At 40.0% G+C, this 108,599-nt stretch overlaps 7 protein-coding genes across 9 annotated transcripts; 3 read left to right on the top strand and 4 right to left on the bottom strand.

The window, feature by feature from the left end:
• Positions 1-4,946: 4,946 nt before the first annotated feature.
• On the top strand, positions 4,947-38,986 carry LOC137139499 (leucine-rich repeat-containing G-protein coupled receptor 6). The gene is made up of 18 exons (XM_067526820.1): positions 4,947-5,583; positions 17,999-18,070; positions 24,064-24,135; positions 25,793-25,864; positions 28,339-28,554; positions 28,724-28,795; positions 30,599-30,667; positions 31,129-31,200; positions 31,378-31,449; positions 31,821-31,889; positions 32,322-32,393; positions 32,690-32,755; positions 32,873-32,944; positions 33,586-33,657; positions 34,212-34,337; positions 35,762-35,916; positions 36,492-36,572; positions 36,672-38,986. The coding sequence occupies exons 1-18, from the start codon at positions 5,339-5,341 to the stop codon at positions 37,913-37,915; spliced, it is 2,919 nt and encodes a 972-aa protein (XP_067382921.1). The 5' UTR covers positions 4,947-5,338; the 3' UTR covers positions 37,916-38,986.
• A 38-nt stretch (positions 38,987-39,024) lies between these two features.
• ube2t (ubiquitin-conjugating enzyme E2T (putative)) lies at positions 39,025-43,405 on the bottom strand. The gene is made up of 7 exons (XM_067526826.1): positions 43,294-43,405; positions 42,747-42,856; positions 41,149-41,218; positions 40,339-40,444; positions 40,118-40,216; positions 39,655-39,738; positions 39,025-39,336 (listed from the first exon to the last, which is right to left on the bottom strand). Exons 2-7 carry the CDS (start codon positions 42,853-42,855, stop codon positions 39,220-39,222), a joined length of 585 nt encoding a protein of 194 aa, XP_067382927.1. The 5' UTR covers position 42,856; positions 43,294-43,405; the 3' UTR covers positions 39,025-39,219.
• A 2,551-nt stretch (positions 43,406-45,956) lies between these two features.
• Positions 45,957-50,135, top strand: etv7 (ETS variant transcription factor 7). 2 transcript variants are annotated; one of them, XM_067526824.1, is made up of 9 exons: positions 45,958-46,191; positions 46,420-46,558; positions 46,682-46,846; positions 46,938-47,114; positions 48,178-48,279; positions 48,369-48,512; positions 48,912-49,054; positions 49,151-49,251; positions 49,346-50,135. In XM_067526824.1, the coding sequence occupies exons 1-9, from the start codon at positions 46,159-46,161 to the stop codon at positions 49,533-49,535; spliced, it is 1,194 nt and encodes a 397-aa protein (XP_067382925.1). In that variant the 5' UTR covers positions 45,958-46,158; the 3' UTR covers positions 49,536-50,135. The 2 variants fall into 2 exon arrangements, with proteins under 2 accessions (XP_067382926.1, XP_067382925.1); XM_067526825.1 differs by lacking the exon at positions 48,178-48,279 and having other exon boundaries at positions 45,957-46,191.
• Positions 50,136-50,243: 108 nt separating this feature from the next.
• pnpla1 (patatin-like phospholipase domain containing 1) lies at positions 50,244-57,018 on the top strand. Its single transcript, XM_067526823.1, has 9 exons — positions 50,244-51,414; positions 52,347-52,579; positions 52,734-52,799; positions 52,883-53,086; positions 53,302-53,362; positions 53,474-53,713; positions 54,171-54,288; positions 54,493-54,612; positions 54,703-57,018. The coding sequence occupies exons 1-9, from the start codon at positions 51,207-51,209 to the stop codon at positions 54,785-54,787; spliced, it is 1,335 nt and encodes a 444-aa protein (XP_067382924.1). The 5' UTR covers positions 50,244-51,206; the 3' UTR covers positions 54,788-57,018.
• A 3,804-nt stretch (positions 57,019-60,822) lies between these two features.
• Positions 60,823-78,718, bottom strand: kcna10a (potassium voltage-gated channel, shaker-related subfamily, member 10a). Its single transcript, XM_067526822.1, has 2 exons — positions 77,554-78,718; positions 60,823-66,920 (listed from the first exon to the last, which is right to left on the bottom strand). The coding sequence occupies exon 2, from the start codon at positions 66,756-66,758 to the stop codon at positions 65,025-65,027; it is 1,734 nt and encodes a 577-aa protein (XP_067382923.1). The 5' UTR covers positions 66,759-66,920; positions 77,554-78,718; the 3' UTR covers positions 60,823-65,024.
• A 5,190-nt stretch (positions 78,719-83,908) lies between these two features.
• kcna2b (potassium voltage-gated channel, shaker-related subfamily, member 2b) lies at positions 83,909-92,213 on the bottom strand. Its single transcript, XM_067527853.1, has 2 exons — positions 91,574-92,213; positions 83,909-89,701 (listed from the first exon to the last, which is right to left on the bottom strand). The coding sequence occupies exon 2, from the start codon at positions 89,582-89,584 to the stop codon at positions 88,079-88,081; it is 1,506 nt and encodes a 501-aa protein (XP_067383954.1). The 5' UTR covers positions 89,585-89,701; positions 91,574-92,213; the 3' UTR covers positions 83,909-88,078.
• Positions 92,214-100,040: 7,827 nt separating this feature from the next.
• On the bottom strand, positions 100,041-106,113 carry LOC137139931 (potassium voltage-gated channel subfamily A member 3). Of its 2 annotated transcripts, none has more exons than XM_067527851.1 (3): positions 102,879-106,113; positions 101,111-101,193; positions 100,041-100,972 (listed from the first exon to the last, which is right to left on the bottom strand). In XM_067527851.1, the coding sequence occupies exon 1, from the start codon at positions 105,783-105,785 to the stop codon at positions 104,190-104,192; it is 1,596 nt and encodes a 531-aa protein (XP_067383952.1). In that variant the 5' UTR covers positions 105,786-106,113; the 3' UTR covers positions 100,041-100,972; positions 101,111-101,193; positions 102,879-104,189. The 2 variants fall into 2 exon arrangements, with proteins under 2 accessions (XP_067383952.1, XP_067383953.1); XM_067527852.1 differs by having other exon boundaries at positions 101,111-101,189.
• Positions 106,114-108,599: the final 2,486 nt, after the last annotated feature.

Raw genomic sequence — 108,599 nt, 5'->3', positions numbered from 1 at the left:
CCGAAAAGCTCTATCTCTCCATCTTGTGACGGAGTCCTTTGCTGAACTCCATGACTGACTCCGTGGCTGTTGTCCCATACAAACAAACAGAAAAATACCTCCACCACCCTGGCTCTGCCCACTCACCAGCACCCACCACAAGCCCCACCCATGCATCCTTGTCAGCTTACCTCATCCCCCATTCTCCTTCCTTTGCTGCTCTTTCTTTCATTCATTCCTTTCCTTTGTAGTGTGAGATGCAGAGAGGAAGAGGGGGATAGGGGAGGGATTGAGGGACCTTTTGTTGGCTTTCAGGTGGTTTCACATGAAAAGCCAGAGAACACACCTAGGTTGCCGCCACTGGCGACCCATGGTGTCTCACTTGCTTCCACTGAGTATACCTAAGTTAGCCTCCAATTGCTTTTGCACGGCTGAGGGATGTGCAGATACAAACACCGTCACATTTACACGCACATGCAGCTATAGTCACTGCACAAATACATACACACACTTCACATTTGGTAGAAACATACAAAATATTTAACGTTCGAGAAGTACAGGTAGGTGTACATCAAACATACAGAGGCATTATGAGTAGTAGATTTTGTGAGGAGGGAGAACAGGGGTGAGGTGGGTGAGGAAGTGAGGTGAGATGGAGTGTGTGTATGGGTGGTGGTTGATTGCACGGCTACTTTCTCTGTTCTCTTTCTGAATGGATTCTTCTTGCTGTAAGAGGCTCAGGTAGCCTGTGTGTGTTTCCCAGGTAGACCACGGGAGTGCTCTCAAGTTAGTGTCAGGTGTCAGGTAGCTACTTGTCTTTGAGTCTTCAAGGCTGCCGTTGCTTGGATAGTGTTTACAGCCCAGAGAGCACAGCGGAGAGGGGGAGGATGGAGGAGAGAACACTGGCTTTGATCTGCTGCAGACTGTTTGATAGCGTGTGTGAGTGAAAGACTGATTGTGAGAAGAGAAGAGAAAAAGAGAATATGAGTGCATACACACTTTTCCAGTGGCATGTACAAATACCTCCATACATGCTCAGAAGTGTACGTGAGTATGTTTGAGCTATTCATTCAAATTAAAACATTCTGTGGCTCCAAGCAAACAGAATTTGTGAGACATTAGTAACACACAGAATCCATTAAGGACCAAATTGCAACATACACTGCTGTGTGGCAGAGGCTCGCACCACGTGATGCATGTTGGTTGACAGATTTATCACGCACCAAATATGTCATACCGACAGGAGCAGTAGCAAATTTCCACCAGCTGGGCTGTGCCTTTCTGGAGAGTGAATGTGCTAAATATGCTTCTTCTCTAAAGAACTGATGCGAGTTCATGCTGGGAAAGACAATGATGTGTAATGATGGGATGTTGATATGCCGATGGTTTGTGTTGCCCTTATGAAGCAATTAGTTTTTTTAACAGATTCCTTATTCTAATCTGCAAAAGTAGATTAGATCTGTATGTTTTGAGCCTGTATCTTAGATTATTGCTTCATCAGCTAATTTTTAAAAGGCATTTCACCCAACTATCATTAAATGCTGTATGAAGTGAAATCATCTCCTACAGTGTCACAGTACATAGATGATAGACTGATGAAAATGTTCATTATCTGCGATATTGAACTGACATACATTTAACATCGCACAAATGGATCATAGCAGTGCCAGAATAGATGGAACAGGAACAAATACAGCCTTTCATCTAAAATGTGAAGACTATATTTTTTACTAACTTTGTACCTCACCTGTAACTTTGGATAAAAGCATTTGCAGAATGACTATATTTGAATGTAAATGTATTTGTTGTTAATACCAAAAAAATGAAAATGAAAACTGTTGTCTATAGGAGAACAGAAAACCCTTTTAACTGTGAAAAAATAAGGAAAAACTGGTGCTACACAAACTCTGGCCAAAACCAAGACAATAGTTTAGAATGGCAAAGGAAAATATCAACAGATGATGACATTAGAACTGTGAGAGTGATGAGGAAAAGCTCCAAATCAACTGTCAATGACATCACCAGCAACCTCCGCAGAGCATGGCTAAAGAAGTCACAATCCACCATTTGAAGAAACATTATGAAGAGAAATACAAAGGCCATACCACAAGATGCAAACCCTTCAGAAGCAGTAAGAAATGGAAAGTCAAAAAACTGTAGAGATGACCCATAAAAGTTCTGGAAAAACGTTTTATGATCTGACAAAAACGAAGACTAAGCTCTAACTAGTGATGTAAATGTCACAGTGTGATGGGAGAAAGGATCTGTTCAGGATCCAAACCATACAAGCTCATCTGTGAAGAATGGAGGAGGTAATATCATAGCTTGGGCTACGTGGCTGCTTCTGGAGTTATCTTTATCAGTTATCTTTATTAATGATATAACTCATTGTTGTAGCAGCACAATGGATTTAGAGGTGTACTGAAACATTTTATCTGGAAATTTACAAGATAAATGCATCAAAACTAAACGGAATTATCATGCTGCAAGATGATCCAGAAGCTGACATTCTGAACTTTTATCTCATATCAATCTTTTGATTTTATATCCAAATACCTTTAGTGAACAGTAAAAACCGTATTAATTACCCTTTACGTTCCAATAGTTTTGGATCAGGAAGGAGCACCACACACACTTGGGGAAGGGAATAAAGATAACACATATAAAAAAAGGGAGAGACAGAGACAGGCAGTAGACCAGACATGCAGGCTTTTACAGTACTATATGTGTGTTTAGGCTCCCCTGGGGCCAGACAATTAATGAGCATTTAAAAAGATGACAGAGCTCTGTGCACAAGAAGGGGAGAGGTGGAGAGCACAAGGAGTGGAAGAGTTTGCAGGTGTACAGTATAAATAGCACATACAGGTTTTTGAACAGTTTACGAAAGTACATGAGTGCCCATGGGAATGAGTGCATATTCAGTACGTATGCATGCTCTAAAATCACACTAGCTATGTGCATCTAAGGTAGTAATTGCTTAAATGATGCACACAACAATTTGTTTACTGGTAACAGGCAGAGGAAGCATCAACAGACATTCCACTACAAAGAGACAGAATAGAGAGAACGAGAATGAGAGAGACAGAGAGCGAGAGAGAAAGAGACTATGTGTAGAACCGCTCTGAAAGAGTTTTTGTGGGGCCATAACAAAGGCCCCTCAGAAAACACAGTGGCATAGGAATGTTAATTAATTAATGAGAAACTATTCATCCTACAGAGAATGGTAGAGAAAGAAAGAGAAGGAGAAAGAAAGACTGACTAAGCCACTGGAAGAGTAGACAAAGTCAAACTGGGTGCAACAACTTGATCTGTGGAGTATTTTATTTTAAATAGCAGGGCGTGCACTTATTCTAGGATCATTTTCCATTCAGCTATGCAGTTGCAAGTCCTGTTAGGCAGAATTTATATCATTAACAGAAATTACATGAAACAACAGTCCTTAGACACCTTGCAGCTATGTAGCATGCACTGGAACCATTTGGCCACCAAGGTGCTCCTGCTTGTGCATTTGCAATAATGTAGGGTAATGTCGTGCCGTGGCCAAATTAAGTCTTCAGTGCCTAAAGCCTAAGCTTTCCAGGAAGCAAAAACATATATAAATAAATAAATACTGAAATTTAAAAAAATGTGTTTTCCATTTTAACTACTATTCATATTTCTGATAATTCAGTGGGGTTTCGAAAGATTATTCAAGCCAAAATAGCTGTTGCATTTCAGCAACTCAGTAAAATATGAAAATCATCAAAATTGGAGTTACAGTCTGAGGTGTGATTCAAGACTAAACTCCATTGAAAAATTCTGCTAAATTTCTTAATGCAATTTTTTCATTGTGATGTTTTGTTTCTTTTGAAAAAATCCTTTTCAATCTCTACAGCAACTTTTTACTGGTTAGTCCTCATTGTCTGGAGAATCACCTGAAATTTAACAAAAGGACAGAATAAAGTTGCTGCTGCTTTTAATAACACGCCAGTTTTTCTTTCTTTGATTTCTTATAATAATAGAATCCAACATTAAGCTGTTATTCTAAATCCAGTTTGTGCTGGTGCTGGTGCACAGCATATAAAGCTTAGCTGTGTAACATAAAGTTGTATTGCATTCAGTCTCATTTTTCAATAATGTCCCACTGTTTACGGGTCCCTTATTAATCAGGTAAAGCACAGATGCAATTTTTATATAAATATTATTTTTAATATCAGGTCTACCTAAGCAAGAGATTTATGCTCTGAGGAAAAAAAGAGAAAGGGGAGTCAGATGAGATTATTTTTAAGATCCTGTGGAAAAACTCTCAGTGAGCACAGATACACTGTGAAATGCAGCCTGAGGCAGTTGATACTTCTTCACAAATCTACACTTATCTTTGCAGTATGTGTATGTGAAATTGATATTGAAACTCTTTGCACAAGTCACTCAAATTTTCTTATTTACTATAGGTGTCCATGTGCATGTGTGCATGCAAGCATGCGTGTTTCTATGTGTGTGCCATTGCAACATTCCAGCAGCAGAAACCTGAGAAAGTGTGACTTATGAGACACTGGATTCTGCTCTTTCTGGGGACTGAGGGGTGCTAAAGTGTCAGAATTCCAATTTTCTCCACACTGCCACACACTCGGACCCTCTGCATCTCTCTCACATAGCTAACCACATTCTGCTGCCTCCAGACCTTGCGTTTTTCCTCTCTTGCTTTTTCTAATGTCTCATTTTGCCTCAGTTTCATCCACAAGGTCCCAAGGAGAAATCCTGCCCTACACAACAGTACTGTATTGCTATCACTCTCCCTGTCCTATATTCTCTTCCGCAAATTAAACACTCACTCTCCCTTTTCACACTGATCTTTTAGGCAAAGAAAAACAGGGGGAAGGAAGAGAGAAAGAGAGGGAAGCATTTGAGAATTGTGGGCCCCTCCTACTTTCCGGAGATGCTCCAGCCCATCCCTAAATTGTGGGCCAATGAGGGTGGCTCATTCACAACTCATGCGGTCCTTCTACAATAGGTAAGGGGGAGACACACAGAGCAAGATATATATACAAGGAGAGATACAGAAAGGGAAAAAGAGGGACTATGTTTGTGGGTGAAAGACAGTGAGACAGACCAAGGCAAAGTGAGAGTGAAGAAGGGAAAAACGTTACAATAAAGTGAACTCCTGGCAATTAGGTGGTGGCTGAGAGACAAGCAGATAGAAAAGAGAGATGAATAGGTAGAACTTGTGAAAGGAAGAGTTTACAGTGTGGAAAACCTGCACAGGAGGAAAAAGGCAATAAGGGGCTTGATGAGAGACGAGTATTTAGAAAACAGAAGAAACATCTTGAGACATTAGAGAAGACAAAAGAGCGTGACTAGACAGGGATCCCTATAGGTGTAGATGCGGGCAGGTGGAAAGTCAGACATGCTGTCTGCGCTTCTACTTCTCTGCGTGGCTGGAGGAGTTTGTGGGTCTGCCCCCAGTGTGTGGAGCTCTGGCCGGATCCAGGACAGACAGGGGCCAGCAGCACCCCTATGTCCACCTCCATGCCAATGTGAAGAAGATGGGATCTTCATCATGGTGGATTGCTCTGAACTGGGACTATCAGCTGTGCCAGCCAACCTCAGCCCTCTCACGACTTACCTGTGAGTAACACTAGGGAATTCTCTCATTTCTCGTTATCCTTCGATCATCAAAGGCTTCTGACTGTGTCCTGTTTCTCTGACCCCCATCATCATTTGCTTGTGTTTCACTTTGTGATTCATTCATTATGGTTGAGTGCCAATTTGTTTTAAAATGAAAGCATGTCTGACAATTGCCAAGAGTCCAAACTCTTAGTCTCGATCATTTATTTATGAATAAGTCAAAACAGATGAAGGTCAAAAAAGAAATACTTAATTTATGCTGCTGAGTTGTAGCTGAGATTTCTCTCTCTTTAAAAGTAAAGATCTTGACAACAGTTGTCTGGATGTGTGACCAGGAGAACACACGTTCAGATAAAAATGGACAGGACCAAGTGGGAACATGTGTGTGTGAGATAGCGCGTGTGTGTGCGTTGTGACCACTATGGCAAAATTACCGGACAACTTCTTTCAGTGTCAGGTTTCTGAGTGGCAACTGGAACCCCAGCATGAGTGTGTATGTGTGTGTGTGTGCTCATGTGTATTTCTTTGTACACATGTATTCAAGTGTGAGTGTTCAAGCTGCAAGCACATGACATATGTGAGAGTTTAACTGTGTTCGACATCTTATCGTAATTTTCATGCATCATATGTATCTGTCTGTATGATGACACCTAAGACTCAGCGGTAAATATATTGTGGGCATGTGCTTAAAAAAACTCATTTAAATTTCCTTTGTTTGATAACAATGATTACTTTGGAGGAATTTGAAGTTGACATTACCTTTTAAATATCATTTGTGTGGGACATCGTGGCTAGTAAATTAAAAAAAAAAAAATTGTCATTAACATTATTTATCAGTAGTATTTTATTATAAAGACTTGCAGGACTTCAAACAACTTAGAACAACACAAACTTTCAGGGGCAATGAGAGAAGCTCCATATAATGTCAAATGAGCTCTGAGCCATTTTTTGCCTCATCCTGTTGTGGTAGATCATTTAAATTGCTTCACTTTGTGAGCTTCTAAGGGCAAATAGGAGAAACTTTCTGATAACTGATAATGAAGTGATAGAAGTCAGATCCAGGAAAAAGAATGGGATTGAGCAGTTGCTCACAAGGGGCTCTACAAGTATTACAAGAGTGTAAGATTGTAAGAAGGAAACAACTCATAAAAAAAGATTTGACTTGAACGATGCCTGGCTCTTCAGCTGTGATGGAAACCTGACGGAAAGTTAAAACACATGTAGGTTGATATATGGTGTTTAGCTCTATCCAGGAATCACTCTACCTATGAGAACATCAGGCGGTTGGTCCAACAGCTTTTAACACACACACACACACACACACACACACACACACACACACACACACACACACACACACACACACACACACACACACACACACACACACACACACACACACCCCCTTCTGAAATAAATATGAAGACGACCCAAGACTCCTTCTGTGAAAACCTTCATTGCTCTTACCTGATCCAGTACCAGCATGCATACACACACACAAAGCTATGCTCACAAACACACACCATGTCCTACAAACACAAGAGTAATTGCTCATTTCCCCTCGTTACCTAACGGTGGAACTGGACCAATTAGTGAGTTTGAGGGCTGAATTAGAATAAGATAAATAAACTCAATGACCAACCGCACACGCCCACACACACAGTCTCACTCACTCACACACACGCACACATACACGCACGTACACTGCATTACTTCAAGAAGGGAATGTAGAACAGCAGGAGATGCCGCAACAAATTATGATGCCACAGACAGGAGTCACAGATTTGTATTTTGACTTAAAACAAATCATCAAACACAACAACCCCCCCATCTGGCTTACATGGATACACACACATAACCCATAACAGCAGGCTACAGTTTCTTTTTTCATCCTGGAGTATAAAAAGTTAAAACTTGGGAGAACTGGTCCAATCCCCGCCAAGATCTGTCGAACCATCCAGCACTCCCAACTGTGCTGTGGCGGCTGGATTAGCCTCCGAGCACATACTGTAGCCTGCCGAGGTCACAGGATTTGCTTGGGAACAGTCCATATTACAAACCACATCCACTCAATGCTGTGAAAGTATATGACATCACTTGCCTGTGTCATAGGAGAGCTCTTCAAAGTGAGCACAAGTGTACATGCTATAGTGACTGAGAGGGCAATCCAGTCAATGACTCAATCAGTGTTTATTTGCACACTTGGACAACCCCACTGCATATATGTAGAAACATAATTAATTCCTAATTAAATGATTGCATCATTACACCGAGGTGAATGCAGGTTGACTCTGCAAAGGAATTTAAATATTGAGAGGCTCCGAGCAACTTTGGGCAGAGTGGGTAAAGATTTATGACAATAATCGTTTCCGTGGGCAACACATGAAATGAGCTGCCATGTGAGATGCTTTGAAAGACCTTCTCTTTGATATCAGATTAGAGAGGAAAGACAGTGCCTAAGGGTGAGTGTCTGTGTGGGTGCATGAGCATGTGTGTTGAGTTTGAGAACACTGTGTACTGTATGTACATTGGAGATCTGTGGTGTTTTATGCGTTGCTGCAAGCAAAGTAACTTGTCACAGTGACACAATAAGTAGCTTGTCTGAGCTCGGAGCAAATTAATGAGTCAGCTGTTCCCCTTGTAGATGCGTACTGTGCCTATTTAAAGCAAATAATTTATTAGATCAGTAAATTGTGATAAGCAAAGAATGGTCTGTTTCTGAATTTGACAGGTGCTCATGTTTATACATTTTCATTACACGTCCCTCAGTGGTCCTCAGTGTGTGCATGCTTGCGCGGAAGAGAAAAAGTGTGTGTGACCATTTGTATCTGAGGCAGTGATTAGGTGATGCTTTGCGGTAGCAGTGAGTGTGGTGAACTAACGGTGTTTTGGCCGAGGCCAGGAAACCGCAGCTAGCGCATTACCAGACAGAGGAAAACCAAGGAGTGTGTGTGTGTGTGTGTGTGTGTGTGTGTGTGAAGACCACCCAGATTGCTGAGGGTTTTTTTATCCAGTGGAGGTGAAGCAAGAAAAATGAAAGTAGAGAAGATGAAGGAAATGGGTGAAAAACTGACAAAAAAGGTGAGGATTATAAATTGGTGTCAGAGAATGTGTAGTGGAAGATTCTGTAGACTTAGTTTAAATTTTGCAAGCAAACACACACACTTGCACACGCACACACACACAATCTCTCTCTCTCTCTCTCTCTACATATACATTGCAAGAGACAGCATCCTGTCTCTGTGGGGTGGCTGTTACAGTTGTGTGCGTGCCATTTAGCCATTATGTTGATAGAATGATTCCTATCATGAGCGACCGGGGGTCACACTGTAAACATCATGTCTGAGAGAGAGTGCGATAGAATGAGTGAGAAAGTGAAGGGTATGGAGCGGAAGGAATATTTTGGGGTAGAGAATGAACAAAAATAAGACAATTTCTGAGAAAAATGTGTGTGCGTTGTCCGCTGTCGATACAGCTGCTATCAGTCCTGGCATCAATGTAGCCCCCCCACCTCAACTACACTCTCCTTCCACACACCATCTATCTATCATTACTCCCCCACCGTTTCTTTTTTCCTTACCTGGGCTCTCACCCCCCTCAGAGAGAACCAGAATTCATATATTAAGTGCTTGAGTGTGTGTGTGTGTGTGTCTTCAAAGCAGGTGTTGAAGCCAGACATCAGCACTAAGTGTAAATGTATGATCCTTGATGTGCAGTGTGCCTCTTAGAAAATGAATGCATGTAGCTCAGGGCTGTGAAGTTAGATAAGTGAAGGGTGTGTACCCAAGCCAAATGGTGTAAATGTTTTCAACATGTGTGTGTCTGTGTGTGTGTCAATTTGGAGAGGAGGTGTTTTGGCTCTATGCCAACTATTGGTTTTTTTTTTCTCTGCTCCTCATTCACTTCTTTATTTCTTACTTCCTTCAAACTTGAAGTGTTTGCTTCAACGTGTTAATTTCTCAGTTCTTTCCTAGATTCGATGGAGACCCTGCGATGAACAGCAGCAGAAAAAGCCACTTCCGCCTGCTGAAAAAGTGATATTGATGCCAGAAGGGTGTTGGAGGGGAAAGGATAGGCGGTTAGCATTGGATAGTGCAGAGGTTTGTGGTTTCCTGACAGCAACCTGGGAGTCTTTTAAATGTCGCTCAGGGACAGACGGCAGGTAGGCACGTAGAGGACAACAATAGAAACAATGACAATTCCCTCTGGTGCAGCAGGCAAGGAAGACACAGAGACCATAGTGTGCTCTACCGCTTCATATCCTGTTCTTTAGAAAAAAGCAGAAAGCAATCATGACACAAGATCTTGAAGGGAATTAGGGTGGAGAAGGTGAAAATCAGGGAAGTGAAACGAATTATGTGTTTAGAGGGTATATGCACATCAACGAGGATGCCACAAGCCTACATGGACTAAACACAACAGTAGTTTGTATTTGTGGAGGTCAGACTCATGCCCACCACTAAATGTGAATATGCAAGTTTTGTGTGATAGCAGCATGATGCAAGTATGACACGGGGGCTTAGAATGTGCTCCCTGTGACATGCCGCGGAGGGGTGAAGGGCTGCTTCTGACTGAGAGGATTCAGAATGGCTGCATGGCCCAGATTCCTATTCAGCCCCTTTCCAAACCTGGGAATCCATGGGAATGTGTGTATGCATGAGTGTATGTGTGTGCATGGATCTGTGCAAGTGCACTAGCCCTCTCTTTTTCACTACAGAGAAGCCATTGTCCTATCAAGGGAGCCTGGCCACAGCAAATGTCTCAAACTGGCCTGTTAAATGTACATTTGTGGACATACACATATTATATACACACGCGCATCCCCGATCAACACACTATCAGTAAACGATTATTGGCAAACAAGACATATACGTGAGACCGCTTTTTGTTTTTGTTCATTTTAAAGAGCAGACTGATCTAAAGGTGGCACTTTTAGTTTACAAGCAACCAGTTCAGTGCTGCAAGAAGATGCTGTTTATAAAATATTTAAAGGGTTAAGTGCTGTGTCCTGCAAATTTATCACTTGTGGTATTAGTATTGAGACAGAGGTATATAATGCCAGATTTGTTTTTAAAAGAAGAAAATAGTCCCACAGTAAGACATAAAGGACGACTTGAGTGTTGATAGAAGTATGTGTACGTGAGAGGCTAGCTCTCTAAGGTTCCTATGTACCACAACATGGCTCTCTGTGTCTTGTCTGCCTATCTGTGTGATCACTGGCCAGGCCTGCTGTCTAAAGTGGCTCATGTAGAGCTGGCAATGTGCAGGTGATGACTAGTAAGAGGTAATGATAGATAATGCCTTTTCCAACAGTCTGCACACACATACACACATGCAAGCACCTACAAGACCTTCATGTGCAGATTAGACACAAGGAAACATGTAGCACAGGAAAGGATGTAGATGTAGATGCAGATAGCTCTCTCTCTCTAACACACACACGCACACGCACACACAAACACACACGCAAATTCTGACTTAATGATGGTTAATGCCCTACCCAATCCCCCTGTGCAGCATCAAAGCATCCCACAGAGCAGTGCTGATACAGTGATGCTAGCAGGATTATGTCAAGAGAATGGACCACTGGAATGGGAGTTAGCTAAAGGGAACAAAGAAGCAATTAAATATGCACTTAAATATCCCACATAAATGCACGCACTTCAGGACACACACACACACACACACACACACACACACACACACACACACACACACACACACACACACACACAGCACAGCCAAAGACGGGTAACAGCACAGAAATGTCCAGAAAGTGAAAGATGAAATGTTGAAAACAGAAGGTGAAGGGATGAATAAGGAGAATGATAAAACCCTTCTCAGGACTCATAATTTCAGAGGGTTATGTTAACTGATCTAAATGCAAAAACAGCAGTCAGGTCATTCTAATAGCATAAGGCAATATAGTATTACTTCTTGCTAGGACTTGACTTCACAGGTGCATTTTCCATCTGCCGTAAAGATAGGCTGGAGGGAACTGCCACTGCGGAGCCTCTGCAACTGCAGCCAGACTCAATCACATCTCTATTACATGTCTGCAAATGCGCAAAAGAGGAAATCTGGACTTTTTACATGCATGGCTAAAGGCCAAACTAAATCTCTTTAAACCAACTGCAGCCACATGTCTTTATTGGTGTGGGGTAAGATTTCATCAAGTGATGATCTAAGTTCAGTTCTACATGGTGTCCATGGGTACTGTTGAATATATGTAGCAGATGAGCTGATCATAGATCTGTGAGCGCAGCAGTAAGGAGGGGTGAGCCAGGAGTGGATTTGAACAGTCTTCTAACTAGATCCAGTGTCCTCCTGTTTCTGCCATTCAACTAAATGAAGTCATAATAGAGCCTGACACTAATACTCATCGAGTTTCATTTACCGTTGTATCCACTGCTGAGAATCTGCCTCAAATCAGTGAGCAGGAAAACACACCTCTGCAGGAGATACCTTTTCAGGATGTGTGGAAAAATATTACAATTTGTAACCCTTTTCCAAAGATCAGTGGCATGTGTTGGCTTGTGTTAATGAGACATTTCTTTTATGTAGCAAGTGTTGGCTACAGCTTAAAAAGAGACAAAAAGTAAAAATTAAATAAAACAGCCCATTGGCACCTGTCACATATTGAACATAGATGAAGGCCACATAAAATATCCATGGCAAAACAACAGATTAGTGGATTCTGGGTAGGGCTAAGAATGCCTTTCTGCCTTCCCAAGCTGTCCTACCCACAACAGCTGCCTGTCAGTCCTGTCCACATTTCGGAGTTAGTTGTATGTTGTGTAGCGCCGACTGTTCCAACACTTCCTGTTCCTTACTGAAGTGCTTGACCTTTCACCCCCCTCCCCTCTGTCTCATGACAGGGTGTGTGTGCGTGGGAGGACAACGAGCGGACATAGAGCGTGTACATGCACGTGTGTATGTGTGTGTATGTGGTATACCAGGGTATGAATAAGTCCCAGAGGACATGAATATGTTTCCCATGACATGGCCTCAGACTAAACAGCCGCTCTCTCCACCCAGACATCCGCCTGTCATTCTCCCCTAAACCGCAGTGAGCGGAAAAGAGCACAAAACATGGGAACACAAAAAAACAGACACATCTCCCTTTTCTGTCTTGTTATCTCTCTCTCTCCCTCTCTCTCTGTTTTCTCTGCTCTTTTGTAGCTTAGGTCCTTCCCGTGGCCCTCCTTGTCCAGGTGAAAGACTTCTCCTCGCCCTCTCCCTCAGTCTTTGTTCCCCGTGAATGAGAGAAAGAGAGAATAAGAGAGGGAAAGATAAAGAGAGAGTGCCTTTGGACACAAAGGGCAGTGTACCCCTCCCAGGAAGTCTGGGAGAGAGAGAGAGAGAAAAAACATCTTTAGAGGAAGGAGGAGGGGAGGACAGCATTGTACCCTCCTTCCTGACTCTTTGTGTGTGTGTGTGTGTGTGTGTGTGTGTGTGTGTGTGTGTGTGTGTGTGTGTGTGTGTGTGTGTGTGTAAGCTCATGTGTGACTGCGAGAGAAACTGAATGCCAAAGCAGTCAGTCTATTCAGACAGAAAAAAAGCAAACACACTTAGACCTCACCCTCACTCACAGTACACATACACACATGCACATACATTCACACACTCACTAACGCACACAACCATTTAGGCCCTCTTTCAGGCGGCGCCTGAACATTGACTATCAGTTGCATTGTGTTGCATAAAGGATCCTCTTTCATCACGGCCTTAACTGTTTCAAAGAACTAAGCGGAGAGGATCAGACTGGTTGAATCCAACTGAAGACATTTCTGTCGTAGTTACAGTTAAAGACTGCCAAGGTGTGGCTCATGCACTGCTAATGCAGAACCCCTGCCCTCTGGGCAAGGCTCTGGTTGTTGATTTCCATTAAAGATCTATTACTCTAATGTTCCTCACAGATAAGCCGCCTTCAAAGGCGCAGAGCTTACCGCCATTATTGGCTGTTTGTTTGGTAAGAGTCTCCACCTGAGCAAGGCAGAAAAGGATTGCCAGGGAGGCAAGAAGAAAGAAAGAACAGGGGAGGAAGTGAGAAAGAAGACCTCAGGGTATGGCTCTTGAGAAATTATTTTGTGTGTGTGTGTGTGTGTGTGTGTGTGTGTGTGTGTGTGTGTGTGTGTGTGTGTGTGTGTGTGTGTGTGTGTGTGTGTGTGGGAGTAACTCTACAAAGAGTTTTGAAAACAGCAATGTACCTGCTTATCTGTTTGTTTACAAGCTTTAGCCTGCATTAATATGGAGTGTATCAAGGTGCAATTTTATGCTTGAGTGACATACCAGTAACAATTCCATACATTGGTTGAAATGCAATAAGCTGTCTGTCCTCAGGCTGCTCCTGCTTTGCTTTGTCTGACTGAAAGATTTCAGCATTGTAAAGGCTAGAAACAGACACCTGACTGCTGATCACATCTTTCCCGCTCTGAGGGTATATTCACTCACCAGGGTGGTCCATCATCTACCCCACAAAAGCCACCCCTGCCTGTGGATGTAGCATTGGTGTGTGTGTGCGTGTGCTTTCTCAGAAAGTAAACAGGGTTGTTTTTCTTATGACGCGGTGAGTTGTTTTGCTGCGCTAAATCACCAGCTCTTGTCAGAAATGCTTCCAGTTTGAAATTGGCTACAACGGAGCTAGGGGCACATTCACACCCACACATACTGCCTTTGATCACAGAGCCGATAACATACTTCAGTAGTTCTGTTGACGGCTAAGAGGAAATATGATAAATCACATTATTGTAACTACTGGGCTGTGTAACCCCATGCTCCAGTTGAAATTTGAAACAGTGATTGGAACAGAAAGACTGAGTGTGAGCGATAGGGTGATATTAGAGAGAGGGAGAGAAAGGGCCAAAGCTGATGAATAGAAATGTACCTCTGCTTCTTCATGCTTTCGTTCTCGTCTTAAGACAAGCCCCTTTGCCATGGTTACTTTATCAATCATGGCATAAAGTGGTCAAATATCATTGCTTTAGCTATCTTCCTGGGCCAAACGTTCCTGTCTTACATTCACATGCACATAAGAATGCACACTCTCACAGATTTAGAGAATGACGACTAAATGATCTATCAGAGCACATTTTGTGTCTACCAATCACGGTACAATAGAAGGACCAGGAATGGAAAATTTTCTATTTTTTTCCTCCTCCAATTTCTGCAATATTGGCCTCAATTTCACACATGCTACTGTGCTTAAACACACAAAATTACATGCATGCACATGAAAATCTAACTCCTCTCCAGGGAAAGAGAATGAGATCACTGGGGGCTTTTGTCAGTCATTCTGCAGATTCAGACCAAAGGGGAATAAAAAGAGGAATTAACAGGCACATTAGTGAGTGTATTTGTTGAGGGATGAGCATGGGTCTCCATGTCTGCCTCCCCTGATTATATTGCTGCTCAGGAGATGACAGGAGGAGATGGTCTGTGTCACTGTCAGTTGAGACATGTTTTCCTGCGAGCAATGTCAGGCTACTTTCTTGATTCTGCAATGGCCAAGACTAAGCTGGAGAGTTTCCCGCTGAATACTCACATGAACAATAAAAAAAGAAACCATATGAACTTCCTTTCTGTTCTTCACACACACACACACACACACAGACCCACACAGCAATCTGTTTCAATGCCTTGGCAGCATCCATGTATTATGTGGTAAAAGCATAACCAGCGACTGTACCCACCACATCTGCAGGCTCACTAGAAAACAATAGGGGTGTGAAAATGAGCGACAGGCATCTTACCACACACAATGTAACCTCCTTTAAATGGAAAAATAAAAAAAACTTTGTGCTACACACACACACACACACACACACACACACACACACACACACACTGACACACACACACACACACTTGCACTCTCTCTCACCCAGCTCACATACACTCAAACACATTAGAGATGCCTACAAACTGGGACACAGAAACCCCAATTCGTATTGTGAAACTCCCATACACTGCGGAGCCTGCAAACTCTTTAACCGCTCTTTCTCATTTCTTTTGCGGCCGTTTATTTGCGTTGAAAATATCTGCACGTCACAGCGCCAGCCGACACAATGCACATGTGGTAGTCATCAATCATAATTATCATGGTTTAAAAAAGCCACAGCTGTTATTTGATTTTAAAAACAAGCCATAGCACAGCGCCTTCCAACGATACGTCAAGTTGTCAGCGGAGGCCTTGGCCTGCACAACAGAAATGTCTCTCTCTTTCTCCGCCTTCCCAATGAGCTTGTTGGAGAGCACAGCCGAGCTGAGCTGCATTCAACCTTTCCCCATGACTCACCAGTGTGTGTCTTTATTTTTAAACATTTTTTCTCTCCGTTGCTGCATGTTTATTCTGTCTGAATGAGCCTGCTGTTATGGACTTCACACAACGTTTGTTTATGATTTCTTTAATCAAGACCAGATAATCAGTGGGCGCATCCCCAGAAGCTGGGTGATGCATGTGGGTTGCTATGATTTAATGATCCCCTCTTGAATGTTCCAATAAATATTTTCTCTGTAGTATATTAGCACACAGACAATGTACAGGATTAAGGTGTGTATGTGTATTCTTTAGGAGGCCCTGTGTGGTGATTGTGTGCTTCCTGTGTCATATGTGATGTCACCCGTACTTGATTATGTTATTGTGTTTCCTTTTACTTGCTGTGCCATTTCCATGGCAATTTTGTTATCATTTATCTTTACTTCAGAATGTAATTAAGCAGTAGTGCATTGCACTTGCTTTATTCATTCCCAAATCACCGTATGAAGACTGAGCAGATGCATTTGAAGCAAGCTACATGAAGACGCTGCATGAAATCACCACAACACGACAGAAAGAACCAGGGTTTGGGTTTACCACAAGGACAAAGTTACAAATGATATAATTGGTTGATTTTCTTAAATTTTCTAAATTATTTTGCCTGTAATTGAAATGTACCTGTATTGCATTGCCTAAATGACAATTATATGCAATTTGTAAAAGATTTTATATTGAGGTTTGCTATTTTATTATTTAATTTGAATTAATTTGCATAACCTTTAGTGAATTATCTTACACTTGCAGTATTTACTTTTGTTACCGTTGCCTTCCTGTCATTTGTTGGCCTTCTGCTTCTATATGGCACATCACCATCACCAGCTGTCAACATGCCATGCTTCTTTTCATGGTCACAATGAATATGTATGATGCCATCATTGTGCTCATATGTTTGCTAGCAGAACACTATAAAAAAATACAGACATGCTTGTCAAAACATGCAAATTTAAGTCAGTAATGTTGAAACTAATTAAATAAAAAGAAATATTTATGTCTACATTTTTCTGTTGCATTGAAAGTAATGTTATTACAGAATCTCTTGGTGCACTTTTTCACAGTTGCTAATTATAGCAGGCTCGCCAAAAACTCTCATTTGTGAACCAGAATGTTGCCGTGAAGTGTTTTTTCCACATCTCCCCTGAAGTGGAATATAGATCATGCCTGCGGATAGATCTATCCAGCTCCCCATCAGCTTGGCTGACTTGACAAACAAACAACCACTGTGTCAAAACTCCCAACTGCAAAGGGCTTCTGAGAGCACAGTTTACACTTGCTAGCACGGTGGTCTGGCTTTATGAGCAATGGTTAGTGTCATACACACACATGCACATATAAGCTTCACTCTAGAAAACCAATTCAAGACCCCAAGGGCTGTGAAAGCAAAGGAGGGATGACGTAACACCTCATTGCTTTCATAGTGTTTATCAAAGACATGACCTTACATGACACGGGCCACAAGGTTATACGTGTTTTCTTCCACAGGCTTAAAGATAAGTTGTCTCCACACTATCCTGAGTGTTAAAAAAATGGGTTACGTGTGCACTTATCCGAATGTCCCGCACCTCTCCCTCTTTGACCGCACGCAGCTGCGTCAACACTCAACCCTCAGCACACCCTGTCACGTCAGACTGTGTGTCAAAGAGGCAGAGAGAAATGGAGTGTATCTATGTTACAGCTCTGAACAAAGGCGGAAGTAGGTGGTCTCCTGAGAAACCTGGGGGAGAAAAAGAAATCTGAAAGGAGACAGGGAGGGAGAGAGAGAGATAGATATGGAGGGAGACTGTGGGGTCAGATCTATAAGAAGGTAGAGGGAGACATCTGGAAAAGAGAAAGAGTCACTGGGATGAGGAGGAAATTACAGCTGCCCAACAATGATTCATTGGGGAAAATTCTCTTCCGTATCTACATCTCCACCCATTTGTCCTCCAACCTCTCTACCTAACCCTCTGACCTCTCCGTGTCCTACTCCCTCTCTTGATGACTGATTGCTATTCGAAAAACACATTCTAAACATGAGTTATTTTACATGTCCTGAGCAGCATCAAAGAGTATATGTGTATTGATACTTTGGTACTGATGCGACCCATGTTCTCTCTTTAGGGATCTGAGTATGAACAACATCAGTGAAATCCAGCCCAGAGCTTTCCACCGGCTGCACCTGTTATCAGAACTGTGAGTACAAAATAATTCGACTCAATTAATAAACCTCCATCATCACAACTCACTCATGACTAGGAACAATAATTCCCCCAGCCAGTGATAAGCACAGACCCCAGTGATGGGGATTGATGACTCTGGCCTGCCTCTGATCTCTTCTACAAAGAAACTGCCTGCAGCAATATGCTATTAGACCCTGAGATGGCTGCAAAACAGAGGGAGGCAAAGGGAACCTGATATTCACTAAGAGAGTGAATATATGGTCCTTAAAGTGTTCAGAGAGCAGGTTGTGTGCTCAGCATCCAAGCTGTTGCTTTGTTGCTCTCCTTGACTTTGTTTCAGCTGGACAGCTGAGCAGGAGCAGTATACACAGACATAAGCTACTGCCAAGACAAACACACACTATAAGAGAACTTCAGGACAGGACTAGGAAAAATTAAGAGAGGAAAGATTTACATATTTTTTATACATACCATTAAATACAGTATGTATGATTTTGTGTCACTACAAATATTTTGATGTATATGACATTACACTAAATGATTTGAATGTTGTAACAGACTAAAATAAACAAGTATGATTTGAATAGAGGATGTCTTATCCTAAAAAAACAAACAAGACTAGGAATCAACCTTGATGCCAAATTTCTTGACTTCTATGCTGTGTGCTACAGACAGTTTTATTCCTCCACAAAGCAGAAAGTATTGATTTCATTCTCATAAAGCTGGTGAAAGAACACACGATGTAGCAACATCGTGAAACTTTCTGAACATGTTTTTGGTCGACCTTGCTGATATTCGATCACACCACTCAGCGGAATTCAGCTAAGATTTGGTTTGACAAAGGCTGCCCACAAATTTGCCCAAAGGGTGTGAATGTGTGTCTCAGTGTGTAGTAATTCATGGGGGCTTATGTGTGTATGTCAGCCTTCACCTGATTTTTTTCACCTCCGAATCTTGCAGCGCATGTGTGTGTTTCTGCGTTGGGTGTTTCAACAGACCGCTGTTTTCTTAGCTAATTCTTGCAGCTGCAGCCTGTGAGGCATGAACTAATGACAATGAAAGTAAAAGGTTAGCTGGATAACCATTCAGTTGACTTTGAGTCACAGTCAAAATGGGTTTGGAGAGAAGAACGAAGTTTAACAAGGAAGATTTGTGATACCTTGAACTTTTCAGAAATGAATTCAAGACTATGATAAATTTGTCATTTATTGAATTGCTGATCTGAACTTTTGCTGTCGTAAAAATGTTAAAGGTCAAATATTGCTGATGGTGTATTAATCCAAACCACACAGTGCATAGCGATGCTAAATGCTGAGTTTGACATTTGCCTGCACTGGAGAAAAGGAGATGGGGGTCTTGGATGCAGCTTCACCTGCAGTGTTTGTCCAGAGACTATCCTCCCAGTGTTTTACAACCCTGTCGATCCTGCTTCCTCTGTATCGCTCTCGTTTTCTGACATATTATGGAGACATTCTGTTGCTTTGTAACTCTTCCAAGGAGGATGTTCCTGCCCTAAAGCCAATTTTTATAGCCCGCTGACCATTTCTGGAGACACACTGAGTAAATGATGATGTTCCAAGAAGGGAGAAGCACATTTCTGACATCCACTCCTGCCTAAAAGGTTTCGAAAGATGAAGCATGGCAGGTTATGGTAAACACATTATAATTACAATAACTTATGGCGCTTAGAAAAACAAACGCAAGCTCTAAATACACACACAGTTGGTTTGAGAGTGAGAGCGTTTGATGTGGTTTTACAGCACTTGTTGGTAGCACAGGGAGAGGCAAGGGCCAGGCATGTTGTGACTGGTAGAATGATAAATTGTTTGATGTTGAGCTCAACCTCTCCTCCTGCACTCCCTCACTCTATCTCTCTCCTTTCCAATTCATTTCTGTAGCCCCCTACCTCTGTTTTACTGCAGGGAACTGCAAACCCCCTTTAACAGTTTTTCTCCTGTTTACTCTTTTTGGCACACTCCACATTCGTACGAAAAAATAAGATCTTCTTATGGCAAGATGTCCGGCTTCCATCCAGTTTTAGACTATGGGAAGGAGAAGGAGTAAAATCGTTTGATCCACAAATAGTAAGCTTCTGAAGCACTGATCATAAATGTACAATGTGTCATGATGCCTATTATCTCTTTGCTCAAGTCTGATCTTTGTATTATCAAAGTGCAAACATCTAGTACTTTTGAGCTTCACATAAAGTGAGAGAGCAGGTAGCAAATCAAACCAGGTTAAACCTCTTTCTGATTCACTATGGCATTAAATTTGATAATAAGACATAAGTGTAATCACCCGGCCCTCCAGCCCTTTCTCTAAGTTCTTAGTTCAAAATTGTATCCCATTGATCTCAGATCCCTCTCATTATTTAGAGCTTTAATCTGTGAATTGCCTCTATATTCAAAGACACTAATCTGCACGCAAATGCCAGTCAGACTGAGAATGAAGCAATACCACTAAGAAGCAGACTGTGTCTATGGATTAATGAGAGGGCAGCAATGCCCACGCTCAGGTACAGACTCTGGGACTAGTTACTTATCTACCAATTATAACATCTTTTTGGCAAACCCCTTATACCAAAGATTTTCTATATATTGGTTTAACTGCAACTTGGAACTAGCAGCAGGAAATATTAGGTAAAACTGTTCCCCTACAGAAGTAATTCTTGAAAAAATACATTAGAAGGCAAGAGTGCTTTCCGTCTATCATCAGTATCAAACTCCATGCTGTTGTATGTCCAGAGATCAAATTGCATACTGCTGTTTTCCTTTGATTCATCTTATAATCTGACGTTTGGGTTGATGCTCATCTTATCATTATCCGTATCCATCCCTCACTTCTTAAACACAGAGGTGAAATCACAACATTTAAAGTGGCCTGACAGGAAAAATAATCTCACTGGATTTTTTTTTCAAGCTTCCAGTCAGTGTTGGCCTCACTTCTCTTAACGCACAAAATTGGCATCTTAAATGCGTAGAACATTCTGTTAGCTCAAGTTCCCAGTTCAAGACTGAAACTCTAAGATCGTTTCTTAAGCAGTGTCTTCCAACACTGGATCATCCATCCAGCCCTGTGAGAGTGCACTCAGGTGCTCTCCCACTATCACACAAATGAAATCCAAATGTAAAAGGAGAGAAGTGGTGAGTGGAGGCCAGCACAGCCCTGCTTGTCTACACCTTGGTGATAAGATTGTCTGCTGATACGCCAGAAGTATGACGTGGGTGAGGGTTAAGGGGATACAAAATTGGCTGTTTGTGTGCACAACACAACTGGAACTATGTAAGCCAATTAAAACTTTTCATTATTGTGTTGCCAACAACCCAGATACTCTCTCTCTCACACACACACACACCTGTATTTTACACAAGTCGTTTCACAGGTAAACATCAGGTTAAGTGGTGGATCTAAATTTGAACAGAATGAGGGATAACACTCATTTGACAGACCAATGGTTAAAAAGACATGCATGCATATGTAGTTACAGACACACCATCACACGAACTGCCCTCTCTTTGATAAGACATGTTTATCCCCTTCGTTCATCATTGATCCCTATCAGCCGCCCCGGCGCTGCTGCCACTATGATGTCCTATCACTACCTCAGATGGTTTTCCCAAAATATCAAGCAGACTTTGCTTTGTATATGTCTTTAATCTGTATTTTTGTTTATTATTTTGAGGCAATGCGACTTGGTGATACATAGGCAAAACAGTAGCTTCAGAAAAACCTTTACTGATCAGCTCTGATAGCAGGGTGGTCTCACCTTTGTAACCAATGGCATCCTTCCCATTGTTCCCCGATACATTTGAACTACACTGGTTTTTGTTATTTTATCTATGAATCACTTCAATACAGCTGAATTATGCTGAGGTGGAATTTTTATCTTCGCAGTCCAGGGGCCAAGAAAAATTCAAACCATCCCCAAATCAAATTAAGAGAAAAAACAGTTGGAGCCATGGCTTGACAAGAGCAAGGCGCCTTTCATTAGAATGAGATTGATGTGGAATGACTAGGAGGCTAAGTGCGGAACATTCACTCATATGTTACACACACGTACACACACAAATACCCACACTGATATCATGGAAACAGTTGGTCAGTGGCAACTCCCTGTGTTCGGCTGATGTCTATCAGGAACGTCTGGACATTACTTTTTTTTTTCTGTTTCAATATCCATCTTCACTTTTGACATAATTATCCATTTGACAAATGAAGTTGGCATAAAAAAACATGATTCCACTCTAATGGTGTTTTGGCTCCAAAGGTGCAGCTAATAGAGAAAGGCTGCGCTCGAGTAGAGCACGCACATCTCTCCATGGTTTTAACTACAATGTTTGTTTTCTAAAACTCAAAATTTCTGGCCGTTCTCATCCTTTTTTTCTTTTTATTTTTGTGCTACCTATATCATCATGCATCTGTAACTAATCATTGTGTTTGCACAGGAACCAAAAGAAGGCACTTAGAGGACTTGACAGAAAGAGGTTTAGGTCTACTTTACTTTTTCAGCATGGCCTTCTTAAACAGCTACCTCTGAAAAAGCAGCTATTGAAAAGGTCCCCAGTGACCAGGTTGTGTAATCAGGCAAACCAAAATGGTATGGAAGTAGCAGATTTGTAGTCCTCTGAGGGACAACACACGGGCAGTGTACAGGTTTCACTCTCATTTATCTTGAAACAAGAATGCATATTTGAATTATGGAGTAAAAGTGCTGCAGTTACTAAAGATCAGCTCTGTCATCAGCATCTTTCATCTCTGTGAAATCTAAATTGAGACATCGTGTAGTGCAGAAGAAGTCTGTTTGAATGAGTTTTGACTGTGGTTTGAGAGGCATGACTAAATGGCACCACAATAGTTTGGATAACAATCAGCCTATTTTGTATGTTAGTGTGCTGATGTGGGAGTGCATCTACGTGTATGTGCGGGTGTGTGTGTTTGTGTTGATAAATATAACCTTCACAAGTGTTTTAAACTGGGCCGAGTGTGAGATTTGGCAGCACCAGGTGGGGTTGTGTGGTTAGCCACTGCAAAGCAATAAGACTGAGGTATGTTGATATGAATATCAGATGTCAGAAGGAGGTTGCTGGGAGCCCTCATCAATTACCTTCTGGATGTGGTGGTTTGGAGAGGCAGATGGGGCTTTGTATCAATATTCCAATATCCTTGCACTAATGGAACAAATCAGCTAAAGGCAGGCTGCTTAGCATAAGACTGAAATGTCAGGCAAATGTCACCTGTAGAGCAACAGTGTTAGAAGGATACTGCCAGTGAGTAACTTTTAACTTGTGTGTGTGTGTTTAATAAAAGTGGGTGGTCTTGAGCTGTGAAGACCAAATCTGTGTTTAAACTGTGCTTCCAGCTCATGACCTTGAGAGTTACTCTATTGGACTGAATGTTATTTATTTGGACATCTTATACACACTCACAAATGACCATTAGGTGCTGTGTTTGATAAACAAACTGATTGGATTGCTTGTGTGAATGTGTGTGGTTTCTCTCCCTCTCTGTCCTCAAGGCCCCTCCGAATAGGCCCAATTTACCTCAAGGACATGGAAAATAGCACACTCATACACAGTGCACACATGAGCTCATGTGCACATATATAGTATACACCTTACTATATACATACACATGCAGTAAACACACTCACATGGGCAAAAGCAAATATACTTTTACGCCATCCTAACTGACCAAGTCTCAGACTCCTTTAGTTCAGTCTTTAGTCACTCATCGTAGCTCCCCGGATTGGCTAAGATTTCAGGATACACTTTGGGCCAATAGCGACCACACTCAATGGAATAAAAGATTGTTATTTGCATACTGCCCTAACATTAACCCTGAAGCAGGAACTCAAAGATGAAGTCATATCACAGCCAATGCAAAAACATAGAATAAAACTAAAGGCAACAGTCTCCTATGAGACTTGTAAATTTTTTATGTATGCACTTATGTATCATTTTTCACATTTGTATTCTTTCACTTTTAATCTTTGTGTTTCTCTCCTAGGCGTATCTCAGGGAATCAGCTGAAGTATATCTCAGGCCACGTTCTCCAGGGCCTCTACAACCTCAAAGTTCTGTAAGTAACTTCATCTCTCTCCCACAGACTCTGGTGGTCACAGGTGGGTTGTTGCTCTCCAGCCTTTCGAGGAGAGGTTTGTGCTCCTGCCTTGAATAAAACACACAGGCCATGCATCATTAACTGCAGTTAAAGTTTATAGGCTGAGGTAGACCTGCCCTGCTTACAGCCCCTTCATTCCCAAACAAGTGCAGTTTCTTCGAACACAAGTATACACATACACACACACCTCCCAGTCACACCACCCACCCAGATTATAGCAAGTGACCAAGAAACGCATAAAAAATGCCATTTAAAGCTATTCTTTTAACACCCCATTTCTCAAAGCGTGTTCACATAGCCACCAGCTGTTAGTTCTGCTGTAAAGAATTAATAATGCAAAGCCACTATGAAAAGAACAGTACCTTCGGAGAAACGTTTGAAAAGCCTAGCCACAGAATATAAATTTAAATTGAGAATACAAACTATGGACACAAAAGTCCATCTTCTCACCGAGACCAAATGAGTGAACCAGACATGGATCCTGTGCTATTATGTCATTACTGCAAAAGGACACACATCTTGAATTCACACACGTCTGCAAGCAGTCATGCTTCACACTGTTACATCCGAGGGAGCTGTGGACAGTCTTTTTGACCTCAGAGCAGCTGAACTGTAGGTTTCCTTCCTTAATATATTAGTCAAAGTCAGGCTGTGTCGAACACAAATTGACCGCTGGCCTTATGTAGAATAACCACAAGGTCCCTGCTGACTCTCATGCACATGTGTATATATGCGCACGCACACGCACACACACACGCACAGGCACACACACGCACACACACACACACACACACACACACACACACACACACACACACACACACACACACCAGAGTGGAGTACAGTGAAGCTCCCTGTATAGGATTTTTTTTAAACAGTGATGTACATTATTTATTATAGTATCATCACCCAATTGGAAATGTTCCTCTAATCATCTAAACTTGAGCAGCCGTTTTGTTTTGCCATCAATGTATCTTACACAATGGACAATTCTGAAATACACTACACTAGAAAAGCTGGTGGCAAACTGAATTTTATAAACATCCAGATTCATTTTTGTCTCATTCAAATCTAGAGAGGCATCAAAATTATTTTGAACATCTTGTTGTTGACACAAGGCCATACACTAACAGACTACTATGGTATTATGATGCCATGATAAATGCATGGCAGCGATGCTTGACACAGCTGAGACAATACACCTCATATGCTAGCGTCAGATGACTGGTCAACATAAAAAGCAGAAGAAACAGAGAGAGAAAGAGAGAGAGAGAGCACTATTGTTTGCTTCCCACTTCCTCTTTGCTTTTTGCTTCATTCTTCTTAGAATGACATCAGCAGCCCACCCAAGGAGATTCTCTTTTTCTTTTCCTCTACTCTTCATTCTCTGTTTCTCCTCAAGCTTTCACTGGCCCTCTCCTACTTGTGTCAGATTTTCCTCACTGGAATTATTAGTGCTGTCTGATGTGCCCTTACACACACACACACACACACACACACACACACACACACACACACACACACACACACACACACACAACTCATCACACACACACTCAATTCATCACCTATAAATATATTAACTACAACTAAACTATCAGAATGTGCATTTCAGGATGCTACAGAACAACCAACTGGAGAGACTCCCTGATGATGCTCCATGGGACCTACCCAACCTCCTGTCCTTGTGAGTCTCCCTTTCTCTTTCACACCAACACACACACACACACACACACACACACACAATAATTATACTACTCTACCTCATCAAGCAGAGAAGGAAAGATCCTCAGGGCACTCAATCACACAACCGCAATTCAGGTATAAAATACCACTGACATATTACTAACCATAACCCAAAACCAGCTGCGGTAATTCTGCATTCAGTACTGTACCTCCTTACGATAGGACTCGCAAGCTAACTGTTTAGTGAAGTTCATGGTAGCATCTGGAAGCCATGAGGGAAACAGCAGACACTGCAGGCCAGGGAGAGCATCTCCAATGAGCTGTGAAACAACCCCATTTTCCATCAATTCCCCTTTTTCCTCCTCCATTCTTCTCCCACCACCCACACTGCTATCCCCCTGGCTAATGAGAGTGTTTGGTGGCCTAATTGTCTCATCTGTGGGGTCAATGCATGCATGTATATGTGTGTGTGTGTGTCAGAGGTGCATGCACATGTAGCTCCTCTACCACCTACAATGTTTCCTCGTCTGGTATTAAGCAGGCCTGTTCTCCCTCAGTACAGACACCAAGCCCGCACACACTTTACTCACCAGCACACACATACTCTACTAGACTGGCAATATATTTCAGGCTGTCCTTGTGTGAGAGTGTGTATGTGCCTGATTTAACAAATTTCTGTCATGATGATGTCTCTGTCTGTCTTTAGTCTGTGTATGTGCACAAGCATGTGTGTGTGGTCCTCTCTTACTTCTTCAGACACAGAACATCTCAAGTATTGAAAAAACACACACACACACACACACACACACACACGCTACATACAGCCAGTGTATAAAGACGCACCTTGTCATTACAGTAATGATAAGCTCAGCAGGGAAAGATTACTGGAAAGGCTTTGGAGATTGAAGCTTGTCGGCGCCTCTCACTGACATTAAACACACCAGGTAACAAGAAAGAGAGACGGCAACTGTGTCGAAACAGGGTTTTAAATTGCTATAAATTTATAAAGGAAGGTTTCATCTAAAATAAATCATGACTAAAACTGAAAGAAAGTCGAGAAATTTGTATCACTGTTTGGAACAAAAATATTACAGTCCACATTGTGGGTGCTGTTGTTTAGGTTTGTGCTGTCATGAGCAGACAGACATGTCTGAGGTTCCAACCCACAGGTTAAGAAGCATAATCACCAATGAGTTCCACAAACCACATTAAATCATCATAACCCTATTTTTATAGGTTTGACTTGATGGCAGTTAAATGTGTTCCTCTTCTTGGCCATCTGGAGAATTAAACCAGAGGAAGCAGGTCCACAGATCTCCTGGATCATTTAAAAGAACTTTCACTTTCTGTCTCTCTTTCTCTCTCCTGTAATTGTACCTCAGACTTTGATGTGATGGACAGGAAATAGTTGCTGCTTTATTGCCTTCCTTGAAACATTCCTGGTTCTGTCTGGACCTTCGAGAGACCTGGCAGGTCCACCCGAAGGAGCAATTACTAATTCGCCCTGGAGAACAAACCAGAAAGTTCCGTAGCTTTTGAGCTCTAGTGCGAGAATCAAAGAAGTTCAGGGGAAAATTGATAAGGGAGGATGTTGGAAGGATGAACAAGGAAAAAAGAGTGAGATGCAAAATGGGTTTGCAGTGGCTGGGAGTGCATCAATGAAGATGTCTCAGACAAAATGTTAGTGTGAGTGGAGCCGGAGAGAGGAAAAAGAGATCAATGAAGGAAGGTCAAAAAAAAAAGGAGGAAACAGGAGGAAGTGGCCTCAGCTTGTCAGCTCTGCCCCGAGGGCATCATTTATCACTGTGGACAGTGTGTTTGGATGTGTGCATTTACATGGCATGTGTGTGTCGCAGCCCACTGTGGCCTACTGGTTAAAAATATGAAGGAAAGGTGGGACAAAGGTATGTTAGGATTCTGTGATTAAAGATGTGAAAAAGAATATGTGAGAATGTGTATGTTTCCGCTGTCATAAATTAGAAGGGACTGGTTCTGGGAGTTTGAAATACTGTATAAGGAAAGACATCGACTCAAATGGAAAGAGCAAAAGACGGGGAACAACTGAAGATGAATCTTTAAATGTTTTTTGTTACTAGCTTTCCCTTTTCTCTAGTCACAGAAGGGTTTGCGAAATAAATTGAATGAGCTGCACTCACCTCCATCATTTCTGCAAGTCTACGTCTGTTTCCTCATCTTATGTTTCATACATGTCTGTGCTAGTGAAGCTAGACATGGCTTACTTAGCACTGGAATAAATCATAATGAGGAAGTCTTAATAAGGTGCTGCAAAGATGAAAAAAGGAGAATAAAGAATGCATAATTCTCTTAATAACCTTCGTGTAAGCCAAGTGCTTCAATGCCACAACACACAACCACTAATGCATGCACAAGCATGGATGCACATGCACATAAGCAAACAAACTGTACTCAGACTTGGTGATTATCTCACTAAGCTCAGTTCCTCTTACCCTGCAGGCGTCTTGATGCTAACCTATTATCTGAGGTTCCTGCTGGGGCCTTTAGAGGAGTTCGCTCTCTAAGACACCTATGGTTGGACGACAACTCCCTAAAAAAGATTCCAGTGACAGCCTTGGACTCCCTGTCCTCCCTACAGGCCATGACGCTAGCTCTCAACAAGATCACACACATCCCAGACTATGCATTCACCAACCTCTCTGCCCTTGTTGTACTGTAAGTTACACCTTGATTTGTGACACCTTGTTTTTTTAAGACTCTCCTAAGTATAGATTTCTTAACTTTCCAGAGAAATTATTAGTTGCAGAGATGACTGTGGTGTGGAAATATTTTAGAGAAAGTAATTTCTTATTCTTTAAAAAAATATTTGGTTCCTTCTTTCTAGGCACCTCCATAACAACCAGATCCAGAGCATGGGTGCCCGATGTTTTGAAGGCCTACACAGTTTGGAGACACTGTAAGTACTGTATCTTACTCTCACATACACACACACGCACCTTTAAGTGATTTCATTTCATAGGTCCAAACGAGTACCTCCTTTGTTTCCCTAAACACTAAAGCAGGCTTTGTGATGACTAAATACCAGCAAGTATCAACATTCATTTGGTATGGTAGTGTTTACAACAACCACATCGCCTTAGAATGACCCTTAGATATGTGAATAACTCTCTGACATAAAATCTCAGAAAGGAAATAACAACAGAACTATCAATTTACTCACATGTGCGTCTCACTACAGCCCTGTACTTTTGTGCATGAAATGTGTTTGGTGTTACTTGGAACACCTGAAATTAATGTGGTTTTATAAATCAGTTGTACCAAGTGTGCCAAAAATGATGAAGTTTATTGCTAAATCATAAAGTCATAATGATTAATGTCCTGGTAATTTCAGCAGGTGCTTGAACTTTTCTCAAAACCACAACCAACACACTGAATGACATGAATGTGAAGATGAAAAGTTCCTATTTGATTACCTTGAAGCAACATTAACAGATTCCTCAGACTTTTTTTTAAAGTAATTGCTTAGCAGTGCCGAGGTCAAAAATGGATCACTGTGGCTAATGGAGAATTGTTTAAGCATACGTGCACACAAGAATATGGAAACTGCAAAAATGGACAGTCTTATGAAAGAGGTAGAGAAAGAGGGCGAGAAAGATTGAGACACTGTGTCTCTTGTGAAATTCATGGTGGTCTGATGAAAATAGTGTCTGGCATGCTGCTTAACAACCTGTTGAAGTATTAAAAAATATGTGTTTCTTTTTATGAGCATGTGTGTGGGCACATGCATGTGTATGCAGATAAGCAAGTGTTGTACGTCTGCCTGTGCACTCATCCGCATATGGCCAATTTAACACTTAAACCTAAAATCCATTATCCACATCGGGAAATGTGAGGGAACAGTTTGTAAGTCATGGTTAAGTTGATGAAGGGAAATGAGAGAATGAGAAAAAGAGGATTGGAGTTCTCTGTACCAGAATAGTATGTGTTAAAGTGTTTGGGGCCATCAGCAGCAGGGAGAGACAGATGATTCAGTGGGATAAGATGACAGGTGTCATTGACGCGGGGACTGCACTGGTATGAGGGGTTAATCTCTCACAGCGGCCTCACTTATGAGAAATACGAGAGACCATCTGCATCACCACAACTCTCCCCAACCCCTAGTGTGTATTATAAAATCATTACTACGAGGAGCCATCCAGAGGACTGCTGGAAAATGCAACAGCAAATGCAAACAAGACAGGGCCTACTCAGATAGGCAAACATTTCACAACCACTGCTCAGAAACACATACCTGGAAGTACCTTAATCAAAGGGACTTTTTTAAACGTAAAAAAACAAAAACCTAAGACATGTCCAGTTAAATGCAACTTCTTTCTTTTGGATTTCTTTTGACTTGAATGGCTGAGAATGTTTGAAGACACATACATGCAAACATGTCAAAAGTCACTTTTAAGCTGTCTGTGTATGAGCTGTTTCAACTTTAGCAATGTTTGTTTTGATACAGTGTTTCCCTGGAAACTAATATTAAAGTCTGAGCAGCAGAGGTCAAGGGTCACATTCAAATGTTGCACTGTACAGCTGTCAGTCTCAGAGTGGGGAAAAAAAAGGTTATGCATACATGTGCAAGCACACATAATATCTCACACATGAAAATGTGTGAATTATGATTCTGATTGCATGGATTTAAAACCTCCATCAAGCCTTGTAATAACTGTTTCAAGATAATGTTTAATGATGACTGTTTATCTTACTCTCTCAGGGATTTAAACTACAATGATTTGCAGGAGTTCCCTGTGGCCATTAGGACACTGAGTAAGCTTCAGGAACTGTGAGTACACACATGCACACACATACACGAAAACACACCTGCCCAGCATGACTATCGTGGTTGCGTTATCCCAAGTAATCCCGTTAAGTGATTTTAATGTGGCACTCGGATACAATCTCCCTCGCCCTAAGCAGGTGCTGGCTACACACCCACGCACCGGCTTGCGGCGCGTACACACAGACAAGCACACACTTATACACAAACCATGTTTTCCCTCAGCTTCAGCAGATGTTCTGCAGGGCGCGTATGTGTCACAGATACAGCCTATGTGTGCGTGTTTACATCTCATGTATCCAAAAATTTGTTTCAGCTACGCAATGGCAGGTGCAACATGAGGACATAGGACTTGCCTGCCTCTTGCTCACACACATACTTTTGCCCCATCAAACACACACACACACACTAAATCAGAAACATATTATTTAGCCTTTCTGATTAATAGTATGTTTTTATATTTGTAGGGGCTTCCATAACAACAATATCAAAGCCATCCCTGAGAGGGCCTTTGTGGGGAACCCTCTGCTCCAAACCATGTGAGCCTGATGCTTATCCGTAATGCTATGTTTATCTAATATGTGCCCATATTAGATTAACACATAACCATTTCATTTCAGCATCATCACACAACTTACTCCCCAAAACAAATTAATTTGAACATGTATGATGGAGTTGAACATGTGCTAAGCAACTTGTCTCTCTATTTCTTGCAGTCATTTCTATGAGAACCCCATCCAGTTTGTGGGAAAATCCGCTTTCCAGTTCTTACCTAAGTTGCACACACTGTAAGTATGCTGTCAGTGGAAACCATTCCAGTGAGTTAGCCCCAACACTGCTTAAATCATCTGCTGTCCCTTGCCATGAGAGATAAGTGGACATGTGTAATGGACTACTGAATGATGTTGTGTTAGCGTATTGCTGTGCTGTGTACTGATGTGGTAAGAGAGTGTGTTGTAAGAACATGTTGAATGGTGTGACTTATGATGTCTAGTAAAACAGCCAAAACAGCCTGTGTTGATGTTGGACTTAAAGTTTGATGGCTGAAATGAGCTGTTAGACGAGGTGTGTGTGTGTGTGTTGGTGTGTGAGACAGAGAAAAAGAGAGAGAGAAAGAGAGAGACTTTTCCAACATTTCTTTCTCCCTGTTCAATTGCAGTTCCCTTAATGGAGCAACCCAGATTCAAGAGTTTCCTGATCTGAAAGGAACCACCAGCCTAGAAATTTTGTGAGTGTCTCCTTCATCCCACCACACCACACAAACACATAGCAATATTTCATCCATAAGGCTTCATCATGAAGAACAACAAGGACTGTAACAAGGCACTGATAATGGGGGCAGAGGTAAAGTACGATCCCCACAGTAAGAATGAGAGAAAAAAGGCACACAAGAAGAATGAGAGGGACACACACACAAAAAGCCAGGAGAAAGGATTATATGTGTACATTATGTGTACTTTAGGATTCTAGGGGAGATGGAGAAAGAACAGGAGACACAAATAAAGCATAGGGAGGGGTGGGCTAGTTATGCCAGCTAGTGATACATTTGGCGAACCTACACAGCTCCCTGTCTGACAAAGTTAGACTCACAGGACCGGAGGATCCTTTCGCTTGCTTGCACTTCAACAATGATCACAGGGTTTTTTTTTTTTCTGCATAGGACGCTGACTCGGGCTGGTCTCTCAGCTCTCCCTCTGGATCTATGTGACCAGCTGCCTCGCCTCAGAGTGCTGTGAGTACATGTACACACATGGGGGGGGGGGGGGGGGGGGGTACAAAAGAGGTACAAAACTGATACACAAAACCCAACTGTGGAGAGTTGTGCCCCCAAGCAACGATTTGTACAATCACTTCATCATGAAATCTAATACCCCCCACAAAATTATTGTCTTGCTATATTGCCATGCCCACAGAGCTGACTGTTCAACGTAATCCTGTCACCCCCATAATATTCCCACGTTATAAATCCACATCTGGTCACTGTATGTTTATGTGTGCTTAGTGTGTATGCTTTGTGTATTGTTGTAGTGAGTTGTCTTACAACCAGATAGAGGATCTGCCCAGTTTTTACCACTGCACAGAACTGCAAGAGATGTGAGTAGCACAGCCCCTAGTAGAATTGCACACGCACAAAAACATACACATGTGCATCGAAATTTGTTGTTTCCCTGCACATTTTTCATTGTACTTTTGTATTTTGCACTTAACAAGAGGTCTACAGCATAACCAAATAAGGAGGGTAGAGTCTAACACCTTCCAGCAGCTCACCTCTCTAAGAACACTGTAAGTCAAACCTTTGTAACTACATTTTCTTTAACATTGCATGAATTATGTTTTTTGAAACGCACCGTCTAAATCAGTGGTTCCCAACATTGAGGAGTGGGCAGGGGGAGTCATTACCCACCCAAGGGGTCCCAATGTACATTTGAGGTTTAATCGGTTGATCAAATGAATAGGAGATAAGAAAAACAAATGACGCTGCTATCCTGCTACACAAAATTGTGTATATCCAGTTAAATGTTCCTCAATTTTGTTTTCATATGAATTACTAGATAATTTTAAATGGCCACTTATATAGAGCTTTTTATCCAATTATTACAATGTTGCTTCTCATTCACCTATTCTCACACACACACTCAATCCCATGGCAGTGGTTACCAAGGACACTTCAACATGTAGCCAGGAGGGACCGGTAGTCGAACCGTCAATCCTGCAGTGCGTGGACCTGCAGACTTGGGTTTGATGAGGATGGGTGGGAGGGGCTCTACTGCACTAATACATTTTAATAGAGCATAAGCCAACAAGGTTGGGAAGCCTTGGCCAGGACCAAATTATGAACACTTATGACCCACGAATGACATCTAGTGGTGATCAAGACACAGCATTTAATGTCAAACTTCAGTTCATTTTCTTGTTTCTGTCAGTGATCTGAGCTGGAATAAGATCCAGTGGATCCACCCGGATGCCTTTGCCTCACTTCACTCTTTGATCAAACTGTGAGTAAACAAAGATTATTAGCAGTTAAAACAGCATTTAAACTCTTCTGTCATCCTGTTCTTTCATGTGGTTCAGCAGTGTCACTCTTCTGCCCTGGAAGGCATGCTAAATTTGTGTTTCTTTAATTAAAGTTAGGGTGTCAGAGCCTTAGCCATACTTTCCAAATTTAAATGTGAGCTCCACAGAAAACCAGTTGTCTTTGGCTGAGTCTATAGAGAACACTGATATGTTTATTGTTTGAAAGACCCCCTTGTGTGACCACAAATCTCATCTTAGGTCATGCCAATACAAACTGCTTCATTGTGTGATAACTATTTGAGGTATGCCTACTTAAACAAGCAGATACACTGCATCTGACAGGAAGTATTATCTGGAAGAAATCTGATAGAGAGCCTTGTCTGAACAGTTATAAATATCTAAGAGACAAGCGCTTATTGTTAGCATAGAACACCTTCGGCAATATCTAAAAAAGAAATAAATAAACTAAAATCAATTTTGACTTGACCTGATCTGACATCCACCTCCTTTTGTTTCTTTCTCAATTTCTTCAAAGGGACCTGACAGAGAACCGTCTCAGCTCAGTACCTGTTGTAGGTTTGGGGAGTCTCACCCATCTTAAACTGAGAGGCAACACAGAATTATATGAGGCCTTTAGTCCGGATCACTTCCCTCATATGAGGTAACACATAAACTCCAGCATGTAATCTTTAATCTTTTTTACAGAACCTCAATGTGAATTTTGTTTTTTTAATCACCAGAAACTGATTTAAGAAGATAACTAAGCCAGGTGTGTTTCCTGTGGCTATAAGGAACAATGCACCCAGTCCCATCCCTTTAATTATGCTTCTTCTCACAAATGTATAATAATATCTTCATTTTATCAAATGCAGCCAAGGTTGACAATAAACTTGAAGCCATTCACAAATGAACTTCAACAGATGAAGCCTTTTCAACAGCAAGTTCATTCTTGTTACAAAATCCCTGAAGGCTTGAGAAGATGCAATGAAGTAAAAATGAAGACTGAGTTTCAAAGACAGGGGAGAAGGCAGGTGATCATGTGGCATTGTCAGCATTACTGTAAAACATTATCCAAAACACAAATTTGGGCAAAGAGCCATTTCAATGGCACTGAATATATATGCCTAAAGGTTTACCCAGGATTCTTCCTTTAGATGATGGGTAATTTTGCTTGACTTCCTATTTGTACTTAATGAATGGGTGAAACAATGTTCCCATGCCCATAAGCAAACTGACAGTTTCTGCTTGTTGCATGTGTTAGATACCCATTCAATTCCAAATGTTTCTCCAATATAAGTTATGGAAGACAACATCCACAGTAAATTTTTCAACATTACAGACTTTTTAATATTTTGAAAAACAAATCCTTCTTTTTAAACCCCACAATTACTGTGGATTTCATCATCTACCACTTACATTTGAAGCACACTAAGAAGAAGTCCTGTAAGCCCCTTTCATACACTCGCTAGATTCCTGGAATTCTCCTGACTTTGTCCGCAGGGGTTGTATGTAAGAACACAAATCTCCGATTGAGACGCTCCAGACATTATACAGACTTTATCCTGCAAGCCTCCTAGTACAAAGTCCGTATTATGTGAGTGAGCCTATGCATGCTGCATGTGGCTCTAGACAAAATTGTCAGGAGTATTAAAAGTGAACAAATGGGTGTTTTGAGTACAAGACTCAAATGCCACAGTAATTGAGTGATAGAAACTTTTTTTAGATGCATGGCATAGAATGTACTGTAAACAAAACACTGTTTATTTTTCCATGATGTTTTCAGATTTTTATGTCTTGCCTCCTGTGCATGCTTACTGCACACTGAAATCTAGAGTTACTCCTGTGTGCAATGGCAACAGAGATGGAAACAAGGATTACACATAGCAAAAACAATTTCAGTACTATAAGACAGATTCACAGGCACTCGGCATTTCTCTGTAATGATCAAAGAATGTATCTAAAAGTTATGCAAGAACCTCACCCGAATCATACAGCTTTGTTTTCATTTCTTATGTGTTACACCATCCGTCATGGCATTGTTTTTCCTGGTCTACTGTAAATACCATTTCTACATATTTGTTACAGGGTGATAGAGATGCCTTATGCCTACCAGTGCTGTGTATATGGTTCCTGTGACAGCTACAAGCCAGCCAGTCAATGGGACACAGAGCAAAGCAACACAGATGAGGACCTGCATAAGAGGACTGTGGCCATGTACCCTATTCACACTGATACACACTGTAAGAAAACACGCACTTAATATTACTCCCAGCAAACATATGTACAGTACATAACACATGGTACACATACAGGACTAGGTAGGGATGAAGTAATAGATGGAAATCTGAGCCCCATATGTCTGTGCTCATTGCAGAAATATTGACACAAGCTGGTTTGAAACATGTCAGAGCCTCAGTGAAACCACAGCTACCTGGCAGCTGATGCACACTTACAGTTGGCAGGACTAGAATATAAACACCAATAAACTAAAGTCAAAATTAAAACCATTAAACCTATACCATTAAAGTTGAAAATAAACAATTGAGGGGTGTGCCAAAGAGTAACAATAACAAAAGATGATTTACCCATGGCATATCACTGATTAAAATTTATTCACATTTAATTGTTAGAAAAACAGATGTGATGAACTGTGATTTCAGGTGTCAATTATCTTCTCAAAATCTTTATCTGTCATTGCAAAAGAATGTTTGATAACCTCTCTTGTTGCACCAACCATCTACAGGCAATGACAAACACAAACTAACGTGCATATTCTGTGTAGTTTAGAACATCACTTATCAATTCTTTACTCCAGATGACCCTGACCTGGAGGAGTTTCAAATGGAAATAGAAGAATCCAAACTGCAAACCAGCGTACAATGCACACCCACACCAGGTATCCCAATCTAATCCTTATTCTGTTACAAGAATTACGACAAACCTTTTGCATTTGGTTTATTTCCAGCTGAATATCTGTATGTTTGTTTTGCTGTAGGTCCTTTTCGTCCCTGTGAATCTCTGCTGGGCAGCTGGCTGGTTCGTGTGGGCTTGTGGTCCATCTCCCTGGTGTCTCTGCTTGGGAACTCCCTCCTACTCCTGTCTCTTTTGGGGTCACCTGGCTACCTGTCGCCTCTCCGCTTCACTGTGGCCTGCATGGGAGCTTCAAATTTGTTGACAGGAGTGTGTACATGTACCCTGGCCCTCGTGGATTCACTTACACTGGGAGAGTTTGGCCAACATGGTGCCCGCTGGGAGGGGGGTCCTGGCTGCCAAGCAACAGGATGGGTCTGGGTGTTTGCCTCAGAAGCAAGTGTGTTGCTGCTGACTCTCGCAGCTGTGCAGTGTGGCGTCAGTGTGACATGTGCCCGGGCCTATGGGAAGCCACCATCCCTTGGAAGTGTACGCACATGTGCACTTCTGTGCCTCAGCCTCTCGCTTACTCTGGCATCTCTTCCACTAGTAGGAGTTGGAGAATATGGATCCTCTCCTTTTTGCCTTCCCTCACCACTGCCACCCCCATCATCCAGGCTGCCATCCTCCCTGGGCTTTCCTTTGGCGCTCATTATGATGAACACCATGTGCTTACTCGTTGTCACAGGTTCATACATCCGTCTTTATTGGGAGTTACTTAGGGGGGAGTGTGAGGGCCTGTGGGACTGTGCCATGATCAAGCATGTTGCATGGCTAATATTCACCAATGGCCTACTCTATGTACCAGTAGCTTTCCTCTCCCTTTGCTCCCTCCTGGGTCTCCTCTCTCTGGGGGAGGAGGTGCTAAAATCCGTCCTCCTGCTTCTTCAACCACTGCCTGCCTGCCTCAACCCCCTCCTCTTCCTTCTTTTCACACGAGACCACTCCCAGTTTTTCTTCTGGCCTCATACCAAAGCACGTCCACAGCTCCGCCGGGACCACACCCTGGACTCGCTGGTTTCTGTTGAGACAGAGAAGAGCTCCTGCTCCGATTCATCAACACAGATGTCACTCACTGATGCTGATCCCCTGTACAGTGGGAGGTCCTCTCTCCAAACCAGACTGGATCCAATCAGATTTTCCCACTGCTCATCTACTTCCTCCGTTCCTCTCATCCCTTGCCAGATTCCCAGAGATAGAGACAGAGTGACAGAACATGGGAGCCTGGATAATGATGAATGTCTAAGGAGCTTGGATCAAGATGTGATTCATAACATCTGCCCTCTTTATCAATCTGCCATGACTCCCTCTCTTGCCTCTCATCCATGAGCCACCAAGCGAGCTGTCTGAAAAGCTGGGACACTATGAACTTTAAAGGAACAGCAACAGTAAGCCTTGGGCCTTGGGTTATCAATCCTCAAGCACCTCAGAACGAGTCCACACAGAGACTATTGAGTACTCTTTAGCCTATGAGAACACAACAAAGTGCCTCTAAAACTGGAGAGTACAGACAAAAGTTCCCTTCAAAAATGACACGACAATACAGCACAATCCAGTAGACTGTGTCAGTCAATGACTTATGTGACAAATAAAAGCTGTTAACTACATTGGAAATATAAGCATCAGACAAATCAGTGGTTAAGCTGGGAGGGGGGTTACGATAGAACGAGTAAAATTCAAAGTGTACATTTTAATAATGAAATGTGATAATGAGGCATGGAGCATAGAGGTATGAGACTGGTTCGTTACATTTCAAGTGGAGTTATCTTATTTGTCATTTTTATATGTAAGTTCTATCCTGTCACTAGGACTGTTTCAAATAAAGGGATCCATCAGACACACACACACACCAGGATATTTTACCAGAGTAAGCTAATATGTTTCACTTCACATACAGGTTATCAAATATATTTCTCTGCAACTGTGCATTATCTGTTTAAAAGAAATGTTAAGTAGCACCAAAATGCATCAGGAAACATATCTCACAAAGTTTCATAGTTTACATGATTTTGTCTCCAGTATGCAAATCTGCCCAAGAGGAGGCAATCAATCATACAGAATGAATGGGATGAAGCTGTCTTTCTACAGACACTAGAGTAGACAGGCAATATGTACATAAGATGTAACTACCTCTGAACTAGCATGGTAATGACTCACTACAGCCTTACAATGTTTGTCTCCCTTTTTATATGATAGACAGCAAATATATAATTTTATACATTAAGAAATAAATCCCTAGTTTGTAAAAAAATAAATAAAAAAATGTGTCTTGCTATCTAGGATGTACATACTATGTATACAACTGGTCAGCATATATTTGAATAAAATTATCTTCAAACTGTATATACATCAACTAGTCTGCTTATACTTTTAGTCTGAAACATTTCCACACCTCAGGACAAGACACTGTGGGCAAGATAATAAGTGAAACAATCAGCTAGTGTTAAAAATAAAATTTAATGTCAAACCACAAACAAATACCAAAAAACCTCTGGATTAGGCAGAGAAATGTATACACTGTAGACAAATACAGACAAGACAAAGCAAAAACATATGAAATAAAATTACTCTTCAAAAGAAGAAAAGTATATAAGTCATGGCTGCTCTAGAGAAAAGTGACTCGTGGCACTAAACTACAGACAAGTTCTCTTTGCTGGCTCGTCTATTGCATGCTGGGTACCGACAGCCTCTCTCTTCCGCGATAATGCTTTCTGATCTGGAGTATTTTCTTTGTTGCCCTCAAGGGCCCCCTGAACGAAAACAAACTATTTTAGACAAACACGCAAATGTTGTTTTCCCACTACTACTCCCCAAACTGTGAGTACAAAATTTGGAGTTCACATTTGAGAGTGAATTATACATGTTGCATCATTTTTTGCTATATTAAATCATTATACAATATTCTATCAAAGAAACACAGCACAACCATGTGGGCAAAATGAGCCACTTCACAATTAAAACAATGAACCAAAGTACATCAATAAGAACACTGAGCATGTGGCAATTCTGTTTCAATCATAAATCACAGTAAATACTTGTCCATACAACAATAGACCAAAGTGACTTACTGTGTTCTTCTGAGCAGCATGTTCCTGTGTCCACTTCCGGGCCTTCTCCACGAACAGCTGTTTGTTGTATTTGAACTCTGATGACTGCATTTGAGAAATGTAGGCGTCTCTTTACAGTTATATATGATGGGGTCAGTCCACTAGATTACAATTAAAACGCTCTGCAGTGTAATTTGAATACTGCACATGCCTGGAATTTTTTGACAGGAGTGAAGTAATTCATACTTAACCAAGCTAATAAAAAAAAATCCTCTAACAAAAAGGCATGTTGAAGTGTTCAGTTCATTTTCTTTTGCAAATTATAAGAATTGTATGATTTATTTCTCAGATATTGTTATGCCTTTCTAAAAACACGAGAAAGTTTCTACTGTTACATATCCATAGTTGTCCTATAATATTCATATCACAGTGTAACTGAGTTTTACAGTTATGCCACATTAATACAAGAATACTTTTCACTCACAATATCAGCCATGAGTGGATCATCTGGATTAGGCTCAGCCATCAGCAGCTGAATAGAGGCGAGGACTGTGGAGATGTTTAAGGATGGCTTCCAGGCACCCTGAATAAAAACAAAAAGCAGGAAACTTTCAAATCAACATATACACTGATGCATACATTACACTTATTCATCTCAAAGATAATACAGGTGAAAATAGTTTTTGGGCTTGAATACTTGACAACCTTTGGTGGGAGCTTCAGAGCATCATGGCAGATACGTCCTGAGTTGTCAATGTTTGGGTGGTAGATGGGCGTCAAGAATCGCATCTTGGGAGGCTCAAATGGGTACCTGTCAGAAGAAAATTGCCGGTCAGTCCTAATAAAAGAGTAGGATTCATAATAGTTAACTGGTGGAAAGAACTCTCAGTATAAACACATAAACCACCTTTAAACCACCTTGGGGTTATTGTGAATGACATGACCGACTAAAGCTTTGTTGGAAAGATAAAAATCTATGATTTATGATGAAATATGATTTATTTGTATGCATTCAATGTGATCAATAACTCCCTGGGCACATTTCTCAAACTCTTCAGAGGAGCGTAGTGGCTGGAGTAGGTCGTTGGTGACTAGGTTACCTAGTCCGGTAGAGTACGAAAGCTGGTGGCTGTCAACCAGTCTCACTCTTCCCCTGCCTTCCATCCTACTTTGTTGTGCATTTTAGTTTTGTGTTAGTTTTTTCTTTTAGTTATATAAAATGAAAGCTATTTTAGCTGTAACTAATGTCTGATTCTGCCTCTATTCTTTAGCCTTGAGCCCAGCTGCGACAGCATCAAATTTAATAATAAGGGTTTTTTTTTTTGAGTAAGCCGGTTTCAATTTTGCTGCAATACAGTAAAAATCTGTGAGCTAAACCTCCCAAAGAAGTCTCACGTGAAGGAGGAATCAGAATAATTAGCTGCTGCATATTTACATGGATATCCAGTAATCTGGTTGTTTATGTGAATGGAACTGTATTAAATAGAAAACCTGTTAAAATGAGTATATATGTACCTTTCTGGCACCTTGATCTCCAACAAAAAGACTCCACCTTCATAAGGAGTTCCTGTTCCACCCACTATCTCTACAAATGAGGAGGAAAAAAAAGAAAAACATCAAGAAAGAAAACATAACCACCAGCTAGACAAAACAAATATTAAAGTTGTCATATTTAGCAGGATCTTTAAGTCTAATTGTGTAAATCTGGAAACAGAAAGTCTGAAGATTTACAAACACCTAAAAAACACAAGAGGCTGACAAGTGAAACATTTAAGATTCTGCACTGTTTCTACGTCAGAAATCAAATTTAAAGGCCAACTTAACCCATTTTCAACTTGCTTTCTATGGCTTTACTTTTAGCTGAAAAACTCCTCGAGATGATATTACCCGGAGGAGTTTTTCCATCATTAGGAGTTCAGATGATGTCATCTGGGGGATCTCTGGAAAAGCAGGTTGACTATGATTACAAACTCTACAGTAAAGTAAACTCTAAAGGAAGGTTCCTTTCCAGTGATGTCATCTGGAGGCATTTTTCAGCTAGATGTAGAGAGATATTTTGATATAGGGAAGTCAAAGTTGAGTTTAACAGCATTTCCGTACATGATCTACCCAAACTACAACCAAAAGAAGCTAGCTCAAAATCAGTGGAGGTGTCCTTTAAGCTCATTTGTGGCATTGACCATCACTTGTTAACTTCTTTTTACTAAAAGGAAGATCTTCCTAATTTAATTTAAGTGACAAGTGGATTTTTTTATATTCAAAGGTTTGTTTAGGTGGATCATTGTGAAACCCATGTTTTCCTGTACACTTAAGTGTCGCTGTACCTTGTGCTTCAAACAGAACATTGAGTAATAAGTGGCACTGTGATAGTGGAGAAGTCAAGGCATCAAAATAAAGTAAAAATGTCAGAAGAAAAAGAGGAACAAGAGGGACTTTCTCCGCATGGCCAGAGTGAAGCTGTCTAAGGGTTGGTGAATTATTTTCAAACAATTGTGTGAACAGGATGAGTTGTATTCAAATCTTGATCATGCCAATCAAAAATTAAAACATCACAAAACATGTTAAAACATGTTAAAATAAGTTTATGTCCAATGAATCAATAATATGCCATTCCCTTTAGGCAAAGACTGACTGGTTACAACTTTTTTGCAGCAAGACAATGACAGAAACCATTCTTTATGATTGTATAAGATTAACTGGGCAAGAAAATAGCTGCTGGAATACTCTCTGTAATGGCTTTGGCAGCTTAATTACCAGATTTAAACCTCATTGAGTTGGTGTGTGAGAAGCTGGGCTGAAGAATTTTGGAACACTGGCCAGCCAGCACAGCAGGAACTTTGGAAAAGGCCTTGTAGGACAACACTACTGAATATCTGCAAAAACTGATCAGTAGAATGCCAAGGATTTGTCAGGCAGGTATTGCTACAAAGGCTACTCAAATATGCTTTAAAATAATTTACATTAAATTAAAATTAAAACAATGTGTGCTATGTGATCCATATACAACCATTGGATTGAATAAAACCAACAAAAGATAACAGAAATACAAACGTGTGTATTTGTTTCTTGTTTTTCTTGACAGTGTATTCGACTCGGACATGAATAGTACTTACGTGCCCGGAGGTCGTCAATCCGCTCCTCTGTCTGCCAGCAACTTATCCCGGCGGGTGGCTCGGTGCTGAGCATCTGAAGTTCGCGCTTCAGACGTGAAGCCCTTTGCATTCTATAAGTGGGAAAACAGAAAATGTAACTTTAAGTCCCTAAGACGCGATGACTGCTTCGCCATACTAAACCTCTCTTTGCATTCGCGTTAAGTTAGCTATGTTACCTGCATTTTAATGCAACTCCTGCAACTTCTTGAAATGGATCAATTAATTTGACTCCAAGTACAAGTACGTTGCCTAATGGTAATACGGTTTAGCTAGCTTTTTGTGTTCATATTTACTTCGTATTCACCCATGAGATGTGATCAGTTACCAAATGCTGAAGTTACATACTTTAGGTAGTAAATACCGATTTCAGCTGCTAACTTTGAGCATATGATCCACGGTAGAATAGATTTATATGCCCGAAAACCACGTCGAAGTTAAAAAAAAACATGTTGTTTGCCTCATTTTCATAGCTTTATCAGTTAATGTCAATTTCATAGTATCTATTTACCTGAAAGTTTGGACTTTACTGATAAAGAACTGAGGCTCTGTTTAAGTTTCCCTCTCCTTACGTCACCCGCGTTAAACTTCTTCTTCTTCTTCTTCTTCTTCTTCTTCTTCTTTTGTTTTAATAGCAATGTACTCTGTCGCCACCTATTGTTTTCCTTTATTATGTATAATTAAATTTCACAACTAAAGACTCGGACTTGAAAAGTTTAGGAAAATCAAAACGACATAATGGTTGATTGTTAGTTTATTGATACGAACAATTCATATGAATTTATATGTCAAAAGGACAAAGTTGTTTCCATCTTCAATAATTAAAACTGGGGCAAATCACACAAAACCTCACAATCACAGAAGAAGAATAGAACAGCCTATTTCTCACTTAAGTTTTATTTCCATCTCACTTTAAGGCAATGGCATAGTACCTTAAAGTTTATTGCATTTTTGTCCTCCATTCTGACAGTGAGTCATTCAGAGCTGTCTGGTAGGACGCACGGCAAAAGTTTGTCCTTGCAGAGTATGATTACTGAAACAGAGTGATGTCAAAAGAACTCTAAACTAGAACCACACTAGTAAATCACCAGACAACCTGAGACAGGTTTTAATGTAATAAATTAATACTTTATTATATTATCTTCATCAATTCCTGATTTTATTACTTGGCATGTTTCTGTGGCTCTCTTCCTGAGATCAGGCCAGCACTACATTTACAATATGGAAGATTTAATCTATGGTGCTGTCTGCTACATAACAGCGGTCTCAAGATCCCTGGTTTGCTGATTTTCCATCTATGACAGATAGAAGAGAAACTAATTTGTAGCATCCTAAAATTGTGTGATGTTCCTTTTTAAAATGTAACAGGGTCTGAGCCTACAGGCTACATTTTCTAAGCCTCCCGAATCATATTTGTTGGTCCAACTGTTCCACCATTTTTACAGTCCACAGCACTGAAGAAGACGTGGAAATTATTACACAATTGTTTACAAATCAGTGTCAAAGAGTTAAAACCACAAACTGCAAAGCAAAAACTATAGCCACTGACTGCTTGTTTTTCAAAACCTGACTTTCTTAAGCACTTTTCTTCTATTAGTAAAGGGATTATATGGGACAAAAGCATTAAAACAGTAGCACTTTGAAATATACACCAGGTTACTACATAAAGCGCATTAACCGAGAACAGTAATGAGTTATGAACAATGCTTCAAATAGGGATCAGGTCCCAGCGAGATTTTCCCAAAGCATTACATGAAAACCTTTCATAGTGTGCTCTGTGTAACTCTTAGTTGGACTTTACTTACTTGAGCTGCTTAAGTTAGTGTTTAACTGCTTTTGAGGGGATTATGTTTAGAATTTGAGTACAGCATGGTTGTTTTAAATTTTACTATTAGGCTGTTGTTCAGCAAAAAACTGGACAAAACTCATTCAAGAGATGTTATTGTGGCACTGACAGCCATACTGTCATGTTCCTATTGATCACCTGCTTAGTCAATAAATAATGGTCAGTACGCTTGAATGTCTTATGCCAAGCAGTTTTATCATTAAACTGCTAGATTGGATATTTGTTGCCAATATCTGTAATTCAATTCTTTCTAGTCAAAAAGGACATTTTAGATATCCACAACATCCCGTTTACCATTCATTTGTATTGGGCTTTTTCTTTTTTTGAAAAACTCCAATTTCTTATATCTTATCTTATGTTACTAGTTATACTTTTAATTCCAGATTAAAAAAAGATTTTTAAAAATGCCAGATGTAATGTAATTTTTAATATTCAAATTACATTGTGACTACTAAAAATGTAAACACAGATTTGCCTAATGCCTATCATGACAAGTCAATGTAAATGCAAATATATTCAGAACATCCATTCTGATATCTCTGATATTACTCTTTTTAGGCTGGCTGTTAAACGTCAAAAGGGTAGCTTATACTTTTTAGGAGTTTTAGATAAAGCTTAATATAGTTTGTTTAGTTTTGACTATCAAAATTAAACTTATACATTTCAAAATACAATTTTTACAAATGTGACTGTGGATATATTAATTAATTAGCATTTTGCCTTGCGAGGACTCAATTTGGAGTAGGAGAACTGATATTACAGATATCTAAAGATTTTATTACAGATAGGAGTGTGGTTTGATTTAATGTGAAAAACCGCCTGCCACGCAGGCTACACAGCCTCCAGGTTTGTTGTCGTATCAACCACGTTGCGGTGGCGGGGGTCGCGTTGAACTGAACTAAACCTACCTGTTGTGAATTAGTGTGTTTGCTGTGCCGCCTCGGATCAGGAACAGCAGTAGGTTTGTTTGCTTCTCCTGGTGGTGGAGGAGGAGCCCGAGCACCGTGTCTGAGGTGCAGGCGCACACGCTGCTGGGATCGGCTCTTATACACAGTTTTGGCTCTGCTGCTTACCCTTAAGTATATTTTAATTTCCCGACAGAAAGGTCTTCATTATATGATTTAATAAAGAGAAGTGGATAAAACACTGAATGTATGACACATTAAAGCTTCATATACCATCTGCGCTTAAGCACCATACTACTACTACTAATAATAATATGCTGTTGGATCGCGCTGTTATCAAGTAAAGCCAAATGCATTTGGAAATGTTATCTGCTGTTGTTTCCTCCAATCAGCCTATCTTGCACACACCCCCCTGAAGGATTAAGTTTCTTTCGTTTTCATTTCCCGGAAGGGTCGAATGTGAAAATAGTAGAGTTATTGCTTCGAAAGTTATTTTAATTCTTATTCTAAATGGACTTCGGAGGGGTTTGACCCGAAGCTTATTTCATTTATGGGCGATTTGTGTGCCAGCTCACCAGGAAATCATTCCGTTTTTGAAAAGCTGAACCGAAAATAGGGCATTTTTATGGAGAGCTTTGTCCCGTCACCTTTGGTCAAGGTAAGTTATATTCCTGAGCAAAAGGTGTAACGATGTGGCGTCTAATACACAGGAAGAATAGCTGCATGTTTTTTGGGGGGGATTATCTTCTTTTTATTTGGTGACTTTTTGTCACTTGCAGTCGTTTACTGAAACTTTGCATTTGCTGTAAAACGTACTGTTGTTTCTATATTGCAACTAATATGTGAGCGCATGTTTACTTATAAGCATGTGTGTGGATGTTTTCAGCGCGAACACAGTCCTTCATTCATAATGCATGGAGGCCAAGTCAACATGCCTCCAGGTATACACCGCTCCCCCCCTAACCAGCTTCCTTTGGTCAGCCCTCCTACTCAAGAAGACCTTTGGCACCTGCCTGGACGGCTGCGTGAGTCAAAATTCTTAGTTTACCTGAAATCTACCACTCCACACAATGTGCAATGACTGCAGCACTCTCTACTAAAACCACCTACAACTTTGGGTTTGTCAATCATGCGAATCTGTTTCCTAGGAATAAACCCTTCTCTGTGGGATAAGGACGATGTTGCCCACTGGCTGCACTGGGCTCAGAGGGAGTATTCACTTCGCCGGCCAGAGAAAGGGCGCTTTGAGATGAACGGCAGAGCCTTGTGCCTGCTGACTAAAGAAGACTTCAGACGTCGTTGTCCCAGCTCAGGTAGACTTGACGGTGACTGCAGGTAGACGGCACACTCAGGTAGACAGTTTTCGTGAGAGTGCTTTTAAAAGTGCTTCCTCCATTTCTATAGGTGATGTTCTGTATGAGATCCTTCAGTGTGTAAAACAGCAAAGGAGGAGTGTTGTCTGTGAACCCCTAAATGTGCCTCCCTCCCTGGGAACTCAACACATCCAGAATCCAGGCAGCTGTCAGATCCTTGCTCACAGTGTCTCGGAGGCTCAGCCTCTTAAAGTCAGTGACACACAAGGTTAGTAATACATACATTTAATACATTTACATAAGAAATATGTTAAAACAATAAAAAATACACTAAGAATCATTATAAAGTTACTGACATGAGGCACTACAAGCTGAGCACTCACTGGGTTTACTTCCTTTAAGTAAATCAGAAATGTTGATTTAAGGTTGTTAATTAAATAATTCAATAAAAGCAGCACTTTTAAAATAACATAAGACAATGAATGCTTAAGAACAGGACTACAGGGATGTAGAAAGTGCTGGAGTGTGGGCCAGTGAAACGACCCAATGCACATAAAAGCAGTCCTTGCTCAGGTTTGTTGCGTTCAAATGGAACTTGTTTATTCTAATTAAAATGGATGAAAGTACTTCCTGATCAGCCACATGGACGTGTAGAAACACATTGTGGAGTTCATGCTTTCTTCAATGCTTGTTTTATTTATTGGTATCTGCTGGCTTTGGATTTCCAATGTCAGTCCAACCACTATAAAGTTTACCTGCATCTATACATATTTATTTTCTTTTGAGCAGTGTTTTGCTTGTCCAGATATTGCAAAGTGTAACATGCCAAAATGTAGAGTATATGACGTTGTATTAAATCACATTTAATGTGCTTTTATGCACGTTAAACACAACTGCAAACATTAGATCCATGTACAAAAGCAATAAGCATAGCATTTTCCCATAATATCCCTTTATCTACTTAAATATTAGTACTTTGTTACCTTTAATTGGTGATAACATTTTCCTTACAAAATACAGATAAATTATCTTTTGTTCCTACATAAACAAGGTACTTTCCATCATAGGAAGTAGGATTTGTGCCAGGGGGGTGTCATGGTTACCTGGAGACCAGTGATTTTACAAATCCAGAGTCAAAAACAACTTTGAAATACATACTGTATTCAAGTAATAAAATGTCCTTTTTATGTTCAAACATTGTATTAGCCTTTACCGCACCCATAAATGAAAAATGTTCAGGCTGTTGTAAAATCACTTTTGCTTTCAGTTTAGTTCTTTCTTGTAGTTCCTCATATTTCTCTCTCACAGCTTCCTTTGCTTTCACACTGCAGTATCGGCAACTGTTGTAACCACTGTGAGCAGCCAGCCAGAGCCCATGTCGCCTCTCAGAGATCGCCCCTTGATATTTCCACCTGCACCACTAACACATAGTAGTGGGTATATTAAACTAATATACCACAAATGTAGTGGCCTGCAGTAACACTTATTTACTATTACATATCTTTCCCTATCTATATCTAAGATGGATCAGTACCTGGCTCTGCATTGCCTCACAGTCAGGTTCAGTCTCCTTCCCACACAGAGAACATTATCCAGGAGCCCCTCAATCTGTCCAGTCGAGAGAAGCCACGTAGCCCACTGCACAAAGCCAATGGCCGTATCCCAGGTAACGTTATGTTATTTTGTTATTACCAGTTGTTCCACAGTCGCTCCGAAAATGCACTATTTTATTTTTGTCCTGATAAATTGCAAAGATATATTAACTTAAATATTGTTTCTAAAACTGCATTGCCCATGTTTTGACCACTAGCGTGTATATACATAGTAATAATCCTTTGATGCACTATGAGCTATTGCACAGTAGGCATATGCAAGAATAAAATGCTTGCCCTTGCCAGCCAAAGATGTTAAGTCCAATATTCAGGAATTTAGTCACTCTGTAGCCCTGGTTTTAATCTGAGAATGTGAGAGAAAACGTCTTGTTGTCTAGCTGTGACATTGTTCTTAAGCTACATGTTAATTTTGTCTATCTATCATAGCCTGCTGTTTTTTTAATCATTCCCAGAATGCAGACTCTTGTGGGACTATGTGTATCAGCTGCTTTGTGATGAACGTTACCAAGAATACATACGGTGGGAGGATCAGGACAACCTAGTGTTCAGGGTGGTTGATCCCAATGGTCTGGCACGTCTCTGGGGGAACCACAAGGTGAACCCCCTGGTCTTGGTGGTTTGTCAGTAAATAAACGCACACACGAAGAGACAATACAGAAAATTATATAATCCAGGTGATCTGTTTTCACAGAACCGAGACAACATGACCTATGAGAAAATGTCCCGTGCTTTGCGGCACTACTACAAGCTCAACATAATCAAAAAAGAGCGAGGACAAAAACTCCTCTTCAGGTCTCTGTCTGTCTGTAGTTGCCAATAACTTTCCGTATTCTCCTCACAAAAATATACAAGTAAATTGTTATGCCTCTCGTCTGGCTTCCCTCAGGTTTCTGAACCTACCACAGGACATTAGGAAACAGCATATTGACCCTGCTGAGTCCCCAGAACACGCTCCACCTGAGGATGGGGAATCTGTAGACAGCAGTCCTACACATGAGTTTAGTGAGGACCATTTTGAGATCTCCCCTGATCGAGCTTCTCCACACACTCCTCCAGCTGGTGCTCCAGTGAGATAAAAACCAACAACAAATAAAAATTTCAAATGCAACACCAATGATTACAGATTTAGCTAAAGGTTATGGTGTACTTATCTTGTTTTTTCCGCTCCACAAAATAACCCAGGCATTTACAGGCTCGGTAAAGTGTACTCATACAAGAAGGATTTTTTGCACTGTGAGATTGCTGTTCATATTGCTGTGAATCAATGCATGTATAACTGTGATCAGGAACAACACTAATAATATGGGACGAGGAAAGCTACAATAATGTTCAATAAGCCCAATAATCCTCAAAACTCAAAATTCTCAGGCTTGCTCAATACAATTGCAAAACAGATTATTCACTTAATTTCATCAAGTCCTGCAGGCAAATAGTGAAAATGTGTCAAAGTGTTTCTGGTTTCATTGCAGAGTGTTGTTAGACAGGAGTCTTTTCATGCTTGCATTAAAACACTTGTGATGTAGTTTAGAGGGCAGTTTTAACAAGGCGTTATTTCATAAATAGTTCACTTTCCAAATCCGAAGACAAGGTTTTTGTTTGCGTTGTTTGTTGTGAGTTTAAAATTTGCCTTTTTTCTGCTTTGTACAGTCAAATAAATATTTTGTGTGTCACCGAAACTGCAGTGTGCAATGTTAAAATTTTTTTACATCCTAGTAGACATCAGCATTTTAGATATTTGTCTGAAAATAATCTAAAAAATATCTAAAAATGAGGTTTAACTGAAATGCAGTTATTTATAAAAAAATATGGATTGGGAAATATTCAAACTCTGTCTTACAACATTGGCATTATTAATCTGTTGTTGAGAAGAAAATTATTTTTATATTTTTAAAATTATTTTAAACACAGGGACATTAAAACAAACATAACATTTTGAATAGAAATCAGCCAAACAAATGTTTAGGACAGAAAAGGAAAAGAAATTAAAAACTAAACAAAACACAGAACAAATATAAACAATGACTAAATAAAACTGATTCTATTGTTTTAACAAAGCAATTAAAATTTCTGAAAAAACTTACAAACATTCTAGAATTTAAAGTGACTAATACATCAGCATATATCAGTTGGTTGCCAGAAGACATTTGTTCCCTTGATTATAACATCAAAAGAAAAAGACCAAAGTACATTTAAAATAATAATAAACATAATACCTTTTTTCAAAGCTAATAATATTCAAGAATTAAACACACTTGTCATATACTCATATTTTCAGTCTAACTAAACATATTTCTTTTAACTATACTGCTTTAGTTGTACTTAAAAATGCCAGCCAAAGTTTTTCTTGGAGTCTTTGCTAAAGAAGTGGCTTGTAAAAATCAGCTTTTTATGGATTTGTACTTCTTGTTCATTAGTTCGGCATTTCCAGCATCGCAAGTTTTTTTCTACTCATTTAATAGAATCACATGGAAGCCAGTCTGAGATAAGCCAACCCATTCATGTTATCTTGTAGGACAAAAAGCCATGGACAGTGTTTTATGCTTCGTCACATGAACATGACCAGTATGCTATGTCTAATTGAGACTTTCTTAAAAACCTTGACTGTGAAAGTACTAGCCACATTTCACTGGATAACTCATCTCAGTCTGATGTAATGCGGCCTACCTTTAAAACAATTACTGCCCCAACTTTAATGCTTTTTACAAGTCGGGATTCATTAATTCTAAGTGAAATTTGAAAGCCTTAAAATGGTTCCAGGAGTTTCCAGTTTTCATTACTCTGAAGTTCCTTGGTCCATCTCCTTTTCTGGTTCTGGATTCCTGGCGACCTACCAGTTAGGGGTAGCAAAATGCCTCCTAAATTATGCACCCTGGATAATACGCACAGCACCATGTGTTCTCGGTGCATCTGCTGGGTCTCTGGTCGCAGCTGCCGTGGTCTGTGAAATGAACCCAAGTAAGTGACTTTATTCAATTTAATTTAAATGTATTTCTTAATTTGTGCTGTTGTTGTTACTCCACACACTTTGTCCTTTTGACGTCTCAAGTGCTTTCAACACCACCCAGTTGAAACTGCGAGGTGGAAAGCTGCAGGGAATGCATGTTCACATCAGAATAATTGAGTCGATTACAAACTAACAAGTTGGCATCTGCAGTTTGTTCACTTAGATGGTTGTTTATCTTATGGGGTGAGAAGTGGCACCGGCATATTTCAAGAGACTGTACCTGGACTTGCACCATTTTGTTTACACTTAACACCTCTAAATGTTACAACTGTTACAACTCAAACGCCTGTTATCTATAGAGGTTCTCAGACCAGTCTTGACACGCTTGGATCCATTAGAAATTATACAAAAGACAAGTGGTTTTGTATGATTTCTGGTCCCTGACATCATCCTGGGAAAGGAATTACCAATGGTGGAGTCAAACTGAACAAATACCTTGGGGTGCACAGAATTAGGGATTGTTCAAATAATACAGTGTGCAGCGGGCTACTAAGGATGTTATTTTAGTTTATAAAAGTGAGTGTATTGTTCTATGCAGTTCTGCGCTTGGGGGGCAGCATAAAGTCTGATAAGGCCAAGACTGAACAAGCTGATCAGGAAGGCAAAGGTGACAGAAAGGTTGTCAGACTGTATGTTCACTGTCTGGAGGTTGTGGCAAACAGGAGGATGGTGGACACTACAGACAGTGTTTTTTCCCACCATTCTTGACACCTCTCACCCACTCTGCAATGAACTGTGGCATGGGAAGGTCATTGAGCCTAAAAGTAATTCCCCCAGAAAGCATGACTGATGTTGTAATGCCTATTGTTCTTCCCCCAAACCTGCCACCGTACTGGTGTAACACATCGTTGGGATCAATAAAAATTTCTCTTCTTTTTCACAGGTACAATTTGTGATGAGATGCTGCACTTTGCCAAAAAGATGAAAGCTTTTACGCTTGGACCATTTAACCCTTCAATTAATGTTTTCCACTGGTTAGAGTTTGTTTTAAACAAATATCTTCCCTCGGATGCACATCAACTGGCCAGTGGTCGTCTTGTTGTGGGTATGACCCGCCTGACCGATGGAAAGCACATTGTCATGTCTGAATTTCACTCCAAAGAGGATGTGGTACAGGTGAGGTTGCCCTTGCTGATCTTTACCTATACCTTATTACCTTGTTGATCCTTATAACTCTGAGCAGTTTGTAAAAAAAATGGTGGACAAGTAGAGGAAACTCTTATTGAAGCAGATTTTGATCATGATAGTAACTGTTACTTGTTGTTCTAAGGCTCTGCTATGTAGCTGCTTTGTACCTGGGTACTGTGGTATGCAGGCTCCATCCTTCAAAGGAGTAGTAAGTATTATGAAACCCTTTTGAAGGATGATTTGGAGCACATTCTTTAGTCTATATTTGAAGGTATGGCCACTTTCTCGCAGCATTATATGGACGGGGGTTTCAGCAGCATGCAGCCAGTACTGCCCAGTCACACCTTGACAGTTTCGCCATTCTCTGGAGAGATTGATATCTGCCCCACTGACACACCTTGTATATGGAACATAGTAGTGAGTGGAGCCACGCTGAAGGGCAACATGGCTAACAGTTTCAGGATCCTCAACGCCCTCTATCCCCTTGCTTTAGAGGTCAGACCCCCCTTGGTGCTAAGCGCTTCATGTACTGATTTTTAAGGATTTCATGTATTTGTGACACAAGACATTTAAACACTACAGACAGTGTTTTTTCTTTTTGCTTATCTACACACCTGTTAATGAAAAGGGTGAATTATAGAAAGTATGTCTGAAAGAGGATCTTTTTTAAACATTTAATTGTGTTTATATGTTGCCCCTTCTTTCTTCAGACTCTGGAACAAGCATACCACAGTGGCTACAAAGATGCCATTGATTTCCTTCTGCAGAATGGTGTGTCAAATCACAAGAGAACATTGCATTATTATTATTAAGGCATTTTAATTTAGCTACATGCAAACTTAATATGACCAACTTTCCTAATTTGTTTAAAATCTTGTGCAGATCTTGCCCCATATTTGACGATACAAAAATACAAGTTATCCAAAGGGCCACCTATTTGTAACGAGACCGAAACAGGCACGCATCTGAATGCCACCACAGGGGATGCAGAGGAGGTGAAGATGGAAAAGGAGACAGTTGCACTGACATCTTTTATAGAAAACAGATACACTAATGAACATGAACTTGCCAGAAATCAACCAATTTTTCAACCTTCTCTCCATTTCAACATTGTAAAAAATGGTATGGTTCCGCACACACACACACACACACACACACGCACGCAGGCATGCACGCACGCACGCACGCATGCACACACACAACTTACCACAATCTAACCCTTACCCATACTAAGTTCTCATCCTAACAGACACTGATTTATGTTGGTTTTTGTTAAAAGAAGGTTGTTGATTTAAAAGTGTGTGATTGAAGTACACACACATTTTACAGAAAGCATTTTACAGCCTGCTCTGTTTTCTTATCGAGATCAATTGTAAATTTGTTACATGAAATTGGAATCTGTGGGATAATAATCTGCAGTAATTCAGATTAATTAAAAACATAATCTCTTGTTCAACAGCTTTTATTGTCACTGTAATCTATGTTTTCCAGTATATCTTGTTGCATTTCAGAATTGAAGATTGTGCAAAACATTTTATTTTGTTACACTAAGCATTTTCAAAAAATACTTTTATTTCAGTGTTGCTGGGCAACGTGGTTACCTATGTGAGCATGTTTGCACTGCCTGTGAGAATCTTATCCTACCTGCTCATTCCTCTCATATTGTTGTTTTACACTGTACTCCACAGTAGATACAGGTAAGAAATTCCCTTAATGCACTGACTATGCTATTTGCTGTCCTGCAAAGATGAGAACGCTGTTAGCATTCTTTTCTCCCTTCTGTAAATCTAAAGCTTAAACCAATAACAAATTAGCTGCACGAGGTGAGCATGAAGAAACAGCAACAAAAGCGTAACTGTGTTTCAAGTTTTGTCTTGTCTTGTGTGTTGCCTCCTATCAAGACAGGAGCTGCTGTTGCAGGTTACAGAGTTGGTTTTCTGCACATGGCATGGCCTGAGACATTTTGCATTATTCGTTTGCAGCACAATGGTCTTCAGCCTCAAGAAGAACGTTAACGACAGGTGGGATGGCATCCTTGCGATGCTTTCAGGATCAATACTTTTGCTACTATTTTTAAACTCTATTGGACACAAATCATCTCTGTGTTTTAGGGTTATCCCCATATTCCTGTTTTTGCAGTGGCTGAAAATTAAGGCAGAGTATGAGGCTGGACCACTGACTCCCAACATCTTGTGATAAGTTTTCCTTTTCTGCCTGTTTAGAAGATGTCAGATAAGAGTCTGCAAAGACTCCATCCTGGTATCACAAGAATTCACAATTACAGTATGTGTTTGAAGTACAACTCAGTTTGTTTAGTCAGCAGTAATGTAAATACTGTGTTCTTTATACTCACTACATGTATTTTAGTGTATATAACCACTGAACAAAGCATTAAAAAATTATTTTGTAAAATGTATTATAAAATATTTCAATGTTTATTTTTCATACTTTTGAACTGTATCATTGTCTTAGTACACTGCAGTCCTCCACTAAAGCCTAGCTTAGCATGTGAAAGGAAAGTCTTATGAGTACAATTAGTGTTTAGTCTGATGATGGCACAGAAGTCATGGGCTAACTAAAATCAATTTCTTTTCGCTGGTAGCATGAAGATTGTGTGGTCACAATTGTGATGTCATGCTAATTTGGAAATTGAAAGCTCTGACTGATCGTGTGACGAGTGATCAGATCTCTGAAACCACTTCCACATGAGAGGTGACAACTAGTCGTGTGATGTGCAATGTTAATCATGTGCTCTTTGAGTCTTACTTTAAGTGTATTCATCGGCTACCTCACTCTTGCTGTACATTGATTCAGATTTAAGCCAAAGTGGCTTCTAACATGTCCTCATTTTCATTTCTTTAACCCTTTACTCTTTCTCTTGTACATTATTATCGATTGTTGCCGTTAGTATATATTTGCTAAAGCCCATTGTTTTAGTTTAGGAGACATCTAATTTAAAGGTCTGATACTTTTAATATCTTAAAAACCTTTGTACCTTTTGTAATAGCATTCTTCTGCTCCACATATCTTCGACCTTCATTCAGGCCTGCAACAATTCATTATTTCTAACACATACAGGTTGACTGTAATATTAATTAGATTTTTTTTCTGACTACACAGAAATATAAGCCTGGTATGTTGTTTCATTATATACCCACAAGATGGAGCATTGAGCACAAGAGTGGAGCATGAGAATGGAAATTTAACATGTGCTGTGATTTACATAAAATTACCTGATTTCTCAGCCAAAGGCAGCCTGGAGAATACACATCAGAGGTTTATCTTTGAACTCAATAAAGTGAAAAAGCCTTTAGGATAAAAAGTCTTCGGTCTAAATTAAATTGTTTAATTTGGATCCCACTTGTATATTTTTCCTGCTTTTTCCACTGTAATTTACATTTCAATATAAAATATTTAAATAAAAAAAAATGGATCTAAAATGTTTTCAAGGTGATGATGATGAGTACCATTCCTTCTTGATTGTAAATTCAGTGAATGAACAAAATAAATATAAATACTGTTCCTTCTGCATCTGATTACAATGAGAATAGTTTGTCGGTTGACAGAGAAGTAGAAGAAATGAAGAAAAATGCTAGAAGAAAAAAAGTGGGATTTGTTTTAATTCTTAAGCTACACCACATACTCAATCAGCTAATCTAGTTTTCACACTTGAGTTCAAATAATAACAGGTGTTGGCACAGACCTGGAACAAATCATGTGCTCTCTTGTGCTCCATGTCCTTTTAATACAGATGGCCTGTTACCTGCTGAGAGATCCTCTTATATAACAACTGGTGATGGATCACACAGATAACACACACATCTGCTGCTGTCCTACGCCAGCCACTGATCCAGCCAGTCAGTCAGCAACCAGCTAATTTTGTAAAGAGAGAACAGACATATAACAGCATATAACTAAATCATACAGTAGGGCTTTTCCTCTCCCCTCCTTTCAAAATCCATGAATATTTGATTTAAAAAAATGACAAATGACTGACATGGCTAAAATCAGAGCACTGGCTGCTTCTTGTCCCTGTAGCAATGATACCTCTAAGAGTTCATGACCTCTTTACCAATTCTCCTGGCAGCAGGGTGAACAGTGTGCACTTATGTGACGAGACGGCAGAGAAGCAAGTTAACATTTCAGTGAACATGCTGAAGAGAGAAAAGAAGGAAGGAAAAAACATTTCAGAGGCTAATATGCTAGTTCACTGCATTTTTGAGAACTATAAAGTTACCACCTAATTGAAAGTTATGTTTATAAAAAAACACAGTATAATAATACTTTACTGATTTCCGGTGTGAAAGTAATTGCTTTACATTATAATTATTCAGTTTTGAAGCATGATCATAAAAACAGCTTCTAAGATTGTGCAACATCATGTCCATACATGCAGAGCCATTTTGTATAAAGTGTATTTTTACTTTTTTAAGTTCAGGTGTGTTTTGAGCTAAAACATTGGTACTTTGTTCAATAAAAGAATGGTTAAAATATTTTGAGAACTATTGGACCATTTATCATAATGTTTAGTACAGATTTTAAGGACATTACAGGATGATGCCCTTTCCTGTGTGACACTGGCAAAATGAGGCTTACAGAAAAGAAAGTATTAATGATTTTAAACCATGTGATTACTTGAACATTGCTCATACCAGCTTGTCTTTGCCTACTCTGCCACCGATTGATGTAATAAACAGGAGGACTAATATTGATTTTATAATGTTTACACAACAAGGCCCATAAGCCTTAGCTGTACATTGTGTTTAGAGGGAATTAGCTAATTTTTACCATTAGCCCAATAAGCTGAACTAATTTGGTGAGCATGGCAAGTGTAATACACACCAGCATGCACAATTATTGTGAACGTATTCTCAAGTTAACACAAAACTAACTTGCAAATATATAAAGCATTGCTGTGTCTCACCCTGTTTTTGTTTGTCTGTCTCGAAGATGAGTAATCTGTGGGATCTGGAGGGGTAATTTAGATTAATTCTGTCCGTTCAATCAACAGGCCTTAACAGATGTTGTCAGGTTTCATAGGGAGAACAACTCACATGTTTTAATGAATGAGACTGTCCTGCGGGTGTGTGTGTGTGTGTGTGTGTGTGTGTGTAGGTGTGTGTGTGTGTGTGTGTGTGTATGCGTGTGTGTGTATGTGTGTGTGTGTGTGTGTGTGTATGTGTGTGTGTGTGCAAGATCACTCAGACCCTCAGCAAGATCCAACCAAGTAATAAACAGCAACAGATTGACAGTTTTCTGTTTGTAATCTCCCCTTCTTCTTTCCCCTTCGTCTTCCAAATTTAGAGCCTATTTGATTAGATGAAAAACAAGTCTTACAAAGATACTAGGGAAAATCTATTCCTTGTAAAGCAGACTGGCAGTGCTCCATTAGTCTTAATCTTGACTGTTTACTCTTCACATCTTGATGTCTCATTGCTTCATCGAATCATCTATTTAATTTAGAAGGTATTTCCTCGTGAGTAATGTGCTGCAGTGTGATGTCTATACCAGCTTTACATGTTTAAAATGGATTTCAGGTTGTATATTACTAAATCTATTAGCTTGAGAAAAAAATGTTAAACAAAAATCAAAGCAATGTTGTTTTAGCTGTTGCCCAATATAAATGATAAATAATTATAGCCTAATAAAATGACAATTGTTTTTCATTCATTAGTTCTCTGAACTAGTCAGATTAAAATCTTCTGCTTGATACACTCTTGCCTGTGAAATCAACATTATGAGAGTCAAAGGTTAACAGCTTAATGTATCCCATGACAAGCTTCTGTGAAACACAGTGTTGTTCTGAGACTGTCTCACAAAAACAACTTTCACACAACTGGTTCATTCCTCTCTCATGAGATATAAACTCTTCCTGAGCACATTTGAAACTATTTTGTATTCACTTGTTTTTCACCTTTTTAACTTTGGGTGATTTTAATAATAGTGATGTTTTCTTGCTTCCCACTCAGACAATTAAACACATTCATACCCAGGACAACTGCAGGCTGATGTGTTGGCATCACATGCTTCAATGAAGCATTAGGGGTTCAAGGATGCATCAGTAGTGGTAATGGTGGAGAGGCAAAAATGGTCTTCACTTTCCCAGTGCAGGTTTATCCTGCCAATACAGAAACTGATCTTTCAGTCACAAGCCTAGAAACTAAAGACACAGACAACAGCCACCACAGTGTCTAAGACTTCACAATAGACTCCTCACATTAACCCAGCACACACACAGGCAACATGTTGCTGGTGGAGGGAGGCCCCTCTAAACAGTGTGTGTCACTTCTTTCCTATGTGTCAAACTCTCTCCATCGTTATCTCCATCCTACGCCTCCTCTGCCCTCCTCTGTCTCGCCTCTCTTCTCACTTGCTCCTCTTATCTCTCACTCCATTGTGGAACTTTCCATCAAAGCATCTCGTTAATGATGGAGCACTTTCATACATCTTTAAACACTTGAGAGGGATCTGCCACTGAGCAGCAACACCTCTTTGAGCAGACGAACACACACACTTGTACACTTTTTGAAAAAGTCAACAACATGGGTTTTATTATTTTTAGAAAGTGTTGCAAATAAATTGCAATATGATTAAACTGGAAACTGGAGGTAGGTAACATAAGAGACTCTTGCTTGGCCCAAAATCTACATTTATCTAAAAATCTCAAACGTGTTGAAGTGTATTTTTCACATGTGTGTATGTGTGTGTTGCTCTCAATATCATTGTGTTTAAATTTAAATAAGTACGTATGACATAATTTTTTTCATATATAACGGTGGAGGATTTAGTGCATGTACATGCAGCAGTTGTTTAATGATCTGTAAGTTAATAGACAATAAACAGTTAATTCACAATATAGATTATTATAGATTAATAGACTACACATTATAGAAAGATTACTTTGGGGAACAGTTATGTGGTTATTTACACAAGAAATGGGGAAAATATCTTGAAGTATTACAAAGTTTGGGAATTCATTTGGATTATATTACTGATTACAAATTTGATGAGGTATCTGGTGACTGTAACAGAAAACAGTTTAGAGGAGAAACCCAGCCTTGTGATTGACTGGCTGTTGTTAAAACCTCCCAGTGAACTGATGCACCCTCCCACACACACACACACACACACACACACACGCACACGCACACGCACACGCACACACACACACACACACACACACACACACACACACACACACACACACACACAGCAGCAGCAAACATGTTTGAACATTCTGAGGAAGCCAAATCCATTAAAAGAACAAGTCTTAGCAACCAAATGTTCTTATTATGGTTGCAGGCTTACAGTAGAAATCTATACCATGATCTATTCTCGGAAGAGCTGCGTTCTGTTAAATTGTGCTTCTAAGAAACAGCATTGAACCATTCAATCAAGATGCAGCAGTTTCACTAATAAACAGCCAAGGGGAGAAATCTGATTGTATACAGATAAATTAGTGTATCAAGGAGCAGAGAGAGGAAGGCGGCTATGCAAAGGGAAAAAGGAGAAACAGTTGCTGTGGCAGGCAGCCTTTAAACAAATTCAGGTTTTTCAGGTTTGAGCAGTTCCTATGTGCTCCCTCTGTAACAATGTAACAAAAGTCTGTAAGTCATTTCCATTTGTGCTTTGTGTGTATGTTTATATCAGCATGTGTCTGTTTTCTTCACATACTTGTAATCTGTCCATTAGCAGGGACCAGTTTGCAACTCTTTGCTCCTGTCTCCTCCCAAGTGTCATTCATCCCTCCTTTCTCTCTTTTCACTGGCAGATTTGATTTCATGGTTTGTCCTTGGATGTGCCTAATTCCCTATCCGGTCATGAACTGGGTCACACACCACAGTTTAGGATTCCTGTATTCAGGCTGAAGGAAATGCACTTTTGCTACAGCAGTAGCAAAACAGTTTGAGCAAGAGTCATCTGTTCTCTCATTCTGCGAGTCTGAAATGTTGAAAAGACTGTGTTGGTGTCATTGTTCCCAACCCTGCATAATAACACATTTGTAATGTAACACAGAATAAAATTCAGCTGTAATGTTGCCTGTGAATCTCAATCTACATTGCTAATTGGACAGTTTTTGAAAATCAGAAGTTTTAAGTCTATCAGCCTTTTCTTCATTGTCATTATATCTGATATCTCAGGAACGTAATCAAAGTTACTTGAAATTTCACTCCAGTAGATTTCAGATTGAGATATTGAACATTTTATTCAGTGACATTATTTTACGCTTTAGCTTTTTACTTATTGAATAATGGTGTATGTATAGCATGTGAGCCACTAGTCTTCCTTTGACTGTAACAATGACTTGATGAAAAAATGTGTTTCTTCACCTGACGGCTTAGCATATAATTCTACATAATGACTGAGGATGTTTTTTTTAAGAAATACTTTATCTGTTTCTCATTTTACATTGCCCCAATATTATGAGAATCTCCTCACTTTACAAAATATTTAGACTTTATTATCAAGAATAGAGGTAACTCCTTTTTTTGTTGAATATTATCAGCAACATATACAAATGTTTAGTACAGCATGTATAACAAGCAATCATTTCCATAATCTTGTTACTGTTCTGACTACTATTCCTTGAATACTGTGGCACTAACATATAATCTGCTTTGCCCATCAGCTACCTAATATAAACCCATAATGCTTTTTTAATTGTTATTTTGTATGAAGGAGGCAGACTGAATTTTTGCACCACAAGGAGTCTGCTGCGTTTCACACAGCATCAACCTAGGAAGCAGAAATTAATTTTTGGATCCAGCTGGTGACAGTGTGATGCTGTTTTAGAAATAACATGGGGAAATTATATCTTTCAGTTCCTACACAATTAATTTCTGTATGGAATTCATAGTTTTAGCTCACAATAGCACTTTCTTGGCCTGAGATGAAGATGAAGTTGAAACGAATCCAGACAGTATGAAGTAAAGCCAGCAGGCATACTACAATGTGTTAACCAGAGACTGGCATCCTGATGTCTAAAAAACTTCCAGTGATACATTTGCTGCATTGACATTCATGACTTGTTGACGTGACATACGTTTGTGAGTTTGGGGGGAACTAATGTTACAGTTTGAAAGCAAGGTCAGGTCATTGAAAATGAATATGGAGTTTTATATAAAAAGAGGAGTTTTCTTCCCTGAAGGGGAAAACTGGTGGGGATAAGGAGAAATCACAAGAACACTTGTTCCATCTCTCATCCTCAAGCTGTCTGTCTCTTACAGACGTGCACATTTACATGCACCCACTTTCATACTGTATAAACAAAGCACATAAAACACAGGAATACATGATTTAAAATCCCAGATTATATTGCATCTACGTTATAGTAACTTACATACTGAAATGTTGAAAACCATATATACAAATACAAATACAGTGTAATGGTCTTTTTGCTGTAATAAACTGTGGCCTGCTATGGCCATCACAAAGCCGCTGATCACTTCAGTTCAGACTACCTCTGAACTATACAGCAGTGATTTTAGAGATGACTAATGTTAAGATAAAAGCTGACATTATACCAGACATCATACCACCATAACATAGCAATCACCATAATCATCATCACTATGAGGCTAATTATAAAACAGATCACATACATACAGTATAGTCATATGATATTCTCAATCAGAAAGTAAGATGTTACTCAGGTCTAAAGCTATTCTAAGATAATATCTTATTCTTGGAACATATGATCATGTCACCTCCTTTGCACGATTTCCTTTACAATAGGAAAACATCTTGTAAAAGAAATATAAATAAAACATACCACGTGACATTACACTGATACAGCATAATTTACAATTACTCATAGTTCATAAGACATTTTGGCCTCATGTCCCCTGGGCCCTGGCCCTGCAAAATTTCCCTTTATTTCCTTTATTCAGCAATTATCTTTGGCTTCTCTCTTACTGATATTGTAACTGAAATGTTTACTTCAGCAATAAGATATTTACTAATAAATGATGTTTATAGCATGAAATACACATCTTGGATATGATATACCCCATTAACAGGTGAGATCTACTAAACAAACATTCAATATGTTTGACTGTACTGAGTGCCATAGGAATGAGTCCTAAAACCCAGAAATCGGCTAGCATTTTTGCACTTTTAGTTCCTTTGTCCCGGGGGGTATAGGTGTTTTGAAAGAGTTTATGACCTCAGTCAAAGTGGTTTAGTGCTCTGTAATGGTCAAGAACATTTTATTCTCCAGTATAAAAGTTATCAGTAAATGCACTGCTCACAATCTTTTTTTAGCTTGTAGGTGTCTTATAAAATGTGGTAGCTAACAAGTGGCTAAATAAGAACAGACGTTGTCGGGAAAGTTGAATGTCATTATTCATGATCACTTATGCTGACATCCCAGTATTCCAGACACTTTATATGTAAATAAGTACTTATGATTACAGTTCAAATATATATGTGTCATTCCCTCCTTTTTCTCTTCTAAATATCAAATATGAATTTACTCCTTCATTTGAGAGTTGAGTTTTTAATGTGCATTGGCAGCCACAAGGACATCAAGAATGGGGAAGAATGTAAAGTCTTTGGTGGGGAGGGTCACAAGTCCACAAAATACTATAGCAAAGATTCTATCATCACAATAAACTTAAATATATATGTTAAAATTATTCCTAAATTGTCAACAAAGGTTTAAGGGCGCACAGTTTTCCGCTTGAATTTATAAAGTTTTCATGTTTATAAGCTCTTTTTCAGTCATAAAAGATTGCTGTTAAAGATTGCATTATTGTGAGAGTTTACAGTGAACAGGACATTGTGTCTCTTGGTAGTTTTTTCTTAATTTCTTGCAAAAGTTGGGTCACTCAAGCTGTTTAGCTTTCCTGAGAGACTAGGCAAGTTATCATGCTTGTCTCCACCTGTATTAACTAGGTGGATTTAATTTAGTGCAGCAAGTGTCCAAAAGACTGAGTCTACATTGGCTATATCAGGTCGCAATAAGAAAGGCGTTTGTAGATGCGTTACAGTGCCATAAATCATATTACAAATTGGAAGTTTAGTGGTGGTGCCAACCAATACCTTTTTGCTACTGGTAATCAAACATTGTATAAATTGTGTTGATCTCTACACATTGTCTTGCTGAACAAAATGTGTAAATATCATACATTTCTGTTAATCACAGAGCTTATGTTCTTCAAATATCCAAATACCAATTGAAATATCCCAGTGTTTTTTTTCCCAAGGGAATCCGGAAGATGCTAATTTCTGGGTTGGCCAACAAAAAACAAAACAAAAACCATCATCCCTTAGGCAGTACATTTCAGGTTCAGTTCACTGCTAGACAGCATTTTGGAAATGCATGGAAAAAAGTTTTAGCCAAACTGATTAAAAAAAGACATACTGAACATATAAGCATGATAACACAGCTATTATATTGGTAGGCCTATACATATATGGCAAATTTAACAGTACTCCACATTACATAATTTAAGGCACTCCATTTTAATACATATTGTGTAAGTTAGTCTGCTATTATTAGTGAAGGATTGTTATCCATGCTACTTATGAGAGAAATAAATAAATTAAAATTGTGATACACATTAATAAATATATAACATAGATGTATCCAGGATGAATAACACAAAGCTATCATCTACAAACTATACAGACACATTAAGACATTTACATTCCATTCTTTAACAGTTCACCTGCAGATGACAGCAACATTTATGCCTCAAACAGCATTATTAAAGATGGGTTAGATCGGATAAAAGACGTTACCCAATTTGTTTAATAACAATGTCAGTTTCACTTTTGTGCTGATGAGCTATTCACTTTTCTATAACCTTTGACTCATAAAATTATTATTTGTCTGCTATTCCAGCAGCAGAAAGGTCATACCAATATACTAAATGATGGAGTGGCCATGCAGTGCAGTTAACAGTAAGGATCGTTAGATTTTTGACATTTTACTTCGCTTCCTAATTTTATTACATTTGAATTATTTAAACATGTCCAATACCTAGATGTTATGGCCTCAGCCGTCTCTGTATTAACGATGGGTTAGAAAGCTGTGTTAGAAAGGCCGGGGCCAAAATCTCATTGGCACACTGGTGTGCCAAAAATGCAGGTATTAGGATTAATGACCAAAAAAAATAAAAATCCTTAGAATATTGAATGTAATTTATGCCAAGGAAAGTTTTTTCTGATTGTATGCAGCTGTAGAGCAACCCAAAGTATACTTGGAACGTTTAAATGAACTTTTCTGCTTGCGGATCATTTTCACCATGTCATTTTTAAATTAGACACCAAAGAGGTAAGTATGGTAAATCATATATCATTATAAATCATATTTTTCACTATTGATCCTGTCTGTTTGAGGGAATTATAACAGGTAATTTCCTTTATACTTTTGTCTTCAACATTTTATTCCTGCTTGTGGCTTTTCCTTACCCATGCCATTCTACAGTTATTTCTGTTTGTCACTCTGCCAGATCCCATTGGTTTTATTGAGTGAGGTGTTACTAACCAGTTTGATACCTGTCTCTGTTTTCATGGCTTCTGCCACAGCATCTGCCAAGGGCAACTTGTCCTCGGCTTCTGCCTCTCTGTGATAGAAGTAGTTGAAGTTGGAAACAATGACGGGAACGGGCAGAGCAATGGTCAACACCCCTGCAATAGCACACAAGGTCCCCACCATTTTACCCCCCACAGTAATAGGACACATGTCCCCGTAGCCTACAGTTGTCATAGTAACCACAGCCCACCAGAAGCCATCAGGTATGCTGACAAACTGTGTGTTAGGCTCATCGACCTCAGCAAAGTAGATTGCACTGGAGAAGAGGATGACTCCTATGAAGAGGAAGAAGATGAGCAAGCCGAGCTCTCGCATACTGGCCTTCAGTGTCTGTCCCAGGATTTGCAACCCCTTTGAGTGGCGTGAGAGTTTGAATATACGAAACACTCTGACCAGGCGGATAATTCGCAGAATGGCTAAAGACATGTTCTGTCCTGAGCTCTCCTCTGGTGTTGTGACCAGTTCTGTGATCACAGTAACAAAATAAGGGATAATAGATATAATGTCAATAATGTTCATGAGGTTGTGGAAAAATTCCTTTTTGCTAGGACAGACCAAAAATCGTACACACAGCTCAAAGAAGAACCAAGCTATGCAGGCAGTCTCAACTATGAAAAAGGGATCAGAGAAAGTTGTAGGCTTGACACCAGGTTGAGCCACAGAGGACTGACCATTTGATTGGTTAAAAGGCTGCACCACTGTTGGCACAATTGAGTCAGTGTCATCTCTGAACTCTGGAAGAGTTTCCATGCAGAAGATAATGATGGAAATTACTATAACAAAAACAGACACAAGTGCAACACCTCGAGCTGCATTGGAGCTCTCTGGATACTCAAACAGAAGCCAGAACTGCCTACATACATCATTATTGGGAAGAGGGATTTCAACATCCTTTATGAATCCCTCATCTTCTCTGAACTGCTCCATTGCCTCATTTCCAAGCTCATAGAACATAATTTCATCTGCAAATACATCAATGGGAACATTAGCTGGCCGTCTGATCTTACCCCCTGACTGGTAATAATACAGTATTCCATCAAAACTTGGCCGGTTCCGATCGAAAAAGTACTCATTCCTCATTGGATCAAAGTAGTCCATCCTTTTCAAAGGGTCTCCTAGCAGTGTCTCGGGAAACTGGTCCAAAGTTTTGAGCTGTGTCTCAAAACGAAGGCCAGCAATGTTGATGATGACTTTTTGGTCACCGTCATCGAGCCCTCGTTTATCCACAAACAGATCTTCACAGCACTCCTTAGCGAGTCGGCTGAAGATCGTCTCACTCTCTTTAGTGCCTTCACTGTTTAGAAGCAATTTCCAGTTGGATATCATGCTGGCACAGCTACTAGGACCCGCTCTACATGGAGTCTGGGATTGGGGTACTCTTAGTGTCTGCGTGTGTGAAATGGGTGAAGATGAGGTGGATTCCCAAACGCAGGAGGGCACAGGACTGTGATGGGAGGGTGAAGCGGAAAGTTGAGGAATTTGAAGGTAGATGCTGCCTGGGCTGCTGTACTCTTGGGGAATGTCCACTGTGAGAGCTGTGGTCTCATCAGCATAGATGTCCACCTCATCCTCAAGACTGCCATCAAGATCATCCAGGCTCTCCAAGTCTACCAGGGCCACCTCCATTGCTGTGATTCAGCCAGTGCAAAGCCTTGGGACTCCAAGCACAGGTGGACAAATGAACAGCTTAGTCAGCAGAATCAACAACAGACTACCAGAGCATTCAGTCTTCTGCAGCAGTTACAGTAATGGAATAAAGTGGCAGCTTCCTCTTTCCCCCCCCAACACCTGTAGAGTGAGAGACAGGGAGAGAAAGAGAGTCAGTGTGCTTCTGTCAGTGATTAAGGATTTGTTTGTGTTAACTGTCATCAGGTGACAAAAATATGACGTCTGAAAGCACATGCTCTATCAGTAGTGCTTGTTTCTTAGTTACCCATCTCTCTGGAAACCATCAGCGAGAGAAAGGAGAGTGACAGAGTTAAAGAAGTGAGGGTAGAAAGAGCAAAAGAGGAGGGAGAGGGTGAGACAGCTGGAGCATGTGAAGAAAGATGAGATAACGACATTGGAGGGAGGAGATCTGACTCTATCAGACAGAAAGACTTAGTAGTAAACTCCTTGCTTCACTTTTTCCACAGCCTGTTATTGTGGAGGCACAAAGATGAGTCATGTAACTGTGAAAAAGAACAACAACAAAAAACATTAGCCGATGAAGGGCTTGTTTGTTAAATGGGAAAATACCTTTGACCATTCAGATCACCAATCAAAGCTCTTTCAACTCAATCAATTGTACATGCAGTATCTCCTACTCACTGGTTCATACTTTCATATTATTTTATCACATGCACAGATAAAGAAAAACCCAACACCTGCTAAACGGGATTAAGGTGAACACCCTGTAATGACCCCAGTACAGGCTGTGGGAAGAGAGGATAGTGCAGGGTAACTGGGACTGTGAATACATTAGTGCATAATTAACTGGCTGTGCCTTGATAGCACGGGCCTAGCTTCCTCCAGACGCCAATGCTTTCATTTAAATGGCACTGTGCCCCTTTGAGAAAATTCAATCCATTCCTATTTTGTCAGATTTAAATTCATTCAAGCTTTTCATAATGGTGACGATTAAATTGTAAACTCATCTGTGAAGTGTGCAGCATGTTTTGCTTTGGCCTGAGTGTGTTATCAATGTGTGTGTATGTGGTGTGCACTGGGCTTCTACTGTACACGTTGCATGTGTGACCAAGTGCTGACGTTTGCACATGTTTAAAGACTTTAGAGATGAGTCATCACCTAAAGCCAATGTCAGTGATACCAATCCTACTGGGAGAGAAAAGAGATGGGGAGATAAAGAGGAAGAAAGAGAGATGGGCCAGCTGAGTGAAATAGAATGTTGACATGAAAATTGTTTGTAAAACAGATGTAGGTGGAAGCACTGGGTGGGAGGAGGACAGAATCCCAAAGAAAGAAAGTGACAAATGGGGAGAATGGGAGTTGATAGGTGGGTGGATGTATAGACAGGATGATGAGAAGGAAAGCCCTGACAAGGAAAGAAGGGGGATTAATCAAGAGCAGAAGAAGCAGACGACAAGAGGGGGGTAAAAGAAACAAAAGCTGTGATTGACTGTGCATAGAACTGGTAAATATGTCTGATGTGAAAAAGTTAGAAACAAAATCAGTAGGACAACTACCAGAGGAGCTTTAATGTAGGACTGCTAAATATTATAAAATTAAATAAAAACCACACAAAAAGTAACAAGAGTAGCTCTCCACTCGTCTCTTCTGTAACAATGCTCGAACAATGTAATTAATCCTTCAAACCAGAAATTTCTCATGCAGTCTAAGATTGAAGCTGCAAACAACCAGCGATCTTCAAGACACTTTTAGATCAATACTTGGAAATTAGCCAGTGATAGCTCTGATCGATCTGTTCTTGTCAATAAGCCACCAATAAATTTTGGTTAACACAAAAGACCCAACTCTGAAATGTCTTTAAAAGCAAATGAAATGTGTGAGACAGCTCTGACTTTTCAGTCAAGATGTTTGAACTGATTAAGCTGTTTACCCTTAATTATAGTATAAAGTGTCTCACAGGAACACAGACACAGACAACAACAGCAACACACATCTTACCGTTGTTTTCAAGTACACAGATCATATGTACAATATGCAGTAAAAAGTAAAAACAATAGAGGGAGAAGCTTTGTCCCACAAGCTTTTCCAAAGCTTCAGCTCTCCTCCCCAGTTAGGACCAGAATGAGGAATCACAGACCACACTGGGTAACATTATGCTGAAGGAGAAACCAGAGCTGTGTCAAAGGCCACATGGACATGCAAACAGGCATGCACACAGGCCACAGTGTGTGTGTGTGTGCGTATGTGTGTGTGTGTGTGTGTGTGTGTCTATATGCATCATTAGTTGTCTCCACCAATTGATGTGCTTAAGGCCTTCTATAATGGAACACTGATCCAGTAATAAGGTCCTCAGATCTCTCCACGCTTGACACACCACACACAGATGATTTATCCTTCTTTACAACGTCACAATAAGTAATTGATGTTGAACTACTTCATTTAACAAGTTCAACACAACAAAGAAAGACAGAAAGATGAGATCATGACATGGGCAGTGAAACCAAAGCTCATTTCCTCACCCTCAGACAGCTTTACTTTCACTTTCAACTGTCACGGATTGAATATTTATTTTAATAATGAAGTAAGGAGATGGCAAAAAGAGGTTTTAAAATTACGTGAGTTTATTGTAGGAAACTGTGGGGGTGAGCACAACTGATAATTGCTTCACAAGGAGGACAGGAAAACACATGCAGTAAAGGTAACAACTAAATAAATACAGTAAAACAGAACATTAACTTAAATATGGGGAAGAGGGAAGATAGACTAAATTGTAACATTGGGGGGGGGGGGGGGGGGGGGGGGGGGGGGAGTCCAAAAGCTGGGGGAAACAAGGACTGAACTCAGAGATGAGGATTGTGACAACGAGCTCATACTGTTTATAACCACTTTGACAAACTCTAACCTCCATCTTACATCTTAAGCAGACACATTTGTGTAATGCCATTAAATCTAAATTGCTGTCCAATATCGTCCATCATTAGAGGAGGAAAAGAGGAGAAATGTAATATCTTAAGGCACCCATCTTAAGACAACTGCAAAGGTCACACATTTTCTTATGTCAGATTCCAAGGAGTGACACCCGGTCGGTCATACCTCCCACCTGTATGCTGTAAAAAATATTTGTACTTACAGACGTGCAACGCGCAAGCCGCTGCTCCACTCCCATAATTCCAAGTGCATGCGTGAACAACTACTGTGGGGAACCTTCTCAGCACTGCATGTCTGTCTAGTTCTGTAGAAGCGATCTTACTCGTATCCAGTGGTCCACTCCAGAGATCGTTGTATGACGAACACTGAACATTTATTGAATTCCACGTTTCTCAACTTAGGCGATAACAGACTAATTCTACAATACACGTTTATGAATAGTAATTTCACAAACACGTTCACAAATCAATTCCATCAAACACGTTTTTCAAAGTGGTTTCTAAATCCACAGAACACGGTAAGAAACCATGTGCCTCTGCAGCTACACACTGAACCTTTCACTTCTACCTTGTTGCGGGTCCCCAGTATCTTGTAGTCAGTTCTTTGCTTCAGTTATTGTCTCTCTCATGTTTGTCCACGTCTGTTCCTTTTAATAGCTGCGCTGAACTGAAAACTCTTGTATCAAACCATTGCTATGCATTGTTTCCTTGACAACTGTTAACCATCTTAAAAGGCAAACTACCAAGGCAAATATAAAGGCAAACATCAAAGCCATATGATGTCACTAATGACGTGTATACTTCTAATCAATTTAACCTTACAAATACACAACATAAACAAAAACAAACCTGGTTGTCTTATACAAGTTCTATTAATATTTATTGTTTGTAGTAATAAGATGAATTAAATCAACGTAGCTATAGTCCTAAAATTTTTGGCACATTTATGTTTCGCCATTTTGCTGTCTACAGCTTAAAGCTACAACATGTAATTTAGGCTAACAGTGCCATGAGACTAAAAATCAATCCACTCTGCTCCTCCCACTCTTCCATCTGAGCGGGGGAAAGGTAGAAATTTTTACAATGCTTTGATTTGTTTCAGGGGCGAACCTCACACAAAAACTTCAAGAACTAAGCATCATCGCGCTGCTGTGAGTCTGAGGTGGTGACAGCATCGCACCACATTACAATAAGTTTTGGAGCACATTCTACTAAAAATATATGAGAGATACCAATGGTTGACAGAATAGAGGGTAAACGGACCAGAGCAGCTGTGCTCTGCAGCAGTGAGAACAAAATGCTTCTGGAGGCAATGTGACCTTGAGTCATGGTAGGACAGCATTAAACAGAGGTGCCATGTGGGGCCCGTGTCAGCCCTCAGTGCCATGACTATTCTTGCTATGCTATTAATATACAGAAAGTTATGGTGGGACAAACTCGTGACCAATCTTTCTACGTGAGATGATCCCTGCACACAAAGAGGAAAAAAAGTAAAAGTGTGGGGCAACATGTGGTATATGCCGTGCTGAGTGAGCAACTGTACATTTCAGTAAGCTAACCCCTGTGACTTGACCACATGTGTGTAAACATGAACAGATGTTCAGGCAGATCTAGCTCAGCTACAAGTCAATCCTTTGGTAGCTGGTAAGCAAGAACAACATGTACAGTGTAAGACAAATTTTGACATCAGACATCACAGCAGTGGCTGCCATTTAGTAACAATTAAACATTTTTCTTTTAATAAAAGACAGGATTTGCCATAACTGTTGCAAAATTGTAAATACATAAAATGCTGCAAAGTAAAACAGTTCCCCCAAAATTTACATTACTTTTCTGTATAGTACCACAGTGTAAACTCTTCACCTCAGTGGTCCCACAATGGTGGAACAAGCTACCAAACTCAGTCGCCTCACTCCTAGTATTAAAAGAAAACTACTTAAAACAAACAACCAAAAAACTAACTGTTCTTTCTTGGACAAAAATACTGTAAGACTCACAAATCAACACAGTCATGCACATACAAAAACACACATTCACTATCTCTCTCACAGCTACTGAGCAGAATTATGTCATATTTATTTGCTATTAACTTTTTTTGTACAGTACATTTTTGAGTCTATATATTATATATGTGTGTTCTAAGTTGTTTGAGGCTTCAGGGTTCATTAAAGTTTTAAGTGATCTTTTGCTTGCAGCTAATCCTAGTGGATATTTACACATTGTTATCGATAAACCCTATTTCCAGAAAAGCTGGGACCCTGTACCACACTGTAAATGAATGTACGAGGATGCAATGATGTGAACTTTCAATGTTTGAAACTGTTCTTTTTTAAACCTTTTATTTCCATGGCTGTGTCTTATGTTGTACATGAAATCTATAAATCCCATGATATACTACTTGTAAGGACCTGTGATTTTATTTGTATTTTAAACCAGATGTAATTTTTGCATATTATGTGTATTTGTTTAATATTATATCATTTCTATAAGAGAGTGCCTAGAACAAATCTTCCTGGGGCTCACATTTTCCTCTAATTCTGTGAATGCTATATTATTTTTTATTTTTTATTTTTTGTCCTTTCGGCTTATCCCCTGAGTTCAGGGTCGCCACAGCGGATCATTGTCCGCATGTTGATTTGGCACAGTTTTTACGCCGGATGCCCTTCCTGACGCAACCCTCCTTCGGTCCAACCCTCAGCTTGGACCGGCACTGCACAACTGGGGAGGGGAATGGGCTGTTAGGGGTTCAGTGTCTTGCCCAGGGACACTTCGACATATAGCCAGGGCCGGGCCAGAGCCACTCACCTTGTGGTCCGTGGACGACTGCCCTTACCAACTGAGCTAAAGCCGCCCCCTGTGAATGCTATATTATGATTTTGCAAATGTAAACAAATTAACTAAACTACTTTTACGAGACCTGAGGAGTCCATTTACTCTGGGTCAATTTTGCTCTATTATTTGTCTCATAATGCACCAATATTTTCATTGGTGGAAAGGTCTGGATTGCAGGTGGGCTGGGGCCTTCACCGATGTAAAGGTTACCTGTGCTACGTGCATCAGTGTACCCCTGGACACTATCATTGTTGCTGGCTGTTAAACTGTGTGCTGGTAACAAGTCAGATTGTCGCTCCTCTTCAGCAAGGAGGATGTAGCATCATGATTTCCATAAAGAATTTACCAAATTTGACTCGTCAGACCACAGGGCAGTTTCATACTTCTCCTCAGTTCATTAAAAATTTCCTTCAGAGAAGGTAATATTGTTTCTGGGTCTTGTTTTCTGTATATAAGGTTGTTTTTCATTCTGTATGGATTGTTGGCCTTGTCCTATGCCTACATACATTTTTCCAGATTCTCTTCAGGTGAAAGGATATTCAGCAGTGCTTTTATACGCAATCACGACAATGACCTGTTGCCTACTAACCCAATAAATTATGACATTTCTACCAAGGGTCTTTTAGTATTGCAGAACTTTTAGTCTCTAGCTCGTTTGAAAATGTGGGTTTCTTAAATGGAGCACAGGTCTACTTCTGCTACAGCAAAGTTCCTCAGTTCTACAAGTTCTTATTGTTTTTGTTACTTAAATCTGTTTATGTATTATAATTTACATCTCTAGTATAGTATAATTACATAGTAGTGTACTAAGCTGTAGGTTATTGGAGAATATGGATATCCTGCACTATACTGTATTAATACTACACTAAACCACACAGTATGCTATAGTTCATAGCTCAAAGCTGCTTCTGATGCATTTGCACTTGTACACACTTTGGGGCAGCTGTAGCTCAGGAGGTAGAGCAGGTACGTCGACGCTCGGCTCTTCCTGGCATGGTGAAATGTCCTGGAGCAAGACACTGAACCCCAAGCCCAGCAATTTGCATGGCAGCTCTATTTCCTTTAGTGTGTGTGTGAATGGGTGCACTGTAATGCCCTTTGTCCAATAAAGTAAGAAAGTGCAGTCCTTCTAGAATTCTTAGTAAATAAATGATAAACTAACCTATATAACCACCTTTATATGACAGTTTCCTTTTCTCATCACAAAACAACATACACATTTCAACATATTTTTATTGCCACAAGAATAAATCTGCAGTGTGCAAGATGTTTGCATTTGTTTTATGTGTTTGTTCATACAGTGTGCTCATATTAGTAGACATACAGTAGGCATTACATTTAAATTTTCATTTTGTGTTAAGAACAACATGGCTTTCGGACTTCAAGGAACAGTGAATACAGTATTGTTGACCTTCAACTTGAAACCGTTGTTATTTTCCTGTGATGTGGTGGTGGGGGGTCTCTGGCTGTGTGTGAGCACTGCTTGGTAGAGCTGGTATTTTTGGAGCAGAATTTTGACCCTATTAAGAAGATTATTGCAAGCTTGGCAGCTCAGTGCCATAAGCCGAGGGATCTCTAACATCAGATCAACACAGACACTAGCGAGCCATCACAGATAGCCACACTAACAGTAATACGCCCCATACACATGCACTCATAGAAACACACACGCTTCAGAAGAAAAGTGTGGAATGTTTAAGATTAAGCAACTAAAACAACTAAAAGCTGCAATGAGATGGCCAACAAAAGATGAAATATGTAATCTTGTATTACATTTTCATTAAAATCAAAAAATTCTGTATGGTCCCAGCTTTTCAAATTTGAAGAGAAGAGTGGATACATTAGGGTTTTTGATCTTTGTTTATTAACTGTTATACCCAAACAAAAAATTCACAATCGTGCACACATACACACGCACACATTATAGCAAGGTGTACATGACGTGCAAATGTCTCAAAACCACACAGCGAAAAACCTCCTGTACACAAAGTCCATAATTTCTGTTCAGTACAATCCTTCTATAAACATACCCAGACAGTATTGCAGATGGCAGCTGAGAATATATTTTAATTATTATTATAATTATTATCCAAATCGCAGATTTTTTTTTGGAAAAGCATAACCTTATTCCTCTCTCTCGAGCTTTTAAATCACTTACTGAAATATGAATTACAAATGTCCATTTGGTAATGCATTTCTTGTCAACAGAGCCAAATGGTGCTTTTCATTAATGGGGCTAAAATGGACACAAAGAGTGGCAATTATAAAGTGACACTATAGTATACTGCGTGTGTGTGTTTTTGTGTATGTGTTTCAATATGCTAAAAATTGATGTGTGCTGCATTGCTTTCTTGTAATGAACACAAAACAGTAATACACTTTGACTGTTTAATGTTGCATGCAACCATGAAATGCACACAATCACATGCATAAAATACACAATTGCAAAAATGGGAACAAACACTCTTTAGTGCACAAGATTGTTGTTTTGGAAAGCAATGCTTTTTTTGTTCTTTTTCTTTTTATGGACTGTGAGAATAAATCATGCTTGCAACGTTAGTTATTATCACATCACATTTGACCTTGATAACTTCAGCTATTCATTACGCAAAGAAACTGAATAATGTACATGGTATGTTTTTACTTTCCCCCTGCTTCTCGCAAAACATAGATTTTGATGCCACACCTCAAAAATAATTAAATTTAATAAAACTGATATTAAATACTGGGAGGAGATGCTTAAACAAACATTTAAATATTTTTCCTTATTTTTATATTACCCATCCATACTGCACATGTTTGTTTGGAGCAGATTTGTAGTCCATTCTCCACAAGGCATTCATAAGATGTAAGCTGCTGTTGCTGACATGGGTGTGTCTGCAGGCTCCAGGCCAAGTCCCAGTGCACAGCAGCTGGGACCAAAATCCTCCCTTGGCCTTTTGACAAGACACACACACACACACACACACACACACACACACACACACACACACACACACACACACAGCAGCAACACAGCACAAGAAAAAACACCTAAATCACTTCCTAATGAATTTAATACTTCCTGTATAGCATCTAAATCAGTGCATAGTAGGTCTGAAAATTGCCAAAGTGGGAGGAAAATAAACAGGCTGTAGACACAGGCTCGTGTCATGTACTCAATCAGAGAAATTAATCAACAGATTATGACGATAAAGGTTCTGCTTATTGTAGTCTACATGTCACTTAGTTGGCATTAGGGCTGCGTTTGCGTTTACCATATACCTTCCTTTCAGTTAAGCATAAGTTAACATTAACTTCTAATACTGCTCTATGGAGAAATAAGATTCTATGTTCTGGCTTTGGAAAACAGAATAATACAACGATACATTTACACGCACCTAAATGTTTCTTGCTAGTTGTTCATATGAAAAGAAAATGAACGTTGCTAGTTTGTCTGGGTAGTAAAAAACGAAACAAAGTCAGTGATGTAAACTGCCCTTACATGTGTGTAAAGTCCTCAATTACTGGCTACAGAGCTTGACAAACAACTTGGTGTGCCAGCATGTGTCTGGATGAATCCAGAAGCTACACCAACCACGCATGTCAGCCAGAAACCGACCATTACGTAGCTCATTCTTGATGATAGATGCAGGATCACACTTGTCTTCAAATTTAATAATTTTTCTGTATTTACAGTACATGCAAACAATGGTCCGCAGAAAAAAGGCATCTAACATTTACAAAATCAGCTTCTTAATCAAGGCACAAAGACCTAATCAGCCAGTCACATGACTGAAACATGTCCATCCCTTTGTGATTACATTGTACCCGTCTTCTGATGACTACTTCTAGCAGGAAAAATGCATCATGTCACAGAACTAAAATGATCTTAAACTGGGCACTTGAACATGACAAAAAATACTGCAGATCTGAACCTAATAAGCACCTTTGGGTTGTGGTGGAATCGGGAGATTCGCATTATGGATGTGCAGCCGAAAAATCTATCATGTCAATATGGACCTAAATCTTTAAGGAAAGTTTTCAGTACCTTTGTAAATCTGTGCCACAAAGAATTAAGGCTGTTCTCAAGGCATAAAGGGGTTTAACCTGGTACTAGAAAAGTGTACCCAATAAAGTGGCCAGCGAGTGTATCTCTTCATGTTAATGGACATTCAGTTAAACATTTTTTGCACATAGGTTAAAAAGCATTACCAAATGGTTGAATAGTACTGTGTATTCATTTTACCTCAAAAGCAATGATTCAAACACTCTCATCCTAGATTAAGCCTGTCTCGTTCACACAAATATTGCATGTTTTTTTTTGGAAGCCCTTTTTTGTGCCAGATCCAGACTGGGAAAATATTGCCATCTGCTCTCACTCTCTATTGCATATCACTAATCTCAGGTGGCATCCAAACAAGCAACACACACCCGCACAAACACACACACACAGATGCCAAAATACACCACGCAAAGGCCTATTGAGTGAATCTGAATCTCCCTAAAGACTTCCTTTCTCTCAGTAGCAGCTTACTAACTTGGACAGTGTGGATAGACACACAGCAACAAGTCCACTAATATCCACCAGCTTATGAAAATGTAGCCACTGATGTGGTGTTGAAGTAAACAATGGATTTGTGTTGGTGATCACCACAAGCCAAGGAACCACTACTTTAATCAACAACCCGTATTTTAGGAATCCTGACTTTCATACACCCAGTGTTTTTATGCCATATAGATGGTGAAGAGTTTTAAGGGGTTTACGGGGAATTGGGGAAATTAATGAAAGACACTACATCCAGCAAGTACTTTGTGCAATACCTACAGGAACAACTACAGACCTGGCAAAGGGAAACGACCTATAATTTCCACTAAGGCAAGTAAAGGAAGTAAACTGTGATTTGTCTGTTGTTTTGGTGTCAACAGACGTGAGCAGCGTGACAAAAACAAATGAACTAAAAAACGCATCGCCGCAAAAAAAAATAAAATCCTGCAGGAACCCGTAGCACCTGTTGTGGTAGACTGCTGTATAGGAGAGGAAAGTGGCTTACCTTCAGTGGCGTCACGATCCTACAAACTTCCGTTGTCGATGAAAGTTTGGCGCTCCGGACCGTGCCGGAGGCATGGTTAGTGCGCACTGGACCGACTAACCACAGCGCGCCTGCCGACAGCCTCGGGTTGACCGCTCCGACAGCAGGCACTGTGGAGGTGCCCCGGCCAATCACCCTGGGGCCAGATGCGAGAGTGATATAACAACATGATTACGTTTAATTTGGCCAATTCCCCGCTTGCACAATCCTTGTTTTCTTCGTCCTCCAACCAAAGCTGTGTGACTTTATCTCGAGGGGAGAGAGAGAAGGAGAGAGAGAGAGACACACAGCGAGAGAGACAGGGAGAGACTAAGTAGATAAAAAAAGAAAAAAAAGGTTTGTTTTTTCTTTCCTAACCTCTGTCTGGCTGCTTCATGCTTTATTGACCACTATCTGTCACGATGCTTTCTTCTGTCCTTTTTTTCATCCCAGGACTGAAGCAAGAAACATTTTTATCGCCACAAAATGACAAGAGTTTCACATATTTCAAATCCATCACAGCACAAAATGAACATGTCGATATTTACATCATTACCCAATTTAAACCTGCAATGTTCCTTCTGTCTATGTTGGGCCTGAAGACGTGGGTTAAAAATCAGATTTCATTAAAAACGATGTGGAAAACTGTTCTTGCACTGTGGTAAAGTAGATTTTTGTTTATTCTAAGGCTTCAGCAGAATGAAGTGACATCAATTGAGCAAACCTCTCAGACCTTGGACTGCTGCCTCTGGAGCCACCAAAGCTTAATGCATTTTTTTTACATATCTCCTAATAAAGAGATGTGTAAGAGTTTCCCTTTAAAACACTTTTGATACAGATTTGCTGGTCTGTACCATTTGTGGATTTTTCCTCATCCCTTACACTGAAATCACTGAAACCTTGTCTGGGTTTAATAAAAATAATACATGAATACAGTCACCATTTACTCTTTCAATGTTCAGTGTGTTTCCTGTAAAGCTTTACTACCACTTGCTTATGTTGTAAAACCAAAAACTCTCTCTGGTTGAATAAAAATAATCTCAGTTCATTGCTTATTTCCATATAAATCACGGTTTTAAATTATGTGTATGCTATAGATGTTTCCTCAGTCCCAGTCCTGCTTTCTGCCCTTAGGCTTGGGAGGTAATGCCACAGTCTGCTTTTTGAGCATGGCTCAGCCCAGTCACATGGGTTGTACCACGCAGTGTAGATACGCCGCCCTCTGCTGGCTAAAGGTGTGACTGTACTTTTTTAATGTTTAGGCCTTATTGTCAAATTAAGTTTGTAAGTTTGTAATTAAGTTTAATACACCGACTGAATTTGATGTTTTGATCTTTTCTAATTTTCTTAACGCCAACGAAAATACAAATAAACTTAAACAACTGACTTTCTGCTGGAAAAATTGGCTTCCATATTTTTTAAAAGAATTAGTTATCTAACATGTTTATCATCGTTTTTCATCCTTTCATCCTTCCGGACAGTTGTGCTATTGTGTTTCAGGAACCAGAGTATGTGTTTCCCTCTCTCTCTCTCAATTCTCTCTATTTTCCAAGTCCTCTCAAAGCTGTTACTTCCTACACTCTGTTTCTGTTGTGCTTTCTCAGTAGACTCACACACAAAAAAGCCACAGAGAGCAGGGGGTAAGCAACTGCAAAAGCAAACCGCGTGAGAGGCAGAGGAAGAAAGGTAGGGAATACAGATTGATTTATCAAAGACTGAAAAGTTTTTACATTTTCTTTCTTTGCTGCTTCACCCAAACTACAAGATAATAAAAACCTATATTAATGATTCACATTTTGCAATCTATCCAGTGCATTCTGATAGCTCAGAGCTGGAGTTTCAAGCCTTCTCTTTTGCTCATGCAGAGCCAGAAGATGAACAATCCAAACTCTCTTTCCAATCAATCACAGATTTTCTCTGAGGTGTCTGATCCATTAAAGGATGCCTCTGTGCTGACCAGACAGATGGAGGGAGAGTAAATGAACTTTTGAGTTTGAGACACAATTACTGAAGCTAAGTAACCATTAATTGTTAATGCTCTCCAATCACCACCCCATTATGTAATCCACTTCTGATGCATACTTGATCACTGTGCGGTAAGAGGCACAAAGACAAAAACAAAGACCGATTAGTGTGTGTGTGTATCTCCAGTGTGAGATGGGTGACCACATTTGCAAATGTGTGTTTTACAGTGTTCTTGAATAAGTAAATGCCAAATCATTCATAAAACAAAGAAAACATGAGAGAAGAGAAAGAGAGAAGAGAAATTGAGACCAGGAGGAATGGTTTTTGAGTTAATGAATTATTTATGGGGGCGGGATATTTTAAGACCCCTATATCATGTCTCTGAACAATGAGTGGGTGGAGGTAAAGAGAGGAGAAGAGAGAGGCTATTTCCTCACTGTGGTGACTGTGATGGTATATGCACACACACAAACACACACACACACACACACACACACACACACACACACACACACACATAACTTCGAAATGGTTTCATTTAAAGATGTTAATTTAGTTTTTCACACTTCCACTTTATGTTGCAGACTATACTTTAATAAAGCAGGGAAAGTGGAACTGATGTCACTTTACAAAAACAAAACAAAACCAATAAGTATCACATTCCTTATTTTCTAACTAACTTTTTTATTCAGTTAAACTACCATAATAACCCTATATATATAATTTCTTTTTTCATTAATCAACAAAAATGATTATAAGTATACTTATTACCTATTGTATTATATTAGTTGAAAATAGTGCACGAAGTGAAGTAATGGGTTGATTTAAACCCAATGCAAACTAGATTAGACAAACATCAGGACAGGTGTGTGTAGACATTGTCATTTTCCTCATGGACACTAGGGGGCAGATACGTAAACAGTAAGGTGATAACAGTTTGTCTCATTGTCTCATTTGCTGAGATGCAATGCAACTGGAATCCACTTGAACTTCATCATCACCTACTTTAGCACAACAGAAGTCTTGTCTTTCAAATGTACAACACATTTTCATTGGTTTTACACAGTTTTTACATCTGGTTTTACATCTGGTTTTTCAGATGTAAAAAACATTCAGTGATGTTGATGACAACCTGAAACTTAACTGACAGGAGCAAATGGACTAAATGTGAAATTCTCAGTTTTTCAAATCTTCATTTAGATCTTTTAAATATTTCCACCTATTGATTTCCTTTTTTCCTTTTTTTTTGTTGTAATTTTACAGTATTTACAGTGCTTTTCTGTGCTTGAAAAATACTGAAACAGAATAAAATCTCATGTGGTACTGTAAAAAATAGTTTCTGATTTTAGGAATGTTTTGCTGTTTTTTCCTCATTGAAGAACGAATACAGTACAAATTTTGTGCCACAATGAATGGCTGAATTGTTCCAGTCTAGATGTCCACTTTCGGTCTAACATATCAAAGACAGTTGGGTACAGAAAGACCTGCATTCGAGAATGAACAAAAAGAAGTTTTTGAGGAAATCTCTTTTTTACAGTATGTCAAAGGCCATATTAAAATGCAGGTGCAGTTTGCAGCAGGGTTTGTTTCGTCTAGTAAAATCACTATGGGTTAAATGGAGAATTAATAAATACATTGGGTAATTTATTTGGTTGTGGACTCTATAGTGACTGATTACAAGAGTGAAAAAGTTTGATTATAAGTTGTGTTGCTTTAATGTTTGGTTAGAGTTAGATTATTGGCAAACAAAATGTGTCTTTGGGCAGTGAGCCTCTGCTTAGGCCTGTGTACCTATTCTGAGCAGGCACAAATTTCTAAGCAAATGAGAAAAACTGTAATGAATGGAGACTGGTGTTAACGTGTTCCTGAAGTAATGAGGCCCATAAGACAAGAACATGAATCATGAACTTGGCTCAGCAAGTGACTTTTTAAAAAGCCCTGAATTTGCCCACCTAACTAGTAGAAATCCACATGCAATCGGTTAATGAAGGCTCCTGCTATCAGGTCTGAACAGTGGTTAGCTTTAAAAAAATAAATTATCCTGATGTATTATTGTCCTTGCTGGGATGCAAGTTCACTGCTCACGTGTCGACCTCTGAAACATTTGCAGGTCATTCATAACTTTAGCAGCCAGACTGGTAAACCTTTACTTTTAAAACGTAGTGTTTTATTACATTCCATTTATCTGAGAGGGGTGATTATTTTTTTCCTTCCATGCTCTGCTGTTGCAGGTATATATTTTCTACTGCACTTTGTACGGTGCCAGTTGCCTCTTAAGGTAAAATGAGAGTGTGTGGCCCATTTTCTTCTTTGTCATTGTAATGCTTAGTTAGGCTGGGCTGCTTTACATCTCAACACTTTGCTTTGTGCCATTTTTGTTTTCGTTGCAAATGCAAAATTTTGTTCCTATAGCTGGACAGATGGAAAACAAAGCATGTCTGAAAATGCCTCCTACTATATCTAGCCTCCTGTACGTCAAGTCAGTCTGTTTATGATTAAGTGTCCTTATCTATTGGAGCACAACTGTATGAAAATCAGATGAAAAAAGAATTGCAATTCTAAAATGCTCCACTCTGTTTAGTTAAATGTTGAGCTTTTAACATAAGCTCAATGTGAACAGCCTTTTCTTATTCTGTATATTTCTTTTCTTAGCTTCAACACTAAAGAAACGGTATGTTGCACTGTGAGTAAAGGTAAATGATGGATAGCAGCCTACAATATGTAGGCCAAACCCATAAATCAATTCAGCTCATTATATACATCAACAGACTGTATTCCCCCTGTGACAGTTTTCTTTTTTCATACAGTACATTTACCTTCTTCTGACTTCCCGCAGCAGAAGTCCCTCCATCTGATGCAGTCTTCATTAAACCTCTTTGAAAATATTTTTTTATCTTGCAGATTGCATTTTTCAAAAATAAACTTTTGACTGGTATATTTTGTGTTCAGCTAAAACAGTATCCAACTACATTTTCAATAACTGTAAATATACACACTCCTCTGACTGTTTACCAATTCCCAATAAAGTGTATTAAGACCTAGTGCTCCTAGTCATTAGTGGAGGAGGTTCATATGAGGGAATTCCAAGAGCTTCTGGGGCCAAAGTGATGAAAAAGGGGCCTCCCCCGCTCCACTCAGACATGTATAAATGTACCATGTGCACGCATACATAGACTGCCTTCCCCGTTGGACCCTGATGTGCTATAAAGAAAGTTTAGGTTGACAGACCATTAACTGGGCTGTATATAAGGTCGTAAATCACGGATCAAATGTTTACAGCACGTGACCTATTCACTTGCTCTATTGCCTACTGCCTCAGATGACATAAAACACAAGTGCACTTGTGTTTGTCAAAATGACAAGTCTTTGGAGAGAAACTGGCCAGGGAATTTTACTGATAATATAGGAATTTTATTATGTATTTATTTCATTTTCTTGTGACCACTTTAAATCATTAAACAAATGCCCAGTCAGTTGAGATGGATGAACTGCTGGCGAGGTAGAGATGCGGGGGGGCAAACACAAGACACTATGTGTGGGAAATTTAATGTGAGTTTGGCAAATAATAGAAAAGAAACGCAAGAACAAACTAAAACAGGAGCGATGAAAGGAGAGAGACAACAAGAGGAGACACACACATTTCCAGATCTTCAAGCAGAAGTGTTGGACTGTACATGGCACTGATGCAGAGAATGTTTGTACTTGTCCCACTCAATGACGAACCAAGTTATTCTCCTCTGTCTTCCTCGCTCCCGATGCCACTTTTTGCCCCCTCGCTGTTTTTTTCTAAATATACCAGTTTGATTTCTCAGTAATCCACAGAGAGCATAAGAATCTCTTAGAGGGGAGAAGCAGGAAACAAAACTATTAACTGGAGAAGAAAATCACACAGATAAACAGAAAGAAGATGAGGAGTCCTAGTCTTGTTTTCAGAGTAATTATTCTGAAATAAAGTCTGATGAATAAATCTGGGAGCATCTCAGTAAGGAGAACAAATGAAAGCCATGATTGTTTCATTTCATTTGCTGTAGATATTATCATTATTGCAGTATTATTCTTGATCTTCTACCATCAACTTAATAACACTGAGCTGTGCGAGAACAGCAGTGTTACTGTTTTGTCAGTGATACTATATTTAAGAAAATAATTATGGTTTAATATGATAAAGGCATGCATTAGAGACTAAACCATAAACATGGAAAAAAGACAACCATCATTGATAGCTCTGATTTTTAAAAGTCAAGTAAAATTATTTTACTTATTTTACACTGTGAAAGTAAAAAAAAAACCTCAATGGTGTCAATCTTGAATTTTTCTGTACTTTTAATAGATTTTTATTTAGACATGAATACATTGTTGTTCTTGTTTTGACCTAACTGCAACATTTATTAAATAGAGTAAAGTAGAAAATTCTAAATGTAGTAATAAAAAAAAAAACAATGTATTGGGAGTAAGTACAACACTTTTTTTTTTTTTAAATCCGTTGGATTTTGACTAACGCTGATATTGTATAGCGTCAAAAATAAATGACACTCTTAGTGTCAAACTTTTAATATAGTTGTGTTTTTGTTTGTTTGTTTTGCCTCAGTCTTGAAAAAAAAATTCACTTAAGAAACATTACTGTATGTGAGAAAGACACGACAGAAGTTGGAGGTTGTCATGAGGATGTTGTTATTGATATAATATAATCAGCAAGACCATTATTATTCATATTAATTTTATAATTGACAATAATTTTGAATGATCATTACATCTCTTTAGATATTCTCGATTAATCTCTTTGTATTCTTTAGAAGTCCTTGCTATAGGACTGTCAAGCAGACACATCCATATTTATTCTGTAGCAATGGTCAAGTGGCATCTCGCCTTAGTCTCTTCGGTACAACAGTAGAAGAAAACAGGTTTCATACATTTAACTGAGTAAAGACCACCACAAGAACATACTACACACATTTGTGACTGTCTGAGAATATAGACAAATTGACCAATGCTTGTATGTGTATTTTAGTCAGCCTGCATTTATACATTCAAATAGAAAACATAGTCAAACAAACAGAAGATCAAGACTGATGACACAAATAAGATAAAGTTTTCATAGAAATTATATTTCATTTCTTTCATCCTTTGCCCCTGGAGCATACTAAAACTGGAAGATAATTCACCTTCTATACAACTTTAGTGTCTTGGATTAGTTCAGCAAGCATACAATTGATCTCCTGATACACAGGACCCTGTACATGGCAGAAGCTTGTTTAAAAGCTGAAGCTTTAGACATTTTAAGACATCATTGAAAGCAGCTGTTACAGTTAAATACATTGTTTACATGGCTACATGAGTTAACCACCAGCAGTGGGTTCAAGTCTATTCAGTTTGTGGCATTGAGCTTTAAGGAAACCACAGATGTTAGTCCTGACAACAGATGTCATAAAGGTAGTTCATCATAGGCAGTGTATGCACACTGGCTGTAAATATTCAAAGGTCCAGCATGTTTGTCAGTATGCTTTTTATGTCTGTATCTCAAACTACAGCAAAGACTATGTTTTCCTTTGATCATATCCTGGTGTGGTGTCCTGTTGGTTTCTCCAAGAGGGTTTTTTTTTCTCTTGACAGATAATGTCACTTCAGTTGTGTTCTTGGTGACACAAGGGGAAACAACAAAGCTTTCAAGCCACATAAATTCACATAGATGCTCCAATATATAGGAACAATGTAGAGAAATACAAATACACATCAGAGTAAAAAGCAAAGGAGGGTATAGGCAGTGTTTATCTTAGTTTCATTATCATACTTTTCTTCCCAACTTTTCTTCTCTTTCCTTCCATTTCCTTTTATCTTATAAGTCAACACATCTTATCTCATGTCCACACATACTTGTAGATCACATCTCTAGTGAGTGTAGCAGGAAATTCCTTTTAAATTTAATATACTATATGCATTTTGTGGATATATTCACAGGCTGTAAACATTGTACTAACATTAAATAGCATATACAGAAAACCATAGTCATTTTGGCCTGGGGTCAAGAAGAGCAGTGTTTTGGAAAACTGCTACCACATTGTCTCTAAAAGCCACATGCTCAGCCTTTGTATGGCTAAAAGCTTTTTATTTCTCTCACAATCTCAATCAAACACACACACACACACACACACACACACAATCAGACACGCTGAGTGTGATGGCTCTACATATCAGAGATACACTCAGACAATCCCTTGGAGCAGTGTGATACACTTGGCTGAGCAAACAATTTGACTGACCAACAGTTTAAATCTCTGTGCATCTACTGGATTGGGATCATGTAGAAGCCTTTGCTGTGCTTTGCCATTGGACACAATTATTGAGTTGTGACTGCAACAGTCTAAGCTATGGATAATGACATAGATTTAGCACTCCCTGTTCTGCAGTCTGTGGCTTTGCACTCTCATTTCATCTCTTGTTCAACCTAATGTTAATTCATCGGTCATCTTTACATTAGAAATGATTAGTAAACCTTCTCTTGGACACAAAACCTTTTCCAGGCAAATACTTGATATGGATTAAGACTCAACGAATACAAATGGGAAGAAGATGCATTTGCAAAGCAGCAAAGCATAACAACACACTTGTCTTTCATATATTGCACACAGTGCTAGTTTCTCTAGACATATAGAAATATATTTCAGTAAATTTGTCTTTCCAGTATTTTTCATACTAGTGCATGCTACAATGAATACTTCCAAGGACATGCAGCTCTATTACAGTAGAGTAGCATCTCTTTGATAAAAAGCTGATGGATACATACTGTAGCCTTGTTCTTGCATTATGTGTGCAAAATGCTGAATTGAATGACTGTACGAACCGCATGGGTAAGAAGAAAGATACTGAGACCACATCCCTTTTACAGCCCAAGATACAGTATGCCAGGAGACAGCACATTTATCTTTGGTGACCTGATAACTGAGCTAGCAACACATGATGTTTTTAAATCTGAAAGTAAAATAATGAAAGAAGTTTGTTTTGACTTATTCAACAGGCTGATGAAGTTTGATATTTTTATGTATAGCTCAAGGCAATAAATAAAGGGAAAGAGAGCAGATTGAAGTTACCGGTGTTCTTAATGAGCTTCTGGATACCATAGGCAAGCTTAGTATGTACTTAAACACTATGATTGGTTCTTACCTCTTAACTTGCAAGAGTGAATAATACAACACTTGAAATGCTGGTATGGCAATGGATCTTACAGGTCTCAGAGATCCATTTTAACTGATAATGGAACTCTTTGTTGGCTTGTGGCCATTTGGAAACTGTCATTTTAAGGTTTTAGTACCATTAATGTCTTAATGGATTGTAAATGACATTAGTTAACTTTACAGCCATAACACTTAAACTGCTTTCAGATTAGCTTCTGACAAAAACAACAAACAAAAATCTCACGCAGGTTTACTCCATAATTTAATTTGGTCTACAGTATTTCTACAAACATGGAATGCTATGAGGTCTAGAACAGCAATGTATGCTGGGCAGTGGTGTCAAACTTAACAGTAATCATTGTACCACAGTTAACTGGGGTTACAGTGTGCGGAAATAGACACTCAGTTAATTACTAAGGATCTTTCTTTCTATATCGTGTGTTTTGACCAATAAAACATGGAAAAATACCCATTCATTTTAGTAATAAAAGAGCAACATTTCTTTTTCCCCCTGCTACTCTGCATTGGTGAAGTCAAGTCAAGGCAAAGTTTTAGTGTGCACCATATGTACAATAAATCCATTTGAGCTTCATCAAGGAAGGCAATGGCAGGAAAAAATAAGGTGGTGTGCTACTGTAGTCCTGAAATGCAGAACCGCACATTTCTTGGTATCCAGAGGGGCAACTGGCTTGAGACAACATCTAGTTAGGTCCCAGGGAAGAATGCTAGTGCACTCACCTTTTCTCTCACAGAGAAAGCGACCAATGACTGTGTGGTTAAAGCATATTTGCATCCTCGTCTGCTTTGTTTTTCCCAGATAGAACCACTGTAATCTACAGTAGGTGATTTTGTTTCAAAGTGAGGACCATTGGCAGTTTGAGCATTAGATTAAACTTAGTCACCAATGCTGACAGTAGGTCCTGTTTTGAGCACTAGTTGGTAAGTTAAGGTACATTTCAAAATAAAGGTTATGTTGATCTAAACTATTGTTATCATGCATCTTGTCTCAACGGCAGCTTAAGCAAGAAGGCCGAAAATTATGGTCCCGTTACACTGTTAGTACTGGTTATTACTGTTTAGGCTACTATTTGGCTACTGTTGCGAGTAAGATGACTATTGTCAAGCAGGTGAAGACTAACTCCATGCACAAATTCCACTAAATGAGACAGGTGGCAGTTCTATGATATGTGCAGATAGCTTTACAGGATGTGGGAGAATATCGTCTCTGTTGACATTTCCTGCAATTCAATCTCATCTGCTTTGGACTGATGCAACAGGCACCGTACATTTGCCCAAACTGTGAGTTACATTGTCAGTCTTCATTAGAGTCCCTGTGGACCCCAGCTGAAGTTACCTGTCTACAGTCTGTCACATTATACATCTGTACGCATCTTAGTGATGTTTACATAGTTTGTGTTGGCCAGGGTGCAATTTCCTGTTTTAATACTTTCTGGTCTGAAGTCCTCAGTGCTGTGGTTTACAGCCTCCTGGATCTCCACATAGTCAGATTTACTAAGAGTGGATCCACTGCCACTCCGACCACCCTTCTTCAAATCGTCAGCAGAGCTAACTTTAGGCACACTTGGGATATTCAGATATTGTGCCTGCTCCTCGCCCTCCGTCTCTCTGTGGTAAAAGTAGTTGAAGTTTGATACGATGACAGGTACAGGCAGGGCAATAGTCAGTACACCAGCAATTGCACAGAGAGACCCCACAATCTTTCCTCCAATGGTTGTTGGGACCATGTCTCCATAGCCTACAGTGGTCATGGAAACAACAGCCCACCAAAAGGCCTCGGGGATGCTGCTGAACTGCGACTGTGGCTCATCTGCTTCTGCAAAGTAAACAGCGCTGGAGAAGAGAATCACACCGATAAACAGGAAGAAGATGAGGAGTCCTAGCTCACGCATACTGGCCTTCAGAGTCTGTCCCAAAATCTGGAGCCCCTTGGAGTGACGTGAAAGTTTAAATATACGAAACACCCTGACCAAACGGATGACACGGAGAATAGCCAAAGACATAGCCTGCTGGCCTGCCTGACTGTCCTCTGGCCTCTCTGCTAGCTCTGTGCCCAGGGTGATGAAGTAGGGGATGATTGCCACAATATCAATGATGTTCATGATGTTGCCAAAAAATCCAGCTTTACTGGGACAAGCAAAAAACCTAACAAGGAATTCAAATGAGAACCAGATGATGCAGAGGGTCTCCACAATAAAGAAAGGGTCAGTAAAATATGGTGAGCTATCATAGTTAGAGGTGCTGTTGGAGCTTGACTTTGATGGATTATTGTTATACAACTCCTCATTTTCATTTCGGAAAGCTGGCAGTGTCTCCAAACAGAAGCTGACAATAGAGATAAGAATCACCATGACAGAGATTATGGCAATGATCCGAGCAGGACCTGAGCTCTCTGGATATTCAAATAGCAGCCAAACTTGTCTCTGGAACTCATTCTCTGGCAGAGGTCGCTCTTCTTCCTTTATGAACCCTTCATCTTCCCTGAAGATTTCCATAGCCTCCTCACCTAATTCGTAAAACCGGATCTCCTCAGAAAAAATATCCAGGGTCACATTAACAGGCCGACGGAGCCTTCCTCCTGACTGGTAATAGTACAGAATCGCATCAAAACTTGGTCGATTACGGTCAAAAAAGTACTCGTTCCTGAGAGGATCAAAATACCTCATCCTTTTCTTAGGATCACCAAGCAGTGTGTCTGGGAACTGGGAGAGGGTCTTGAGCTGGGTTTCAAAACGCAAGCCTGAGATGTTGATGACGACCCTCTCACAGCACTCATGATCTGGCTCTGGGTCATATTGGTCATGAGGTTGACCAGGATGTGCTGCTGCTTCATCTGCAGGGTCGCTGGTAGCAACCGTCATGCTGGAAGGAGATGGGACCTGCAGCTTTCAGACAGGGTGGGGCCAAGTCGGGCCAGGAGATGATAAAGACTCCACACACTTGTGGATTTAGCGGTAGGCAGATCTGCCAGCGACGAGCTACAGGAGAGGACAGAAAGCAGTGCCAGACATGTGTTACATGTTGTTTCATATTACATTGAGCAAGAAAACCTAAACTTTTAAACTAATATATGAGCATACATATTTGCCAGGTGGCCTGTTTTTCGAACCCATTCCTTCTGTTAATTGCAACATCTGTCATAGACTAAAATCAACAGGAATTTCCAGATATGCCGTACTATTGCAACTCTGTCTCCTAAACATTACGTTGTTAGGCATTTAAATAGCTAACTTTAAACACAATTCCATCTCCATTCTGGTCTGACCACAGTGTTTCCCTAACACTGTGTGAGTTTGATAATGCTGCAGTCATTTTATTGATGTGTTCAGTAGAAACATATTTGAGAATTGCTGTTAACATTAAGTGTCAACCTACGATTGTTACATTAATATGAAATCCAATTTCAGTTACGTTTCCTGCAAAAAAAATTTGTATCTGTAGCTTATTTGTATAGCAACCAAATTAATTGGGAGACAGAATTTTTTTTCTTTTTCAAGATCTTCCTGCAAACAGGCATGAGCTGTTAACATGGGTGAGGGAAATCCCATTTGAGTACATTGGCTCCATTGTGTCTATGTGTATTATAGGTTATGAGTTCTGTCTCATATTAGCACACTGCAGGATCAATATTTTAGCCAGTAATACTATATCAGCTCTTACAGGGTGAAATTACAACCAACAAAATCTGATTATATGCTGAGTGCTCTATATAGTCTCTAAGATGAATTTCCTCTGTCTGCATGTGCGATGCAACTAATATTACCTACCAAAACTGAGAAAAATCTCATCATGTCACAGATGAAATTAACAAGTTATCCGTTTTTATTCAGGAATACTTAGCCAAAGGACATAGGAACTCAGAACGGTACACTTTTACCTTCAAACTTTATAGCTTTAGGTATGAAGATGTAAATACTCAACATAGTATTTGAATATTCAGTTCACAGATGAGAACATTTGGTACTAGAAGCAGTAGGAAGTTGTCTAAATTGTTTACAGTGTTTCCTGTCGTGGTAATGGGTCCAGCAGAAGTGTCCCGTACAAAGTCAGACGCCATGGCCAAAGCAGCTTGTCTCTGACAGTTAATAATAGGCCCATCGCCTGCAGCAATGGGAGTGGGAGAGGGGACAAGGAGCGAGGATACTGGAGTTACCCTGCTCGCCTTAACCAGTAGAAACATGTTGTGATGCAGCTGGACTACTGGGGGGGGGGGGGGGGGGGGGGGGCAGTTTTGTTTGTTAATCGAACATTTAACGCCCCCACTTCAAAACAATACGCCGCCAACAACAACAACAGCAGCAAAGGAAACCCTCTAGCCTGATAACTGCAGAAAGGAAGGAGGCGCTGCTGTCGGCATCTCTACTCGGGAGCACCCATGCTCCGGCAGATTATTCCTAAGCAAAATCACCTGTTTGATCCCCAAAACTGCTCCAGGAACTGAATGTTTCATCACGACAAAATGTCCTTTTCTAATTCATCTCTAAGTAAATTCATCATCTTTTTTTGCTGATGGGGAATATCACTAAATACACAAATGGTGCACTATAGTAACACTTATTTCACTGGAATAACGCAGTCCTCTGATGACATTTTAATGTGCAAAACACTATTTGTTTGTCGAAAACAGCCAGTTTCATGCACGGGGATGTTCAATCATTAAATGGCAGTGGTGTAATTGATTTGGCAAGCGCGACGGAGTTAGTTTGGAGTGGCAGGTGCCAGACATGCTTAAGCCATTTGCAGCCCTCTCCAGTGGACAGCAACAAGAGACTCCATGCAAAAAACAAAGCAGCATAGCATTATCTGCCGGGCTACAGCATATGTTCAGATAATGACATGCAGGAATTCACCCTGATTCTCTTGATGCGCAGACGCATGTATTTTTATCCAGTTTGTCTTCGCTTAAAAGGTGCCTTGAGGTCGTGAGTCCATTCCTTCATATCTGTCCTTCTTCCCCTATTTCACTAATCTATCCAGCGATTGTGTCATCTCATCACGACTAACTGTTTTTGGGCTGCCAGCTCTTCCCATATCTCTCATATTTCACAATAATTCACCATTGTTGAGATGCGTGGGCTGCAGTTGGGCATTGCAGCGCATACTAAAAGCTTCTTGTGCGCCTCGCCCCATCCCTCTGCACTTCCACGGCACTCCTGTCCTCGCTGCTCCACATTAAAGGGGAAGCATCGCCCACCACAGGGTAGAAAAGTTTCTTTTTTTTTTTCATTACACGAGCATCTCGGAAGAAAAAAAAAGACTAATAAAGATAAAAAATGAGAGGATTTCAAAAATAATTCTCTGTCTTCAGAAAACGGTTAGTGTCCTGTGCCCACAAAGCAAAATAATATTTTTTGCTCCAAAGAATAAAGAGTGAAATGCAGTAGAATGAAAAAAATAAAATAAAAAAACATTCAAAGAAAACTGACATTATTACCAGTGATTATAAGTGTGCTCTTAAAATAAATTAAAAAATGTATAAAAACTATGGCAAAACATTTTCTTCTGAACTGAAATGAAAGCAATTAATTAAGAGCATGAAAGACTGACTGTGACCATCATGTGAATGAAATGCCAAAGTCCTTGATCATCCTGTCTGAGCTGTTATAGTATACTAATGAAGCATTGTATTATCATTTCCTGCATGATACCATTGATCAAGAAACACAAAATACCCTGTGCATTGTCAGTTTGTGTGCATGTTTGTGAGTACAAACATAACAAGTATGTGCTCCAGCACAATGAAAGTTGTAGATTTGAACTGTGCAACCAAATTGTGTGTGACGATAAAGTAACATTTGTCAAGTCGTTAATAAACCTTGGTTTATTCTGATCATCAACAGACCTGCATACAGCATGGGGATCCACTAATTACTTTTTAAACCTGTTAACTATATGTAGGTAAACACTCAAACACAAAGGACTGATGCTAACATCTCTTAACGTAATGAAATTCATGCCAATGATAACCCATGACTACACAATCAAACTTGATATTCTGCTGCAGACAGAATACCCTTCTGCCCTTCTCTCCTCTACCTTTAAAATGGGCCAGGTGAAACCCCAGATATGTCTTCAGGCAGAAAAATGCACAAGCACTGTGAAATGCACATGAAAGGAAGAGGTTCTTCACAAATCAATACAGTAGTTTAGAAATATGTCCCTACCCAATTGCATTCTCCTTGGTCTGCTACTATGTCACGTGCAAGGGCAGATTCAACATTATAAGCTATTCTTTTCCAGTAAAAGTGCCGAAATATTGATTGCAGTGATGGCATGGGACCACATGGACCGCATCAGTAGCTCACTTTACACAGAGCTGATAACCAGTTGGCTACTCTAGCTAAGGAGCTATTGACACTTTTACATGTGCACGATGATTGATGGCCATGAATTCCCAAATCCCTATGAATAAATGAAGTGGACCCATTTTGTAATGCATGGCAGCTGAGTGCCCAGCCTCCAATGCTGGGTGTCACTAGTATAATGATTGATCACCCATCACCACATTCATTCAATTTATCTGAGTCTTAGTGGTAGGAGAGTGAAGAGAGTGCTTAGAATATGGGAAGGAGGCTGTGAAGTAGAACAGCACTGAGTGTTCTTAACCAACAACTTTATGTAGGTTATTAGGAGGTGAAGAAGCTAAGATGTTGTCATTTAGAAGTCATATTTTTCTTGTTTGTTTTTTAGAAGCCTCCCTAATCTTGAAAATGCTCACTTTTCATACTCTAATGCACCATTATTGTGATCTGTACTGTAGAGTGAGCTGGCCTTTTATCTGTATGCACAATTTGTGTCACTGTACATTTTTATTGAAAATGTCATTATGGAGATCCCCTCAGGAAATAAATCACATACATTTACATGCAATGCACACATGGTGCACATGGTGAAGATGGGTAAAAAGACTTCTCATTTTCTGCTCCAGACACAAAATTAAATTAAGTCATATTGTGTTGCAGTCTGAATTTGAGGCCATTGTAAACTCTATGGTGAATGATTCCTTTTCCATGTCTCTGTGCTTAATGATTCTCAGCGTTGTTGTCACTGATTGCACTTTCTTGTAACTCGGTCATAGTCTTAGAACAACCAAGCCTCAAAGCCAGTATATGTTGTTAATTGTTTGTAATGGTGTACGCTACATGATCATATCCTGATACCATCTTGGCCAGCTCTCCTCCAGAAGTGAGAGCTATATGATTATGTAAAGAAAAACCAAAAAAACTACGCTAATACCCAAAGATGGAAGAATGGTCTCTTAAATACATGATATCCATAGTTTAAGCCATAATTGAACTATTATTTTATTGTAAATGGTAAATGGCCTGCACTTATACAGCAGGTTTCTGCCTTACTGATATCTAGAAGTATCTAAAACTAAACTAAACAAAACAAAACAGAAAAACAAAACAGGTGCAGGTGGCTGTTAGTGCTCAGAAAACAATGGGAAGTTCATTATAGTAGTTTTACCAATGTAGTTACCTGCTGGAGCTGCATAGGTGGCTTTCAAAAGCAACTCATGAAGTCAGTGAAGACACTTTTTAAACAGTTTTTAAAACAATGTGAGTAAAACAATCCTTCTAGAAAAGAAGTCATTGAACTTGACTCCGCTCAAATTTCAGCACACAAGATATCCATCCAATCATCCATTATCTGTAACCGCTTCTCCTGTTTAGGGCTTTTGGGGCGCTGGAGCCTATTCCAGTAGGGTGAGAGGCAGGGTACAGTCTAGCTCAGGGCAAACACAGAGAGACATACTGTACACAGACAGACAACCATTCATACTCACATTCACACATACAGGCATTTTCCAGTCACCAATTAACCTAAGTTTCAACCTAACGACATATCTTTGGAGATGTGAGGATTTTATGTTTGAGGAGGCCCTTAGTGTCGAAGAAAAGCACAGTATTAATAGTATTGCTAGCTGGCACACAGTTGACCGAAAGTTTTTGTGGCCAATAACCCTCCAACCAGGCTCCTCAGTTCTGTCCCAAGCTCTCTTTCTCATCTTTAGCTTGTGCCAGGTCTTATCAGAATGGGACCATTGATTCTGTTTCGTGTTCAGCTGTGCCGATCAGGTGAAACCTCAAAATGAAACTTAAGAATGTTTTTCAATTAATGACCCCACATGGAAACCAGACATGTGGGTGTATTGAGCTTTGTAACACGATATGAAATTTTAGTTTGATTTAAATTGGGCTTTTTTGGGAGGCTTCATTGTATCAGAGTGATTCTCCTTTGCATTTCACCACAATCCGACTCAAGTAGTGCAGTTGAGATAGTTTGCATATTTGTGTATAAGTGTGTGAGTCAGCAGACCTGCGCTCCTAATTTCCCCACCCTTTTCCTTGCGGCAGAACATGTGGAAGTGAGAGAGGGAGGAGAGTGAGAGAGAGACAGAGTGAAGGGGAGAAGAGGGCGTTGATCCAACTTATGACAGTAGACTGCAGGGGAGGAGCTGTGTCCTAGATGACCTCTGCCGATGCTGCAGCAGGTGATCTCTCAGCTACAGCACACACTCACACACAAATGGAATAAGCTACTATATTGTCATGTTCATGAACACATCACCAGAACACATACACACATTTAAACACTATGTTTTGTTTTAGCTCAGTCAATATAGAATACACCAGCACGTGTGCAGTGTACACTTAAAAATTATTGCATGCCGTAAATACACAAATGCGAACATATGATGACGCTAATAAGGATTTGTGCTCTGTTAAACAACATGGCCTTTTTGTCTGTTACAATAATATTCCTAAATTAGTAATTGACGTGACTCTGTCTTTTAAGTGTCAGCATTAATTAATTAAATACATTGACATTTACATTTAGTCATTTAGCAGACGCTTTTATCCAAAGCGACTTACAAGTGAGGTACAAGGCAAGCAAAAATCTAAGTCAAGGAGAAAACATCAAAGCAAAGTCCTATCAGAAAAGTGTTCACAGTTGACGAGATGCAAGTGCAAGAGAGCAGAAAGGAATGTTTTTTTTTTTTTTTAAGAGATTTAAGTGCATAGGAAGATGCGGAAGAGTTCAGTTTTCAGCAGTTTTTTGAATATTGGGAGAGAGTCAGCTGAGCGTGCAGAGTTTGGTAGCTCGTTCCACCAAATAATGTAATAATTTAATTATGGCATTTACATAAGTATTAAAACAGTTATTAGTAATTACATTCTCATATTTTGACCCTTCATCCAACTGCTTCATCTCTTTAATTCTAAATTTCCCTTCCTCACATTGCTGTCTTGGGTTCCACTATATTTAGAGTTTGACCTTGGAACTGGTGAGAGCAGCCAAGCTAATGAGGATCACTGCTTTCATGATGAGATATGTCCTTGCCTTCTGAGTAGAGTACTCTAATATTGATTCTGGATGTAGCTTAACTTTCTGTTGATTTCTCAGGCCATGGAAAACAAGGAAAAATCAATAACCTAACTGATCTGGAGGTGTGGCTTTGCTAAAAGAGGGCATTATGATATCTATAATGTGTAAACAGCTTCAATATACGGGGGTGAATGTGCACAGATCTTCTTTGCAACAAGGTTTGGCAGTGGCCACTCAACATGGAGTGACACTGAGGAAATCTTCTCCAATAACTGTTTTCTTCCAATACTGCAGGCAATGGTTAAGCTCCATCTAGCTGGTCATATCCACCAAATCAGCGGTTAGCTTACAAATTAAATACAGTAAAACAAAATTAACCCCCAGAGCAGTGCAAATAAGGCGACCATGGGGGTCACACAGGGGAATAATGAGGGGGAATAAAAGGCATAGCAGATATGTAAGTGGGAGTGAGGAGAGTTTGAGGTGTGCAGGAAATGAAACTAAAGATGAGGGATAGAACAATAGAGGTGGAGAGGGTAGCAGATAAAGGTCACAGTGACAAAGTGGTGAGTCATCCAGTAGAGCAGAGTAGCATGGCTCTCTCTCTCTCTCCCGCTCTCTCTCTTACCCATTGTATGCCATCACAATCTACAGCATCTGTCTGATTGTTCTGACAACAAAACCTGAGATGACCAGCAACAGGTCACCACATGCAACATAAAATATCTGGGTCTGAATATGCTGCAGATATTATTCTAAATGTGTGTGTTTGTGGAAACACACACAACACACACACACATGAATCTACACATGTCTATGTTACGTGTGTGTGAGAGCTTTACGTGCATATGTGTGTATAGGGAGTCCCACCTTGTCTGCTGCGGCGGTGGCTGGAAACCAGAAGTGACCAGCCAATCCGCATCCAGAAATAATCCAATTTTTGTGGAAGCATTAGCAACAACATCATCATCCTTAGCAACCATCCTTCCCTGCACTGCAAATGGTGTTGCTGTGTAAGTGAACATGGAAATGTCACATAATCTAGTAGGTGAAGGATAATGAATAGTTCTTTATCCTCAGATGTGTCTTCTATCATGTTCTCTATGTGAGGAACATCAATGAGATTATTTCAAAGGGTCCGATAAGGTTTATCCATCCATTTTCTGTAATCAAGTATCCTGTTTAGGTTTGCGGGGGGGGTGGGGGGGTGGCGTTTGGAGCCCATCCCAGCAGTCATAGGGCAATGGTGTACACCCTGGACAGGTCAACAGTCTATCTCAGGGCCAACACAGAGAGACATACACAGACAGACAACCATTTGCATTAACACCTACAGGCAATTTAGAGTCACTAATTAACCTGACCTAATTTTTGGATTGTGGGAGAAAAGCGGAGTAGCCGGAGGAAACCCACGCTAGCACAGGAAGAACATGCAAACTCCACACAGAAAGGCTAGTCAGGGACGTGAACCCACAACCTTCTAGCTGGGACTGACAATGCTTAGAGCTTATTAAAATGATTTGAGGAATTTTAATGAATTCAAGTCAAGTCATACCACTACTAATTACAGTACTGTGTATACTGTAAAATCAATTGGACTAGAGGATTTTGCCACCTGTAGATCATTTTATGCCCTCTGCCATCCCATCCTTGTTTGTAAGACATCCTCGTTAACAATAAGTACTTGTGGTGATGAGTCTACAGTGTATTGACCTGACCTAAATCTCCAGAATCCCTCTTTTTGGCTTTTTGGCTTTTTATCTTTTGACACACAACTTCAGTACTGTGATTACTCCTTTAACATGGATTTCAATTGCGGCTGTTTTAACAACCATTCTGTGTAAACCATCAGGAGTCAGTAGAATCCAATAGCAGAACTAAAAGAGAGTAAATGTAGGCCTTATATTCATCTAGAAACAGAACGTAAAACGAATGACTACGTTGCTCCATAACTTAGTAAATAGTTTATACATAAACTTAACATGTGGAAATGTGTCAATGTTGTGTTTTACTTAATAAAACCAGTGTATACTTAGATATTGAGCAGTGCATGAATGGAACTTCCTTAAAATAACATTAAATGTACTGTATATAGCTTTGACACTTATGTTAAGACTACTACTTATGAGAACGTTTGAATAGTAAGGGTCATTATAGTGCGATGTGGAATTTATGGGCATGATATGATACAAATGGCATTGTTAAATCATGATAGATGCATCTTAATTGTTTTTATTTTGTTAAATGTCATTATTTTACTTGCATTAGATCTTTGATGTGTTGTTATGTTAGTGTATTGTGTTGAGTACTGTGAACGTGTGTTTTTGTATTGTCACCCCAGGTAGAATAGCTGCTGTTATGACATAGCTAAAAGGGATTTAAACAAGCATCCTGTTTCTGTTGCTCCAAGTGGCAAACAAATCTGCTTTTTTTTATGAATAAGAGTATTCTGAGAGATGTTGTAAACAATAGGTGTTGTTGGCCTTTAGCCCTTTAATACCTCCTTTTGTGTGTATACACTCTGATATTGGCTCATAATTGATTAGAGTTGTCAAAATCTTACTTTAACCTAGATCTTCTCACCAATGGGTCCCTGCATGGTGACACACAAGCTGCCTGTGGGGAAAATCACAGATCTTCTGCCAGAGACACAAGCATTCATAGATGACACTGTTGTGTACATACAAACAGCGACAGCTGACACTTACATAGGCAGCCTAAGTACTGATTGCTACCATGCACCTGCAGAGGGCCAACAATCTTCCTTTGTTGCTATGAAGATTTTCTGCCATAGTGCTATAGGTGGTGGTGAGCCTTGATGACATCACAGGTATGTTAGTGATCTCAGCCTGTAGGATAACTTTCATTAACATGCAAAGCCTGAAAAAGAGAGAAACAATGTCAAGCAAACAGCCAAAAATAGAATTAACCAAAAATAGAAGGGTAGTTTGTCCATAACAGTGCTGTCTTCACAAACACCAAAAGTCTGAAGTCTAGAACTACATTACTACACTTCCAGTGTGCCTTACTAAAAGGCAGTTTGATATTTGTGACCACACAATAGGAAAAGGAGATGGCAGAGTTGCCTGTGAGCTGGAGAGGTTTGTGGAACAATAAAGCACACTTGCTCATACACACTGTGACAGCATGAGGGCTGTAAACTTCAGTTAGAATGTTAATATTTACCTCCTCTGCTCAGAGATGATATAACGTTTTCCACTGGGCTTGTACACAGTATGGTTCTCTTTAATGCTCAGCCATGTGCTTCAGGGAGCAGCCGAATGTGTGACAATATAAAAAAGTCTTCATAGTAATAAAATTGAGAATCCCTATTTTTTTCCCAACCAAATATGAAATCTTGGTGTTGCAGTGTCTTTTACCAACATTAAAGAACTGGCCTAGTCATACTGATATAGAATAATTGTTTTTTCTATCTGTCGAGCACAACTAGACTAGAGACTTCTGGAGTACAAGTGTGATTTTCCATAGCAGACCTCTGAAGGGCTGCCAGCCAGTCACTATTGTTAACAACTAAAAGACTGTCACTGTGTAAGGCTCTGCATGGGAAACACTTTGACATTTCCTGCATGTCACCAGCATTTATGTGGTTGCCAATCTTCAGATTAACTCAGGAAACTGGAGCTACACTGAATGATTAAACCATTAAAATATGTCACCAGTTTCATGCAAACAATCACACTTTTATTTTGCCAACTCTTCATCTAAGACCCTGTTTGACCATACTGAAAAGGGATCATATTGCTTATACTGAAAAAAGACACAAGTGAACTCAAACATCCACACACACACAGCCTCTAGTCACATTTGACACAATTTAAAAATACTGTATGTATACACGGAACAAATAATAAGGTCTGTAATTGGACTTAGATATTCTCTAAGACATAAATGAGTATCATTCTCTTCGTAATTGAGTGAAGTCAGGCTGGAGCGCTGCTCAAATGAAGACAGTACAACTGATAATCTCTTCATAGGTCATGTTTAAGACAGCACAAAATAACACAGAACAAGCCTTCCTCTCACAACTTTCTGCCCCATCCCGAAAAACACCAGTGTGCTATGGTTGTGCATGTCTGTGTTTATGTGTGTGCCTTTCTATTGTTCTTCATGTGTAGGTCAGGGGGATAGCAGCAACCAGCACACATATACATGTGTTTCACATATTAGCAACACAGAGCACACAGAACTAACAAAGGCATATGGCTAACAGTCTTTGATTTGTATCACAGTTTCATATCAGAAAATCATGGTTGGCCTCGGTTTTTTGTCACATTTGACTTGAAGCAAAAGCTGTTTCGCAGTTATTGTCCATAATGAATATCAGTTCTGAAAAGCATGGATATAGAATGTAGAAATCCTTGTAAATTCCTTGAACTAAATGTGCTTTGCAAAGTTGCTGGCTTTTTCCTGATTCTGTCCTTTAGATTATATATATATATATATATATATATATATATATATATATATATATATATATATATATATATATATATATAAAGCAGTATGGAGAAATGTCAACGTCTGTAACAGAGTTCCAGCTGAATTCTATCAATGTCTGACTCCCATTGAACCCTGTGATGTTTCCTCTCTCACTTTGTTAACTGCACAATAGAAGCAGTCATAAAACAGCAACTAAAAAGGTGTATGCAGGTTATGCTTTCTCTTCTTTTTTTAATTCTATTTTTCATTGTTGCATTTGCATTTTGTTGCATGGTGGATGGAGAGGTGGTCCATAGGAAGGGAAAAGCTGCCAGGCACTGCTTTCCTAAAGGCCTGATTTGGAGACAACATTCAGGAGGAGTGCCAGGGAATTAAAATTGATCCAGTGGGAATTCTATTTCCAGTCTTTACTTTGGTTCATCTGGCTCAACGGGAAGACCAGAATCACTGCGCCCCTACAGGGAAACAGAGGTTACTGCAGGTTAATGGGTAGTCTATACAACTTAACATCTTTAAAATGTCATTATCAGTGAATGCTGGTAGAAGTTAATCCGGGTCATATTTACTTTCCTTATCAAACATAGTGTATTTACCTAAATGGAAGGCAGTCTAATTGGGGTCGTCAGGAGTCCAAGGAGGTCTGAGCAGAAAATTGAACTAATTTGTTTTTTTCTACCTGAGAGAAAGAGAGAGAGAGGGGTGGGGGTAGACAGGTTGGAAAACAGCAAAATTGTTAGAACCACACACCATTGACAGACCCTTCACATAGCTCGGTGGTTGTATTAATAACGCAAGGCTGCCCTTCTTCTCCCTGCTGTCTCATTACCACTCATGCAAAAATCAAACTGTAAACACTGTCATTTCAGAAGGAGAGAAGAGAAGTGAGCAGGCATCTTAGGGATAAAAGCGCCTCTCCAGTAACAAGGTTATAATTCCCCTAGAACTCCAGCTCCACATCCTGTTCAACTGTCTTTTAGTGAAGATGTCATAACAGCTCGTAAACTGCAAATTACCCATCATAAGAACGTCAACTAAATGCCCATGCTGTAGTGAGCGTTAAGAAAGAGTACGTTGGGAAAGGAAAGGTAATTAAATTGGAGATGCACATTAGTCTCTGCTAATGCACAGAATAAAACTGAAAATGTTTGTGTTTTAGTTTATTGGCCATTACAGTGGCTTCCAGACTCACCAATCTTATTAAATGATAAACAAGTAGCTTTTGTCTCGTCCATAATATCTTTCTGATCAATAGATCAGTGTTTCTCTTCACTGGAGCTTTTATGTGACCTTAGAAATGAGCAGGCCATTTAACTGATCACTGATACAGCGTTTTCAGTGAAAAGATATGAAGTCAAAGACACAGGTCAAAATTTAATGGACTAATCAATGAAGAGGACATTCTGTGGCTTCACTTTTAGGCTAATTGATCTCCTCTAATAATTACTCAACCATGACTGGAAAGGTCTGCATGTTATTTTTCAGGTACCCTACGGGTACTTAGAAGCACTATGTTGACACGTAGCCACACTAAACGTATTCAGACATAAATGTAGGAATACTAGTGCAGCTATTTGATGGACACAGACATAGAAGGAGAGAAGCACACATTGTATATAAGATATTTTTTTCATTTACAACTCATATGACACACTACATTTGTGCTAAGGAAGGAGAATATAATTTACTGTTTCAGTGTGTCAAAATCAGAATAAAATCCCAGCATATAAAATAAATGTAATATCGTACACTCCTGATGAGCAGTATAGAATTCACTGAATACAAACCAACAGAATTTTTTCGCACCCTTCATGGTAATTGACCTCTGGGTTTCTGGGACATTCATTTCAAAACAAGACAGAGGTCACGACCAGGTATGACCACCAATTCTGTTAGCAGGAAACGGTAGCCAACTGGGGGCAGCACTGAGCAAGAATGGGTGGTAATGCTGCTGGTCTCTCCACGCTTTTTATTGACAAAGTCACCTGAAGGTGAAAGACAACCTGGATTCACCATGCAGGAGTGTTACGCCCAGAACACGCACAGAAAAAAAAAAAAAAAAAAAAAGAAAGCCTACATGCACATTTAAAGCGATCAGGGCAGAACACAAACACACCTCCAACTGCTGACAGTCTCCTATATAATTAACTAAAAAATAAAATTAAGATTGAAAACTATAACAAACTGTTATAACCTCAAGCCAAGAGTAGAGATCATTATGATAATAAGGTGTCATTCATGTAAAGGTGAGTCGATCTGACCTGCAGCCAAAACACGTTCACAAATCTACAGCAAAACCACTGTTTTTATTGTTAGATAAACTAATGGGGTTTTCAGAAAGAGAAGTTGACAGTTCTCACTTACCAATTTTATCAGTGGGAGAACAGCAGCTCCTGCCGAGCGCCCGCAGAAGCGCACCCTGGACAGCCAGACACAACATGCTCCTAGTCCATTCATAATTCCACACGCGCTGTCTGTCCTTTTGCTTCTCCCGGTTTAGCAGCCATCTGAGTCGTGCCTCGTTTATTTTCAGGGGACAGTTCGTGGTGGCAATTTGTCAACAGACCTCCTTACTCCAGTGTTGTGAGGGATAGTGGCACGTGGCATGTTCGGGTTTGCATTTTACGCACGCAAAGCGTGAAAACATCATTTGAGACCGAAGACAAGCTATTTAGATGAAAATCTTCAAACTAGCTTCCAAGCCATCTGGGAGGTTACTGTGGAAACAAGGATGCCATGGCAACGGTGACTGGGGTTACCGAGGAAACGACCGTCGCCATGGAGACTACATCACAGCGGGCTATATTTGAGACATCCAAAGAGATGCACGCTCCATCTTTGATCGCTGTATGTGTGCGTGAAAGACTTGTATGTTTCCCCCCTCTCACGTGTGTCTTCCATCGATAACGAAACACCGACAGTAGGCTGGCATCTGTATTGATATGGCGCTGTTTACGCATTAAATAGCCTACTAGGACACTTCACATTAGAAAATGATACGGGAATATTTTAAAGACTTAACATTTTTTTAGTCTTTATACAAAGTAAAGACTAAGATATTACTAATATGTTTTAAAGACAGCAGCATTTGGACTATACTTGAACACACAATAAAGGCATAGCACAGAAACGGTCTAATTGAGATAATATATCTTGAATTCTTTTCAGACATTACATGTGTTTAAGCACACACATATAATTAAATGATTGTGGATATTATACATAGGCTATGATTGACGACTCACGACTCAGAACGCATGTTAGTACAATGTTTCACCCGAGTAGCATACATTTTCACTCATCTTTCACAGTTATAAGCTTTAACCTGTTGCAATAATATATCAGCTATTGTAAAAGCACAACAGGTCACTCCCCTCCCTCAGAGAAAACAACAGTAGGCATGTGTTTTAAGGAGCCGTTTCTCTTCAAGCGCGAATGGAGTCATACAGAATTATGAATTCAGATCACTGAAATGACAAATCCTGATTCTTTGAATGGAGCACAAAGCAGCTTCTCTGAACAGAGAGGGTTCGCTCTTTCTCTGTTTCTCTTGTTTAAGTTCTCTACATCTGATCCCCCGCTGCTTCCACACGCTGGTGTGCAATGACAGAACCAGCTGTGTGTTGACACATCACCCCCTCAGTCATGTGTTCAGGGCCACGGCGGTAAAATTAGCTATACGTCGGTGAAGATCTTTTTGTTTATATTCACACAATTCTGCGAGTTGTTTTGCGTGGTGGTGGGGAAGTTGGGCTGCTGTTTGAACGCACTGTTGATTCCGTGCTCCTCTATCACCATATACTCGCTCTTGCTGAGTGAGGAAGAAGAGCGAGTCTTCCTCAGCTCCTCTGTATCTGCCAGGGGTTGGCAGCTGCCCACGTGCAGGTACTGTGCCTGCTCCTCGCCCTCAGTCTCCCTGTGGTAAAAGTAGTTGAAGTTGGAGACGATGACAGGTACTGGCAGGGCAATGGTCAGCACACCAGCAATTGCGCACAAGGACCCCACAATCTTCCCCCCGATTGTCACTGGATGCATGTCCCCATAGCCCACAGTAGTCATGGTTACGACAGCCCACCAGAACGCGTCCGGAATGCTACTGAAACTCGACTCTGGGTCGTCCGCTTCAGCAAAGTAGACAGCACTGGAGAAAAGGATGACACCGATGAACAAGAAGAATATTAAAAGGCCCAGTTCTCGCATACTGGCCTTTAGAGTCTGTCCTAAAATCTGGAGCCCTTTGGAGTGACGCGAGAGTTTGAAGATGCGAAATACCCGAACAAGTCTGATTACGCGCAGAATGGCTAATGACATGGCCTGCTGTCCGTTTCCTTGCCTCTCCGCGAGCTCTGTGCCCAGGGTGATGAAATAGGGAATAATGGCCACAATGTCTATGATGTTCATAATGTTTTTGGAGAACGTGGCTTTACTCGGGCATGCAAAGAAGCGCACCAACAACTCAAAGGAGAACCAGATGATACACAAAGTCTCCACCACAAAGAAGGGGTCTGAAAAGGGGCTGATGAAATATGTGAGTGTGCCATTGATCACAGGTCCAGTGGTGATAGGATCCCTGTTCTCGTCCCTGAACTCCGGCAAAGTCTCTAAGCAGAAGATGACAATGGAGATGAGAATGACCAGCACTGACACTATTGCTATTCCCCGGGCGGGACCCGAGCTCTCCGGGTATTCAAAAAGCAGCCACACCTGTCTTTGAAATTCGTTCTCTGGCAACGGCCGCTCCTCCTCCTTTATGAAGCCTTCATCCTCCCTGAACTTCTCCATAGCCTCCTCACCCAGCTCATAGAAGCGAATCTCCTCAGAAAAAATATCAATGGGCACATTAACGGGTCTTCGGATACGCCCGCCAGACTGATAGTAATACAGAATGGCATCGAAGCTGGGTCGGTTCCGATCGAAAAAGTACTCGTTCCGGAGAGGATCAAAATACCTCATCCTTTTCTTGGGGTCCCCCAACAGCGTCTCTGGAAACTGGGAGAGCGTCTTGAGCTGAGTCTCGAAGCGCAACCCTGAAATGTTGATGACCACCCTCTCGCAGCATTCGTGATCCGGTTCATATCGGTCCAGAGAGTGGTGGCCCGGGAGAGCCGCCGACTCCTCTAGCATGTTATCACACGCCACAACCGTCATCACGTCGGCCTCGGTCTCGGTGTATCCGTGGTTCACCAGGTTGTCGCCACGGATTTTGGTTGCGCTTGGTGGGGGTGATTGCAGGAGGCTGAGGTGGTCGTCCATGCGCGGCTGAAGACGCATACAGGGGCGGCCGCCTCGCCCCCTCAGCGTACCCCGGTCAACCACAGTCGCCGCCACAGCCTCGTCTTCTTCACTGTCTCACTCACTCTCTTCCTGCGCCTCGCTCTCACTCCCTGCCATTGATGTTCCCGCCCACGGGGAGAGTTTTGGGTTTATAAACAGGCCCTACACCCGCCCACAGCGCGCCGGCGCTGGGTACCTCTTACTGTCCTCCACCAATCGCAAGACTCACCGAAATTTACAAGAAGCAATAGACGGGCGTCAGTCAACACCATCGCTTGGGCGTGCCCGCCTCCCTTTGCCCCCTCTCCGTCTTATAGACGCACGCTCTTACGCGCATACTTAAGTAAGTCCAGACTGTCTACTTTTTAAACAGGGCCATTGCTCACACACAGGGCATTTTCAAATAGGCTACTGATACATATGTCAGTGTGTAATTTTCCAGGAACATTCTTAGGCCTAGACATGCCGCCATTGGTTACATCTCTTTTTCATCAACAAATAAATAAATAAATAAATTTCGTAGTCTACATCTTGTCAAAATCAACTAAACGGATATGTTTCTGCTGATCTTCCTAAATGATGATTGGAATGGATGGTATTCAAAATCTAAATTATAGCCTAACTGACCTGCTGCCAAAGTGGCGATTGTGCGCGTTAATAAACTAAAGAGGAGCAAAGAGAGAAAGCGGAGATTGGGCGGGAGGTGAAAGACCAATCTGAGAGAAGTAAACGTGTTGCTCAAATAATATGTATGATTTTAAAAATCAACATGTGACATCCACGCGTGCTAATGTGGATGTGAAAACGGTGCGTGGCATCACCAGTACTGTGATATTCATCTTATAGAGTCATAAGGGGAAAGAGACAAAGCGACAGAGAGACATCCTTGTCTCCTCCTGTTTTGCTGCAACAAATATGGCAACAAAGACAACGTGTCCATACATTTTACCGGGACAACACAATGAAAAGGGCAGATAGAGTGTACTTGTAACAGTGATTACTTAGAAGACTTGTACAGAAACTGCAGTTGATACAAAGGCCGAAAACAGGTTCTCCATCGATCTTTTGTCTCTTCTGATTGATCCATACAATCGCACACGTGCGCATTTTGCTTATTATATTATGATTTCTGAACCGAGCCCGTGGGGGGCTGTCCGAGGTGCTGAATTTAAAAAAAATGCAAAAGGTACTAAGGACCAAGACTTAAAAAAACCCAGATTTTTCAGAGAAAGAACTTACTTGAACGCAGAAACAATCTCATTAATTAATATAACCTGAATAGGAAGGGCCAAAGCAACTATGCTGAAGCTTAGCGAAAGAGACAAGAGGCCAGAGAAGTCTAGCACAGCCCCAAGCTGCCAACTGAAATAGGAAGTAGTTACTTAGTCACGCTGGTCGTAAATGCTGTGATCAAAAATTAATTGCAAATGCATATTTTTTTTTTTGCTTCTGTTTTTATATTTCATTTTGACATGAGTCCTTTTGCCATGTTTGTCACTATATATCAACAGCCTAAACAGGTAAAGCGGTTTAAAGGGTCTCACTCTAGTGGCTTATCAAACAGATTGTTCCCGGGTGAAGTCCTACTATCTTTATTGCCAGTTTTGTTTACTTTGTAATAAAGGCATTAAATATTGTACTAAATATGTAATTTGCCTTAGAGCCACATCACCAGGCTATGTGATGTAAAATTCCAATCTGCCAACTGATAGGTTTAAGACTTGGGTCTGAAGACTACCACGGCAGTCTTGCTCTGACTAAACTCCAGTAAAGAAGTGAACACCACGCACATCCTATTATTCCATAATCAGAATTTCTCTATCCATCCAGGGTCTCTGGTTAGAGTATCTCTTCAAACGAGATTGTTTTTCTCCTTTGCTGCAGCTTATGAATACTGCAATTCCACAGGAAAATCAATGCAATTTTGGTTTTAAAAATGTGGTGACAGACAAGAACAAAGAGACACATCAAGTGAAAAATAATTTAAAATCAGAAATCAAATCAAGGAGCAGCTCTGGGTTTGGGGATAAATGAAGTCAGTGGAGGTCTTTAATGCTAGTGCCAAATGCTTGTGTACGCATCCCTGTGTGTTTGTGTGTGGGTGGGTGGTTGTAGAATGGTGGGTGGTTGTGGATATGTGAGCTGAGAATAAAATGAGAAGTTGACTGGTTCCTTATCCGAATAAAATATAAAGCCTGCTCTCTCTTAGTCAGCACCTCTAATGTCTTTAATGGATAATGTTGATTGTGCAAATTCTGTAATTTTTACCTTTATACTATCTCCATCACAGACAGTCATGCAAACACACTCTCAGACAACATATCAACAAGTGGAAGGAAAAACCCCTGATGAGGGGAAGGCAAGAAATAGACGTCAGGCTAATTGTGAGGGATGGCTGTGTTTACTGCTCAAGAATATGTGCTTCCTCCTGATTAAATTCGATGTGATGACTGGACTAATCTGAGAAGTATCCCATCAAAATGTGCAATGTGTGGCAACACCCAAGCTGACACATCGAGTCCCACCCGCACATGCCAACACAAGGAACATCATTGTTCTGTATTTCTGAGTTTATTACCTTTCCTGCCCACAGCACACATGATGCTCAAACAGTACAGTAAAATCACCAACTTGCACTCAATGTCTTTTTTATTATTACCACTGGGTGGCACCAAAAGTGGTTTTAACCTTTCATTAAACCGTTAAACCATTGGTGTTTTAACATGTTTCAAATGCTTTAGAAGCAGTCTAACAACTCATACTAGAAAATATAGTAGCAGAATGTAGTGACTAAAATACAATAAATTGTGA

The sequence above is a fragment of the Channa argus genome, chromosome 13, assembly GCF_033026475.1.
Source record: "Channa argus isolate prfri chromosome 13, Channa argus male v1.0, whole genome shotgun sequence".
NCBI lineage: Eukaryota > Metazoa > Chordata > Actinopteri > Anabantiformes > Channidae > Channa > Channa argus.
This window is presented reverse-complemented; position numbering and strand designations above follow the sequence as displayed.

What these genes read in the sequence shown, in the direction of transcription:
- LOC137139499 (XM_067526820.1), top strand. Translation starts at nt 5,339, where the DNA reads ATGCGGGCAGGTGGAAAGTCAGACATGCTGTCTGCGCTTCTACTTCTC. An exon ending in TGCACAGAACTGCAAGAGAT is followed by an intron (nt 32,756 to 32,872) that starts GTGAGTAGCACA and finishes GCACTTAACAAG; the next exon opens with AGGTCTACAGCATAACCAAA. An exon ending in ACAATGCACACCCACACCAG is followed by an intron (nt 36,573 to 36,671) that starts GTATCCCAATCT and finishes GTTTTGCTGTAG; the next exon opens with GTCCTTTTCGTCCCTGTGAA.
- kcna10a (XM_067526822.1), bottom strand. Translation starts at nt 66,758, where the DNA reads ATGGAGGTGGCCCTGGTAGACTTGGAGAGCCTGGATGATCTTGATGGC.
- pnpla1 (XM_067526823.1), top strand. Translation starts at nt 51,207, where the DNA reads ATGGTTCCAGGAGTTTCCAGTTTTCATTACTCTGAAGTTCCTTGGTCC. An exon ending in GGTCTGTGAAATGAACCCAA is followed by an intron (nt 51,415 to 52,346) that starts GTAAGTGACTTT and finishes TCTTTTTCACAG; the next exon opens with GTACAATTTGTGATGAGATG. An exon ending in TCTATCCCCTTGCTTTAGAG is followed by an intron (nt 53,087 to 53,301) that starts GTCAGACCCCCC and finishes TTCTTTCTTCAG; the next exon opens with ACTCTGGAACAAGCATACCA.
- kcna2b (XM_067527853.1), bottom strand. Translation starts at nt 89,584, where the DNA reads ATGACGGTTGCTACCAGCGACCCTGCAGATGAAGCAGCAGCACATCCT.
- etv7 (XM_067526824.1), top strand. Translation starts at nt 46,159, where the DNA reads ATGGAGAGCTTTGTCCCGTCACCTTTGGTCAAG. An exon ending in TCCCGTCACCTTTGGTCAAG is followed by an intron (nt 46,192 to 46,419) that starts GTAAGTTATATT and finishes GGATGTTTTCAG; the next exon opens with CGCGAACACAGTCCTTCATT. An exon ending in GCACCTGCCTGGACGGCTGC is followed by an intron (nt 46,559 to 46,681) that starts GTGAGTCAAAAT and finishes TCTGTTTCCTAG; the next exon opens with GAATAAACCCTTCTCTGTGG.
- ube2t (XM_067526826.1), bottom strand. Translation starts at nt 42,855, where the DNA reads ATGCAAAGGGCTTCACGTCTGAAGCGCGAACTTCAGATGCTCAGCACC. An exon ending in CTCTGAAGCTCCCACCAAAG is followed by an intron (nt 40,217 to 40,338) that starts GTTGTCAAGTAT and finishes GTTTTTATTCAG; the next exon opens with GGTGCCTGGAAGCCATCCTT. An exon ending in ATCCACTCATGGCTGATATT is followed by an intron (nt 39,739 to 40,117) that starts GTGAGTGAAAAG and finishes TCTCAAATGCAG; the next exon opens with TCATCAGAGTTCAAATACAA.
- LOC137139931 (XM_067527851.1), bottom strand. Translation starts at nt 105,785, where the DNA reads ATGCGTCTTCAGCCGCGCATGGACGACCACCTCAGCCTCCTGCAATCA.